General features: G+C 36.5%; 1 protein-coding gene and 1 pseudogene across 1 annotated transcript; both read left to right on the forward strand.

Moving 5' to 3' along the window:
• The first annotated feature begins 7,078 nt into the window (after positions 1-7,078).
• Positions 7,079-64,563, forward strand: LOC148947863 (uncharacterized). The gene is made up of 5 exons (XM_089096026.1): positions 7,079-7,277; positions 19,615-19,742; positions 40,928-41,009; positions 44,421-44,494; positions 61,162-64,563. Exons 1-5 carry the CDS (start codon positions 7,079-7,081, stop codon positions 64,561-64,563), a joined length of 3,885 nt encoding a protein of 1,294 aa, XP_088952152.1.
• LOC148947864 (uncharacterized) lies at positions 48,650-50,038 on the forward strand (annotated as a pseudogene).
• Positions 64,564-114,962: the final 50,399 nt, after the last annotated feature.

Raw genomic sequence — 114,962 nt, forward strand, 5'->3', positions numbered from 1 at the left:
ACGAGACGTATAGGAATTACCATGCTATTCTACGAGACGTATACACCTTTTCAAAGGGAGTGAGTACCCCCTCACATGGCCTTATACTTTGCACAGACATATAGGAATTACCATGCTATTTGCACAAACCTATACACCTTTTCAAAGAGAGTGAGTATCCCCTGCAATCAGACGGGTTTCTGAGGCAACACCTATTTTTTGGACAATTGCCTTAACTCGAAACTAGTTTCTTAGGAATGTGTCGTTGCTAATTAAAAAATCGGATGCTAAACTGAGGATTGTTTGATTGAGATATGCTGTTAAAACATTTTGCGTAAAAGCTAACTCTATTTGCAAAAAAGGATAAGGGATTCGCGAATTGGACTGTACGAACGATCTTTTTTGAATAATAGGGCAAAAAAGAGCTAGATAACATTTGCGAATTGGATCATATGAAGGTGGAGAAAAAAGGGTTAAACCGATTAGCAGTTAAGGTAACCTCGAAGAGCATGTTAACTCATAGCGTATTTATTATAAATTTGGAACAATATCAATCTATGGAAATGGTTAACGATGATTAAATGGTCTTATGACTTGACCTAGCTTTACTTCTTCGATGTGTTCTGTATAATACACAAGCGGCGTTTCAACAGTGTTGTCAATTTCAAATAGAGTTTAACGTTATAATATACTAAAAAAATGATACTAAGAGAGATGTAGATGGCAAGAAAAGAATTTTAATAATGAAACTCAGAACAATCCATAGAAATCCTTACAAATCAAGTAGTGAGGTGTATACGAGTACGAACTGCCAAGGATCATAAGCACCAATGACCCTAACAACCAGGGAACTCAACCCCCAAAGGTGCCCTATCCCCAAACTCGAAGGGGGCCCCGCCCCGCCCACTGTTTGCCCCCCCCCACTCATTTTTTGTAAATATCTTAGAATGACTTGTAACATACTTAAAAATAAAAGAAATCACATTTAATATTTTTAAAATTCAAAATTAGGATGATATATAAATGTTAGTCGCAACTTTTACTATTAGAAAAATATTGTTTGTAGTAGTACTTTTTTTATTGGACTAAAATTTTTTTTGACTTCGAAATTATTCAACTTTTTTTTACGTATCTTAAAATGACATGAAATATGCTTATGGCTCTAACAATTGTACTCTATGCTTGCTCAGAGAGACTATGCGGCTTTCCCAATGGTACTCTATGTATGTTTATCGACACTACCTAGTTTATTGGATGTATTAAATCGGTATTTTTTACATACTGGAACAATAAACACAACTCATATCTCTAAGAAGTGAAGATAAAGCATTTTAAGAAAGTATGTTCACATGATAGTGTTATTGTACCATTGAATGCTGACAAGGAGAAGTATTTAAACTATGAAATAAGTACAAGTGGTAGCACCATCGGAAATGTAAGCGTGCAATGTCATGACAGTAAGGAATTAAATTTCTTTTGAGTACCAAAATATTTAACTCTTATGATGGTGGATATATGAAATTCAGATCTCCGGAGATGATTGCACTCAAAGAGAATGCCAACATAAAAATAATACTTCATGAAGAAGGGCATCTTCTTGCTAGTGCTTGTGGTAACATGTTACCCAGTGTTAAACCATATCGTCAGCTTTCGGGTCTTAGAATTCAAATGAAAGCAAAGACGAAAATAAAGGCCTACTCTTGTACTAATATCATAAGCAATATCTTGTCTGCATGCCGGAACTATTACCTGTGTAAAAATAGTGTGATAATAGACAGTGAAGTTGCCAGAAAAATAAAACGGGTATTGGAAGAAAATATCACTAAGGAATATAAAGATGAATTGATGAAAAACAAAGTGCCAGTAAACGTTACTGCTATTGATCAAACAGTCAATGAACCAAATAATACCAAAGACGAAAAGCATATTGAGCCTGTCGATGACACACCTGTAAAAATTGTGTATGACTCAAAATGGAATAATGATTATTCTACTGATTAGGAACTAAGAGAAGACAACAGCTATAATATCAAGAGAGAACATGGTGAACCATTTTATGGAACAGATTCAAAATGTCCAAAGTTGTTCATTGATATTAATAATGTATAATAACATATTTTTTTATTAATATTCTACATGACATTATTTCATTAAAAATATGTTATGCAATACATTATTATATGTTCATTATTTTTAGAGTAAGCCAGCATATCAAACGTTTAGAATGTCTATTAAAACATCAGAGATATAAGAAAAGAAATTTGCATACATCATATTTCGGATGGATAGGTTAAAATAGAGAAAATCTAAGTATAAGAATGAATAAATTCTCTAGTATTAACAGATACTTGGGATAGCTTTGACGGAATCTAAGTATCAGAGTGAATAAATTCTTTATCAATGTCTTTTGACAAATACGTTTGATAACAATGACATAATTTAAGTATCAAATTGAACAAATTCCTTATTAAAATTCTTTATCGATATCATTTGTCAGATACGTCAGATAACATTGACAAAATCTATCTATTAGAATGAATAAATTCTTTATCCTCAGCCGTTATTGGATTTTTCATCATGAAAAAATTGTAAGTAAGTAACCAACTCTTTCTTGAATTCACCTCTTGCATTCACAATACAGAAATTATAGAAAAAATAATTGTAATTTCCAGACTTCATTTGCATGCAATAGATACCGAGAGTTCCATGACTCCTCCCCACAATGAATTCTATGGGTTTTATGACTTCTCTCCACAAGTAATTCAGATGGTTTTAGGACTCATCCCCCTAGCCATAACTCCATTCAACCTTGAGCGAAGGTATAAACGCTTGATGAAGTACTTCTCTACGTAACAACTACATTAATAGCTTCCAAGATGATAGGACTGTATGACACAGAATTTATCAGTTTAAAAAAAAATCATCTTGGGGTGTTATATTTGAATGTACATTTTTATTATTGTCTATGGAACTCGAAGAAATTGACTGTTATCATTGGATAGTGAACTATAATATGTTTGAGTATGATAAAAGCTTGTGGAGTACTACATTACGTTATATAAACAAACTGGGATTCTACGATAGAGTGATTACGCCATTTAATAATAGTGGTTAGGAACTGAGAAATGTTCAGGAGGAAGTCAGTGAAATTTGCAGCTTTTTTGGGGTTGAAGCACTCTATGTAAAGGGTAATGTACCTACAAATAAAGTTTTAATTCAAAAGTGTGACCCTAGGATTCCACTTTTTAATCTAGAAGAATTTAAGTGTCCTAAATTTGGAGAGGCTGTCACCGTCCTGAAGACGAGGTTAGGTTCTTCGTGCAGCGGATACCTAAGGACATACATGATCGCGATAAATGGTAAACTTTAGACAGGGTAAACTTTAAGTACTATTTTGTATGTAAATATGTATTTTTTCTCAAAAAATCTATTAATGTGTTTAAGCAATAAATATCTTTAAGCTTAACCTGTCTTTATTCTTTAGAATAGTTCTATTCATTTCATTAAATTATGAAGAAATTGTAAATAACTAACAATTTCTTTCTTGAACTCACCATTTGGATACACAATGCAGAAATTCCATTCAAGAAATTATGAAAAAATTGTAAGTAAGTAGCAAATTCTTTCTTGAATCCTGCAGGCATACAAAAACACATATAAATATATGGATTCAGGCATACAAACAGACAGAGACAGGCATTGAGATAGGCAAACACCCGCCCAGACACATAAGCAGAGGAAGTGAGGGAGACAAAAACACATATAAATGCAAGGATTCTGACATACAAACCGACAAAGACAGGCATTGAGATAGGTAAACATCCGCCCAGACGCATAAGCAGAGGAAGTGAGAGAGACAATAACACGTATAAATTTAAGGATTCAGGCATAAACACCGACAGAGACAGGTACTGAGATAAGCAAATACCCGCCCAGACACATAAGCAGAGGAAGTGAAAGAGACAAAAACATATAAATATATAGATTCTGACATACAAATCGACAAAGACAGTCACTGAGATAAGCAAACATCCGCCCTGACACATGGGCAAGGAGAATGAGAGAGGCAAAAACACATGGAAATATATTGATTCAGGCATACAAACCGACAGAGACAGGCATTGAGATAGGCAAACACCCACCCAGACACATAAGCAGAGGAAGTGAGTGAGACAAAAACACATATAAATATAGGGATTCTGATATACAAACCTACAAATACAGTCACTGAGATAGGCAAACATCCGCCCAGTCACCTACGCAGAGGAGGTGGGAGAGATAAAAATACATATAAATGTAAGGATTCTGACACACAAACCAACAAAGACAGGCATTGAGATAGGCAAACACCTTCCCAGACACATAAGCAGAGGAAGTGAGAGAGACAAAAACACATATAAATGTAAGGATTCTGACATACAAAGCAACAATCACAGGCATTGAGATAGGCAAACATCCGCCCAGACGTATAGGTAAGGAGAGCGAGAATGAGAAAAACATATATAAATATATAGATTCAGACATACAAAGGAACAATTACAGGCATTGAGATAGGCAAACACCCGCCCAGACACATAAGTAGAGGAAGTGAAAGAGACAAAAACACATATAAATATATAGATTCTGACATACAAATCGACAAAGACAGTCACTGAAATAAGCAAACATCCGCTCAGACACATAGGTAAGGAGAATGACAGAGACGAAAACACTTGCAAATATATCGATTTAGGCATACAAACATACAGAGGCAGGTTTTAAAATAGGCAAACACACACCCAGATCCATAAACGAAGGAAGTGGCATAGATAAAAACACATATTAATTAATAGATTCAGGCATACAAACCGACAAACACAGGCATTGAAATAAGCAAACATCCACCCAGACAAATCAGCAGAGGAAGTAAGAGAGACAAAAACACCTATAATTATATAGATTCTGACGTACAAATCGACAAAGACAGGCAGTGAGATAAGCAAACATCCGCCCAGACACATAGGCAAGGAGAGTGAGAGAGACAAAAACACAGCAAATATATTGATTCAGACATACAAACCGACAGAGACAGGCATTGCGATTAGCAAACACCCGCCCAGACACATAAGCAGAGGAAGTGAGGGAGACAAAGACACGTATAAATATATGGATTCTGACATACAAACCGACATTGAGATAGCTAAACATCTACCCAATCGCATAATCAGAGGAAGTGTGAGGGATAAAAACACTTATAAATTTAAGGATTCTGGCCCACAAACCAATGAGGACAGGCATTTAGATATGCAAACTCCCGCCCAGACGCATAAGCAGAGGAAGTGAGGGAGAAAAAAACAGAGATAGATATATGGATTCAGGCATACAAACCGACAGAGACAGGCACTGAGATAAGCAAACACCCGCCCAGAGGCATACGCAGAGGAAGTGAATGAGACAAAAACACATATAAATGTAAGGATTCTGACATACAAAGCAACAATCACAGGCATTGAGATAGGCAAACATACGCCCAGACACATAAGCAGAGGAAGTAAGAGAGACAAACACACAAATAAATAAATAGATTCTCACATACAAACCGACAAAGACAGACACTGAGATAAGCAAACATCCACCCAGACACATAGGCCCAGAGAGTGAGAGAGACAAAAAACACATACAAATATATAGATTCAGACATACAAAGCAACAATGACAGGCTTTGAGATAGGCAAACACCCGCCCAGACACAAAAGCGGAGGAAGTGAGAGAGACAAAAACACATATTAATATATGGATTCTGACATACAAATCGACAAAAACAGGCATTGAGATAGGCCAACATCCGCCCAGACACATAAGCAGAGAAAGTGAGAGAGACAAAAACACCTATGAATTTATTGATTATGACATAGAAATCGACAAAGACAGGTATTGAGATAAACAAACATCCGCCCAGACACATAGGCAGGGAGAGTGAGAGAGATAAAAACAAATGCAGAAATAAGGATTTAGGAATACAAACCAACAGAGACAGGCATTGCGATTAGCAAACACCCGCCCAGACACATAAGCAGAGGAAGTGAGGGAGACAAAAACACGTATAAATATATTAATTCTGACATACAAACCGGCATTGAGATACCCAAACATCCACCCAGTCACATAAGCAAAGGAGGTGGGAGGGATAAAAACCCCCGTAAATGGAAGGATTTGGTACCAAAAACCGACACGAACAGGCATCGGGAAAGGCAAACTCCCGCCGAGACGCAAGATACGGAAAAGTAATGGAGAAAAAAACAGAGATAAACATATGGATTCAGGCATACAAACCGACAGAGACAGGCACTGAGATAAGCAAACACCCGCCCAGACACATAAGCATAGGAAGTGAGAGAGACAAAAACACATATAAATGTAAGGATTCTGACAGACAAAGCAACAATCACAGGCATTGAGATGGGCAAACATCCACCCAGACACATAAGCAGAGGAAGTAAGAGAGACAAAACACAAATAAATAAATAGATTCTCACATACAAAACGACAAATACAGGCACCGAGATAAGCAAACACCCACCCAGACACATACGCCCAGATAGTGAGAGAGACAAAAAACACATGCAAATATATTGATTCAGACATACAAACCAACAATGACAGGCTTTGAGATAGGCAAACACCCGCCCAGACACATAAGCGGAGGAAGTGAGAGAGACAAAAACACATATATATAAATGGATTCTGACATACAAACCAACAATGACAGGAATTGAGATAGGCAAACTCTCGCTCAGACACACCGTCATAGTGAGAAAGATATCCAAAAAGTTGGGTTCATCTAGGTTCACTTAGAGTGGCGCGCCACTCTTAGCTGTTGGCTACGGAATATTGATAGAGAGGGAGCCGCTAATGAACATTTGCTCGTCATTGTAGATTCTAAGTAAAAGAAAGGAGCCGATATAGCAGAAGATAATCTACGAATTTTTGTGAATGACTCGTATCAATGACAAAAAATGGTATTTCAATGATACGATTTTACAAGTACCATTAGTGGGCGCTTGGATTGGACACAAGTTCACATTTCCAAGAAGTTAGGAAGAAATATTTAACACCTAAAATGCCTAGTCCACAAAGAAAACATTATCCTTCCTTTTGCAGAGATTTGCAAGTGACTTTTGCAGAGATTTGCAAAATCACTGGAAGTATCATTGAGTTTGCCGAGTTGTTTTCTCTAGCGAAAAAGAACAGACGAGATTTGCCTTTAGCTTACAGAGCATTCACTTTTGCAGAAACTTTTGCAGTTATATTGGCCGAAGGTGAGCGAATATTTAGCAAGATGAAAATCGTCAAGAACAGATTGAGGTCGACTATGGGACACGATCGAAATCACCATCTCATGCCCACGGTGTCAGAAAAAGACCTACTGAAAAAAAATTTACCTCAACCTACTTGTAGAAAAGTAGAAAGTTGAAAAGCCGCACAGCCTTAAAGTTTAGCTTATTTTTTTTGCCTTGGTTTTGCTTTTATAGCTGAGTTTTTCTCTACAATGTATGACAATTTTCTACAACTAATAAACATTATTTTAACACCTGAAAAACAAAGTAACAAATGTTGGTTGTCATCAGCACCTACCCAAATTCATCAGCACATTTTGGACGCCCCCCCAGAGGTAAAAGGCTAGTGACGCCCCTGGTAGCAGTAGGAGTAGAAGTAGAAAAATCATGTGGAGCAATTGCACATGCCTTTTTTGGGAATTGCTCTTAAGTAGGATGGACCACATATCTCACTCTATGCCTCAATCCATGGGAATTAATAGCCAGCAAAGAATTCACACAACGCTTTTGTATCTTATCACCAAAGATTAGAACCATAATTGTAAACTCGATTTCTATTTTATGTGATGTCAATCCAATTCCTAAAATAATCATTTATTCCGATTCATTTAATGCGTCAATAGGAGACGTAAAAACTAGTGCTGAAGTCAAAGCACGACATTTGAGTAAAATTTAGTGATTTGGGATATATCGGATTCGAAAGACTTGGGGGCACTAGGTGAAATACAACATTTTCTAAGGATTGGAATAGAAATGAAATCAGTTCGTCTTCGAAACTTGAACATAGGAATAACCTAAGGTTTAAGTACAATATAAGCTCCTTGACCTTAAAGAAAAAATTAAAAAGCCTTTTTTGCCTCCTCCTTCCAGCTTAGTGACCCTTTGGAACTCACCTAGCGTCTATTAAAAAACTTACATATACATATAAGAAGATTGGAATTAGAGGAAAATGCAATATTCCTCCCCTAGCGAATTCTCTGACGCTATACGAAAGAGGGATCCATTCCTCTTCTAGCCACCTTTGCATTTCTCAATCCGTGCTAATATTATATGGAGGTACTCCTGATGTTTTACAGAGGGTTCGGGAAGAAAGAGGGATTAAATTGCTAGATTAAAATTTCCAATCTCTTCTGTCCGAAGATCCAATTTTCTCTAGAAAGTTGTAGTTTATCAAAGTTCCAAAGAACACTAACTTCCTTTTCAGGATATAAACCTGAAACTTGTTTTAATTTATACAACCATTGAGATTTGATAAAAAGGTTATTCCTAGGAACAATAATTTGATGCAAAGAATTTTAATTACACAGGTACCCAAGTCTATCTGATTATTCAAGTCTAGTTATTTCTATTAGAAGCATTCGATAGACTAGAATTAACTAAATCCTTTTTTTTCGGTAAGCATTTGTGGATTGAACAAGCAAACCAATAGAATATTAGACAACAGACCTAGAAGAGCCTTAGAAGTATTCAAAATAATTAGAGTTAGAATATTTTCCTTTTATTCCCTTTAAAATAAATATCAGTTGTCACTGAATTCTGAGTACCGATCCTTACCCAAGCCTGAGATATAACACGCTACCAAAATTTAGCCCTCATATGTAGGGGCAATCTTACAATCTTACAGGGGCGATCTGAAGCCAATCGGAGGATTCCGAAAATACGGCCATCGCTGGGATCGCCAGTGGCTGGAAATGGTGGAGCCTGCCACCCTTGAGTGAAACCTATGGAAGGAGACATATCGTCATCTACTCGGCGCCACGATGAGTCTGGCTGCTGCTTGAACGTGCAGCATGTACAAATACAAGTTTGGGACCTATGCTGCTATATTTTGCAACCCTTTGTCCACGAAGCAAGTCATCTCATTTTAGGTGAAGAAAATGAAACTTAACAGATTTAAAGTGCTTTAATTTTTTATCATTGTGCTTATTCTTGGCAATATGAATCGTCTTGATTGCCCCCATATTTCGTTATTTCCTAGTAACAATAATTTATATCATTTATCTTTTTAATTACACAGTAAAATATTGTAACATTTTAAGTTCTAGCATGCTCTTGTGTGTAAAATGATGTAAAATACAAAAGATTCCAGTACGCTCATTTGAACGCTCAAACATTTAATTTAATCAGCCCTTTCAAGACTTTAGTCTTTTGTTCAACGCTTAAGTAAAAATGCGGTTAATAATAAATGAAAGACTGGTTTTTGACGGGTAATTTTTGCCCAACAAAGTTTAGTAAAATAAAACGTAGTCTTTTCTATACTTTAATTTACATTAATTATATTTATTTTAAATTGTTCAACACAGGAGAAAGCCATAGGCTTGTCGCAATACAAATACAAGAATTGACAGCTCAACAGCAACACTGCAAAACGCAAAAAAAAATTCTTCATTTAAAACAACTATACAACTATATAAAAGTTATAAAAGTTATAGAAAGTTATAAAAATGAAAACATTTAAAAAAATTCAGTAAAATACAAATTATATTCTGGCTTTTAGAAAACATAGGGGCTTAGAACCCTACTCATATTAATTTATACAAGTTTTGAGTTTGACTCTGTTATTTATTGTAATTTTTGTTCGTTTTGGGTTTCATTTATTTATTGATACTGGTTTTTGCTTGTTAGATTATTTGATTCTTTTTTGTTCATTTTTGGTTTAATAGAGTTCTTTACTTTTTTTTTATTTGGTGGTAAAAGTTTTTTAATTAATTTCTTTTCGTTTTGTAGGCTATTGACATAGTCTTTCTTAGAGAAAAAGACTGAGCCTTTTCTAAAGTTAAACAACCATCCCTTCCATAAAAACCTTAAATTCCCCTGTGCATAACTTACAACACTTGTCCCTAATCTCTGGGGTTTGTTTCAACCCCATAAGCCTTGTTGTATGATATTTAGACTATTTTGAATTGAATGGTTATCTCAAAATTTCTATTCGATACATTTCGGGACAATACGACGTTTGTGTTTGTTTTTGTGTGGGGGAGGGGGTAGCTGCCCTCTGATCACTTTGACTCTTAGAAGGAGCACAGAACCGTCTGATTACCAATCTAATGAGCCTCCTCCGAAGTTTACACGACAATGCTTATAAAAACCTTGCACGCCCCCAGGACATAACTTACAACCCTTGCCCTGAGGGCTTGGGGATTTGTTATCCTGAAAGACATAATTTCCAGGTCTTTCGAACACGTTGAACAAAATGGATATCTCAAAATTTTGATTGGAAGTGTTTGGAGAAATGATCGATGCGGGGGTTGCATTTGCCCTCTGATGACTTTCGACTTATAATGCCTTTTTTATTGCAAAATATACTGAGGGCTATGTCAAAATATCATGGGGGAAGGATTGTCATCTTCAGAGAGAAACTTCCACACCTTTCAACAACGTTAAACGAAGTGGCCATAACAAAATATTAATCGGAAATGTTTAGGAAAATTATAGGTATGGGGGGGGGGTGATTCCCCCTCCGATTGCTTTCAACTATTAAAAAGGACAATATCCCTCTCAATTTCCAATCGAATGGGCCCTTTTTGAATTTTTTACGACAAAGCTTTCTATAAAAACATATTCCCAGGTCACAACTATAATAATATATCCCCAAGTCATATCTTACACCCTTTAAACTGAGGGCTGTGGGGGGGGGGGTTGTCATGCTCAAAGACATAATTTTACACCCTTTAACTGCATTCAACAAAATTATTTGGAGAAATGATGAGCGTGGGGGGCATTCGCCTTCCGATCGTTTTTTACTGTTAATAAGGGCACTAGCCCTCTCAGTCCTCAATTGAATGAGCCCTTTTTGAAGTTTCTAAGACAACGCTTTCTATAAAAACCTTATAGGACCCCAGGGTATAACTTAAAACCTTAACCCTAAGGGCTGTGAGTGGGGGGGGGGGGTTGTCATGCTTAAAGACAATATTTCAGACCCTTTAACTACGTTCAACAAAATGGCTATATAAAAATGTTAATCGGAAGTGTTTGGAGAAAATGATGGGCGTGGGGGCATTAACCCTCCGATCGATTTTGACTGTTAATAAGGGCATTATCCATCTCAATTCTCAATTGAATGAGCCCTGTTTGAAGTTTCTACGACAAGGCTTTCTATAAAAACTTTATATGCCCCCAGGGCACAACATACAACCTTTGCCATGGGGCAAAGGTTTGACATCCTCAAAGACATAATTTTCGGATCTCTCAACTATGTTGAACAAAATGGATATCTCAAAATTTTGATTGAATGTGTTTGGGGAAATAGTCGGCGTGAGAGGGGGTTTAGTTGCCCTCCAATCACTTTCAACTATCAAAAGGGGCACTATCCCTTTCAATTTCCAACCGAATGAGCCCTTTTTGAAGTTTCTACGACAACGCGTTCTATGATAATCTTATATTCGCCTAGGGCATAACTTACAACTACTTCCAAGTATTAAAAAGGGCACTAGCCCTTTGCATTTTTAATCGAATGAGCCTTTTCTGAAGTTTCTACGACAAAACTTTCCATAAAAGCATTATATGCCCCCAAGGCATAACTTACATCACTTACCCTAAGTGCTGTCAGGGGGGGGTTATCCTCAAAGATTTAATTTTTAAAACTTTTGACGTTTCTAAGACAACGCTTTCTATAAAAACCTTTTAAGCCCCAGGGCATAACTTACAACCCTTGCCTTGAGGGCTGTGAGGGAATTGTCATCCTCAAAGACATAATTTCCAGACCTTTCAACTACGTTGAACAAAATGGATATCTCAAAATTCTGATTGAATATGTTTGGGAAAATTGTGGAGGTGAGAGGGGGGTTACTAGTCCTCCATTCACCTTCGACTATTAAAAAAGGGCACTAGCCGTTTCAATGTCTAATCGAATAGTTCCTTTTTGAATTTTCTACGACAACGCTTACTATAAAAAAAACTTATATGCCCCCAGGGCTTAACTCACAACCCTTGCCTTGAGGGCTTTGGGGGAAGTGTCATCCTTAAAACATAATTTCCGGACTTTTTAACTACGTCGAACAAAAGGGCTGTCTAAAAATTTTCATTGGATGTGTTTGGGGAAAAGATGGGCGTGAGAGGGGGGTTAGTTGCCTTCCGATCACTTTCGACTATTGAAAATGGTACTAGCCTTTTGAATTTTCATTCGAATGAGCCTTTTTTCAAGTTTCTACGACAGGGCTTTTCAAAAAAAATTTATATGCTCCGAGACAATAGTTTACAACATGGTCCTTAGGGATTCTGGGGAGAGTATCATTCTAAAAGATAGAATTTCTAGAAAATCCAACCACTGTAAATAAGATAACACTTTCAAAATTTGGGGCGTGGAAGGATAAATTGGATAAGTTGGGATAAATTGGGGGCGTGGAAGGGGTGTTAGTTGCCTTCCAATCACTTTCGACTATTAGAAAAGGGTCTAGCCATTTCAGTTTCAAATCAAATAATCCCTTTTTGAAGTTTCTACGACAATACTTTCTATAAAAACCTTATATGTCCCTAGGGCATAACTTACAACCCTTGCCCTGAGGAATGTTTGGGGGGGGGTGTCATCCTCAAAGACTTAATTTCCAGAACTTTCAACTACGTTGAAAAAAATGGTCATCTCAAAATTTCGATTGGATATGTTTGGGGAAATGGTGGACGTGAGATGGGGGTTAGTTGCCCTCCAATCACTTTCGACTATTTAAAAGGGCACAGCCTTTTGAATTTCCAATGGAATGAGCCATTTTGAAGTTCCTACGACAACAGCTTCTATAAAAACCTTATATGCCCCCAGGGCATAACTCATAACCCTTGCTCTGAGGGCTATGGTGGAATGTCCTCCTCAAAAACAAAATTTCTATCTCGAAATCAACTACACTGAACAAAATGGCTATCTCAAAATTTTGATTGAATGTGTTTGGAGAAATAGTGGGCGTGGAAGGGGTTTTAGTTGCCTTCCAATCTCTTTCGACTATTAAAAAGGGTACTAGCCGTTCCGATTTCCAATCGAATTAGACCTTTTCGAAGTTTCTACTTCAACTCCTTCGATACGAAGTGCCATGGTATGGAAAAAAAAAAAAAAAAAAATAATAATACATTGTGCCAACATCGTTCTTTACTTTGGCAGTGCTATTGCGCTGCCTATGATAGGATCAAGTACAAATTTTGGTAGTGGTCTTAGTTTTCTTGTACCCTTTTTTATGTAGTAACGCGTAATGAACTTATCACATGCTTCTTATATAACCTCTCGGATAAACTCAAAAGCAACATCCACATCTGCATTATTTTACTGAAGCTCCTCAACAATAGAAACGGAACGGATAAAGTCTCGAATTTCATCGTAACGACCCTTATTGTAATCATAATAAAATTTTGAACCAGAGTTCATCGCTGCACTTACATTCGTTGATTAAGACATAGCTAAATGGTCAATTCTACGTAGAGGTGGCACCATCTTAAAGTGTGCTATGTCATCTGGAGATTTAGTGATCACTAAGTCTAGTACATGGGGGATTGAATCACTTCTGAGTCTTGTGGGATCGACAACATGCTGGTGCGGAAAACTATCATGTAAGGTTTGCACAAGTTTAAACGCAAAACTCTGGCCCGTCCCTGAATTAGCTTGGGATGACCAGTCGGTATCAGGTGCATTGAAGTCACCAAGAAAAAGAATTTTTGGGGAAACAGACGAAAGGCACGACAGATAACTCAGGAGGCGATCGTTGTTTAACATTAATTAAAAAAAACTGTTTCCACAAAATAAGTTTTTCAAAGAAAAGTAAAGAACACCATTAAACAAAAAATGAGCAAAAATAAAATCAAATAATCTATCAAGCGTGAAACTACCACAAATCAGCATCGATAATTACAATAAATAACCAAGTCAAACTCAAAACGAGCAGAAATTAACATAAGTTGGGCTCAAAACCCCTGTGACTTCCCAAGGCCAGAACATAATTTGCTCTTTACTGAAAAAAATACAAATGAATATGCATTGTCAGTTTATTAAACATACACTGATATTTATTGATTAAAATGTTAATATTGTTGGATTTATATAAGTTATAAAAGTAAAAAAAATTATATTTTTTTCAGTAAAGTACAAATTATGTTCTAGCCTTGGGAAACCATAGGGGTTTTGAGCCCAACTTATGTTAATTTCTGCTCGTTTTGAGTTTGAATCGGTTATTTTTTTTTATTTCTGTTCGTTTTAGGTTTCATTTATTTATCGATGCTAATTTGTGGTAGTTTCAAGCTTGGTAGATTATTTGATTTTTTTTTTACCCATTTTTTGTTTAATGGAGTTCTTTACTTTTCTTTGAAAACAAAAAGTTTTTTATATTAATTTAGGCTCGTTTTATATTGACATAGTCTTTTGAGAGAGAAAAAAATAATACTTTAAAGCTTTTCGTTTTTTTAAGAATTTATAATTTGGTCTGCTATTTGTATACTTGAGAAAAATTTTCAGCAATTTTTAACAACATACACCCTCTTAAAAATCTGGACACAAATAGTAGTGTTTAATTTAGTTTTATACCTCCTTTAGTTGACCTAAAATGGAAAACTTGATACCATTCGCAAAAGAATCTGTTTGCTTTCTTTGATAGCTTGGATACACTTACGCTATTTTGATTGGGTCAATTTTAAGAACAGAAGCAGCCCCGAAAGATTGAGCATAATACCCTCAGTCGTTCTTGGGATACTGCAGAGATGACTTATTGAGAATTAGCATTAACACAGTGTATTTAGATTTAATCTTATGGCAACATTTAGTTTTTAAATATAAAGTCAAATGGGAGGGTGGGCGTGGGAGGCGGTTTAGTTTCCGCCCAATCATTTTCGACTATTAAAAAGTGCATCAGCCCTTTCTATTTTCAATCGAATGAACCCTTTTCGAAGTTCCTACGACAACTCTTTCGAAACAAAGCGCCCTGGTCTAAACAACAACAACAACAAAAAATAATACATTATACCCACATCAATCTTTACAATAAAAATGTCAAGCCTTCCAATTACTTTCGACTATTAAAAAGGGCACTAGGCCTTTCGATTTCCAATTGAATGAGCTCTTTTTGAGTTTTCTCGACAACACTTCCTATAACCAACTTAAATACTCTCCGGGCATTAATTACAACCCTTACCTTTTAGGGTAGTTGTCACCCTCTAAGACCTAATTTCCTAGACTTTCATCTACGTTAAAAAAAAATGGCTATCTCAAAATTTTGACTGGATGTGTCTGGGAAATGGTGGGCGTGAGAGGGGCGTTAGTCTTTCTCCAATCACTTTCAACTATTAAAAAAAAGCACTAGCCCTTTCAATTTCCAATCAAATGAGCCATTTTGAAGTTTCTACGACAACACTTTCAATAAAAACCTTATATACCCCCTGGGGATAAATTATAACCCTCGCCCTGAGGGCTGGGGGTGGGGTTCATCCTCAAATACCTAATTTCTAGAAATTTCTACTATGTTGAACAAAATGGCCATCTGAAAATTTTGATTTTATCTCTTTGGCGTGAGAGGGGGGTTAGTTGCCCTGCAATCACTTTCAACTATTAAAAAGGGCACTAGACCTCTCAATTTTCAATTGAATAAGCCCGTTTTGAAGTTTTTACGACAACTCTATCATTAAAAACCTTATATGCCCCCCGGGCATAACTTACAACCTATGTCCTGGGGACTCCGGGGGGTTTGTCATCCTTAAATACATAATTTCTAGAACTTTCAACTATGTGAAAAAAATTGGCTATCTCTAAACTTTGATTGAATGCGTTTGGGGATATGGTGGGCGTCAAAGGGGGGTTAATTACTCTCCACTCACTTTCAAATATTAAAAAGGGCAATTTCAATTTCCAATAAAATGAGCCCCTTTCAAAATTTCTACAACAACTTTCTAAATTAACCTTATATGCCCCCAGGGCATAACTTACAACCCTTGCACTGAGGGCTCTGATGGAGTCATCCTAAAAGACCTAAATTCCAGAACTTTCCACTACGTCGAACCAAATATATATCTCCAAATTTTTGATTGGATGTATTTGGGGAAATGGTGGGCGTGAGAGGGGGAAGGGGGTTGTAGCCCTTTAATCACTTTCGACTATTAAAAAGGCACTAGCCCTTTCAATTTTAAATTGAATGAGCCCTCTTGGATGTTTTTACAACATCGCTTTCTATAAAAACCTTACATGCTCCCAGGGCATAGCTTACAACTCTTGCCCTGAGGGTTGTAGGGGGGATGGGTTGTCATCGTTAAAGACCTAATTTCCAAAACTTTCAATTACGTTGAACAAAATGGCTATCTAAAACTTTTGATTGAATGTGTTTGGAGAAAAGGTGGGCTTGAAATGCGGGTTAGTTGCTCTCAAATCACTATCGACTATTAAAAAGGGCACTAGCCCTTTGAATTTACAATCGAATGAGCCCTTTTTTAAGTTTCTACGACAAAGATTTCAATAAGAAACTTATATGCAAACAGGACGTAACTTATAACCCTTGCCCTGAAGACAGTAGGGGGAGTGTCCTGCTCAAAGGTATAGTTTCCTGAACTTTAAACTGCGTGAGCCAAAAAAGCTATCTAAAATTTTCATTGGATATGTTTGGGGAAATGTTGGGAGTGGAAGGGGTGTTAGTTGCCTTCCAATCTCTTTTGACTATTAAAAAGAGCACGAGCCATTTCAATTTACAATCGAATGAGCCCTTTTTGAAGTTTCTATGACGACGCGTTCTATAAAAACCTTATATGCCCCCAGGGCATAACTTACAACCCTTGCCCTGAGGGCTGTGGGGGAGTGTCCTCTTCAAAAACATAATTTCTATCTGGAAATCCACAACACTGAACAAAATGGTTAGTTAAAAATTTTGATTGGATGTGTTTGGGGAAAAGGTGGGCGTAAAAGGGGGGCTAGTTGCCCTCAAATCACTTTCGACTATTATAAAGGCCACTGGACCTTAGAAGTTCCAATCGAATGAGCCCTTTTTCAAGTTTCTACGACAAAGATTTCCATAAAATCTTATATGAACTCAAGGGCATAACTTATAACCCTTGCGCTGAAGACTGTGGGGGGAGTGTCCTGCTCAAAAGTATAATTTCCTAGACTTTAACTGCGTGAAACAAAATGGCTATCTCAAAATTTTGATTGGATGTTTTTGGGGGTAGGAAGGGCGTGGGGGAGGGGGGGGGTAATTGCGTTCCAATCACTTTCAACTATTAAAGAGGGCATTATCCTTTTGAATTTCCAATCGAATGATCCTTTTTTGAAGTTTCTACGACAACGCTTTCTATAAAAACCTTATATTCCCCCGGGGCATAACTTAGAACCCTTGCCCTGAAGGATATTGGGGAGTGTCCTCCTCAAAAACATGATTTCTATATGGAAATCAACTACGCTGAACAAAATGGCTATATCAAAATTTTTATTGGATGTGTTTCGGGAAATGGTGGGCGTGGAAGGGGTGTTAGTTGCCCTACAATCACTTTTGACTGTTAGAGAGGGCACAAGCCACTCCAATTTCCAATTGAATGAGCCCTTTTCGAAGTTTCTACAACAACTTCTTTGAGACAAAGTGCCTTGCTCTAAAGGAAAAAATAATAAATGATACATTTTGCCAACATCGTTCTTATATGCCCTCAGGGCATAACTTAAAACCCTTGCCCTGACGGCTGTGGGGGAGTATCCTCCTCAAAAATATAATTTCTATCCGGAAATCAACTACGCTGAAAAAAATGGCAATCTCAAAATTTTGATTGGATGTGTTTGGAGGAATAATGGGCGTGGGGGGGAAGGGCTAGTTGCCCTCCAATCACTTTCATCTATTGAAAAGGGCACTAGCCCTTTGAATTTCCAGTCGAATGAGCCTTTTTTTAAGTTTCTACGACAACACCTTCTATAAAAACCTTATATGCCCCCAGGGCATAATTTAAAACCCTTGCCCTGAGGGTTTTGGGGAAGTTTCCTCCTCAAAAACACATTTTATATCTGTAAATCAACTACACTGAACAAAATGGCTGTCTCAAAATTTTGATTGGATGTGTTTGGCAGAATGATGGGCATGGGGGGGGGACTAGTCTCCCTCCAATCACTTATGACTATTAAAAAGGGCACTAGCCCTTTGAATTTCCAATTGAATGAGCCTTTTTTTAAGTTTCTACGACAACACCTTATATAAAAACCTTATATCCCCTAGGGCATAACTTAAATCCCTAGCCACGAGGGTTGTGGGGGAGTGTCCTCATCAAAAACATATTTTCTATCTTCAAATCAACTACGCTGAACAAAATTGCTATCTCAAAATTTTGATTGGATGTGTTTGGGGGATTGATGGGCGTGGGGGGAGGGCTAGTTTCCCTCCAATCACTTTCGACTATTAAAAAGGGCACTAGCCACTCCAATTTCCAATCGAATGAGCCCTTTTTGAAGTTTATACAACAACTCCTTCGATACAAAGTGCCCGGGTATGGAGGAAAAAAAAATATTACATTGTGGCAACATAGTTCTTTACTTAGGCAGCACTATTTCGCTGCCTAAGATACCAAATATATTTCTAGATGGGCTTCCCCGGCAACTTAACTTCCACACTAATTACTTCACTTTTTCACTAGTAAACGAAACATCAACTTCTTCATATTTCAATTCTGAGGACCACAAAACATAAATACAAACTCCTCCATTCGAATTTTTGTTGTGCACGATATTATAACCACTCAGTTGACAGAAATGTACATCGAGATCAAGACAGTACTTTGGAAGCACATCAGCCACAATAAATATATTAGGTTTCTATAAATTTACCTAAGAATGCAGTTCATCAATTTTTTTTTAAAGTACATCAGCATTCATATACAACACATAAAGATTATTCTTCCATTTCATGCCTGGAGGGGACCGCTTGTCCCTAACATTACTTTGAAAAATATTTCTATTTAACTGCCTATTTACACTGGTTATATTGCACGGTATATCATTTAATGTTCCAATAAAGCCGGATGCAATGGAACATATATAATAAAAACATTTGGGTAGTTAAATATAGTAGATGAATCCCGTCCAACGTGTCAAAACGAAATGAGAAACGCCCAAGAGGAATTCAGTATGTACCCTTGATTTTTGTAGGATTAATTGGTTATTAGAAAACATAGCCATTGGCTGCCTCTTCTTAGGCACCGTTTGGAATGATTAATATATAGATGTAAAATAGTAGAGGCCGTACTATCATCGTTTTTGCTGTTTATCTTGTTCTTCTATTCCAAAAATCACATTGTCCCTACCTTGGCCTTCTTCGTGATTAGCGGAGAAACTTGACCGTGAGCAGTTGGTAAAATCATCTATGCGAAGTTTAATTTCTTGGCAATAACTTCTTTTGAGCAAAATATTCAAATTTAAACGTTTTGCATGTTTTCATGATGGAAGATCCATATGAAGAACTGGCAAATTCATACGAGATTAGAAAGGTACAACGATGGAAACAATTCTCTGAAGCTTTTCACAAAAGAGTATGTTCATTTTGCTTTCCTATAAATTTGCATGGCTCTTTCACTACTCTGTAACATGCTATGTTTTGTTTATGCTAGGCTAGGGTAAGATACCAATTAGTTGGCCAGTAAATCTTTTTAACAAGTAGCCTATACAGTTAGGCCTATCCTGAATATTTTCAGCATACACAATGCTTACAGTTTCAAATATACTGGCAGAAAACAGTAGAGCCTAATCTTGGCCATGCATTTAAAGCTTTTGCCTAATCTTAGAACATGTTGTCTAATCTTTGATACAGAATATTTGAGTTTCAACAACATAGCCTATCTTAGGCTAATGACAGACACAGTCAAACTTGGATAGACTTAATCTTGGGCAAGTGAAAATGTGAAATAGAATAATTTTAGTTACATAAACTAGAGTATAGGCTAGTGCTCTTTTGTCTGAATTCAAACTTTGCTTTCTAGGTCTATATATACCAGATCACATTATTTAGTTAGGACTAAAGTAAATACACCATTCGAAGCCTTTTTTTATGCTGATTATGAATATAATAAGCATTTCTATCAGAAATGAATTTCAGCCCCCCCTATATATGCCAATTCAGGGTTAGGTTAGGTTAGGTATAGCCTATATAGGGGGGGGGGGCTAAAATTCATTTCTGATAGAAATGCTTATTATATTCGTAATCAGTATAAAAAAAGGCATCAAATGGTGTATTCACTTTATTTGAAACTCAATAATATGATTTGGTATATATTGACTGCTATCTAGTGCTAATCATCAGCCTATCACAACTGTCTAACCACAATAGCTGCATTTGTTTTCACTGTTTGTCATTCTTAGTACTAAGAAGATTTTCTTGGTTTTACTCTTAAATTGCGTTTTATTTTGCTGTTCTACAAACGTTGTTTTAACTGAAAAAACAGCTTATAAGAGCTTTCCTTAGCCAGATAAAATTTCAAAGCCACAGATAAAATTTCAATCAACCAGCACAACAAAAATGGAAAATATACTTGTGAATGTAGCAAAACAAGCAATGGAGTTACTAGAGGAAAGTGACTCTGACAATGAGCTCCTATTCGAAGCTGTGGCAGAAGATGTTTTTATATCAGGAAGCTCACAGATATGTTTTGCACTTGCTAATGCTGACTTAGAGATAGGAAAAGTAAGTCTGGACACATTTTATTCCCTTGTCCATGGATTTTTTTAAGAAGGCAGTTATTCAGTGTTTTTTTATTACACAAGGTCTATTGGACACAAGGAAAATGGAAATTTTTGGTAAAAGTCTAGTTCAGCAACTTTTTTCCTATTTCGGAAAGGGGTTAGGTTAGGAAAATAAAAATTTACAGGATGGGTCTATATGCTAAAGTATGCTCCGGTAAGGTGTTTTCAAGTATCTATCTCCACTCTTTTTCCCTCTATAGGGCAGTGACTTTTGCTGACCTTTAAAGATTTTTGTGTTATAAAAGTGGAACTGTGCAAAACAGGTCTTTTGCTTAAATGAAGTACAAGAAGCCTGTTTTCAGCTTCACAACTTTGCTCAATCCTAATTTATGAGGTTTTGAAGATCTGCAAATACATTCCTGAATTTTGAAAAGAAATTATTGATATGGCTTGAAATTTTAATCAAATAATAGGAGCTGCATCTTAAGAACTAAAACCAGAGAAAAAGAAAATGAAAAACTGAAAATTCCTATAAAATTTTCCTTTGTCAAAATTTCAATAGGTTAGGAAAGAGACTTGTCAAGTAAGCACATTTTTAACACTTAGAAATCAGAAGAGGGTCAACTTAACGAAAAACATACACGAAAAACAAATCACTACCATTTTTTAAATGAAAACCCCATCAACAAAATCTACAAAATTAAATAAATCAATAAACTTGTTTTCTGTCATGTTTTTTTTTTATTTTAAAACTTGGCACCCAAAAGTAAAACTAAAGTTGTTGAACGGAGTATGAGGCTCAGTTCATTGTTCAAAGAACAACAGTACTAAGAACAAAGAATGGCTTATAAGCAAAACATTTCATAGAACAGCAAAAACAAACGGCTTAATCATAAAACCAAGGATTTGATTTCCATAGAATGAGAATGATGAAAACGAACGCAGCTAATGTAATGTTTAAGATTAGGAGCCTGCTGTCTATGCATTGAAAAGATAATTTTTAATCAGAACATCTGGCCAAGAATAGCATAGGCCTTATTTCTTTTATTTTTCATAGGTATGTTAGGTTGTTGTTCTGATTGAATATCAAGTTACTTATTTTTTGAATATCTAGTTACTTATTTTTCTCTTTATATAGTAATCAATTAAAAAAAAAACTTTCCACAAAATAAGTTTTTCATTAAACAAAAAATGAGCAAAAATAAAATCAAATAATCTACCAAGCATGAAACTATCACAAATCAGCATTGATAAATAAATAAAAACCAAAACAAACAGAAATTACAATAAATAACTGAGTCAAACTCAAAACTAGCAGAAATTAACATAAGTTGGGCTCAAAACCCTTATGCCTTCCCAAGACCAGTACATAATTTGCACTTTACTGGAAAAATATAAATGTTATTACTTTTATGATTTTAATAAATCAAATGATATTAACATTTTGATTACTAAATATCAGTATATGTATAGGCTATTAAACTGACAACGCACATTCATTTTTATTTGTTCAGTAAAGTGCAACTTTTGTTCTGGCCTTGGGAAGGCAAATGACTATTACAAAGGGCACTAGCCCTCTCAATTTCCAATTGAGCCCCTTTTGAAGTTTTACAACAACTCTATCTATAAAAACCTTATATGCCCCTAGGGCAGAACTTACAACCTTTGCCCTTAAGGCTCGGGGGGTTTGTCATCCTTAAATACATAATTTCCAGAACTCTCAACTACACTGAACAAAATGGCTATCTCTAAACTTTCATTGAATGTTTTTGGGGAAATGGTGGGTGTAAGAGGGGATTAATTACTCTCCACTCACTTTTGACTATTAAGAAGGGCAATTTCAATTTCTAATCAAATGAGCCCTTTTTGAAATTTCTACAATAACTTTCTATATAAACTTTATATGACCCCAGGGCATAACTTACAACCCTTGAACTGTGGGCTCTGAGGGGGATATCATCCTAAAAGACCTAATTTCAAGAACTTTCAACTACATTGAACAAAAATGGATATCTTCCATTTCAAAAATGGAAATTTTGATTGGATGTGTTTGGGAAAATGGTGGGCATGAGAGGGATGTTACTCACTCTCCAATCACTTTCAATTATTAAAAAAGGCACTAGCCCTTTCAATTTTCAATTGGATGAGCCCTTTTGAAGTTTCTACAACAATGCTTTCAATAAAAACCTTATATGCCCCCAGGGCATAACTTACAATCATTGCCCTGAGGGCTGTGAGGGGGGAGGGGTGGTTATCCTTAAAGACCTAATTTCCAAAACTTTCAACTATTTTGAATAAAATGACTATCTAAAAATTTTGATTGGATGTGTTTGGGGAAAAGATTGGCATGAGAAAGGGGTTAGTTGCCCTCAAATCACTTTTGACTATTAAAAAGGGCACTAGCCCTTTGAATCTCCAAGTTTCTATGACAAAGATTTCAATAAAAACCTTATATGCCCCCAGGACATAACTTATAACCCTTGCCCTGAAGACTGTGGGGGGAGTGTCCTGCTCAAAGGTATAATTTCCTGAATTTTGAACTGCATGGAACAAAATGGCCCAAAATTTTTATTGGACATGTTTGGGAAAATGGTGGGCGTGGAAGGGGTGTTAGTTGCTTTCTAATCACTTTTGACTATTAAAAAGAGCACTAGCCATTTCAATTTCCAATCAAATGACCCCTTTTTGAAGTTTCTACAGCAATGTGTTCTATTTAAACCTTTTATGCCCCCTGGGCATAATTTACAACCCTTGCCCTGATGGCTGGGGGGGGGGGGGTTGTCATCCTCAAAGACCTGATTTCCAGAACTTAAAACTGTGTGGAATAAAATGGCTATCTCAAAATTTTGATTAGATGTGTTTGGGGAAAAGGTGGAAATGAGAGGGGAGTTAGTTGCCCTCCAATCACTTTTGACTATTAAAAAGGGCACTAGCACTTTGAATTTTCAATTGAATCAGCCTTTTTTGAAGTTTCTATGACAATGCCTTCTATAAAAAACCTTATATTTCCCCAGGGCATTACTTACAACCCTTGCCCTGATGGCTGTGGGGGACTTTCCTCCTCAAAAACATAATTTTTATCTGGAAATCAACTATGCTGAACAAAATGGCTATCTCAAAATTTTGATTGGATGTGTTTTGGGAAATGGTGGGCATGGAAGGGGTGTTAGTTGCCTTCCAATCACTTTCAACTATTAAAAAGGGACCAAGCAACTCAAATTTCCAATTGAATGAGCCCTTTTCAAAGTTTCTATGACAACTTCTTTGATACAAAGTGCCCTGCTCTAAAGGAAAAAATAATAAATAATATGTGTCCTTCTCAAATACATATTTTCTATCTGGAAATCAACTATGCTGAACAAAATGTCTCTCTCAAAATTTTGATTGGCTGTGTTTGGGGGAATGATGGGCTTGGGGGGGGGGCAAGTTGCCCTCAAATCACTTTCGACTATTAAAAAGAGCACTAGCCACTCCAATTTGCAATCTAATGAGCCCCTTTCAAAGTTTCTATGACAACTCCTTTGATACAAAGTGACCTGGTATGGAAAAAAAAGGTTAATACATTGTGCCAACATTGTTCTTTACTTAGGCTGCATGATGGCACTGCCTATGATTTTTACAGCAACCAAAATGGATATTTCAAAATTTTGATTGAATGTGTTTGGGAAAATGGTGGGCATGAGATGGGTGTTAGTTGCTATCCAATCACTTTCAACTATTAAAAAAGGCACTAGCCCTTTCAATTTCCAATTGAATGAGCCCTTTTGAAGTTTCTATGACAACACTTTCAATAAAAGCTTTATATACCCCTAGGGCATAACTGACGACCAGTGCCCTGAGGGCTGTGGGGGGAGGGCTTTTTAACCTTAAGAACTCAACTCACAAATTTTTTCACTATATTTAATAAAACGACTGTTCCAAAATTTTGATCGGATATCTTCGGAGAAAAGGTGACTATTAGAGGGGGCTTAGTTGCCCTCAAACCCCTTTTAAGTATTAAAAAAGGCACTACCCCTTTGAATTTCAAATCGAATGATCCCTTTTTCAAGTTTCTACTACAAAGATTTCAATAAAAACCTTATATGCCCCCAGGGCATAATTTATAACCCTCGCCCTGAAGACTGTGGGGGGAGTATCCTGTTCAAATGTATAATTTCATGAATTTTGAACGTTGTGGGACAAATTGACTATCTAAAAATTTTTATTGGATGGTTTTGGGAAAATGATGGGTGTGGTAGGGGTGTTAGTTGCCTTCCAATCACTTTTGACTATTAAAAAGGGCACTAGCCATTTCAATTTCCAATCAAATGAACCCTTTTGAAGTTTCTACAACAAAGTGCTCTATAAAAATCTTATATGCCCCCAGGGCATAACTTACAATCCTTGCCCTGAGGGTTTTTTTTTGGGGGGGGGTGTCATCCTCAAAGACCTAATTTCCAGAACTTAAAATTACATTGAATAAAATTGGCTATCTCAAAATTTTGATTGGATGTGTTTTGGGAAAAGGTGGGCATGAGAGGGGGTTAGTTGCCCTCCAATCACTTTCGACTATGAAAAAGGGCACTTGCCCTTTAAATTTCCAATCGAATGAGCCTTTTTTGAAGTTTCTACAACAACTCCTTTGATTAAAAGTGCCCTGGTATGGAAAAAAAATAATACATTAGGCCAACATTTTTCTTTACTTAGGCAGCGCAATTGATCTGCCTATGATACATTACAAAGCAGTATTCAAGTAAAACAACAGAATAGGCAAATGCTAATGGTACCTTGACCAAAAGTTTACTAAGCTATTAGAGGAAAAATTAGATAAAAAGAAACAAACAAACATGAAACTTAAGTAGATAAAAGAATGCTCATTGTCGGAATCAAAGAACATACTTTTTCTTTTTCTTTTAATAAATTTTGCCATTAAAGGCTGATTCTTTAAACATTAGGTATATTTTAGGCCTAGCCTAGTTGGTGGCTTATTTTACAATGTGACTAAGCATTATCTCTAATGCTTATATTCTGTGTTGATATGTTTGATCTTTAAATTCCACATGTGTAGGCCTGCATTCTTCAATGTACATTTCAGATCTCAACCATTTTTGGTCTGTAAAGTTTGTGTCAGTGATCATGGTTGCAGCAGTAGCTGCAACCTAGTAACGAGTAAACCACAGCCCATACTAACTAAAAGTTAAAAAATGTGTTTAGACAGAAACTACCTAGTGGAAAACAGTTGCCACCTGACACTGATTGTGGAATGGTAACTGTTATTTTGGTTTGTCTTAAAAGTAAAAGTTTATTGCAAAAAGAAATTTATGGTGATTTTGAAAAAAGTCTGAAGCCTTCACAAATGGCATCAGATCAAAATGAAAAGTCTACCATTGGAATCAGCACGGTCGGAAACCTATTAATGGGAAATTACGAGCCCCCTCCTTGAACAACAAGGAAAATGACTTTTTTGCATGGGTAACACTGATCTATCTCCTGTTTTTTTTTCTAGCAAGGCTAGGGGGTGACCAGAATATCATAGAGAGATGCATAAATAGATAATTTGAACATAGTAAAATTTGCCAGTGTCCTTTTTAAGTGACCAAAAAGATTGGAGGGCAACTAGCCCCCTCCCCCAAAGTCATTCAATCACAATTTTGAGATAGCCATTTTGTTCAACATGGTTCAAAATTTAAATATCTTTAGGTTTGGTGATGACATGACCCTCCTTAGTCCCTGAGGAAAGGGCTGCAAGCTGTGTTGGTATTGTATATATTTCTATCTTGCTTATTGGTATGAGCATATTGGTATTGCAGGTATCTAGACAGATTTTTGATAGCTCATATAAAAGATATTGCTCTTATCTACATCCAGTGGTGTAATACCACTACATCCTGGGGGGGGGGGATAATGTGGGAACCAAGTTTCCCAAATCAGGTGAAAATAATAGTGAAAACTGAAAAATGAGCCATATATTACCATAGAGGCAAAGATATACTAAAGAAAACTGACCTGTTCCTCTGGATACTTGAATTATGCAGGCTTATCTTAGTTTCAATAAGATTTTTGGCAGGAACTAAATTTCAGCTGGGGGGGGGGCAAACTTGGGTCTGGAGGGGGCAGATGCTCCCCCTGCCAAATAACAATTTACACTCCCTTCTATGTCCTTCCTATAAATTCCACCGTCACCAAGTCCCAAATGGCACTAAAAACGGCACTTTTGGTGCCATGTTTCAAGTGGAAAAGCTGGGGCTACCAGAACTTTCCAGAGTGATGTTTATCATTTCTACCATCAGCATGTGTGATGTAGCACTAAAAACAACACTTTTGATGTCACTTCTTAAGTAGAAAAGCTAGAAAGTATAAAAGAATATCATCATTGTGATAATTATGGTCCAAACCCTTAACCGGAGGTTTGCAACAACACTTCCTGTATGTTCCTCCTCCAAGCCCCCTTCGTAAGCTATGCAATTAAGATATAAGCACTAATATCAAATTAGATTATTAGGGGTTTGGTTCTGTTGGCAGAGCATGCAACTTCAAATTAGATTGGTTTGCATTCAACTCCTGCTTGTTTTTTTTTTCAGTCATGTTTTTCTCCTCTCTGCAATCATTTTCAGGTAGTTTCACTGTTTTTGTAAATATGATGCGCTCATTTTTTAACACATGTCCCAGGAAGATATTTGGTTAAGCATTTTGATTCAAAAGGGAATAGAGGTCTTCCCGTCCATGGTTTGCAACAATATTCTGAGTAGATCACTTAACCCATACCCCAACAAGTGGCATAATTTTGTCAAAATCCTGGGGGGGGAGGGGTCAACATTGGAGCCAATTTTCCCAAATCAACTAAAAATGACAGAGAAAACTGAAAAACGAGCCATATAGTAACAAAAAAGGTAAAGATGTACTAAAAAAAATGACCTGTATCAGTGGATGCTTGAATTATGCAGGCTTATCTTACTTTTGACAACATTTTTGGAGAAACTAAATTTCAGCTGGGAAGCGGGGGGGGGGTGTAAACTGAGGTCAGGAGGAAAACTGAGGTTTGTGACCTAGGGATCTGTAATATAATTTGTGATATAGGTATCTCTATAAACGCTATCTGGAATGGCCCACTTTCTTTCAGCTTTAATGGCCCAGCAAAGATTTCTTTGTGTTGTTCACAGTGAAAACGTTGTCAACATTTGGCCATTTCAAAGTTAATCTACCAGTTTAGTCCACTTTAAAAAAATTTTGTTTTTGACTATCCTTTGTCTAGATAGTCCAGAATTCTTGAAATATGCATGTGCTGCTTAAGGTTATTAGAAGTTTGTGACATCAAGGAATTTAACATGTTTCATTAGCATTTTGGGTGGGATAGGGTCTAAGAAAACGGAAGTGGGTTTCAAGAATTGTAAGAAGTTTATTTTCATTATATTTGACTTAGGGGAATTACTTTTATATGTAAATTCTTAGCTTTATCCAAAACATGGGTAAAATTTTGATGGGGTCATTTTTGATATTTCTGTGACATACTTCAAAGATCAGCAGGTCATCCACATATTAATACCTTTGGGGGAATCTTACCAAATCAATACTACATATAAGAGTAGTCATAACAGGGTTCCTTGAGGAATTCTATGCTAATTAGGAGGGGGGTTCAGAGAGAATATTTTGCATTTTATAGCTTGGGATCTATCTGAAAGAAAACATATAAAATTTACTAAGAGATGGTCTATTTCAAATTTATTAAGTGATAAATGAATTAGGTTGTTGTGATCAACCAATTCAAAGGCTTAAAAATATGAACATAGCACAAGGCCAAGCAGCAGTTCCTCAGATGATGGCAAAATCTAGCATCAAATCAGTAAAACTACGATTTAAAAAAAAAAACTTTTAAAAAATGTATTCTTCATGTGAAATATTATTACAAATAATAATCATCAAAATCTCTTGTTGTTGAGAAAGTACCTGTAAATTTGACAACTATGTTTTTGTCAAAGGACCCTTGAATTTTGACACCCATTGTTTCTCATCTGTTTTACATGTTCAGTGAATTTTCAATAGAGTTGCCTATATTTTGACAGGGCCTGTTGCTGTCTGTTCAAAATTTCAACAAGGTTACTGCAAGGTATTCTCAAAAGAAATGAATCTCATAATAGAAGCCAATATATACATTTGAATCTGACTGAAGGAACATTTTTAGTCTGTTTGGTATTCCACTACATCAGACAAGAATTTTCGACACTTAGAACATAGTTTCTTCAATATAATATTAGCTGCCATTTTAGCTTAATTTATCAAGAAAAATGTATAGCCAATGTGGCTGTATTTTAGAGACGATCATATTTATCTTGATGCATTGGTGCCGTGGCCAACTTTTTTTTGCAAAAAAAAATAACCAAGTGATGACACTTTGAACATTACATAGCTAAAAAATTGTTGCTAGCTCATTTTGTGTCAAAAACAGCAAACTGATTGAATTGAATATTCTTTTCTTATTTGGGTGTATTGGATATAGTGTCCACGTTTTGCATTGTCAAATTATAACAATGGCTTCAAGAGATGGTGTTCCAAGTCATAATTTAGCAGAGTTATCCAGTTTTGAAGGAAAATTTGACTGTTGTTCCAAAATTGCACTGTCAAATAATTTGTGCCTTTACCCTATTACTTCACAGTCTATCCAACATATATCAATAAAACCAATGCAAATAAATCAGCTGGTGATATTTTCCTATGTTTGTGGGATTACAGAAAACTAGTGCTTTACTGAAAACACAAAACAATATAGGAGTTTTGGTATGGTAAGAGTAAACCTTTTAAGGACACTTTTAACAATATAAAAGTAAAGTATTTTAGATGGTTAATTTATTTATTCGTTTTGTTTAATTTGGCATCGCTTCTGTGCAAGGAGCTCAGTTCAATGATTGACTGTCGTTTTGGATCTGAAAAGGATATTTCATGATTATTTTGTAGACAAATTCAAAGTGTCACTACAGACTAATTCTAATTGTATAATGAAAGTTACTGACATCACAGCTCCTGTAGGACTTTGAAAAGCATTATAGATTAGTTTGCTATTGTGAGGTTACGTATTTACTTTTGACTCCTAAATCAATATTCTTGTTTTTTATGCTTGGCTTTTGTGTTTTCAGTAAAGCTAGTTTTCTCTAATCCTAGAAATATAAAGAAATATCACCAGCTGATTTATTTACATTAGTTTTATTGATATATGTTAGATAGGCTGTGAAGTAATAATTTTTGTTCGTTTTAAGTTTCAACTTTGCTCTTTACTTCCCTCAGAAAAACTTTTTTTTAAAATTAATATCCAGTCTAAGGCAGAATTTGGCTTCAGATTTCTACGGGCAACCTTGCCCAGAGGCTATAACTTCAATCAGCCTTTTTGTAAAGTACATATTTACAAAAAAGCTGAGAATTCATAGGAAATTCATCATCAACAGCAAGTCTACAAGGGCTAAGGAGCATAGTTCATTCCTATCCTCTAAATAAGTTGGTCTCTTTGTCTACTATCTCAAACTCTGAATAGTATGCGCGTTATGAGCAATGGGTCTTGGCTCCTGATTCAACCCTAAATCAAAGGTATGAAGCTGAGTTGGCGAGTTTCTTCTTTAGCTAGTTATCCCCTGATTGCTTTTATTGATTACAAGAAAGCCACCTGTAAGGTCACCCAGCACCTAAAGCCTTAGCATGACCTATGGGACGTGAGTGCACTTTATCTGAAGTGTGATTCTTCTACTCTTATTACTTGCATAACTCTTCTCATGCAAATTATCAAAAGTCAGGCAGTTTTGAATAGAGATCTTATATGAATTCTCAAAAAAGAGTAAATCTGGTGTGCAATGCTCCACTTTTTTCCAATGATGATAACTGCTTCATACAGCAAGTTTTGTGCTGCTATTTGTAAATGCATTTGAATTACGGCTCTCTAAGTCCATCTAGACACTTCAGTTTCCAGCATTATCTTAATTAACCCTTCTCAGTAATAAGGATAAATCCTGTTGACACTGGTCAATGAAGATGGTGATTCTGCTCATCAGGTGTGTTCCAAACTGCATGCCATTATTTGCTGTACCAACCTCTTCCAGCTACTCACATAAAGGCTTCAGTACTAAAGGACAACAACATTCTGGCTGAAGGAGCTCCTTAGATTTAGGGGTGCAGCTTGGGTTTTGAATTTGGAGGGGGTATATAAAAAATGTGCCGACAAAATTGTCTAAAGTGCTGACAAATGCAGACTCCCTTGTTTTAGTGCTGGGATTGTAAATGATGTATAATCCCATCATGTCATTGTGTTGGGCTCTATCGGACATCGATATTGATATATCGCACTAAATATGGATATCAAATTCGAAACGTAAATATCAATATCGAAAACGATATTATTATTTTTTTTTATCTACCGGTGAACGTCCAGCAGAAATGATCTAGCATAGAAAATTGTTTCGCAAATGGCAGAGAAGAAGAATAATCTATTCAATATACTGACTCGTATAAGCTGATACACAGCATGCACAGCTGTATCCATAATATGACATAGCCCGTTCTGAAACTACGTTTAGTGAGGGTGGGCTGTCAACTGTTGCTGAGAACCTCCAAAAGGCTTGGATTGACAAAATACCTCCTAGCCTTATAGGCCTTTTTTGGTCACACTTGTCGAAATTGCCACGTACCTCAATCAGCGTTTCTAGAAACTGTATATTACCCCTGACGATGTTCTCCAAGTTTAGAGTAAAATAGCAAGAGACATAGATTGGGCCTCTCTGAAATCTGTATCAGTTGATGCAAGTGCCATGACAGTCCATGTGATTCAGCCTCTACAGAATCAAGCAAGTTTGTTTTGATCACAAAATGTAGTTTTAGTGATCAATGTCAGGCCAGCTTCGTCAGCAGCTGCATCTGTCACGGCTCTCAAGATTTCCAGTGGGAAGTCTTTAGTTCCAAGTAAAACTGATCCACTCAAGTCATGGAAGTCTTGTAATATGGATCTAAGAAACATCTATACAAGATTGTCATAAAATTAATATCCATGCCTGCCACCAAAATCCTTTCTGAGAGTGGATTTCAAGCCTGATTAGTTAATCAAATAGTTTGTGGTAACAAACTGTAAGTAAGGAGCAACTCGGCCAAATAGCAACAGAGGCTCTAAAAAATTGAATTTTTATAACAAAAGATACATCAAATAAATTGGCTTTTTATGCCGACTCAAGATATATTAGATCCATCAAGTCTCATGTACACATCTAAAGCTACAAGACTGGGAAAACTTGTATGATTTCTAGAAAGGGCGGGAATGCCCCTCTAAAAAGTCAATGCATCTTAATAAACGTCACACCATCAGATTCGGCATATCAGAGAACCATACCGTGAGGTTTTCTAGCTTCCGTCTGCAAAAATGTGAAATCTTGTAATTTTTGCCAGAAGAAAGATCACGGATGCTTGTTTATTTGTTTTTTTTTTTTCTTCTTTTTTTTGCCAGGGTGATCGTGTTGAACCAATGGTCATATAAGATCGTGAGAGGGCTCGTTCGAACGGAAATTACAGTTCTAGTTCCCCATTTCTTGACCGAAACGTTTTGGAGGGCAACTGGATTCCCCCCTCCTTCCCATGCTCCTTTTTCCCAAAGTCATCCGATCAAAATTTTGAGATAGCCATTTTGATCAGCATAGTTGAAAGTACCGTGCCTCTGGGGATGACACGACCCTGAAAGTCCCTGGAAAAAACTGTTTTAAGTTATGAAATTTGTCTAGTGTTTACATATAGTATTTGATATTGGGAAATAAACAGATATTTTGGGGGAGATTGAATTTGAGGTGGAGGGATTTTCCAAGAGAAGAATTCTCCGTGGTTAGGGAAGTTTCTGGGGCAGAACTTTCAAAGGGAGACTGTACACGGGGACAGGTAATTTACCAGAATTCTTATACATGATTCTTTTTATTTGATTTACTTTCTCTTTGACAAATTGTCTGGGGGATTTTCCGGGGCGGGGGGGGGAGGGGGTTTGCGGGAGAGATTCTCCATGGAGGAATTTCATGTGTTAGAAACTTTCCATTGAGTGGGAGGGGAGAATTTCCAGGAAAAAATTTCTGCAGAGGATGAATTTTTGGCATGATTTGAAAAATGATTAGAAATTAAAAGAAAAACAAGTCTTTTTTCAAACGAAAGTAGGCTTAAAAATAAAGTTCTTTTTGGGAAATTTTCAACAGGGATGGAATTTTTGGGGATGGGAGATTTTACGCGGAAGGACCTTCCAAGGAGAAATTTTCTTGGGAGGGATTGTCCATGGATCGAAAAGGCCGATTATCTGGCACTATTTTAAAAACAATTAGAAATTAAATAAATAAAATTTTTTCAACTAAAAGTAAGGATCAATATAGAAACTTAAAACAAACAGAAATTATCCCATATACGAGGGCAAATCCCCCTCCTCAATACTTCACTCTTTACGCTAATTTTAACTTTCAGAAGTTTTTTTGTATTTTATTAAAAATTTTGGGGGAGGGGGAAATTGTGCAAAATACTCTTTCATTACAGATTTTGTTATTGAATTTTGCCAAGACCTAAAGTGAATCTGAGCTAAAGAACTGATCAGAAATATCGAAATCAATATATCGATTATAGAATATTGAAAGTAAAAATATCGGTATATCGTTTAATCAAATTATCGCGCAACACGAGTCATTGTTGTTGATGTTCATTAGGAAAAGCGATGGGCCTATTGCAGTTTCTGTTGGTACCCCATTAACTACTATGCAGTGGCGGATTCAGGGGGAGGGGCGAGGCCCCCCCCCCTAACGTAGTCTAAAGTAGTGTAATTTACTTAATTAACGCAATATTGCGTTAATTAAACTTGATCCTAACGCAAGTCTATCAGATCAGCCTATTTTGCCCCCCCCTCCTAAAAAAAATCCTGGATCCGTCCCTGCTACTATGGCCTCATCAGACTAGATTGGCTGGCTGCTCATCTTAAATAACTGGACTTTCTGCTTGCAGCTGGGGAGTTTTGGGTCACTGTTAATTCAAAGTCACTGGTGACATTGGGGCTTAAAGTTGATGCAGTTGGGACTGTCTTCTCCCTTTCTACTTTCTAAACACTCCCTTGTTTTAGTGATGAGATTATAAATTGGTGTTTCATCCTGTCATGTCATTGTCATTGATCTACATTAGGAAAAGTAATGGGCCTAGTACAGTTTCATTTGGTACCCCACTAAGTACTATGGCCTCATCAAAGTAGATTATTTGGCTGCTCACCTTAAATAAGTGGACTTTTTGCTTGTAGTTGGTGAATTTTTGGTCACTATTGATCCAAAGTCAACACTGATGTTGGGAGTTAAAGTTTATACAGTTGGGACTTTCTGCTCCCTCTCTACTTTTTAGATGCTCTCTAGTTATAGTAATGGGATTGTAAATTGAATAGGTTGCTTTTAGGTTGTTAAGCCCAAGGTGCAAAGTACAGCGTTTGGTTTTGTTGCAATTGGAGCACCATTCTTCAATCCACTACTTTAGCCTATGTCATATAGCATATTTGGTGGATTTGTACCATCAAACAGTTTGGTATCATCAGCAAACAAATCGTCTTTTGAAAGCAGTACTTTCGTTACTGACACCCCTAGTCAAAATTGAGTTACGGACCCTACTAGAGTTATTTTTTACGAGTTTTCTAATGGTGTAGTTCGTTTGGTTGTACGATACTTCTCGTCAGAGTAAATCAAAAATTTAACTTTATCGTAAGTGCATGTTTTTCACTTTTGTGAAAGCGAAAATTGTCGCAACTGACCAGAGGATTAACCTCCGGTCAGTTACGACATCAAAAGAACAAAGTTTGTTCATCAAATGAACAAAGTGCTGGATTTTCAGCAGGCCTCTAAGACCTATTAATACGCTATTGGTGCACTTTCCAAAGTTAAGCAACTTCAGTTAAACAAGGCTACTCAAAAAAGGGTCAGTTACAAGCTGCTATTTTCTGACGAATCAGTCTCTGAAATAAACATTTCGTTGTAGGGTAAACTTAAGACAAGGAAAGACACTTCTTCCACAAAAGGGGTTGAGTCTATTGTTGTCCCAAAGCTGTTGGATTTCAAACCTGTTATTCATATTGAAAAAAAAGATGCGCAATCAGCCTAGAGGTTTATGTCTCCCCTAAATGTGGAGTACTTCAAGTGTGTTTTTACAAGTATGAATCAAGACAAAAACCACCCACCCACTGCAGTACAGAGAGCAATCCCAGAAGAAGAAGCTGCAACCCACCTCCCCCCATCAAAAAAATCTGAGAAAGGGGAAAGGCGGTCAGTAAAGACCCAATAAGTTACCTTGCTCTTTTTTTTTACCAAGTAGTCGAAATTTCTGAAGCTGTATTATAATCACTATGTATTAAATTCAGTTTAAACGACCAAAGTAGTACAAAAAGGTAGAAACGCCACGTTTGGGATCTAAAATAAGGCTTGCCTGCTCCTGGGAAAACCTTGATGATAAATTGCTGTAACAAAATGGAAATGGAACCCAAGCACTGTCTGCACTTTTGTCGTTACTACTTTAGCAGCAAAAAAAGCGGGCTACAATGTTGTGTCCGTTTTTTGTTCTACCTTTTCACCTAGTAAATCTTATCCAACAGGACCAAAATTCTACCAAGAGGTTTCCCTGACTAGCGACTTTAAATTGGCGTTTTATTCGTTCTTCTATCTACAATACGTTCACCTCCACAAAAGCTGATTTCTTTCAATTGTGTTTTTTTTTTCGGAATTTTAAAAAGTGCGGTTACGACATTCTTGCTTTCAGAAGGCGAAATGAGTATTATTATCCATATGATTGAAAATGTCATTTATGTACATTAGGAAAAGTTTTGGGCCTAGTACAATTTCTGTTGGTTCCCTACTAAATACTATGGCCTCATCAGAGTAGATTGACTAGCTGCTCATCTTAAATAAGTAGCCTTTCTGCTTGTAACTGGTGAGGTAGCTGATTAACCAGTCTATCTTAGCTGAATTGATGTCAACAACAGATAAATTAGGGTGAAATAAACTCTGAAATACTTAGTAAACAGCATTGATTAAGTTCAGCAGTGTCAAGCCTCTCATAGAAACTATCTGTCTTGGCTTTGCTCTAATTAGCCATGGCTTGGCTCTCAAGTCTTCCACCAAGTTGATCAAATTCAGTATTTTCTCTTTTCCCATCTGGGTTCTATTATATAAGTAATCTTAATGACAGCCAAACCATACCCTTAACCTATATGTAATCAGATATGGATATTAGTCAGATTAGCAGTTACCATGGGATTTTCAGTTCTGTATGCCCTTTGAATTTTAAACAATGCAGTGTATAAGCAAAATTACATCTCATCAGTTGATGTGTAAGCTTTTCTTAGTGGTGTCATTTCATTCTGAACTGAGGGGGAGAGGGAGTGCATCTGAACAACTTTTTCAGGCACCCTGAAGTGGCCAGCCTATAGAGCCGGCTAAGATAAATATTTTGGTAAATTTAGACATGTTTTGATTTATTTTTAAGCTAAAACATGAATAGCTGACTAAAGATCTCAGCAACTGAAACGTTGATTAATGCCCTATGCGCCAAGAATGACTCTTGGAGATCTTTATCTTTCTTTTTTTTAATATCAATATATTTATGATTTTGATTGGTTGGTGAGAGTTTGTGCGGATGAATGTTTTATGGGTATCACACGCTTGGCATGGTTCCTTCGTCTCGCGATGAATCATAGAAGTAGATTTCTCTAGGATTAGGTTAGGATTTGTGCAATTTCTTTGTAATGGTTCTTTGTTTACATTTTTTGCCATGGCCCTTGGGCTTTTATCGCAAATAATTTCTATTCTATACTACTCAATGTGACTTTCAACTCTCTTTCCGAAAATAATAATCACTGTTGTTTTAAGTTCCACGTTGAGCCCTAAAAGAGGCTTCATAGTGCAGGGTGACTCAGGGTTCCTCATATTTTTGAAGGCATAGAACTAGCTATAGAGCTATGATAAATCATCAAGTTTTAGCTTTCAATTGTCAGTTCAAATATTCAAATACTTACAAAATTCTATACACTTGTTTAAAAATTGGATATTGATTCATCTTATTGTTTTGACTAAATTTGTAAATTTAATATCCAGTCAATTTTGTCAAACAAGTGTAATTTGTTTCAGTTTCAGTAAGCCGTATTTGTTTTTTGTTCCATTTTTTTTTTTAATGTTTTCTTTTAATTTTTTTCAGTTTTATTGTGGTAAATTTATGGTATTTACTTTAAAAGAAAAAAAAAGCAATATACTATTTGATTCCCTGTTCAATGCTCTTTCCAAATGTAATTATCCATACTCTTTTAATTGAACCCTAGCCATACCTCCCCTCCCTCTGAAGGGGGACTGATATCATCCTAGGCTATATAAAAAAATTTTCTAATATTGTGAGGTTGCATTATTATTATCTTTTTCACTTAGCATTTGGTTCATAATGCCAAATAAAGCCTATTTAAAAAAAAATAAAATAAAGCCTATTCAAAATCACCAAGTGTGAATATAGCCTAGGGTTATATCTGGCTTGGATACAGTTAGAACAGTGGTGACTATTATATTTGAAAAGAGAATTGAATGAGTAATCAAATAGAAGGTCACTTTTTATCTGATTTCTGCCCTAAACAGTAAATTTACTTTTGTAGCTCAAAAGAAGTGTGTAATTTTGCGCATTTTAGAAAGGTATATTGAACTTAGAAATCATTATTTTATTTGTTTTTGAATTCCGTTGTTTGAAAGCAGTTTAGAGGCTAATTGGAACCAAGGCAGATCTAGGGTAAAATGTGACAAGGGTACCAATAATTGACATAATTGACAAGTTTCTTTTAAAAAAGAGAGAAAAAATGAGGGCACCAGTAAAATCTTGGGGGCCACGCCCCCCTTGAATTTGAATCATTTTGTTTCAGTTTTATCAAACACTGGTAATTTGTAATTGTGATAGCAATTTGTAATTTGCAAATTCCGTTTTTAACCCTCTAAAGTTTTTTTCTAAAGTTTTTTTTCTTCTTCACTTTCTCTCTTTTTTTCTAGTATAACTAGGAAAGAGAAATATACTGTTTGACTAAAAATTCAAAACTAAGTTAATGTTAGACAATCATCTACACAAACGCATGGATTTGTTATGATCAACTACCCTAAATAGTAACGAAGACCACACTTCCTTTCCATCATAAACAATAAGTAGAACAACAGGGAAATTTCCACTGTCTTGTATAAAAATTTCCCTGTTGATCTACTTCTTGTTTATCAACTACCCTAAGCATCTGAATTTAATATTTACAATATAAATATTTTTCGAAGACCACACTGCCTTTCTGTAATGTGTAAATAACAGTTCAATAGGAATAAATCCTTTTATTTGACTGAAACAAAAAAAAATCTCTGGATATTCTTGTCACATATTTAATATTGCCATTTAATATTGTTAATTTTGCCATTTTTCTATATTGCCTGTAATCCAAGAAGCAGAGTTCAAGGAGTTCAAGATAGCACAAAGAAAAGGAAAAACCAAGATGGAATCGTTGAAGCTAAATCAAGAGCTTCATCATATCAATTGTAAGAAATACATGTATTTGGAACAGGTAACTGTCGAATGTCAGCAGAGTATTGATGTTTGATTTGGAAGGTATGCTTTTATCTGGGCTACCAAAAATTATAAGGAGTCATGAGTCACCGAATGGTTTGGAAGCCCATCAAAGGTTGAAAATTAAAGTTGCAGCAATAGCAATTTTTATTTGGAAAGGACATTAGCAATTATTGGTTACTAGATTTTGGGCTCTCATGGTAACTCAAGAATCATGAATAAAGAATTCAAAATGTTTAGTGGAAGTTTAGACGGCTGTCATTTTGTTACTAATAGGATTTTGTGGCAATGTGATGATGTGTTTGGCAATGTTGTACATTATGTGAAAAACTGTGAGTTTTTATCTGAACAAATATTATAAAAACTTTTTGGTGTATTGAATGATTATATTTTAGTTCTTATGAACATAGGTGAAACCAGAAATCCTTTAGCAAGCCTTTGTTAAGTATTTGAACAACTGCCGCCCAGGGGACTGTTATGGCACAACACATGCGATTATGTCTCACTCCAAGAAACTATTTGTTCGGTTCCACATTTTTTCGTCTGCTGTAGAAATAGATTTCATCTTCACAACGTAATGATAAAATGGATACACTGAATATTGCCTCTCATGGATTGATTTGTTTGCAAAGTTTCTCTTTATTACATGTTTCAACCCGTTATGGTTTCCTATGGCTATAGATAAACTGTTAAACAGTCAGTTTAAAGATGTGAAAACTCACCCAAAGCAATTTCTGGAACAAGACTAAAAGCTCATGTACCGTTTCTTCTTGCAGCAAATAATGAGTAAAGCCTCATCTTGATTAACATCATTCACCCTTCCCTCAGTAGCGCCAGCTGCGACTGGACAGCCAATCATAGCCTTGAAAATTTTCGAAGGCTGTCCTATCATATTGGCTGTCCAATCATAGCCGACTATCCAAAAATAATCCACATACAAAAAATGCTGCTACCAGGGTGAATGATGGCAATCAAGACATGGCTTAAGACATTGGACCTAACTCAAACTCCCAGAAGATCCAACTTAAACCCTAACTAACAACACTTACGATTTTCAATTCAGATTTTATAAACCACTAAAGACAACAAGAATATAGCCATTCCTTCTAGGTGGTTGAATCAATGAGGGATACCCAGGGTCGTATATTTAGCTGATTCTTCGACTTCACTGAATTTCTCCATCTCTCCTTGCAGACCGACCGACGAGAATAAGTTTAATAGCTTCTTTCCTCTCAGTAGAAACTGGATGTGGTGCAGACTAGAAAGACACAACAATGAGCCTAAATCTTATTTTCTACCCGGTTTGTTGTGCAGCCAACATCCCCTTCCCATAAATGTCCTGATGACAAGAATTTAGGGAGTTCTCTTTTCCTGCCCTCTACATAGATTTAATCAGGATCAGACTCTCAAAAGGTTCACTTTAGATATTAGCTTTTCTCTTCCCACTAAGTTTGGTTGAAATCTGAGGATCCACTCTGGAACGTGACTTGATAGCCCGAACTAAAAAGTCTGATTTGGTTCCAAGACTCCGGAAAGGCATACCCAGGACATTAAGTGCTGTTCGTGACAAAGACTGGTAAAGATCTGACAATTGCTTTTGGTGTGGTATTTTCTAATGACTAGAATTTAGGGACCTTTTCTTCCATATAGAGGTTGGATTGGTACTAGACTCATGAAATGCACAGCTAGAATGCTATGTTCTGCCTCGTGGGAGGTTTATTAGGGATTTAACAGCATGTTGTGGTTAAACTATGTTGACAAGAGTTTAACAAACCCCTCTCCATTTTGAAATCCCCTCCCTCACTGACTTTGATTAAATCCATACTCTAAAATTGAGTAATGTGGAAATTCTGTCACTTTCCAACATGCTTTTCAGACTAGTAACCTATGTCGTGATTACAAGAATTTGGCCCCTCCCACCGTATTGTCTATAGAGGTTGAATTGGTTCTGGACCTCGAAAAGGCACAGATAGAACAGTATTTATTAAATAAATTTTACTGAGATGTGACAACCCGCTCTGGTAGGTCAAATAATTCTAGTGGCAAGAATTTAGGGTCTACTCACTTTTTTTTTTTTTTTTTAAATTCTTGTATTTGTTGAGATTATAGATTTTTTTTTTGTATATTTTGTAGATTAATGTTGACTAAGAAAAGTTTTTTTTTGCCAATAGTTCCAAGAAACAAATTCGAAAGTAAATACGAAAAAGACGCCCTAAAATAGAAGCACAACTTTTGATATTATTTAAATGGTCACAGCTAGAATGAAAATAAATATTATCTTTCCACAAAAAATTCAACCTGAATTATGTCCTGATATCTTCTATTACATTTATTTCTGTTCGAGATTTTTGCCAACAATTATTAGCAACAATTTTCTGCGGGTTTGTTCAAACAACTAGATTTAATTTTAACTGCCCTTGGAATTTCAGGAACTAGTTCCTACTCTTCCTGTAACCTCACGATTCCATTTTATTTTTAGTTCGTTGAAGGTGATAAAAGTTCTGATTGGCGCAAACCCCTTTCTGACAAGTTGGATGACATATACGAGTTTAATAGCAGTTGTAAGTTTTTTTTTTGTTTTTTTTTTGCTGAATCAAGTGTTATTTCCTTGGTTGATTTAGATTTATCCCATAAGTGCTGTGTGTCAATACTTACAGATGGAAACAATTGGGCGACAGTTTAATTTTATGTACTTTGAAACAGAATGTGTTTGTGTAAGAAGAATTCCTCTTCTCTCTCCAGATTATCTCTCCACCTCCACCAAAGAACAGCTTCCAGAAAAACAGGTTTGGGTTGGCAAAATTTTGCAAATATCAATGAGTTTTTTTGGAAGGTTCTGTCTACAATTTTAAATGGAAGAAGATTCAGTGCACAGATATTTTTAACCAATAAAGGAAAATTATTCACTGTCTTGTGTTTCAGTTGCTTGTCTATATAGCAGTAGTCCGTGGGCTTGACTTCAACTGATCATAATTTTTTCCAGCAAATTATGTTGCGATATTTCATTTTATTGTAGTAATTTTTATTCGTAATAAAAACAAGACAACTGTAGCTGTGCTTTTCTGAAGCCCATATAACATTGTCTTGTTTTACCTTTTTTCTATATTTTAGCGCCCAAAAGTTTAATTGGTCATCAGCTTTTAAATTTGATCAACTTGGTCAACTTAGAAATTGATCATATTGGTGGAAGTAATGAAAGACTTGTGAGCCATGGCTAATTAGAGTAAAGCCAAGACAGATAGTCTCTGTGGAAGGCCAAGATAGCACAACTTTTTTCAGAATTGTATAAAATTGATTCTTTTCACTTCCTGATGATCACGTCTATCATTCATACTAGGGCAGAACTAAGGTGGATGGGTATACAGTAAAGGTAATTCGAAGAGTCTATCAGTTTTTTGAGCCATTCGAAGGTGATTGGAGACTGAAAAATGATCAAAGATTTATGAACGACCATGCCCACAGATGGTATATTTCCTTAAACAAAAAGAAAAAAAAATCGTAGAAAGTAAAATAGAGAATCGATATCAAAACGGAGAAAATTTTTCAGCCAGTGCATTTTAAAATGCTTCCTGGGCAGCATTGATAGAACAGCGTATAGAATGGGATTGAGGCAGTCCCCTTGATAAAAAGTGTGGTCTCTTTTCGTCTCAAATTTTGACCTAACCCTTTACATGCTTTTGAAAACTAAAACGTTTTAAATTTATCTTACGTTAAAGTTTAAGATTCGTTTTTCTTTTCCACTTCAATTTGGCTGAAATACCCGAAGCTGCTTAATTATCCCCCTAAAGCTGTTTAAAGTACCCAAAGCTGCTTAATTAAGGACCGATGAAAGATAAAATCATATATAATTCATTCAAGTATTCTTGGAAATATCGTTTTAAGATCAATTTTGATGCTGAATGGGTAAAGATTAGGTTTAAAGTTTGATATGGGAATGTTTTGCTTGCTCAGTCACGTAAATAGACGTGGGTGGTTAGAAGAGATGACGAAAGAAAAAATAACTTTTCGGGCAAGGACCTCTGCAAAACTGTTTTCACTCCTAGGGATATTTAAAGACTAACTTTCCAAATGGGGTCAACAAATATGATTGAAGAAAAACGCAGAAAAAGAAAAAAAGATGAGGCAAGTTCAATCCGTAAATAACGACCTTTGAGGTTAGCTGCCAAAATGGCAGGATTAGCAATAAGAAACTCTTTTTAGTTATTTTTCTTTCATTTCAATGAATCGCCTTGTTTTACCTCATTTTATTTATCAATCCTGGTTGAACTTCGCTGGGGTAAGGATGCCAGGACTGTTTTGAAAAAAAAATTGTATTTTAATTTTATTGGTCGCATTTTGTGGTTAGTCTTTCTTCTTTTATATATTTTTCTTTTTGCTTATAACGACCCTCGGACATAGGGCCGAAATATTCATTCAAATTATCTTAACTGTCTTATGAAAAGAATTCCCAATTGTTCTTCTTGTTTTTGATTTTCGCAAGTTCAAACCTATATTGGACTAGGCCCATGGGGAGACGAGCTAAAAAAACAAGGCCTAGACAAAGATAAAATAAGAATTGCACGTTTTCTAGTGCCTTGTTTTCAGGCACTGGAAAACAAGAATTCTTTGCTTGCTTAAATTCTATTTTTCCTTCCTCAGCTTTCGTTTTTGTCTTCTGTGCCTAGCCATTGTTATCTTTGAACTCGTTGACGACGTGATTAAGTCTAATTGCAACATTGACGACAAATACCAGAATCTGTAGAGGTGAATGTGAAGCTACCGTGTCTTTCCAGGTTATAGCATGTCTGCAGTGTCTCAGGAAGGTCTAGGGGTATGCAAATGGAACTTTCAGGTAGGGGGGGAATTGGTCAGAGGACTTTAAATTTTTTACCGGGGGAGGGGGAAACAGTTTATGCTTCAGATCCACTTAAACGCTTCAGCACCAGAAGCCCCTGTGGGAATTAGTATATACTCAAGTCCAGGTTGTGAGGTAAATGAAAAGACCCTCTGTGGCACTAGCCTATAAAAAAAAAGTACCGTGCAACTGCAATATCTAGGTTTGAGGTGTAACTTTTAAGCTTTCAGGGAACGGTAAGGGGGGGAGTACAGATCAAGTTTTTACTTATTGGTAAGGGGGGCTAAAAGAATTGTCCTGCAAACTACATTAACGTTCTTACACTATAGGGTTTTAAGTAGCTAGGTAAATACAACGACGCTGTGTGTTGTCAAGTGATCAGAATAGAATATTTGCAATATCCTGAAATTGGCGTTTGAGATCAAGTTTACTTGGGAGACAGTGCAGGGGGGAAGCCTCTAAAAATTTTGTTCTCCATTTTGTTTAAAATTTTGGCCCAATGAATACCCATGAGACGACGATCTATTCCCGAAGAAGTAACATTGTAAACCAAAGGAACCTTGTATTCCCAGGTTATGAAAATAAACTGTATTTTCTCAGAAACGGTTTGAGCACCGAGTTAAAAATTTGAGTGGTTGATGGCGGGCCAAGTAAACCTCAACCTTTGACTTGGGAGAAGGGACATGTAAATCGCAAAAAAAAACTTAACTAGGTTATCGAAATGACTCATCTGCAACATCTTGGGAACTACTTCTTGGGATCGAGGTAAAACTCTCAGAATGGTGGAGGGGGAAGGGAGGTAAGGGGAATTCGTATTTTGTGTTTTTAGGAAGACGTGTGGGGGGGGGGCAACAAATATGTGATATGGCACTGCTAGCTCGTGTGATACTTGATCTATTCATGGTGAAACAGTGAGGTTAATCAAGAGACAGTATATTCACAAAGGCCATCAAAATAGCTTATCTGTAGTATCTGAAGAATAACGTGTCAGCCATTTGGACCGGTATTTGACTTGTTTTGTCACCTTACATATGTACAATAATTTTTGAAATAAATAGAACTTATTTGAAATTTAGAGAATGTTCTTCTTTTTCTTGGGGACAATAGCATCCCAATTAATTCGCTTTTATTTCAACAGATAACAAGCTTATGGCTGAGAATGACCTGGAAGGCGGTGATGATGTTGACGAAGGAGAGAACATGTCAGATAGTGTAAGAGCTGTTTTTTCCTAATATTTCATCAGAACGGCCATGATTCACTTCGGTCTTTCATAATTATGTTCCGTTAAGTATAAATGTGCTTTTTTCATTTAGAACATTTTATAAGAAGAAACATATACTAGAAAGGATCCTTTAAAACTGAATATGATTAATCATGAGTTTTAAGAATGTCTTCTTATCGAAGAAGCCCCTTCAATCAGTAATTTAACGTGTATTGCCTATTTTGTCAGTGATTAATTAAACAAAGAAGTTTTATTCACAGATGAAGAGCAGTTGTTTTTTTATTCCCCCTGAGGCCGCTATGAATTTTCGTGTGATATCTCTAATAATCACAAGCCAAGAAGTCGTTTGCCAAAACTTCACGAAAGCACCATCTAGCAATTTTAGATAAATAATAGCTGAATAATGTTCAGTTTTAAATAACTGAACAATGAATGAAGAAAAGCAATTACTGGGGTCATTTTATTCGAATATAATGGGATATAGTAGAATAACTACTAAAATGGGATATAATAAGGTATTGAGATTGATAATAGAACAACGAAATACGAGTATCTACGTCATTTACGACGAAGTCAAGACCGATAAGTTTCATCAGTGACTTAGATGCTTGTTTATGACTTGAATCCCTTTGTCGTTTTCTGAAATCACAATATTTGGGGTTTTATATTAGGAATGTTTAAGTAAAGAGTGAATTGTATTCTGGTAAACTTGAAAGAGCGGCAGCCTTTTTGTTGAGTTGTTTAAGCCGATTTTAATGTTTAATTTTCACTTGCATCTTAAAGAAGCTTTTTAATCAAGTTGTGTTCGATTTTTGTTTATTTCATAATAAACAGGTTTTCAGAAAAATAAGTATTTAATGGAAAAGTATTTAAGCAGGTTTTGAGGAAAATAAGTATTTAACGGAAAGGTATTTAAGCAGGTTTTCAGGAAAAATAAGTATTTAACGGAAAGGTATTTAAACAGGTTTTCAGGTAAATAAGTGTCTAACGGAAAAGTATTTAAAGAGGTTTTCGGGAAAATAAGTATTTCACGTTAGTTTAATAAAAATAGCAATAATTGAAAATTTAATTATTTTTAATAATTAAAAATAATAAACCGTATTTTTATTGTATACATTATTATCATAACTCCATTTTTTCTAGATAAATTTCCATTGACAAGAGTTGCCCTTTACTTTTTGCTCGTGTATTTGTTAATTCCAGTACATAGTTGATACTGGCAGGTACATATGCATGAACTGATGTCAGTGTAAGCTCCAAATTGGAAAGAGCTATAACCAAAATTTATAACTATTTAAGGGGGCCTTGAAGTTTTGGGACCCCTTACCTCCCTGAATATGCCTGAAAAGTGTGTTTTGCTTTTTATTTTAAATACAACTTGACTATGCCACCCCAAATTTCACCTTGAAGAGAAAGTCTATAAGGGAGGGAAACAAACGTCCTTACATCAACAATAGATTCCTCCAATTCCACCCCAGATTGTTTGTTCTCTTGATTTATAAAATGACATTTTTTGGAGTGTATCTTCATTGAAAAATGGCTATTTTGGTATTTTGATTGAAAAAATTGAAATAGACATCATCAATAGACAGTAATACAACATCAGTGTAGTATTAACAGAGTAACGACAGCTTCAATTGTAGCTTCAAAGTACCAAGGACATCAAACTAAGGTTTTTTTCCGTCCCTGGGCCTATTTTAGGTCTATCTATACCTTAAAACCGTGATTATCCAAGTTCTTTCTTCTGGTTGTTCTAAATTATTAAGTTTTTAGGTCATTATCATATTTCCGTCAGGTTTTTGGCGTTAAACCGTGAAAATAAACAAGAAAAACTTGTTCGTCCGTGTTGAAACGTGAAAATAAATTAGAAAAATATATTCCTGGACCTTTAAAGGAGAGCTGCACTTTCTTAGACTGACGCTACGTGTTTTTAACTTTTTTTTGCTGATTTCTTACTTCTGTTTTTTTGTTTTTTTTTGTGCCTGCTACTGTTATAAACTGTAAACGCGTATGAAGGTCTTTTTGATTAAAAATCTAGACTTTTCCCGACTTTCGAAAATCGATGTGGTTGTGTAAATATCTCCTTAACCGACTGAACTCTCAGCTGCCATTCTTGGAGACATCTGACAGTTTATAAGTGGCCACGGAATTCCTGTGCTGTTTAAAATCACTTTTCCATGAATAGACATCGCGGTGGCGGAGTGGACCTGGCATTTTTACGATAAATCACATTAGTCCAGTTTTTGGCAAGAAAAAAATTACTGTTATAATTTATTGCGCCCCCGGCATTGTGCGCCCCTAGGCTCAGGTCTAGTGGGCCTATTGGTAAATCTGAGCCCACTGGGAATTCCTAAAAACTTTGTATAAGGCAAAGATCAAGCAGAATACGGTAAATTATCGCTTCTTAGCTGGCCAGTTGCAGCTTTTTAAAATTCAAAATTTTCGGATGATTAATTAAAACAAAAATGAAGAAAAGTTTGTTCGTGAAAAACTCATTGCCCCTCTAAAGAAACCTAAAAACCAGGTATAAAGCAAATATCTACAGTAAATCACCCCCCTTTATCGGGTCAGCTGCAGCTTTCTAAAATTCAAATTTTTCGGATCATTAATTAAAAAAATGAAGAAGAGTTTGTTCCTGAAACACTCATTGCCCCTCTGGAGAAACCTAAAAACCAGGTATAAAACAAAGGTCTACAGTAAATCACCCCCTCCCCCCCTTTAGCTGGTCAGCTGCAGCTTTCTAAAATTCAAATTTTTCGGATGTTTAATTAAAACAGATATGACGAAAAGTCAGTTCCTGAAAAACTCATTGCCCCCCTGGAGAAACCTAAACACCAGGTATAAAGCAAAGATCTACTGTAAATCATCCCCATTTAGCTGGTCAGCTGCAGCTTTATAAAATTCAAATTTTTCGGATGATTAATTAAAACAGAAATGAAGAAAAGTCTGTTCCTGAAAAACTCATTGCCCCCCTGGAGAAACCTAAAAACCAGGCATAAAGCAAAGATCTACTGTAAATCATCCTGTAAATCTGTAAATCTACTGTAAATGCATTTTTAGTGTAACCATTTATATTGTCGACTCCAAAGTCCGAATTCGGCCCTTTGTGGGCTTGTGATAGCGATTTTTTTGAAATAAATATCTTATCTTATCCCCATTTAGCTGGTCAGCTGCAGCTTTCTAAAATTGAAAATTTTCGGATGATTAATTAAAACAGAAATGAAGAAAAGTCAGTTCCTGAAAAACCCATTGCCCCCCTGGAGAAACCTTTAAAAATTAGCTCCCCCTGATTCAAGCAACTTATGTCTTACTATTATTCAGTAAATAGAAGGGGTATCCACGGGAGGGGTTTTACGAGGAGCTTGGCTCTTTTGTGAGCTAGCTTAGGTGGTACAGGTTTTTTCAAGCATAGTCAAGCAAAGGGGGTATACTCTGACAATATTTGGCTGTCTTCTCTTTCCTTTTTGTGTGTGTAAAGAGTCTCACTATTTACCATTGCTCCTCAAGTCACTAACTTTATAGCGCATCCAGACTATCCGCTTTCTGGAAAAATGGGATGCAAATCCGGAAAAAGGAATAGCCCTCCAGATTTGATAGAGTTCGAGACATTTTCACTACATGTGGCAATCCGTTCCGCAGAGTGTACTTTGACTTAGAGAATATTTTGACGTCAGAAGTTGAGAACGATGAGAAGATTGTTTCTGATATTACTAGCGCAGCCTCAAAAGGAAAAGAGGTGGTTGAGGACTTTCTGTGCAACAGGAAAGAAGATGTGAAGAAGGTTGCACTCCAAATTTTCCCTTCAGAGAGTAAAACTTAGAAAGTGAAGGTTGTCCCTAGAACCGATATCCTGACCTCTGAATTAACAGCCTTGATGAGAATCATTACTGGTCAGTTGAGCTACAGCGAAGAAAAGGAGAAAGCAGTTGCAAAGATCCTCACAAAAGAGATTCTTCCTTTCTCTCCATCCATTTTTGAACATCTTCCGCAACAATCAACCAAGACATCCTCTGGATGGACAATGAGGACGGGGAACAAAGCTGTGCTGTTGAACTGGCTACGAAAAAAAGGAGGACTTGCAGCTCGGCCGGCGACTTTGAAATCCAAAGAAACAACATCAGCTACAGTACGCATCATTGATCTAATGTCCAAGATTAGGTCATATCGGCCTGCCAGGTTTGAAACAGTCAAATCCTTCGCGGAAAGATTGCTTCTATCGTTGCTGAATGGTCTTCCAGTGAGTATTCCTGAAGTCCACATTGTCACAGATCGGTACGACTGGCTGTTTGGGAAGGTCACGGACACCGGAGAGTCGATCTCCTTGAAATCAGCATGCAGACTCCAACGAGGGAAAGGGAAAAACCTCGAAATTTCCGCTCATAGCACAATTGAAGAATGGGATGCCGTACTTGCAAGCTCAGCGTCTAAAAGCCGGCTCCTAGAAATTTTTTATGAAAGCTAGGAGCAGATGGGTGCTGGGAGCTTCCGAACGAACTCAACCTTTTTCTCTCAGGTGGGTTCAAGGAGAGATTCAAAGTGTCTCTGGTCAAGCGTGGCGGCTAGTCCAACTTTAGCAGAACACTGTGATTACGAGGAATGCTTGTCCTCCAGCCACGAAGAGGCTGACCAACGCCTTATGACACATGCCAAGTACGCTAGCCGTTACGCTTGTAGCATCGTTGTGCATACCGATGACACAGACGTGCCAGTAACCTTTGTTTATGTTTTTAAAGAGTCTCAAGCTGAGGGACTGGACGAACTTTTTTTGAAGTTCCCGACTTACATTATCCCAGTATACGAGCTGGTGGGTGGAGTCCACTTGTCCAAAGAGGAGCAGATTATGTTACCGTTCGTGCACTGTCTGTCAGGGTGTGACACAACGAACTTTTTCTTCGGCGTCAGGAAAGCTTCTTTCTTAAACACCGCGGCGTCTCCAACTTTTGCCTCAAAAATGGTGTCTGTGACGGAGCGGATCAAGGATGCAGAAGGGAAGCTTTCAGTCGACACGTTTAGAGAAGTCTCCAACCTATCAAAATCCCTGGTCATTGAAATGTACGGTAAATAGGCCGGATTCAATTCACTGGCCGGTGTAAGGGCTTACATTTGGTGCCAGAAACAAGATGTGAGAAGACGGCCACCTTCTGACGACACCTTCGAGCCATGCATACGAAGAGCCATATTCACTACATGGATAATCTTGTCGTCAGTACAGGCTCGGCAGAGCATTCCAGATCCACTCCTCCATGGATGGAAGATGGCTGAAGGGGGAGTGGATGCGGTCATCTCAAGCTGTAAAGTAGCAGCAAGCCTGGAAGCTTACTGCAGATGCAAAAGTGGAAGATGTAGGAAAGACTATTGCTGTTCAAAAATGAAAGGATGCTGCAGCTTATGCTCCTGCCGTGGAACGAGGAGGGCATGCAGCGAGTCTGACCTTGCTCCGTCTGAGTTCTCGGAAGAAGAAAATGAGGAATATTTTTGGAAGTTTTATTTGATACCTTTTACTTTTAATTACAACAGGTCCCTAATCAGTTAATATTACCCAATTTTACGGGCCGGTCGAGTAATACAACTCCAGTGTGCCACCTGAATCCATCTGTGAAGCAGAATTCTTTCATTTAGTAAATAGCTCAGTCGTATCAGTGGCATATCAGGTCTCAAAAAGGTGATTACACACCCCTTAGTACACCAGAAAACATATTCGTCCATTCTTAAAAAACGCTTTTTTTAGTTAACATTTTTTTTAACCTGTTTTTATTTTTAAGTAAAAGTTAAAAATTTTAAACAGTTAGAAAGTTTGAAGTATTCCTGCCCTTTGAAGAAAAAAAAACTAAGTCCCTTTTCACGATACGCGTAGTGATTATTTCAGTGACACTACAAAAAAAATTCGCAGACCTTTTAAAAATAATAATAGTTTATATTTTTTTTTTTTTAGCTCAAATTGTACGGAACTGAATAAACTTTATTTTCTAATATGAAAATAAAGTGTGTTACCTTGAAGAAATTTCGAGTTTTTAGTCTTTTTTGAGATATTAGTCAAATTTTACAGTACTTATTTTGAGACTGCGGTAAATAGAGAAAAAAAATGTGTTTTTTTTTTCAATTTAAAAATCATATTCTTTTAGATCTAGATCTATCCTTTCGATTCATATAACATTACGCCGGATTCCTAAACCCAATAACTCGCAACAAATCCTGAATCGTCACACTTAGTTATAGGCTAAATTTGGCGTTTTTGGCCTATATCTCAGAAACGCCCCAACGGAGAACATGCGCCCTACAATATTCGTTTTCAGCGTGGTCGACTACTTTAGGATCCGCCCTCAGCATTTTTGTACCTTCCGGCATGGGTGGGTGCACGATACAGAATCTGGCGCTCTGACTATAATGTTTGTCAAAACACCTTTCTTCATTTTTCGTTTTGATTAGCAATCCTAAAAATTTGAATTTTAGAAAGCTGCAGCTGACCAGCTAAATGGGGATGATTTACAGTAGATCTTTGCTTTATACCTGGTGTTTAGGTTTCTCCAGGGGGACAATGAGGTTTTCAGGAACAGACTTTTCTTCATTTCTGTTTTAATTAATCATCCGAAAAATTTGAATTTTAGAAAGCTAACAGCAATAGTCTTTCCTACATCTTCCACTTTTGCATCTGCAGTAAGCTTCCAGGCTTGATGCTTCTTTACAGCTTGAGACGACCGCATCTACTCCCCCTTCAGCCATCTTCCATCCATGGAGGAGTGGATCTGGAATGCTTGGCCGAGCCTGTACTGACGACAAGATTTTCCATGTAGTGAATATGGCTCTTCGTATGCATGGCTCGAAGGTGGCAGTCCTCACATCTTGTTTCTGGCACCAAATATAAGCCCTTACACTGGCCAGTGAATTGAATACGGCCTGTTTACCTTACATTTCGATGACCAGGCATTTTAATAGGTTGGAGACTTATATAAAAGCGTCGACAGAAAGCTTCCCTCCTGCATCCTCGATCCGCTCCGTCACAGACACCATTTCTGAGGCACAAGTTGGAAACGCCGCGGTGTTTAAGAAAGAAGCTTTCCCGAAGCCGAAGAAAAAGTTCGTTGTGTCACACCCTGACAGACAGTGCACGAACGGTAACATAATCTGCCCCTCTTTGGACAAGTGGACTCTATCCGCCAGCTCGTGTACTGGGATAATTTAAGCCGGGAACTTCAAGAAAAGTTCGTCCAGTCCCTCAGCTTGAAGCTCTTTAAAAAAATGAACAAAGGTTATTGCCACGTCTGTGTCATCGGCATGCACAACGATACTACAAGCATAACGGCTAGAGTATTTGCCATATGTCATAAGGCGCTGGTAAGCCTCTTCGTGGATGGAGGACAAGCATTCCTCGTAGTCACAGTGTTCTGGTAAAGTTGGACTACAGTCATGCTTGACCAGAGACACATTGAATCTCTCCTTGAACCTACCTGAGAGAAAAAGGTTGAGTTCGTTCGGAAGCTCCCAGGACCCATCTGCTCCCAGGTTTCATAAAAAATTTCTAGGAGCCGGCTTTTAGACGCTGAGCTTGCAAGTACGGCATCCCATTCTTCAATTGTGCTATGAGCGGAAATTTCGAGGTTTTCCCCTGTCCCTCGTCGGTGTCTGCGTGCTGATTTCAAAGAGATCGACTCTCCGATGTTCGTGAGCTTCCAAAACAGCCCGTCGTACCGATCTGTGACAATGTGGACTTGAGGAATACCCACTGGAAGATCATTAAGCAACGATAGAAGCAAATTTTTCCGCGAAGGATTTGACTGTTTCAAACCTGGCAGGCCGATATGACCTTATCTTGGACATTAGGTCAATGATGATGCGCACTGCAGCTGATGTTGTTTCGTTGGATTTCAAAGTCGCCGGCCAGCTGCAAGTCCTCCTTTTTTTCTTAGCCAGTTCAACAGCACAGCTTTGTTCCCCGTCCTCATTGTCCAGCCAGAGGATGTCTTGGTTGATTGTTGCGGAAGATGTTCAAAAATGGATGGAGAGAAAGGAAGAATCTCTTTTGTGAGGATCTTTGCAACTGCTTTCTCCTTTTCTTCGCTGTAGCTCAACTGACCAGTAATGATTCTCTTCAAGGATGTTAATTCAGAGGTCAGGATATCGGTTCTAGGGACAACCTTCACTTTCTAAGTTTTACTCTCTGAAGGGAAAATTTGGAGTGCAACCTTTTTCATATCTTCTTTTCTGTTGCACAGAAAGTCCTCAACCACCTCTTTTCCTTTTGTGGCTACGCAAGTAATATCACAAACAATCTTCTCATCGTCCACAACTTCTGACGTCACAATATTCACTAGGTCAAAGTCCACTCTGCTGAACGGATTGCCACATGTAGTGAAAATATCTCGAACTCTATCAAATCTGGAGGGCTATTCCTTTTTCCGGATTTGCATCCCATTTTTCCAGAAAGCGGATAGTCTGGATGCGCTATAACGTTAGTGACTTGAGGAGCAATGGTAAATAGTGAGACTCTTTACACACACAAAAAGGAAAGAGAAGACAGCCAAATATTGTCAGAGTATACCCCCTTTGCTTGACTATGCTTGAAAAAACCTGTACCACCTAAGCTAGCTCACAAAAGAGCCAAGCTCCTCGTAAAACCCCTCCCGTGGACACCCCTTCTATTTACTGAATAATAGTAAGACATAAGTTGCTTGTATCAGGGGGAGCTAATCTGCACCTTTACCCTGCTTTTAAACCGCTTAAGTAAGCCTCTAACTATCCTTTGACCCCAAAACTGGTGAGACTTTTAGCCTATGCATTATAAACTTATTTACCAAGGATTCTTGAAAGACGAGGCGAAACAATAAAAAGTGAAATACTGGTAAAAACAAACCTTTAAGGATCAAATAATAGAGTTAATTAGCTTTTTAAGCTTTTTACCATCAATTTGCACCTGTATGGCAGATGGCAGTAAACATAACCATAACAAAGCCACGAGAACGATGCAGTGTCATCTACTTAGCAATGAACAAGTTAAGTTTTAAATTTTTTACCATACATGATCGAGTCGAAACTTTAACCTCATATTAAACTATGAAGCGCACTTTGGTGGTTTCAATTTCCGAAATAAATGGAATCAGCATGTTCGAAAATATTGTTTCCAAAAGTCAGAACTCATGTATCAAAATGTTTTTTACAAATCGTTATTTGACGACTTTTTCAACTTTGGCTCCCCGACTATAAATGACTTGACCAAAATGAGGCGTAGAGTACCGTGGGTGAAATTTCTGAATTGTCGTGATACCAAGATCACTTGCTATCCGGTACTGACACCTAAGAACCCGTAAACTACACCCTAGTCGATGTTTTGAGCCATAGTTCTAACAAATTGATCATGTCCATTAAAATAACTGTTTATCTGCCTAAATAACACTGATTAGCTGGTGTTTACCTTTACTTTGACAGTATTATATCATCACTTCAGGGTCAATGACTTTCTATCTGTCCAGGAATGATTAGTTCTACCTGTTGTCACTTGATGAAAAAAAAAGTTCCCGCTAGGTAGCAGGTTACTAAACAAAATTCGTATTATCGGGTACACTGGCTAAAAAAGTTGCAGACCCCTCAGTCAAAATAATTTAAAATTTTATTCTTAGCCCAATGTGTTCGGAATTAAACAGGCTTTCTTTTTTAATATAAAAAAATATTACTTTATCTTGAAAAAATTTCGAGTTTTTAGCTTTTCTGTTAGAAATTTGTTGACAAAAATCTAAATTTTTTTAAATTGCAGTAAAAAATGTACTATTTTTTTTAAAAACAAAATCATATTCGTGTAGCCCCAAGTCTATTCTTTTGATTGATGTAAAAGTACGCTGGATTTGACTAATCTAATCTGTAAAAAAAAAAAAATTGAATCGTCGAACCCCATTATAGGCCAAATTTGGTGTTTTTGGCCTATATCTCAGAAACGCTCCAAAGGCGAACATGCGCCCTACGATATTCTTTTTCAGCGTGGTCGACTACCCTGGTATTCACCCTTAACATTTTTGTACCTTCCGGCATGGGTACTAATCGAAATAACCGAGATACAGAATCTGGCGCTCTGACTATTACTATTATCTACAGAAAATATGGTCGTTTCTCTGTAATATCTTCTCTATGAGCGGAAAAACCATCAAAAACTAACAAGCCTGACTTAATAAAATTGCCCAAACAGTTTCTTTAGTTTTTCGTATACTTTTTGGCGTCTTTGGCAATGTGGTAATGCAGGTTCTTGAAGCAACCTCATTGAATCAGAGTTATTTATTAACAAAATAATAATCTTAGTCATAGCTGAAGCCAGACTAAACGCCATTAGTTTTTTACAAGTAAAATAAGCAAATACACTGGTTTAAATTCGTAAAAATTCATATTGACAGTAAGGGCACAGAAGGATTCTTATGACGGCTGTCCTGTTTTTGAGTGGCGCCAGTCAGTTGTTTTGACGGGTTTTTGCACTTGCGTTGTAAGGGTGTTGTGACCGATGTCTTTCGGAGGAAATATCGCAATCGTTAAAAATTTGCTATGGCTCAAGTTCTTTAATGATCAATATTTTTTTTTTCAAAAAACTATCAGATTGAACAACACTGTTATATAGATACCACAATAAAATGATGGCCCTTCAACTCTGCACATGGTAACAAAAAACAAAACGTCCATTAAATTCAAAATAACCAAATACAAAAATTAATAAAATAAAATTAGGAGGCTCTACCCAAGAATTCAATTAAAATTTGTATTTACCAATTAAATTATTCTTTAAACTAATTTTATTATTAACCAGGAATTTATTCAAATCTACAAAACTACGAAATCTATTCTAATCATAGCGCTGCCTAAGTAAAGAACGATGTTGGCACAATGAGTTATTTTTTTTCATACCCAGGCACTTCGTATCGAAGGAGTTGTCGTAGAAACTTCGAAAAGGGCTCATTCGATTAGAAAATGGAGTGGCTATTGCCCTTTTTAATAGTCGAAAGTGATTGGAGGGCAACTAGCCCCCCCCCCCCACGCTGATCATTCCCCCAAACACATCCAATCAAAATTTGAGATAGCTATTTTGTTCAGCGTAGTTGATTTCCAGATAGAAAATATGTTTTTGAGGAGGACACACCCCAAAAACCCTCGGGGCAACGGTTTTAAGTTATGCCCTGAGGGAATGTAAGAACGATGTTAGCACAATGTGTTATTTATTATTTTTTCCTTTAGAGCAGGGCACTTCAAATGGAAGGGGTCGTCGTAGAAGCTTCAAAAGGAGCTCATTCGATTTGAAATCGATAATTCTAGTGCCCATTTTAATAGTCGAAAATGAGTGGAGGCCAACTAGCCCCCCCCCACGCCCATCCTTACCCCACAAACAACCCATCAAAAGATATGTTTTCATAGAAAATATGTTTTGGAGGAGAAAACTCCCCCATAATCCTCAAGGTAGGGGTTTTAGGTTATTCCCTGGGGACATATAAGGTTTTATAGAAGGCTTTTTCCTAGAAACTTCAAAATAGGCTCATTCGATTGGAAATTCAAAGGGCTAGTACCCTTTTTAATAATCGAAAGTGATTGTAGGGCAACTAGATCCCCCCCCCACGCCCATCATTCGCCCAAACACCTCCAATCAAAATTTGGAGATAGCCCATTTGTTCAGCGTAGTTGATTTCCCGATGAAAATATTTTTTTGAGGAGGACACTACCCTCAGGGCAAGGGTTTTAAGTTATGCCCTGGGGGTATATAAGGTTTTTATAGAAGGCGTTGTCGCAGAAACTTCAAAACAGGCTCATTCGATTGGAAATTCAACGGGCTAGTGCCCTTTTAATAGTCGAAAATGATTGGAGGCCAACTAGCCCCCCCCCACGCCCATCATTCCCCCAAACACATCCAATCAAAATTTCGAGAAAGTCATTTTGTTCAGCGTAGTTGATTTCCATGTAGAAAATATGTTTTTGAGGAGGACACTCCCCCAGAGCCCTCAGGGCATGGGTTTTAAGTTATGCCCTGGGGGCATCTAAGGTTCTTATAGAAGGCGTTGTCGTAGAAACTTCAAAACAAGCTCATTCAATTGGAAATTCAAAGGGCTAGTGTCCTTTTAATAGTCGAACGTGATTGGAGGGCAACTAGCCCCCCCCCCCCCCACGCCCATCATTCCCCCAAACACATCCAATAAAAATTTTGAGATAACCATTTTGTTCAGTGTAGTTGATTTCCAGATATAAAATATATATTTTTGAGGAGGACACTCCCCCACAACCCTCAGGGCAAGGGTTTTAATTTATGCCCTTGGGGCATATAAGGTTTTTATAGAAGGCGTTGTAGAAACTTCAAAAGGGGCTGATTCGATTGGAAATTCAAAGGGTAGTGCCCTTTTTAGTAGTCGAAAGTGATTGAAGGGCGACTAACGCCCCTCTCACGCCCACCATTTTTCCCAAACACATCCAATAAAGATTTTGATATAGCCATTTTATTCCATGCAGTTGAAAGTTCAGGAAATTATACCTTTGAGCAGGACACTCCCCCCACAGTCTTCAGGGCAAGGGTTATGAGTTATGCCCTGGGGGCATATACGGTTTTTATTGAAGTCTTTGTCGTAGAAACTTGAGAAAGGGCTCATTCGATTGGAAATTCAAAGGGCTAGTGCCCTTTTTAATAGTCGAAATTGATTTGAAGGCAACTAACCCCCCCCCTCTCATGCCCATATTTTCCCCAAACATATCCAATCAATATTTTAGATAGCCATTTTGTTCAACGTAATTGAAAGTTTTGTAAATTTGGTCTTTAAGAATGACAAGCCTTCCCCCCCCCCACAGCACTCAGGGCAAGGGTTGTAAGTTATGCCCTGGGGGCATATAAGGTTTTTATTGAAAGCGTAGAAACTTCAAAAGGGCTCATTCAATTGGAAATTGAAAGGGCTAGTGCCTATGTTAATAGTTGAAAGTGATTAGAGAGCGACTAACGCCCCTCGCACGCCCACAATTTTCCCAAACGCATCCAATCAAAATTTTGAGATATACATTTTGTTCAACGTAGTTGAAAGTTCTTGAAATAAGGTCTTTTAGGATGATAACCCCCTCAGAAATCCCAGTGCAAGGGTTGTAAGTTATGGCCTGGGGGCATATAAAGTTTATATAGAAAGTTGTTATAGAAATTTAAAAAGGGGCTCATTTGATTGGAAATTGAAATTGCCCTTTTTAATAGTCGAAAGTGAGTAGAGTAATTAACTCCTTTCTTACGCCCACCATTTCCCCAAAAAATTCAATCAAAGTTTAGAGATAGCCATTTGTTCAACGTAGTAGAAAGTTCTGGAAATTATGTATTTAAGGATGACAAACCCCCCAGATCCCCAAGGGCAAAGATTGTAAGTTCTGCCCTGGGGTCATATAAGGTTTTTATAGATAGATTTTTCGTAAAACTTCAAAAGGGGCTCATTCAATTCGAAATTGAGAGGGCTAGTGCCCTTTGTAATAGTCGAAAGTGATTGAAGGGTAACTAACTCACCTCTCACGCCCAACATTCCTCCATACACATCCAATCAAAATTTTCAGATAGCCATTTTGTTCAACGTAGTAGAAAGTTCTGGAAATTAGGTCTTTGAGAATGACACTCCTCCCCCAGCACTCAGGGCAAAGGTTGTAAGTTATGCCCTGGGGGCATATAAGATTTTTATAGAAAGCTTTGTCGTAGAAACTTCAAAAGGGCTTATTTCATTTAAAATTGAAATGGCTAGTGCCCTTTTTAATTGTCGAAATTGATTGAAAGGCAACTAATACTCCTGCCGCACCCCCCACTTCCCGAAACATATCCAATAAAAATTTTTTGATAACCATTTTTTCCACGCAGTTTAAAGTTCAGGAAATCATGCCTTTGAGCAGGACACTCCCCCCATAGTCTTTAGGGCAAGGGTTACAAGTTATGCCCTGGGGGCATATAAGTTTTTATTGAAATCTTATAAAATAGAATATTGAAAAGAATAGTCTTCATTCTTTGGGCTGACTAAACGAATCTGGAGAAGAACCCTCGAAGAATACAAGATGCAAAACCCTGTCGAAAATTTAGTCCGAAAGGAGGTGTTTCCGAAGCTATTGAAGCTCCTCTGGGATTAGCTGGCAAAGGATGACAATGCCAACCTTCAAAATGGGTTCACAGCATGCTTTGACAGAAAGCGTTGCATCGAAAAGATTCCTGATAGGCGATCAAATGACGAAATCCGTGAAGCAGTTGGTGATTCTCTCATAACTTCCTTTGAAAATAGGCTATTTGTCACTGTTGTTACTGGGTCACGTAAGGAAATAAAGCTTAACAAGGCTCCCGGAAAATCACTAGCTGAATCGAGCGACAGAGAAGATGAAGATCTTGAGGATTCAAGGACAAGTGAAGTGAAATCTGGCAAAGCTAAAATGAAGCCGAAACTAGGAAAGGGAGCTGAAAAAAAGTTACGAGAAGTCTTGAATCTTGATTGCTGTGTCATCTGACGACACATCAGGAAACTTGCCAGAAAAACTGTGCGACGATTCCAGTGAACTTAGTTAGGATGAAGGCCAGAACAGTGAACATGAGGGTGGTGACAATTCTACTTGTAAGAAGGATTCAGGTCTCCCAATTAAACTGTCTGACTTCTATGCTGTGTTCTATGAGAAAGATTTCTACATTGGGCAGACTTTCCAGATAAGGGGATGGTGAAGTTCAAATTTATGGAACGTGTGAGCAATGCTGACTTCAGTTACAACTGGCCCAAGAAAGGTGATGTCAGTGTTGTTGAAGAAAGATATGTTTTCGCTGGACGACTCGTTCGAAAAGGACATGACCCCTTCCAAATTGCAGGGCACCGTGAAGTTACAAAGTCATACAAAAAAACTTTGCAAAGAACACAAATTCTAGCCCCTGGTTTTCCGGGATTTTTCTGCAAGTTTTGTTTTTTGACATGATCTTAGTCTAATTTTCTGTATTTCTTTTTAATTTTGTTCAATATAAGGGACCTTTTTTACATTGAATCTTAGAGGGAAAAGTCTGTAAATAAGTGGTTGTTCAAACTTACCGAAAGCATGGCCAACTTTGAACAAATTAGGAAACTACATGAACAGTACATAAAATTAAATAACGTCGTTCAAAGTTGGACGAAGTGTGGGTAACTTTGAACACCATTTTCCAAAAAAATTCATGGCCATGTGGGAAGAGATAAAAAAAATACGTAACGTACACCCTCTTCAGCGGTCAGAATTGCATATGGAAATGTGTTTCTAAGTTATGTTACCATTTACAAAATTTATTGTGAAACAAAAGAAGAAAAAAAGGTACTTTTAGTTCAAAGTAACCCCGTTTAATGCCCTTTTTAATAGTCGAAAGTGATTGGAGGATAACTAGTCCCCCTTCAACGCCCACCCTCTCATTTACCCAATATGTGTAAAAACTAAATGGTGTCTGAAGATTAAAAAAAAATGCACTGTGTTAATGCTAATTACCAATAAGGTATTTTAGTCATTCCAAGAACGTTTGAGGTTATTATTTTCAAATTTTTGGGTCTACTTCTGCTCTTGAAATTTAACCAATCCAAAATAGCGTAAGTGTATCCAAGCTATCAAATAAAGTAAACAGATTTTTTTTGGGAATAGTATCAAGTTTTCTATTTCAGGTCAACTAGAGGAGGTATGAAACTAAATTAAACACTACTATTTGTGTCCAGATTTTTAAAAGGGTGTATGTTGTTAAAAATTGTTGAAAATTTTTATCCAGCGCACAAATAGCAGGTCAAACTATAAAGTCTTAAAAAAAGGAAAGATTTAAAGTATTATTTTCTTTTTCCCTGAAAAGACTAGTCAATATAAAACGAACAGAAATTAATTAAAAAAACTTTCCGCAAAATAAGTTTTCAAAGAAAAGTAAGAACTCCCTTAAACCAAAAATGAGCAAAAATGAAATAATCTACCAAGTGTGAAACTACCACAAATCGGTAGCGAAAAACAAATGAAATCCAAAACGAATATAAATTACATTAAATAACCGAGTCAAACTCAAAACGGGCAGAAATTAACATGAGTAGGGCTTAAAACCCCTATGCCTTCCCAAGGCCAGAACATAATTTGCACTTTGCTGAAAAAAATACAAATGAATGTGAACTCTCAGCTCAATATTTATATACTGATATTTAGTAATCAAAATGTTAATATTATTTTATTTATTAAAGTTATGAAAGTAAAAACATTTATATTTTGATCAATCCAATGATCAATCAAATGTTCAATAATTAACATAAAAACTGCAATACTTGGAAAAATGTTTTACTTTAGGTTTTATTATTTTTATAAATTTTATTAGTTTCGTATTAATTTAATTTCATTTTAGGCTTATATTTAGGTTTTTTATTTTAGACTATTTTAGGTTTTTAAATTTACTAACTGTTGGATTCTGTAGCAGGTTTTCTGTTGACCATGAGCAAGGTAATAACAGACATTGCAAACATCCGTTGTTAAAGCTTTAGTACTACAGCATATTGCATTTGAGAGTGAGAGTTATTTTAGGATACAATTTATTCAGAAGAGCCTGAAAAAAAGCGAGACACTATAATCGATAATATTTTGTTAATCTACGTTCCAGCTTTAAAAATGGTAAAGACTAATCTTACTCTTCTTAGGCTAAACTCCTTTCAATTATATCCATTTAATTTTGACTTATTCTAGGACATCGCATCGTGTGTTTCATCAGAGAAGGATTCCGAACTTATGCTGAGGACTAATACACAACAATCTCCTCCTGGGCCCATCAACCCAATGAAAAGACGAGCAGTGTTTTTGCAAAAATATGGACCTCACTCCTCCACCAACAGTCCGCCTTCTGATGACATCGAAGAGGAGAATTTTTCTCTATCAAAATCTGTGGGTGGAAAGGGTGTCAAAAGTAAGAAAGTACGTATTCGGGCTTCTAATGGAAGTATAGCCACTTCCAATATAAAACAGGCCGTGACTCCACTATCGCAAGAATCTGTTAAAAGTGATTGTTTGAAAAAAAGCTCTGAAAACGTCACCGCTTCAAAGAACCATAAGCAATCGAAAGATTTTGTTCTAATTCCGATGCCTCCCCCTCCTCTTACGCCTAAAAGTGCTGCAAGAAACCTCAGACAAAGAAAAACTCCGCTAAGTGTTAAATCGTCATCTGCTTCTCCTTCTTCGAAATCAAAAGCAGTTGTGCCAATTGTGCAGAAGAAAAGTGTTCAACTGGTTGACTATAGTGACACAGAAACGTCTGTATTATCTTTAACCAGTCGTGATACATCTTCGTCAAACTCCCGAAGTTCTCTTTCAGGAAGAAGAAGAAGAAAAAGTTGTATTCCTTCTTCACTTAAGAAAAAACCAATAAAAATCAATTCTGGTGATTGCAACTCAAGTAATAGCAGCGTAAACAGTATTTTTAATAACAAAGCGAAGGATAAAGGAAGTAAAAAGATAACAGCCTCATTGACAGAGACAGAGAAAACCGATTTTAATAAAAATATAAAAGCAAAGAATTTCATTGGATTATTAACTGATGATAATGAAAACGGTAAGAAAAGTGTGTTACATAGTATAGAGCTTGTTGATGAAGAAACAGAAAGTCGGCGTTCAAGGTGTTCAGCCGAGAATGTTTTGCTGGTAAAGGAGAACGAAAATGAGACTGCTATTCAGAGCAGAACCAACTTAACAGAAAGTAATATTGATAAGATCGAGAATAGTGCTACTCTTCGCAGCTTTTCTAAAACTGCTGGACACAGTAAGCAAGGAAACAATGAAGTATTTAACCTTAAAGAGTCATTTACTGTCATAGACAATAGGGCAAATTATATTCCGAAAATTCTGGCTTCAACAAAAAGAATGAATGGAAAAGTATCTTGCAACAACATCATTGGTGAAAATGATGCAACTTGCAACATTGAAGATAAAAGTGGTAAAGATCAAAATCGAAGTGAAGACTATGTGCGTTCGGACGAGTCTATTGTCGGCAGCTCTAAATCAAAAGTTTCACGAACAAGGCTTAGTAAACGTAATGCGAATAATTTGGATTTAACAAATATCATACCTGATATCCCCTCTCAAGATAATAGCAATTTATCATCAGAGAGACGAGTTACTCGTTCTATCCGTAAAAATTTTGATAACATACAAAAGGATAGTGACATTCATGAGGAAGATATCTCTGAAATGGTTACTAATATTTCCCCTGATGAGCAAACCACAGTTATAGAAAAGAGGAGGCTAATCGTAGGTATCACTGAGGCGTCAGTAAGTGCTCAGAGTAATGGTAAACGTAAAGAATTTCCAGTATGTTCAACTGAAGATAGAAGTTGTAACAGCATGATTTCTAAACAGAAAATAAAAGATAAATCAAGCGACTCCTTTCAAGCCAAAGAAAATGGTGATCAAGCAGTAAAAACACCTTCTGGAGTATGGAAAGTTGATAGAAATAGAGGTTCAGTACTAGAAAACCGTGACGCAGAGGATAATGACATGGAAAAAAGACATGTGAGGAAAGAGTGTAGCTCTAGTGAAGTTACTGTTTCTGTCAATAGTGAGACGGGAGCTGTTTCGCTATCTCAAAAGTATAAGAGAGTCACTTCTGTGCTGAAACTGAAGAATGACTTGACTTCTCCAAAGTATCGACCCCGTGTTTCCGAACTCAATGACATATCACAACTCTCGCTGTTAGATGAAACAATACTTTCTGACAGTTCTGGGAAACGCATTACTAGGTCACGTCTTCGTGCAGCCTGCACACCCGTTGCGGCTTTGAAGCCTTCTTCCCTTTCTTTGTCAACTTCTGCATCAGTGTTTCCAAATGAAACGTCTAACCAGTCCGTAGACTCAATTAGTGTTGTGTCAGATGCTCCAACTCAAATTTTCACTAGTGTTAACTCTCGTAAAGCAAATAATAAGGGAGGTCTTACGAATATGTCAGAATGTGCTAAAAACGGGGTTGTAAGAACCGCAAGTAGCACACCAAACGGAGTAGTTCCCCCACAACCACAAGAACTTAGCGATTTATTTTCACCAATTCAGTCTAGTAGTAAGAACGTCGGTGCTGCTATCCAAAGTAATTGTGTGAAAGTGAATGATGAAGCAAATTCGAATCAATTGTTTACTCCCCAAAATTTTGAGAATTGCGTGCGACAAGCAGTAACATTGATATTGTCCACGTTTATCCCAAATTTAGCTGTGTCTCAGGGACAACCAAACACAGAGCAGAGACCAGCTTCCAGTGCGGAAAGTTTAAACGCTCAGCAACAACACATAGTTCCATCAAATTTAGCTTGGTCAAATCTTCTACTCCAAACTCCGTTTTTTACTCCAGGTAGTATATCAAATTTAGTAAGTGGGAATGGCTTAGGCCATCAGCCAATTCCGAGTTTGCCCACCATGCTATTGCCTTCAGTTTTCACTCAGGGTGAAACAAATAAAAAAGAAGAACTTATTTCTTCATCTGCTAAGCAGAATAAAAAGTTAGAAGAGAGCCCAGAAAAAAGTGGAACACCTGTTTACACTGAATCTTTTGCAAAAAAGAAGAAGCTTAGCCATAGCCCATTGCCTGTCATTACTAAAAAGCGTAACAGCACTAAAGTCAAAGCTGGTTCAAGTCTAAAACATAATAAAGAAACTCTGCAAAAACTTGCGGAAGAAAAAGAGCCTCGATCACATGCAATACAACGTTTACGACCTGCCGCTGTGAAGAAGCAGAAACCCGAAATTGAAATGTCACCAGTGCTTAATCGAAAACAAGTAAAGCTTATTGATCCGGAAAACTCCATGGCTGACCTATTGAAAAGACATTCTAACTCTCTTCTAAAGAAAAAAAGAATTGTTGGTGTATCTTCTACCTCTTTTTCAGGTTCTAAGAAAAAGAATTTAAATGGAACCTCCCCCCAACTATATGAAGATAACATCAAAGAGCATGGGCGGATACATACCCGCAATCAGGATCTATCTAGTGATGTTGAAGTGTCAAAGCTGAGGAGAAACAGTGACAAAGAAAAAAGTTGGAGTGCATTCAGAAACCAACCTATAGATCAAAGCATTTTAGATACTATAAATAGATTTAAACAGCCTCTGGATTAAGTAAAATACGATGGTGTCTCTCACCATAAAAGTTTAGCTAAAATTGCTACTGAAGAAAAGCCTTTTTCGCCAACTGTTACTGTTAAGAAAAGTATGCAACGTCAAAAAGTCTCCCGTGCAAATCGACAAGTTGACTTAGAAAGTCCTATTTTGTCCTATAATGCATCTAACAATAATAGTACGACTCTAAGATCTGAAGGGTCAGCAATGGTAAAGAAGAAATCAGGTGAAAACCCTCAGTTTCAAACACCGATTTTTAAGACAAAGTCACTTTCACTAAAAGTGTCAAGCGGAAGTCCACAAGATTGCTTAAAAAGTCCCATTATAAGCTCTAACACATTTGATGACGACAGTGGAGCTCCCAGATCTACAGAGTTAACCTTAGTAAGGAATAAATCAGCTGGAACACTTGAGTTTGAAATTCCCATTGTTGAGAAAAGATCGCTGCCCTCTGAAGTTTCAAATAAAAGTCAGCAAGAAAGTCCTATATTAATCTCTAATGTATCCAGCTATAATACGTCTTTAAGATCAAGAAGGTCAGCCTTAATAAAGATTAAATCAGCCTTAAAACGTGAAAAGTCGATTGGTAAGAAAAGGCCGCTTGCTCCAAAAACCGTAAATGAAACTGGACAAGTTGAGTTGGAAAGCTCTCTGTTCAGTTCCAAGTATGATTGTACGCCTCAACCATCTGGAGGAAGATCTCTAGCAAAGGAGACAACTGCAGAAAAGTTCCGGTTCCGTACTCCGGCTGCTAAAAAAAAGACTCTTGCATCAAAGTCCACAAAGAAAAGTACGGATGATGACTTAGAGAGTCCTATCCTGAACACCAATGCATCCGAAGAAGAAAATATGTTTCCAAAGTCTAGAAGACTTGCAACTCCCAAAAAATGTGTCAGCTGTTCTGACAGTAGTTCTGAGACTCCACGTCAAGCTTTTAAGGACTCTAGCCATCTCAGAAAAGCAACGAAGAGGAAGCTGTGGGAGCCAATCAAGTCTACTAGTGAAAGTGGGGGAAAGAAAATTCGTCGAAAAAGGTCTAGACTTGTCGCTCCTAAGTTGATCAAGTCTAATAAAATCAACAAGAACATATCAAGACATCATCTTAGGAAGCAAAAAGAAATTTTGAAATCAAAGAAAAATGTTGAAAGTCCAAAGCTTAGCTCTCAGAGTCAGTTTACTGGCGAGTCAAAACAGAATGCATCAGGTAGAAGAAAAACAAATGTGAGTGAAGACAGAAACAAAAAACTTCACTTAAGAGATACTAGAACGACCAAGGACGACCTCAGATTTAAAACATTTTCGTCTCGAGTTCGCAATTTATCCGCTAAGACGGAAAGACAGCCTCTCCGTAATCTGTCTGGTTTGCCTTCATCAATCGCTAACGTTTTGCGTGAAAGTGATAGCGATGATGATGAGGAAGGTGCAGATTTTTTGCTTCACTTGTGAATATTTGTTTGTCAGTCTATTGGTTACTCATAAAGTGTTCTGTTACTAAACGTGAAATCAGTAGGGGAAAAACGGAGAAATAGACTTTAAATGAGAAAAAATGTATTGTTAAAAAAAAACTTTTAGGTGGTTTTGCTGCTTATGTGACTATAATTTCCAAATAAGAAATTTTTAAGCATTCGAAGAATAACTTTACAAGTTAGCACAACACGAATAGTATAACAACAAGAATAACTTTAGAATTTACTGGGTTGTCATTAAGCATTTTTCTAAGTAAGAAAAGCAAGTAAGGCCCTAAAAGAAGCACCTATTTTGAGAACGAATTTAAGATCCTTGAACAAGAAATGAACCATTCAGATAAGCAGAGGTGCACGCAGCTCTGCCTTTTGTCATTTGAGGTCAGGGCCAGGATTCTCCATATGGGCTTGGGGAGGTCGTGAGATTTATTAAAAGCTGGATAAGGTGCATTTTTATGGTATGATTTTTGTTTTTTCAGAACAAGCGGTTCTTTGGATTGATGGTGTTGTATGTTCATCTGGATCATGGCAGATGCTTGAAACTTATTTCAAATTCAGCAGTTTTAAGCATAATCAACTTTTTCAGTCTTGCCTAGAATTTCTATTTTTTAAAATAAAGATTTTGTAATGGCGAGGAGAGTCATGAGAGTTCATGCAAGCTTGTTTACCTTTTTTATGGTCCCGTTAAAACTACGATAACATTCATCTGCTCATGACGTATAATTTTGTTTTCTATCCAGATAAAAAAAATTTAATTACGGTCTCTGGTGCAAAGCTTTAGGGTTGACTAAAGAGAGTCTATGGTTGCTACTTTCATATTTTATTCTAGCCTTTTAGGAGTGCGCAACAGCAATCGATTAGTTAGATTTTGCACAGAAAACGTAGTGCTTTTTTTAAGCAAAAAAAAAAAAAAAAAAATTAAAAGCGCGCATGCGCAAAGAAGTTTTTCCACGATACCATATTTTCTTTAGGTTTGTAATAATCTGATAATAATTATAAAAAACATATTGGAATAAAAGATCGAAAAGCTAATTAATATTGCATACAAAATTAATCCAAACATAAATTCGCTAATATTGAATTCTGTAAATTATATGTAATTATGTATTATCTGAAGTTATAATTGCTTTTATTAAGATGTTTCATTATTTGTTTTCCACATTTTCCCTCAAATAGTATTTTGGTTGCGCCCCTGACTATGATATGACTATGGTTGCACCCCTGGCTACGGCCGTATTTAGCTGTAATTTTGTTTCTTCTGTAATAGTTGTTTTTATGCATTATTCAAGAATGATTCTTTTTAATTTTTGGGGTTCTTGATTGGGTGTAACTGTACCCCATGGGGTGCGTGTTTGTATGGGTATCGATCTCTAAACGGTGTATTAATGCTAATTGACACAATGAATGGGGATGACCGTAGCGCCAGCTGAGTAAAGGTTGTGGATACATTCACGGGGTGACTGCTAATATCCCTGAGAGAACTTTTGGGTTACAAAAAAGTCTACTAATATCGAAAAGTAAAAATCAAATTCTATACTTTACAATTCTATTTTTTTTGTTTTTTTCGACAAGTTCATGAAAACAACGAAATGATAAATACCTAAAAGTAAGAAACGTTTAAAATTAAAACAACGAAATGGTAAGTACTTAAAAGTAAAAACTTTTAAAAGTAAAAGTAGCGTTTAGAAGCTAAAACTAAAAAGTAAAAGTACCTAAAAGTAAAAAACATTTCACGAGGGGACGTCCCTTCCCCTCATGAAACGTTTTGTTTTTGCTCCTCTCCCAAACTGAATTCCCTAAAGCGTCCATTAGAAAAGATATTAGAACAAATTGACATAGTAATGAGGGAGAGGGACTCATCCATTGGTTAGAAGTCCTAGATAAGGATGCCTACAGATATTTAACCTGGAGTGGGAGGGGGAGAAAAAACATTTATGAACATGTTTTTTCCAGAAAACATTCAAAATTTTCCAACATTAAAATTTTTTGGGCCCTTGTCTGTTCTTCCCTTTGGACATGTCTAACAACATGTCTCGTTTGATTATTACCAAAACTTTTGCTATAATCAGTACCGGAAATGATCTTTCGCCAATACAGAAATTGAAGTAGTTTGTGAATGTATTCTGTAATTGTTGTATACTTTTGTAACTTTGGTTTTATAGCTTTTGTAACTGTGAACATGTGAAATAAATGAATATCTAAATATTCTCTAAACTATGATAGGTAAATTTTCTTAATCGTGTCTGATGTCAGGTTAATTTTTGGAATCAGAAAGGATTTTCAGATTTTCTCTGTAGTATTTACTTATTTCCCTCAAAATAGAGGAGTATTTAAAATACTAAAATGAAATACATCAGCAAAAGAAACAAAACAACTGATTTTAAACAAACGGAAGAAAACACCGAAACAAAACAACTGATTTTAAATGAGCTTAATAATATGAATAAATACGTAAAAAAACGAAACAAACGGTCAACAGACCAAACAAAACCACTGATTTTAACTGAGCTTAATAATATGCTGAATAAATATGTAGAAAAAAACATACAATCAAACATTATTTAAATTCTGGGAGAAAAAAGGGAAGACATTATCCATAAAGAGAAAGTTTTGGACTTATTTGCTAAAATTGCATATTCATTTGCCTTATTCAGGCCAAGTAGCTTTGAAAATCTTGTGAACAATTAATATGCGCTTTTATGGAGATAAAAAACTTTATTATCCCACTTTAATGTATTTATCTGGTGTACCATAATAGGATAGGACCTTTGCTAAAGCTTTTCCATTTCCATCACTATACCATTTCATGAAATGTAATTAAACAAATAAAAAATGTTTTTCTAGTAAAAGTAAAGAGCAAGTTTAAAACTCAAAACAAATCGAAATTACTCTGTATATAAAGATGACTGCCCCCTCTTCAACACCTCGTTCATTAAACAAAAAGTTTGTTAGTGGTTTGAAAATCCTTTTTCTTCCAATTTTAAATTTACTCAAGGAATTTGGAAAAAAGCCAAACTTTAGAGTCAAGAGTAAGGAGCTAAGAAGGAGACAGCCCCCTTCATATAAAGAATAATCTGTTAAAATAGGTTTCAAATCTGTTCCTTGCTTTCAATTGAAAAAAAAACTTCTTTTTTTTTACTTAATTCCTAATTGTTTTCCAAGTCATAACCAAGATATAGTGTGGTGTACTGGTCCCTTAAACCCCTGGTTAATTGCTGTTAAATTGTATATACCAATAACTATGTTTAAATTTAACCCAATGTTTAAATTTGCAATTTAAATTTTGGACAAAATTTGACTATGCACAATCACAAACAAATTTGTGATGAATAGTATTTTTGGTACAAGTTCTTTGATAATATTTCTACTACAGAAGTAGAAATACTTGTTGATAATATTGTATAGAAATTTCGGTTGGATGAAAAGGAGTATTATTGTTCGTATGACATTTGGAAATTCTGTGAGACATTTGATCTTCTACATAGCTGAAGCCACCACAACCTCTAAAATAGGATTTTTCGATTTATAAATACTTTAAATACATATGTTTAAATACATTGAAGTACTTCATATAAACAGAAAAAGAGATATATTACCATTTAAAATTGCTGAAAACAAAGCTCCTAGCAGCATTTGCCACCCCCAAAGAAATTTGCTGGTGGGACTCGTGATGGTGCGCCTTGCCTTTTCCACCTCTGTGCTGGTAGATATTGGAATGTAATATTTTAGCTGCAGAAACATTTTAATTAATTCCTACTCCCCCCCCCTACCTCTTTCAATATTTATCTGAAGGCTCATGAAGAGTAAGTAGCTTGGCCATCAAAATGTGCCCTTTTAGGCATCTACCCCACCAACATCTAAACAATGACTCGCCCTCCTCCCTTATTATAGCTGATACGCAATTACACATAGCCAAACGTAATTTCACTAGAAATAATGTGAATCCTTGGTTTAATCCAGTGCTGCCACCGTGTGGCATTACTTCTTCTACAACTGGGAAGCCTAAAATATATTTTTATTGATACAATTAAATCAATTAGCTTCTCAGAATTTTAAATTGATTGCAAATTAGTGCTCTCACGGGAAAAGTCGTATTTTGGTGCCCTAAAATGGCAGAAAACAATATTTTTGCGTGGCCCAATCCGTATGGTAACTTTAAAAGAAACTTTAAATTTACGTTTGAATAATATCTCTCCCAATTATCCTAGGACCTTTGGTTTGATACAATCATCCCTGGGAAGAAACAAAACAAATAAACATGCATCGACGATCTTTCTTCTGAAAAAAAAAAAATTGAAATTCTACATTTTGTAGATTGGAGCTTGAAACCTCTACGGTAGGGTTCTCTGATATGATCTATCTAATAAAGAGATTTTCACTAAGACCGCTTGCTTTTTTGGGGATGTTTACCCTTTTTCTGAAAATCAGGCAAATTTTCCCAGATTCCTAATTTTGGGTGGGGTAACACTACACTAAATGAATTTTATTTATTTAAAATCAGCATATAAAAAACAATGTTGTTTGTGTAGTAATTGTCATAAAAATTTTGTTTTTAGCAATTAACAAGAAAAATGCGTTGTATCATGCTTTTTTTTTAGTCAAATTCTATCAATGTCAAAATTAAAGTGTGACTTAACGCAGTTTTAAAAGTTTCTGGCCATAATTGCATTCAATATCTCCCATACAATATCATCCGAACCCGTTGTTTGGTCCTGAAGTAGCTTTTGTTTATTTTAGCTTTGTTTAGTCTTTTGTTTAATTAATTTTTGTTTAATTGGTTTGTTTTTTTAATAGTTAATTGTTTTTAAATTATTAATTTTTTTTAATTTTTAACTAATTTTTGTTTTAATTTGTTAATTTTTGTTTAATTTGTTTAATTGTTTAGTCTTATTTAGACTGATGACAAGAAATTGATCAAAATCCGGCTCAACGCTAGCATCCATATTAAATTTTAGCTTATTTCTGTTCCTTACCACTAATTTTGGACAAGTTACTTTTAATAAAAATGTCCTGAATTTTTTCTTCTTTTTTTGCTTAAACTAAATGGTGTATTTGCCAACCCGTTAAAATACTTAAATCTCTGATTATATATCTTAAGTAAAGTCAGTGTTAGGTCATGTCCTTTAAAAAGCATTTAAGTTAAGATAACAAGTATCCGAGAAAAATTGTATTTCAATACGCTAGTCCGTCGATTAAGGCTTTTCAAGGACAATAAAAAGGAAGTCAAAGTAAATCTTATATGTTAAATGTAGTCTGGAGAGATAGTGACATTAGTTAATCGTCCAATTCCAGTCATATTATGTAGACTGGACTAAAAAGACCCAAATGAGAGAAAAAATCTGGAAAGATGAATTTGTTTGTGGCAATTCGTGACACACAAAAAAAATTCGAATTCGTTTTGCTGATCAGTAGAAACTCAAAAAATATGTAAAGTGTGCTAATGAAGCTTTAATGATTTTGTGATATCGTCTTTTTTACTACAAAAATTACAACTACTTTTATAAATGAACAAGACATGTATTTATTTAAAGGCACTAACAGTTACTACACACCACACGTGAAAAGATTCTTTAAAATGTTTGCACAAAACTACAGCTTATAGAACTTTTTGAGTGAGCCTGTAAATTACTTCGAAAGTTTTAGATACTGTAAAAATTTTAGTTTTGAAATGAAAAGCTTAAAGAGGCATACAAAAACTCATAAATTTTAGCCCATAATAAAGCTATGTCACTTGAAAGCCGAACATAATTCATAGAAATGAATCAAATATTCTTTTTCAAAGTAAAGTAAAAACAATTACATGAATAAAGCTGAAACAACGTCATCAAATACTATAGCTTAATATGGAATGAAAACAATATGAATAAATTAATGAAACATAAAACCGATTAATATCCACACATATCGAAATCTGCCTTTCTCATCTCTATACCTAAGCCAGTTTGCGATCCAATGAGTGTGGGCTCATATAGGCTTATTAGCCTTCTTTTATGTAAATTGAAAGTTTATTAAAGCCTCTCAAATCATTCACTTTGTCAGCACCTGAGTCGAGTGAGCACTGCTGCCACCCAGGCCTGGAAGAATTTACTAAATCTGAGGAAAAAATTACTAAATCGCATCTGTTTTCACTAAATGGTTAAAAAAAATACTAATGTAAATTAATAAATAAATCTTGAAACGAGTGAACCATAAATTGAATATGCAAATCAAGCCTGAAACGAACAAAAATCACTACAAACAAGAGTTTGGGTATCACCTCCTTCTCTCATTGTAGAAATCTAAAACCTTCTGCGTCATTCGCGCTTTACTGAAAACCAATTTTATGACAAATATTGTCTTTTGTACTTAATATTGAAAATAAACATTAAAGTTATAGTAACATTTTGAACTGAAGAGCTTTCAGCAATTAATGTCATTATACATCAAATATTCAGTTTAATCTATTAGCTCTTTTTAAAGTTGTTAAAGATGAATATAGTTTCACTACAAACAAGTCTTTGGATACTGCCTTCTTTCCTAACGTTAAATAAAAACCAAAAGCCTACTGCGTCATCGGCGCTCTAGTAAGATATAAGTTGCTTGTATCAGGGGGAGCTAATCTGCACCTTTACCCTACTTTTAAATCGCTTAAGTAAGCCTCTAACTATCCTTTGACCCCAAAACTGGTGAGACTTTTAGCCTATGCATTATAAACTTATTTACCAAGGATTCTTGAAAGACGAGGCGAAACAATAAAAAGTGAAATCCTGGTAAAGACAAACCTTTGAGGATCAAATAATACAGTTAATTAGCTTTTTAAGCTTTTTAACCATCAATTTGCACCAGTATGGCAGATGGCAGTAAACATAACCATAACAAAGCCACGGGAATGATGCAGTGTCATCTACTTAGCAAAGAACAAGTTAAGTTTTAAATTTTTTACCATACATGATCGAGTCGAAACTTTAACCTCATATTAAACTATGAAGCGCACTTTGGTGGTTTCAATTCCCGAAATAAATGGAATCAGTATGTTCGAAAATATCGTTTCCAAAAGTCAGAACTCATGTACCAAAATGTTTTTTACAAATCGTTATTTGACGACTTTTTCAACTTTGGCTCCCCGACTATAAATGACTTGACCAAAATGAGGCGTAGATTAACGTGGGCGAAATTTCTGAATCGTCGTGATACCAAGATCACTTGCTATCCGGTACTGACACCTAAGAACCCGTAAACTACACCCTAGTCGATGTTTTGAGCCATAGTTCTAACAAACTGATCATGTCCCATAAAATAACTGTTTATCTGCCTAAATAACACTAATTAGCTGGACTTTACTTTGACAGTATTACATCATCACTTCAGGGTCAATGACTTTCTATATGGCCAACAATGATTAGTTCTACCTGCTGTCACTTGATGAAAAAAAAAGTTCCCGCTAGGTAGCAGGTTACTAAACAAAATTCCTATTATCGGGTACACTCGCTAAAAAGGTTGCAGACCCCTCAGTCAAAATAATTTAAACTTTTATTCTTAGCTCAATATGTTCGAAATTAAACTGGCTTTCTTTTTTAATATAAAAAAATATTACTTTATCTTGAAAAAATTTCGAGTTTTTAGCTTTTCTGTTAGAAATTTGTTGACAAAAATCTAAATTTTTTTAAATTGCAGTAAAAAGTATACTATTCTTTTTTAAACAAAATCATATTCGTGTAACCCCAAGTCTCTTCTTTTGATTGATGTAAAAGTACGCTGGATTTGACTAATTTAATCTGTAAAAAAAAATTGAATCGTCGAACCCCATTAGAGGCCAAATTTGGTGTTTTTGGCCTATATCTCAGAAACGCCCCAAAGGCGACCATGCGCCCTACGATATTCGTTTTCAGCATGGTCGACTACCCTGGTATTCACCCTTAACATTTTTGTACCTTCCGGCATTGGTACTAATCGAAATAAGCGAGATACAGAATCTGGCGCTCTGACTATAACTATTATCTACAGAAAATATGGTCGTTTCTCTGTAATATCTTCTCTGTGAGCGGGAAAACCATCAAAAACTAACAAGCCTGACGTAATAAAATTGCCCAAACAGTTTCTTTAGTTTTTCGTATACTTTTTGGCGTCTTTTGCAATGTGGCAATGCAGGTTCTTGAAGCAACCTCATTGAATCAGAGTTATTTATTAACAAAATAATAATCTTAGTCATGGCTGAAGCCAGACTAAACGCCATTAGTTTTTTACAAGTAAAATAAGCAAATACACTGGTTTAAATTGGTAAAAATTTATATTGACAGTAAGGGCACAGAAGAATTCTTATGACGGCTGTCCTGTTTTTGAGTGGCGCCAGTCAGTTGTTTTGACGCGTTTTTGCACTTGCGTTGTAAGGGTGTTGTGAACGATGTCTTTCGAAGGAAATATCGCAATCGTTAAAAATTTGCTATGGTTCAAGTTCTTTAATGATCAATATTTTTTTTTCAAAAAACTATCAGATTGAACAACACTGTTATCTAGATACCACAATAAAATGATGGCCCTTCAACTCTGCACATGGTAACAAAAAACAAAACGTCCATTAAATTCAAAATAACCAAATACAAAAATTAATAAAATAAAATTAGGAAGCTCTACCCAAGAATTCAATTAAAATTTGTATTTACCAATTAAATGATTCTTTAAACTAATTTTATTATTAACCAGGAATTTATTCAAATCTACAAAACTACGAAATTTATTCTAATCATAGCGCTGCCTAAGTAAAGAACGATGTGGGCACAATGAGTTTTTTTTTCCATACCCGGGCACTTTGTATCGAAGGAGTTGTCGTAGAAACTTCGGAAAGGGCTCATCCAATTGGAAATTGGGGTGGCTAGTGCCCTTTTTAATAGTCGAAAGTGATTGGAAGGCAACTAGCCCCCCCCCCCCCACGCCGATCATCCCCCAAACATATCCAATCACAATTTTGAGATAGATGATTTTTGTTCAGCGTAGTTGATTTCCAGATAGAAAATAGGTTTTTGAGGAGGACACTCCCCCACAACCCTCGGGGTAAGGGTTTTAAGTTATGCCCTGAGGGCATATAAGAACAATGTTAGCACAATGTACTATTTATTATTTTTTCCTTTAGAGCAGGGCACTTCATATGGAAGGGGTCGTCGTAGAAACTTCAAAAGGGGCTCATTCGATTGGAAATTGAGAATTCTAGTGCCATTTTTAATAGTCGAAAGTGATTGGAGGGCAACTAGCCCCCCCCCCCACGCCCCTCATTCCTCCAAACACATCCAAGCAACATTTTTACATGGATATTTTTTTCAGTGTAGTTGATTCCCATTAGAAAATATTTTTTTGATGAGGACACTCCCCCACAACCGTCTGAGCAAGGGTTATAAGTTATGCCCTGGGGGTGTTTAAGGTTTTTATAGAAGGTGTTGTCCTAGAAACTTCAAAACAGGCTCATTTGATTTGAAATTCAAAGGGATAGTGCCCATTCAAATAGTCAAAAGTATCCGGACGGAAACAGCCCCCCCACGCCCATCGTATCCTCAAACATATCCCCTCTCAAGGTTGAGATCGTTCTTTTGTTCAGCGGACATGATTTTCTGTTAGAAAAGATGTTTTTGAGGAGGACACAATCCTCAGGGCAAGGGTTTTAAGTTATGCCCTGGGGGTATATAAGGTTTTATAGAAGGCGTTGTCGCAGAAACTTCAAAAATGGCTCATTCGATTGGAAATTCAAAGGGCTAGTGCCCTTGTAATAGTCGAAAGTGATTGGAGGCCATCTAGCCCCCCCCCACGCCCATCATTCCCCCAAAGACATCCAATCAAAATTTTGAGAAAGCCATTTTGTTAAGCGTAGTTGATTTCCAGATAGAAAATATGTTTTTGAGGAGGATACTCCCCCAGAGCCCTCAGGGCAAGGGTTTTAAGTTATGCCCTCGGGGCATATAAGGTTTTTATAGAAGGCGTTGTCGCAGAAAGTTCAAAACAGGCTCATTCGATTGGAAATTCAAAGGGCTAGTGTCCTTTTAATATTCGAAAGTGATTGGAGGGCAACTACCCTCCCCCCCCCCACACCCATCATTTCCCCAAACACAGCCAATAAAAATATTGAGATAGCCATTTTGTTCAGCGTAGTTGATTTCCAGATAGAAAATATATTTTTGAAGGGTATACTCCCCCACAACCCCCAGGGCAAGGGTTTTACGTTATGCCTTGGGGGCATATAAGGTTTTTATAGAAGGCGTTGTCGTAGAAACTTTAAAAGGGGCTCATTCGATTGGAAATTCAAAGGGTAGTGCCCTTTTTAGAAGTCGAAAGTGATTGAAGGGAGACTAACGCCCCTCTCACACCCACCATTTTCCCAAACACATCCAATAAAGATTTTGAGATAGCCATTTTGTTCCATGCAGTTCAAAGTTCAGGAAATTATACCTTTGAGCAGGACACTTCCCCCACAGTCTTCAGGGCAAGGGTTATAAGTTATGCCCTGGAGGCATATGCTGTTTTTATTGAAATCTGTCGTAGAAACTTGAAAAAGGGCTCATTCGATTGGAAATTCAAAGGGCTAGTGCCCTTTTTAATAGTCGAAAGTGATTTGAAGGCAAATAACCCCCCTTTCAGGCCCATCTTTTCTCCAAACACATCCAATGAATATTTTAGATAGCCATTTTATTCAACGTAGTTGAAAGTTTTGGAAATTAGGTCTTTAAGGATGACAACCCTTCCCCCCCACAGCCCTCAGGGCAAGGGTTGTAAGTTATGCCCTGGGGGCGTATAAGGTTTTTATTGAAAGCGTAGAAACTTGAAAAGGGCTCATTCAATTGGAAATTGAAAGGGTAGTGCCTTTTTTAATAGTTGAAAGTGATTAGAGAGCGACTAACGCCCCTCTCACGCCCACAATTTTCCCAAAGACATCCAATCAAAATTTTGAGATATTCATTTTGTTCAACGTAGTTGAAAGTTCTTGAAATAAGGTCTTTTAGGATGATAACCCCCTCAGAAATCCCAGTGCAAGGGTTGTAAGTTATGGCCTGGGGGCATATAAAGTTTATATAGACAGGTGTTATAGAAATTTCAAAAGGGGTTCATTTAATTGGAAATTGAAATTGCCCTTTCTAATAGTAAAAAGTGAGTAGAGTAATTAACCCCCCTCCTACGTCCACAATTTTTCCAAAAATATTCAATCAAAGTTTAGATATAGTCATTTTGCTCAACGTAGTTGAAAACTCCGTAAATTATGTATTTAAGGATGACAAACCCCCCAGATCCCCAGAGACAAAGGTTGTAAGTTCTGGCCTGGGGGCTTATAAGGTTTTTATAGATAGAGTTATCGTAAAACTTCAAAAGGGACTCATTCAATTCGAAATTGAGATGGCTAGTGCCCTTTGTAATAGTCGAAAGGGATGGGAGGGTAACTAACCCCCCACTCACGCCCACCATTCCTCCAAACACATCTAATCAAAATTTTCAGATAGCCATTTTATTCAAGGTAGTAGAAAGTTCTTGAAATTAGGTCTTTGAGAATGACACCCCCCCCCAGCACTCACGGTAAAGGTTGTAAGTGATGCCCTGGGAGCATATAAGTTTTTATTGAAAGTTTTGTCGTATAAACTTCAAAATGGCTCATTTGATTGGAAATTGAAAGGGCTAGGGCCATTTTTAATAGTTGACAGTGATTGGAGAGCGACTAACACCCCTTCCACGCCCACCATTTCCCCAAACATATCCAATCAAAATTTGTAGATAGCCATTTTTGCTCCACGCAGTTTAAAGTTCAGGAAATTATGCCTTTGATAAGATAAGATAAGATATTTATTTCAAAAAGATCACTATCACAAGCCCACAAAGGACCGAATTCGGACTTCGGAGTCGACAAATATAAATGGTTGCACTAAAACTGGTAAAATGCACAAAACAACAACGAAATAGAAAAATCATAATGAACAATCATTTAACAGTCAATAATTAAAACTGTAAAAAGTCAATTAAAAAGTTAAAAAGATAAAAACTGGTCAAACTAAACTTACACAAATACGAATCGGAAAAAGAATGAGAACGGACATAAAAAAAAGGAAGGGGGGGGGGAATAAGCGAATATACACAAAAAAGAGATGTGACAGAGGTTTCAGGAGGAATAGGAGCAAGAAAAAGGGGAGGGGATTTAAGGAAGCTTACTGAGACTATTGCGGATTTAGAAGGGTTAACTGTCATGTCAAGGGAAGACGCCTCACAGGCAATATCTTGGAGTATGCCCATTGAGTTGCTAAAGATGTTTTTATGACATATCTCTAAAACTGTCAAGTCATTGACAAATTTCCATCTATTGTCATAAAGGGTTGAAAGGCTGTTAATCATAAGAGAAAAAAGGAGAGGGCCTAGAATAGTCCCCTGAGGAATGCCATTAAATATGGGGAGATGATCTGAGAAACAATTTAGATATTTAACCGCTTGAGATCTATTAGAAAGAAAAGAGGCAAGAGGCAAGTTTCAATGTGGAATTCATTTATAAGTTTATCTATGAGTAAATTGTGGTTAATCAAATCAAAAGCTTTTTGAATATCAATAGAAATCAGATTAAGCCAAGTGTTAGGTTTTTCAAGTAATTTACCTATGGTATCAACAAGATGGATCAGGTAATGAGAGGTTGACGTGGATTTGAGATTACCAAACTGTCTAAGATCAATGAGGGGGAGGACTTTCATCTTAAGCCAGTCTGCGAGAAAACTTTCATACAATTTTTAAAAAATTGAGGTGAGGGTAATAGGACGAATGCCATCAAAACCAGGCTTCCCATTTTTCTTTTTGATTGGGGTAATAAAGCCTTGTTTCCAATATTGAGGGAACTGTCCAGATTCGGTAATTTCATTAAACAGGGTGAATAGGGGTTTTGAGAGGTAATCACTGAAAGCTTTAGTCAGAGGAACAGGAATATCTAAAGGGCAAATGCTTGATCGTTTTAGTTTTTCAATTTTTTTTACAACATCAAGTGGAGAAATATGTGGGAGAGAAAAAGGATAAGGAAAATCTGGAAATGCGTAAGATAGTGGTGGGAATCACTGGACAATAGAAGCCAGAAACTTACTGAGGTTATTAGCTGTGGTCTTTGGAGGTTCATTTATATAAAAATTTAGATGTTTCTTGACTCTTGCCGGTAAGTTTTTTTATTTCAGAGTACCAGTTCTTTGGTTTATCATGGCACAAGTATTTAATTTTATTTTTATGTTAGGCTCGGGCAGCTTTTCTAATTTGACTTTTTAATTTGACTTTGAGCAGGACACTCCCCCCACAGTCTTTAGGGCAAGGGTTGTAAGTTATGCCCTAGGGGCATATAAGTTCTTATTGAAATCTTACAAAATAGAATATTGAAAAGAATAGTCTTCATTCTTTGGGCTGACTAAACGAATCTGGATAAAAACCCTCGAAGAATACAAGATGCAAAACCCTGTCGAAAATTCAGTCCGAAAGGAGGTGTTTCCAAAGTTATTGAAGCTCCTCTGGGATTAGCTGGCAAAGGATGACAATGTCAACCTTCAAAATGGGTTCACAGCATGCTTTGACAGAAAGCGTTGCATCGAAAAGATTCCTGATAGGCGATCAAATGACGAAATCCGTGAGGCAGTTGGTGATTCTGTCATAACTTCCTTTGAAAAAAGACGGTTTGTCACTGTTGGTACTGTGTCGCGTAAGCGAACAAAGCTTAACAAGGCTCCCGGAAAATCACTAGCTGAATCGAGCGACAGAGAAGATGAAGATCTTGAGGATTCAAGGACAAGTGAAGTGAAATCTGGCAAAGCTAAAATGAAGCCGAATAAAGGAAAGGGAGCTGTAAAAAGGTTACGAGAAGTCCTGAATCTTGACTGCTCATCTGATGACGCATCAGACAACTTGCCGGAAAAACTGTGTGACGATTCCAGTGAACTTAGTTGGGATGAAGGCCAGAACAGTAAATATGAGGGTGGTGACAATTCTACTTGTAAGAAGGACTCAGGTCTGCCAATTAAACTGTCTGACTTCTATGCTGTGTTCTATGAGAAAGATTTCTACATTGGACGAACAGAAGACTTTCCAGATGAGGGGATGGTGAAGTTCAAATTTATGGAACGTGTGAGCAATGCTGACTTCAGTTACAACTGGCCCAAGAAAGGTGATGTCAGTGTTGTTGAAGAAAGATATGTTTTGGCTGGACGACTCGTTCGAAAAGGACATGGCTCCTTCCAAATTGCAGGGCACCGTGAAGTTACAAAGTCATACAAAAAACTTTGCAAAGAACACAAATTCTAGCCCCTGGTTTTCCGGGATTTTTATGTAAGTTCTGTTTTTTGACATGATCTTAGTCTAATTTTCTGTATTTCTTTTTAATTTTGTTCAATATAAGTGACCTTTTTTACATTAAATCTTAGAGGAAAAAGTCTGTAAATAAGTGGTTGTTCAAACTTACCGAAAGCATGGCCAACTTTGAACAAATTAGGAAACTACATGAACAGTATATAAAATAAAATAACGTCGTTCAAAGTTGGACGAAGTGTGGGTAACTTTGAACACCATTTTCCAAAAAAATTCATGGCCATGTGGGAAGAGATAGAAAAAATACGTAACGTACACCCTCTTCAGCGGTCAGATTTGCATATGGAAATAGGTTTCTAAGTTATTTTACCATTTACAAAATTTATTGTGAAACAAAAGGAGAAAAAAAGGTACTTCTAGTTCAAAGTAACCCCGCTTAATGCCCTTTTTAATAGTCGAAAGTGATTGGAGGGCAACTAGTCCCCCTTCCACGCCCACCCTCCCGTTTGCCCATTATGTTTAAAAACTAAAAGTTTTCTTTAGATTAAAACAAAATGCACTGTGTTAATACTAATTCCCAATAAGGCATCTCGGCCATCCGAAAAACGACTGAGGGTATCATGTTCAAACTTTCGGGGCTACTTCTGCTCTTAAAATTTAACCAATTCAAAATAGTGTAAGTGTCTCCAAGCTATCAAAGAAAGTAAAAAGATTTTTTTGCGAGTGGTAACAAATTTTTCATTTAAGGTCTGCTAGAGGAGGTATAGAACTAAATTAAACACTAGTATTTGTGTCCAGATTTTTATAAGGGTTTATGTTGTTAAAAATTGCTGAAAATTTTTATCCAGCGTACAAATAGCAGGTCAAACTATAAAGTCTTAAAAAAGGAAAGATTTAAAGTATTATTTTCTTTTTCCCTGAAAAGACTAGTCAATACAAAACGAACAGAAATTAATTAAAAAAACTTTCCACAAAATAAGTTTTTCAAAGAAAAGTAAGAACTCCATTAAACCAAAAATGAGCAAAAATGAAATAATCTACCAAGCGTGAAACTACCACAAATCAGCATCGATAAATAAATGAAACCCAAAACGAACAGAAATTATAATAAATAACCGAGTCAAGCTCAAAACAAACAGAAATTAACATGATTAGGGCTCAAAACTCCTATGCCATCCCAAGGCCATAACATAATTTGCACTTTGCTGAAAAAAATACAAATGAATGTGAACGGTCAGCTCAATATTTATATACTGATATTTAGTAATCAAAATGATAATATTATTTTATTTATTAAAGTTATGAAAGTAAAAACATTTATATTTTGACATTAACATAATGTTTTTGACAAAAACATTTATATTTATAATCCAATGATCAATCAAATGTTCAATAATTAACATAAAAACTGCAATACTTGGAAAAATATTTTACTTTAGGTTTTATTATTTTTATAAATTTTATTAGTTTCGTATTAATTTAATTTCATTTTAGGCTTATATTTAGGTTTTATTTTAGACTATTTTAGGTTTTTAAATTTACTAACTGTTGGATTCTGTAGCAGGTTTTCTGTTGACCATGAGCAAGGTAATAACAGACATTGCAAACATCCGTTGTTAAAGCTTTAGTACTACAGCATATTGCATTTGAGAGTGAGAGTTATTTTAGGATACAATTTATTCAGAAGAGCCTGAAAAAAAAGCGAGACACTATAATCGATAATATTTTGTTAATCTACGTTCCAGCTTTAAAAATGGTAAAGACTAATCTTACTCTTCTTAGGCTAAACTCCTTTCAATTATATACATTTTATTTTGACTCATTCTAGGACATTGCATCGTGTGTTTTATCAGAGAAGGATTCCGAACTTATGCTGAGGACTAATACACAACAATCTCCTCCTGGGCCCATCAACCCAATGAAAAGACGAGCAGTGTTTTTGCAAAAATATGGACCTCACTCCTCCAACAACAGTCCACCTTCTGATGACATCGAAGAGGAGAATTTTTCTCTATCAAAATCTGTGGGTGGAAAGGGTGTCAAAAGTAAGAAAGTACGTATTCGGGCTTCTAATGGAAGTATAACCACTTCCAATGGAAAACAGGCCGTGACTCCACTATCGCAAGAATCTGTTAAAAGTGATTGTTTGAAAAAAAGCTCTGAAAACGTGACCGCTTCAAAGAACCATAAGCAATCGAAAGATTTTGTTCTAATTCCGATGCCTCCCCCTCCTCTTACGCCTAAAAGTGCTGCAAGAAACCTCAGACAAAGAAAAACTCCGCTAAGTGTTAAATCGTCATCTGCTTCTCCTTCTTCGAAATCAAAAGCAGTTGTGCCAGTTTTGCAGAAGAAAAGTGTTCAACTGGTTGACTATAGTGACACAGAAACGTCTGTCTTATCTTTAACCAGTCGTGATACATCTTCGTCAAACTCCCGAAGTTCTCTTTCAGGAAGAAGAAGAAGAAAAAGTTGTATTCCTTCTTCACTTAAGAAAAAACCAATAAAAATCAATTCTGGTGATTGCAACTCAAGTAATAGCAGCGTAAACAGTATTTTTAATAACAAAACGAAGAATAAAGGAAGTAAAAATATAACAGCCTCATTGACAGAGACAGAGAAAACCGATTTTAATAAAAATATAAAAGCAAAGAATTTCATTGGATTATTAACTGATGATAATGAAAACGGTAAGAAAAGTGTGTTACATAGTATAGAGCTTGTTGATGAAGAAACAGAAAGTCGGCGTTCAAGGTGTTCAGCCGAGAATGTTTTGCTGGTAAAGGAGAACGAAAATGAGACTGCTATTCAGAGCATAACCAACTTAACAGAAATATTGATAAGATCGAGAATAGTGCTACTCTTCGCAGCTTTTCTAAAACTGCTGGACACAGTAAGCAAGGAAACAATGAAGTATTTAACCTTAAAGAGTCATTTACTGTCATAGACAATAGGGCAAATTATATTCCGAAAATTCTGGCTTCAACAAAAAGAATAAATGGAAAAGTATCTTGCAACAACATCATTGGTGAAAATGATGCAACTTGCAACATTGAAGATAAAAGTGGTAAAGATCAAAATCGAAGTGAAGACTATGTGCGTTCGGACGAGTCTATTGTCGGCAGCTCTAAATCAAAAGTTTCACGAACAAGGCTTAGTAAACGTAGTGCGAATAATTTGGATTTAACAAATATCATACCTGATATCCCCTCTCAAGATAATAGCAATTTATCATCAGAGAAACGAGTTACTCGTTCTATCCGTAAAAATTTTGATAACATACAAAAGGATAGTGACATTCATAAGGAAGATATCTCTGAAACGGTTACTAATATCTCCCCTGATGAGCAAACCACAGTTATAGAAAAGAGGAGGCTAATCGTAGGTATCACTGAGGCGTCAGTAAGTGCTCAGAGTAATGGTAAACGTAAAGAATTTCCAGTATGTTCAACTGAAGATAGAAGTTGTAACAGCATGATTTCTAAACAGAAAATAAAAGATAAATCAAGCGACTCCTTTCAAGCCAAAGAAAATGGTGATCAAGCAGTAAAAACACCTTCTGGAGTATGGAAAGTTGATAGAAATAGAGGTTCAGTACTAGAAAACCGTGACGCAGAGGATAATGACATGGAAAAAAGACATGTGAGGAAAGAGTGTAGCTCTAGTGAAGTTACTGTTTCTGTCAATAGTGAGACGGGAGCTGTTTCGCTATCTCAAAAGTATAAGAGAGTCACTTCTGTGCTGAAACTGAAGAATGACTTGACTTCTCCAAAGTATCGACCCCGTGTTTCCGAACTCAATGACATATCACAACTCTCGCTGTTAGATGAAACAATACTTTCTGACAGTTCTGGGAAACGCATTACTAGGTCACGTCTTCGTGCAGCCTGCACACCCGTTGCGGCTTTGAAGCCTTCTTCCCTTTCTTTGTCAACTTCTGCATCAGTGTTTCCAAATGAAACGTCTAACCAGTCCGTAGACTCAATTAGTGTTGTGTCAGATGCTCCAACTCAAATTTTCACTAGTGTTAACTCTCGTAAAGCAAATAATAAGGGAGGTCTTACGAATATGTCAGAATGTGCTAAAAACGGGGTTGTAAGAACCGCAAGTAGCACACCAAACGGAGTAGTTCCCCCACAACCACAAGAACTTAGCGATTTATTTTCACCAATTCAGTCTAGTAGTAAGAACGTCGGTGCTGCTATCCAAAGTAATTGTGTGAAAGTGAATGATGAAGCAAATTCGAATCAATTGTTTACTCCCCAAAATTTTGAGAATTGCGTGCGACAAGCAGTAACATTGATATTGTCCACGTTTATCCCAAATTTAGCTGTGTCTCAGGGACAACCAAACACAGAGCAGAGACCAGCTTCCAGTGCGGAAAGTTTAAACGCTCAGCAACAACACATAGTTTCATCAAATTTAGCTTGGTCAAATCTTCTACTCCAAACTCCGTTTTTTACTCCAGGTAGTATATCAAATTTAGTAAGTGGGAGTGGCTTAGGCCATCAGCCAATTCCGAGTTTGCCCACCACGCTATTGCCTTCAGTTTTCACTCAGGGTGAAACAAATAAAAAAGAAGAACTTATTTCTTCATCTGCTAAGCAGAATAAAAAGTTAGAAGAGAGCCCAGAAAAAAGTGGAACACCTGTTTACACTGAATCTTTTGCAAAAAAGAAGAAGCTTAGCCATAGCCCATTGCCTGTCATTACTAAAAAGCGTAACAGCACTAAAGTCAAAGCTGGTTCAAGTCTAAAACATAATAAAGAAACTCTGCAAAAACTTGCGGAAGAAAAAGAGCCTCGATCACATGCAATACAACGTTTACGACCTGCCGCTGTGAAGAAGCAGAAACCCGAAATTGAAATGTCACCAGTGCTTAATCGAAAACAAGTAAAGCTTATTGATCCGGAAAACTCCATGGCTGACCTATTGAAAAGACGTTCTAACTCTCTTCTAAAGAAAAAAAGAATTGTTAGTGTATCTCCTACCTCTGTTTCAGGTTCTAAGAAAAAGAATTTAAATGGAACCTCCCCCCAACTATATGAAGATAACATCAAAGAGCATGGGCGGATACATACCCGCAATCAGGATCTATCTAGTGATGTTGAAGTGTCAAAGCTGAGGAGAAACAGTGACAAAGAAAAAAGTTTGAGTGCAGTCAGAAACAAACCTATGGATCAAAGCATTTTAGATACTATAAATCGATTTAAACAGCCTCTGGATGAAGTAAAACACGAAGGTGTCTCTCACCATCAAAGTTTAGCTAAAATTGCTACTGAAGAAAAGCCTTTTTCGCCAACTGTTACTGTTAAGAAAAGTATGCAACGTCAAAAAGTCTCCCGTGCAAATCGACAAGTTGACTTAGAAAGTCCTATTTTGTCCTATAATGCATCTAACGATAATAGTACGACTCTGAGACCTAAAGGGTCAGCAATGGTAAGTAAGAAATCAGGGGAAAACTCTCAGTTTCAAACACCGATTTTCAAGACAAAGTCACTTTCACTAAAAGTGTCGAGTGGAAGTCCACAAGATTGCTTAAAAAGTCCCATTATAAGCTCTAACACATTTGATGACGACAGTGGAGCTCCCAGATCTACAGAGTTAACCTTAGTAAGGAATAAATCAGCTGGAACACTTGAGTTTGAAATTCCCATTGTTGAGAAAAGATCGCTGCCCTCTGAAGTTTCAAATAAAAGTCAGCAAGAAAGTCCTATATTAAGCTCTAATGAATCCATCGATAATACGTCTTTAAGATCAAGAAGGTCAGCCTTAATAAAGATTAAATCAGCCTTAAAACGTGAAAAGACGATTGGTAAGAAAAGGCCGCTTGCTCCAAAAACCGTAAATGAAACTGGACAAGTTGAGTTGGAAAGCTCTCTGTTCAGTTCCAAGTATGATTGTACGCCTCAACCATCTGGAGGAAGATCTCTAGCAAAGGATACAACTGCATGGAAATTCCGTTTCTGTACTCCGGCTGCTAAAAAAAAGACTCTTGCATCAAAGTCCACAAAGAAAAGTACGGATGATGACTTAGAGAGTCCTATCCTGAACACCAATGCATCCGAAGAAGAAAATATGTTTCCAAAGTCTAGAAGACTTACAACTCCCAGAAAATGTGTCAGCTGTTCTGACTGTAGTTCTGAGACTCCACGTCAAGCTTTTAAGGACTCTAGCCATCTCAGAAAAGCAACGAAGAGGAAGCTGTGGGAGCCAATCAAGTCTACTAGTGAAAGTGGGGGAAAGAAAATTCGTCGAAAAAGGTCTAGACTTGTCGCTCCTAAGTTGATCAAGTCTAATAAAATCAACAAGAACATATCAGGACATCATCTTAGAAAGCAAAAAGAAATTTTGAAATCAAAGAAAAATCTTGAAAATCCAAAGCCTAGCTCTCAGAGTCAGTTTACTGGCGAGTCAAAACAGAATGCTTCAGTTAAAAGAAAAACGAATGTGAGTGAAGACAGAAACAAAAAACTTCACTTAAGAGATACTAGAACGACCAAGGACGACCTCAGATTTAAAACATTTTCGTCTCGAGTTCGCAATTTATCCGCTAAGACGGAAAGACAGCCTCTCCGTAATCTGTCTGGTTTGCCTTCATCAATCGCTAACGTTTTGCGTGAAAGTGATAGCGATGATGATGAGGAAGGTGCAGATTTTTTGCTTCACTTGTGAATATTTGTTTGTCAGTCTATTGGTTACTCATAAAGTGTTCTGTTACTAAACGTGAAATCAGTAGGGGAAAAACGGAGAAATAGACTTTAAATGAGAAAAAATGTATTGTTAAAAAAAAACTTTTAGGTGGTTTTGCTGCTTATGTGACTATAATTTCCAAATAAGAAATTTTTAAGCATTCGAAGAATAACTTTACAAGTTAGCACAACACGAATAGTATAACAACAAGAATAACTTTAGAATTTACTGGGTTGTCATTAAGCATTTTTCTAAGTAAGAAAAGCAAGTAAGGCCCTAAAAGAAGCACCTATTTTGAGAACGAATTTAAGATCCTTGAACAAGAAATGAACCATTCAGATAAGCAGAGGTGCACGCAGCTCTGCCTTTTGTCATTTGAGGTCAGGGCCAGGATTCTCCATATGGGCTTGGGGAGGTCGTGAGATTTATTAAAAGCTGGATAAGGTGCATTTTTATGGTATGATTTTTGTTTTTTCAGAACAAGCGGTTCTTTGGATTGATGGTGTTGTATGTTCATCTGGATCATGGCAGATGCTTGAAACTTATTTCAAATTCAGCAGTTTTAAGCATAATCAACTTTTTCAGTCTTGCCTAGAATTTCTATTTTTTAAAATAAAGATTTTGTAATGGCGAGGAGAGTCATGAGAGTTCATGCAAGCTTGTTTACCTTTTTTTTGGTCCCTTTAAAACTACGATAACATTCATCTGCTCATGACGTATAATTTTGTTTTCTATCCAGATAAAAAAAATTTAATTACGGTCTCTGGTGCAAAGCTTTAGGGTTGACTAAAGAGAGTCTATGGTTGCTACTTTCATATTTTATTCTAGCCTTTTAGGAGTGCGCAACAGCAATCGATTAGTTATATTTTGCACAGAAAACGTAGTGCTTTTTTTAAGCAAAAAAAAAAAAATTTAAAAGCGCGCATGCTCAAAGAAGTTTTTCCACGATACCATATTTTCTTTAGGTTTGTAATAATCTGATAATAATTATAAAAAACATATTGGAATAAAAGATCGAAAAGCTAATTAATATTGCATACAAAATTAATCCAAACATAAATTCGCTAATATTGAATTCTGTAAATTATATGTAATTATGTATTATCTGAAGTTATAATTGCTTTTATTAAGATGTTTCATTATTTGTTTTCCACATTTTCCCTCAAATAGTATTTTGGTTGCGCCCCTGACTATGATATGACTATGGTTGCACCCCTGGCTACGGCCGTATTTAGCTGTAATTTTGTTTCTTCTGTAATAGTTGTTTTTATGCATTATTCAAGAATGATTCTTTTTAATTTTTGGGGTTCTTGATTGGGTGTAACTGTACCCCATGGGGTGCGTGTTTGTATGGGTATCGATCTCTAAACGGTGTATTAATGCTAATTGACACAATGAATGGGGATGACCGTAGCGCCAGCTGAGTAAAGGTTGTGGATACATTCACGGGGTGACTGCTAATATCCCTGAGAGAACTTTTGGGTTACAAAAAAGTCTACTAATACCGAAAAGTAAAAATCAAATTCTATACTTTACAATTCTATTTTTTTTGTTTTTTTCGACAAGTTCATGAAAACAACGAAATGATAAATACCTAAAAGTAAGAAACGTTTAAAATTAAAACAACGAAATGGTAAGTACTTAAAAGTAAAAACTTTTAAAAGTAAAAGTAGCGTTTAGAAGCTAAAACTAAAAAGTAAAAGTACCTAAAAGTAAAAAACATTTCACGAGGGGAAGTCCCTTCCCCTCATGAAACGTTTTGTTTTTGCTCCTCTCCCAAACTGAATTCCCTAAAGCGTCCATTAGAAAAGATATTAGAACAAATTGACATAGTAATGAGGGAGAGGGACTCATCCATTGGTTAGAAGTCCTAGATAAGGATGCCTACAGATATTTAACCTGGAGTGGGACGGGGGAGAAAAAACATTTATGAACATGTTTTTTCCAGAAAACATTCAAAATTTTCCAACCTTAAAATTTTTTGGGCCCTTTTCTGTTCTTCCCTTTGGACATGTCTAACAACATGTCTCGTTTGATTATTACCAAAACTTTTGCTATAATCAGTACCGGAAATGATCTTTCGCCAATACAGAAATTGAAGTAGTTTGTGAATGTATTCTGTAATTGTTGTATACTTTTGTAACTTTGGTTTTATAGCTTTTGTAACTGTGAACATGTGAAATAAATGAATATCTAAATATTCTCTAAACTATGATAGGTAAATTTTTTTAATCTTGTCTGATGTCAGGTTAATTTTTGGAATCAGAAAGGATTTTCAGATTTTCTCTGTAGTATTTACTTATTTCCCTCAAAATAGAGGAGTATTTAAAATACTAAAATGAAATACATCAGCAAAAGAAACAAAACAACTGATTTTAAACAAACGGAAGAAAACACCGAAACAAAACAACTGATTTTAAATGAGCTTAATAATATGAATAAATACGTAAAAAAACGAAACAAACGGTCAACAGACCAAACAAAACCACTGATTTTAACTGAGCTTAATAATATGCTGAATAAATATGTAGAAAAAAACATACAATCAAACATTATTTAAATTCTGGGAGAAAAAAGGGAAGACATTATCCATAAAGAGAAAGTTTTGGACTTATTTGCTAAAATTGCATATTCATTTGCCTTATTCAGGCCAAGTAGCTTTGAAAATCTTGTGAACAATTAATATGCGCTTTTATGGAGATAAAAAACTTTATTATCCCACTTTAATGTATTTATCTGGTGTACCATAATAGGATAGGACCTTTGCTAAAGCTTTTCCATTTCCATCACTATACCATTTCATGAAATGTAATTAAACAAATAAAAAAGGTTTTTCAACTAAAAGTAAGGAGCAAGTTTGAAAATTAAAACTAATTGATATTACTCTGTATATAAGGATGACTGCCCCCTCTTCAACACCTCGCTCATTAAACAAAAGTTTTTTAGTGCTTTGACAACCCTTTTTCTTTCAGTTGTAAATTTTCTCAAAGAGTTTGGACAAAAAGCGAAACTTCAGAGTCAAGAGTAAGGAGCTAAGAAGGAGACAGCCCCCTTCATATAAAGAATAATCTGTTAAAATAGGTTTCAAATCTGTCCCTTGCTTTCAGTTGAAAAAAAAACTTCTTTTTTTTTACTTAATTCCTAATTGTTTTCCAAGTCATAACCAAGATATAGTGTGGTGTACTGGTCCCTTAAACCCCTGGTTAATTGCTGTTAAATTGTATATACCAATAACTATGTTTAAATTTAACCCTATGTTTAAATTTGCAATTTAAATTTTGGACAAAATTTGACTATGCACAATCACAAACAAATTTGTGATGAATAGTATTTTTGGTACAAGTTCTTTGATAATATTTCTACTACAGAAGTAGAAATACTTGTTGATAATATTGTATAGACATTTTTGTTTGATAAAAATGAGTATTATTGTTCGTATGGATGGAAATTCTGTGAGACATTTGATCTTCTACATAGCTGAAGCCACCACAACCTCTAAAATAGGATTTTTCGATTTATAAATACTTTAAATACATATGTTTAAATACATTGAAGTACTTCATATAAACAGAAAAAGAGATATATTACCATTTAAAATTGCTGAAAACAAAGCTCCTAGCAGCATTTGCCACCCCCAAAGAAATTTGCTGGTGGGACTCGTGATGGTGCGCCTTGCCTTTTCCACCTCTGTGCTGGTAGATATTGGAATGTAATATTTTAGCTGCAGAAACATTTTAATTAATTCCTACTCTCCCCCCTACCTCTTTCAATATTTATCTGAAGGCTCATGAAGAGTAAGTAGCTTGGCCATCAAAATGTGCCCTTTTAGGCATCTACCCCACCAACATCTAAACAATGACTCGCCCTCCTCCCTTATTATAGCTGATACGCAATTACACATAGCTAAACGTAATTTCACTAGAAATAATGTGAATCCTTGGTTTAATCCAGTGCTGCCACCGTGTGGCATTACTTCTTCTACAACTGGGAAGCCTAAAATATATTTTTATTGATACAATTAAATCAGTTAGCTTCTCAGAATTTTAAATTGATTGCAAATTCGTGCTCTCAGTGGAAAAGTCGTATTTTGGTGCCCTAAAATGGCAGAAAACAATATTTTTGCGTGGCCCAATCCGTATGGTAACTTTAAAAGAAACTTTAAATTTACGTTTGAATAATATCTCTCCCAATTATCCTAGGACCTTTGGTTTGATACAATCACCCCTGGGAAGAAACAAAACAAATAAACATGCATCGACGATCTTTCTTCTGAAAAAAAAAAAATTGAAATTCTACATTTTGTAGATTGGAGCTTGAAACCTCTACGGTAGGGTTCTCTGATATGATCTATCTAATAAAGAGATTTTCACTAAGATCGCTTGCTTTTTTGGGGATGTTTACCCTTTTTCTGAAAATCAGGCAAATTTTCCCAGATTCCTAATTTTGGGTGGGGTAACACTACACTAAATGAATTTTATTTATTTAAAATCAGCATATAAAAAACAATGTTATTTGTGTAGCAATTGTCATAAAAATTTCGTTTTTAGCAATTAACAAGAAAAATACGTTCTATCGTGTTTTTAGTCAAATTCTTTCAATGTCAAAAATAAAGTGTGACTTAACGCAGTTTTAAAAGTTTCTGGCCATAATTGCATTCAATATCTCCCATACAATATCATCCGAACCCGTTGTTTGGTCCTGAAGTAGCTTTTGTTTATTTTAGCTTTGTTTAGTCTTTTGTTTAATTAATTTTTGTTTAATTGGTTTGTTTTTTTAATAGTTAATTGTTTTTAAATTATTAATTGTTTTTAATTGTTAATTAATTTTGTTTTAATTTGTTAATTTTTGTTTTGTTTAATTGTTTAGTCTTATTTAGACTGATGACAAGAAATTGATCAAAATCCGGCTCAACGCTAGCATCCATATTAAATTTTAGCTTATTTCTGTTCCTTACCACTAATTTTGGACAAGTTACTTTTAATACAAATTTCCTGATTTTTTTCTTCTTTTTCTTCGTAAACCAAATGGTGTATTTGCCGACCCGTTAAAATACTTAAATCTCTGATTATATATCTTAAGTAAAGTCAGTGTTAGGTCATGTCCTTTAAAAAGCATTTAAGTTAAGATAACAAGTATCCGAGAAAAATTGTATTTCAATACGCTAGTCCGTCGATTAAGGCTTTTCAAGGACAATAAAAAGGAAGTCACAGTAAATTTTATATGTTAAATGTAGTCTGGAGAGATAGTGACATTAGTTAATCGTCCAATTCCAGTCATATTATGTAGACTGGACTAAAAAGACCCAAATGAGAGAAAAAATCTGGAAAGATGAATTTGTTTGTGGCAATTCGTGACACACAAAAAAAATTCGAATTCGTTTTGCTGATCAGTAGAAACTCAAAAAATATGTAAAGTGTGCTAATGAAGCTTTAATGATTTTGTGATATCGTCTTTTTTACTACAAAAATTACAACTACTTTTATAAATGAACAAGACATGTATTTATTTAAAGGCACTAACAGTTACTACACACCACACGTGAAAAGATTCTTTAAAATGTGTGCACAAAACTACAGCTTATAGAACTTTTTGAGTGAGCCTGTAAATTACTTCGAAAGTTTTAGATACTGTAAAAATTTTAGTTTTGAAATGAAAAGCTTAAAGAGGCATACAAAAACTCATAAATTTTAGCCCATAATAAAGCTATGTCACTTGAAAGCCGAACATAATTCATAGAAATGAATCAAATATTCTTTTTCAAAGTAAAGTAAAAACAATTACATGAATAAAGCTGAAACAACGTCATCAAATACTATAGCTTAATATGGAATGAAAACAATATGAATAAATTAATGAAACATAAAACCGATTAATATCCACACATATCGAAATCTGCCTTTCTCATCTCTATACCTAAGCCAGTTAGCGATCCAATGAGTGTGGGCTCATATAGGCTTATTAGCCTTCTTTTATGTAAATTGAAAGTTTATTAAAGCCTCTCAAATCATTCACTTTGTCAGCACCTGAGTCGAGTGAGCACTGCTGCCACCCAGGCCTGGAAGAATTTAATAAATCTGAGAAAAAAATTACTAAATCGCATCTGTTTTCACTAAATGGTTAAAAAAAATACTAATGTAAATTAATAAATAAATCTTAAAACGTGTGAACCATAAATTGAATATGCAAGTCAAGCTTGAAACTAACAAAAATCACTACAAACAAGAGTTTGGGTATCACCTCCTTCTCTCACTGTAGAAATCTAAAACCTTCTGCGTCATTCGCGCTTTACTGAAAACCAATTTTATGACAAATATTGTCTTTTTTACTTAATATTGAAAATAAACATTAAAGTTATAGTAACATTTTGAACTGAAGAGCTTTCAGCAATTAATGTCATTATACATCAAATATTCAGTTTAATCTATTAGCTCTTTTTAAAGTTGTTAAAGATGAATATAGTTTCACTACAAACAAGTGTTTGGATACTGCCTTCTTTCCTAACGTTAAATAAAAACCAAAAGCCTACTGCGTCATCGGCGCTCAACTGAAAACGAATTATATTACAAATATTTTCTTTTCCAGTTCTTACAGCATTGAAAATAAAAATACAATTACAGTGAAATAAATTCTTGAACTGGTGTATCCTTCAACAATTAATATCAGTATATATAGAATATTCAATTTGATGTTGTTTATACTTTCCAAGACTGTTAAAGACGCATATAGTTTTCAGTAAAGTGCCAATGACGCAGTAGGTTTTAGATTTTTACAGTGAGAGAAGGAGGTCATACCCGAAGTCTTGTTTGTAGTGATTTTTGTTCATTTCAAGCTTGATTTGCATATTCAATTTAAGTTTCACTCGTTTTAAGATTTATTTATTAATTTACATTTGTATCTATTGCATGTTTGTTTGCATTGATTGTTTATTTAATTTCTGTTCGTCTTAAGTTTCATTTATACTTCAATAGCAAAATATTTTTTTCGTTTTAAGCTTGATTTTCATATTCACTCTAAGCATTACTCGTTTTAAGATCTATTTATTCATTTATATTATTACTTGTTGTATGTTTCTTCCTATGATTGTTTATTTAATTTCTGTTCATTTATTCTTTAATAGTAATTTCTGGTCGTTTTGAGTTTTAATTTTAAAAGGTATTTGTATCTGCTGATCTTAAGTTTAAAATGACCATTACATTTCTTTGAAAAAATTATTTTTCGGAAAGTCTTTTTTTTCATAAACTTTTGTTCGTTTTTGAATGCAAAAAATTTCAAGTTTTTAAAAATTGCTTATTTCAAAATCAAACTTTAAAAAAAACATCAAATGTCCACCAAAGTATCAAAACTGATATTAAAGTGACACAATGGGTTTGTGTACGACTGGAAGTTTTTATTATATCATGTTTGATCTATTTTTAGTAAAACGTGTATCTCAACATTTTTATCGGTTAAGATAGGGGAAAAAGGGCGTGTGGGGAACAGATCAAGCTTTAATCTGTGCTGACTTTTTATAAGTAAACTAAAACTTTCTATTTTCAGGCATAAAAGCCCTCTCCGAAGTTTATATGAGTATCCCTTCTATAAGAACCATACATGCCGTATACCCAGAGTATAACATACAACGCCTGTCTCTGGGCTTTGGGGGGTTGTGTTGACCCTGGAGCTTTAATATCTGATGGAACCATTTTTAAGAAAATGGTCACCTCAAATTTTTATCGGATGGGTTTATCCATCCGTCTGAAACGAAATAAGGTTTGGCGTGAATGTTTTTCATTGACTACTTTTTCAATATTTTCTGAACATATTGGCATAGGTCAATGATCTACATTTGTATTGATTCATTGATTTTCAATAAATAATTTTTTCAAATGGTTAATTAGTTATGAAACAAATTATATTACATATATTATGTTTGTACAACATGTGTCGACCCCGGAATTTTTGTTATCTGACCCTTTATTTTTTTTAACAAAATGGCCACCTCAAAATTTTATCTGAAGTATTTGGGGGGAAAAGGGCGTGAGGGAGGGGCTAGTTACCCTTCGATTACTTCTGACTTAAAAACTGAACTAGAACTTCCAATTTCCAATCAAATGAGCCCTCCCTGAAGTTTATACGAGAATTCCTTCCAAAACAGCTATATATGCCCCCCGGGTATAACTTATAATTAATTATTATATATAATTATTATAAATAATGATTAATTAGTTATAAAACGAATAATATTACAAACATTATGTTTGTACAACATGTGTCGACCCCGGAGTTTTCGTTATCTGACCTTTGAACTTTTTTTTTTACAAAATGGCTACCTTAAAATTTTTATCTGATGTATTTTGTGGAATAAGGGTTTGGGAGGGTTAGTTGCCCTTTGATCACTTTTGACTCTTAGAAGCTGGAATTGAACTTCCAATTTCCAATCAAATGAGCCCTCTCTGAAGTTTATACGAGAATCCCTTCCTGCCCACAGGCCCTGGAGGTTTTGGTCGACACCAGAATTTTGTTATTTAACCTTTCAACTATTTTTAACAAAACAGTATTTTTTACCCTTGCATATAAAGCACCTCTGGGGGGAAAATAATAAAAATGGGCCCTGGAAGACTGTTTCGACCCCAGAGTTACCGTTATATGGTCTTTGAACTATTTAAAAAAAAATATCTCAAAGTTCTTATCGGATAGGTTTGAGGAGAAAAAAGGGCGTGGAGGGGAGGGGGCTAGATGCCCTTCAATTGACTCTTTTGACTCTTAAAAAGTGAAGTAAAACTTTCAATTTCAAATCAAATGAGCCTTCTTTGAAGTTAATACGAGCATCCCTTCCATAAGACCCATATATGCCTCCAGGGCATAACTTAAAACGCCTGCCCCCAGGCCCTGGTGGGTTGTGTCGACACCGGAATTTTTGTTATATGATCGTTAACTATTTTTAACAAGATAGCTATCTTAAAATTGTTATTGGATGCATTTAGGAAAAACGCCTTTGGCGGGGGGGGGGGGAAGCTGGCTAACCTCCAAGACCTTTTGACGCTTAAAAAGTGATGTATAGCTTTCAATTTTCAATCAACTAAGACACCTCTGACGTTTGTGCGAACATCCCGTCCATAAGAACCACATATGCCCCCTGGGGTTAACTTATAACCCTTGCCCCTGAATACAGTGGGGGGACTGTCTTGTTCAAAAATATAATTTCTAGAACTTTCAAATACGTTGAAAAAAATGGCTATATGAAAATTTGGATTGGATGTGTTTGGGGAAATGGTGGGCGTGGAAGGGGTGTCAGTTGCCTTAGAATCACTTTCGACTTTTAAGGGAACTAGCAATTAAGAAGGGAACTAGCAATTTAAATTTCCAATCGAATGAGCCCTTTCTGAAGTTTCTACGACAACGTTGTCTATAAAAAACCTTATATGCCCCCAGGGCATAACTTACAACCCTTGCCCTGAGGGCTGTAGAGGAGTTGTCGTCCTCAAAGACCTAATTTCCAGAACTTAAAACTACGTTTAATAAAACGGCTATCTCAAATTTTTGATTGGATGTGTTTGGGGAAAAGGTGGGCGTGATAGGGGAAGTTAGTTGCCCTCCAATCACTTTCGACTTTTAAAAAGGGCACTGACCCTTTGAATTTCCAATCGAGTGAGCCTTTTTTGAAGTTTTTACGACAACGCCTTCTATAAAAACCTTATATGCCCCCAGGGCATTACTTAAAACCCTTGCCCTGAGGGTTATGGGGGAGTGTCCTCCTCAAAAATATATTTTCTATCTGGAACAAAATGGCTTGGGGATTTGTTTGGGGAAATGATGGGCGTGGAGGGGGGGGGTTAGTTGCCCTCCGATCACTTTCGACTGTTAAAAAGGGCACTAGCCCTTTGAAATTTTCAATCGATTGGGCCTTTTGCGAAGTTTCTACGACAACACCTTCTATAATAACCTTATATGCCCCCAGGGCATAACTTAAAACCCGTGCCCTGAGGGTTTTGGGGGAGTATCCTCCTCAAAACATATTTTCTATCTGGAAATCAACTACGCTGAACAAAATGGCTATCTGAAAATCTTGATTCGATGTGTTTGGGGGACTGATGGGCGTGGGGGGGCTATTTGCCCTCCAATCACTTTCGTCTATTAAAAAGGGCTATAGCCCTTTGAATTTCCAATCGAATGAGTCCTTTTTGAAGTCTCTACGACAACGCTTTCTGTAAAAACCTTATATGCCCCCAGGGCATAACTTACAACCCTTGCCTTGAGGGATGTGGGGGAGTGTCCTACTCAAAAATATATTTTCTATCTGGAAATCAACTACGCTGAACAAAATGGCTATCTCAAAATCTTGATTGGATGTGTTTGGGTGAATGATGGGTGTTGGGGGGGGCTAGTTGCCCTACAATCACTTTTGACCCTTAAAAAGGGCACTAGAACTCTCGATTTCCATTCGAATGAGCCCCCTTTGAAGTTTCTACGACGAGCCCTTCCATATGAAGTGCCTCTGGGGGAAAAAATAAATAAATAATAATAATAATAATAAAACATTGGAGCCGTGTGTCAGTTGGCTTAGAATCACTTTTGACTATTAAAAAGGGAACTAGCTATTTAAATTTCCAATCGAATGAGCCCTTTCTGAAGTTTCTACGACAATGTTGTCTATACAAAACCTTATTTGCCCCCAGGGCATAACTTACAACCCTTGCCCTGAGGGCTGTGTTGGAGTTGTCATCCTCAAAGACCTAATTTCCAGAACTTAAAACTACGTTAATAAAATGGCTATCTCAACATTTTGATTGGATGTGTTTGGGGAAAAGGTGGCTGTGAGAGGGGGATTAGTTGCCCTCCAATCACTTTCAACTATTAAAAAGGGCACTAGCCCTTTGAATTTCCAATCGAAGTAGCCTTTTTTGAATTTTCTACGACAACGCCTTCTATAAAAACCTTATATGCCCCCAGGGCATAACTTAAAACCATTGCCCTGAGGGTTTTGGGGGAGTGTCCTCCTCAAAAACGTATTTTTTATCTGGAAATCAACTACGCTGAACAAAATGGCTATCTCAAATTTTGATTGAATCTGTTTGGGGGAATGATGGGCATGGACTGGCTAGTTGCCCTCCAATCACTTTCAATTATTAAAAGGGTACTAGCCCTTTGAATTTCCAATCGAATGAGCCTTTTTTGAAGTTTCTACGACAACGCTTTCTATAAAAACCATATATGCCCCCAGGGCATAACTTAAACCCCATGCCCTGAGGGTTGTGGGGGAGTGTCCTTCTCAAAAATATATTTTCTATCTGGAAATTAACCACGCTGAACAAAATAGCTATCTAAAAATTTTGATTGTATGTGTTTGGGGGAATGATGGGCGCGCGGGGGGGGGGCTAGTTGCCCTCCAATCACTTTTGACTATTAAAAAGGGCACTAGACGTTTGAATTTCCAATCTAATGAGTCCTTTTTGAAGTTTCTACGACAATGCCTTATAAAAAAACCTTATATGCCCCAATGGCATAACTTAAAACCCTTGCCCTGAGGGTTGTGGGGGTGTGTCCTCCTCAAAAACATATTTTCTATCTGTAAATTGACTACGCTGAACAAATGGCTATCTCAAAATTTTGATTGGATGTGTTTGGAAGAATGATGGGCGTGGGGGGGGGCTAGTTGCCCTCCAATCACCTTTGAATATTAAAAAGGGCGCTAGAACTCTCGATTTCCAATCGAATGAGCCACCTTTGAACTTTCTTTGACGACCCCTTCCATATGAAGTGCCTTTGGGGAAAAAAATAATAAATAATAATAATAATAAAACATTGGAGTCGTATGTCCTTTACTATAGGCAACGCTATAGCTTTGCCTCTGACTTGGGCACTGGAACAAGGGCGCCATTATCACTCGAGCGTAACGTTAGGGGGGGATGTCGATATCGCTTTCGTCACACCAATTCGTTTTAGTGTGAATCTGCCAGGTACTTATGAATGTATGTTTTCAAAGTAAACCCGTTTCATCAATAAGAAAAAAGAACGGGTTGGACGCACATGTCGCTTTCCGTTTGGACGATAAAACTATACAAGTGCTGTATCATGTATAACTCACGAAAATCTTGTTAATTTTTGTCAACTTTTCAATTTTTTTGGCATCTGCTTTCAATAAAAAAAAAATTAACTTAGTGGCATCCCTGCTTTAAAAAAAATCGAGGTATTATCATTTAAATATGATAGCTCGCTACCCACCCCCCTCTGGATACCACCTTGATAGGATGCCGTCTCTGCTTTAAATAAAAAAAATCACTTTTTGGCATCCCTGCTTTCAATAAAAAAAATTTGAGATATTATGATTTAAATGTAATACCTCCCTACCCCCCCCCTCTGGATACCATCTTGATAGGATACCGTCTCAATTTACATTAGAAAAATAATTTAATTAATAATTAACTAGGTCACTAGATGGTTCAAACAAAAACGCAAAATAATGTTAAACAGCTTAGTGTTCCTTAAAAAAAAAAAAAAAATTAGGGTATGAGTAAAGGGGTACAAAGACAACAACAAAAATGTCGAAATTATTCAGATATAGGCCTACCTCAAATTATTGGAAAACTCGGTCATAGATTCGCCGTGGCATTCAATAAGATCCAAAGAATCTAATTAAAAGGTTGTATTTTCTATCAGGCGTTCAACAATTGAGTATTAAACATTAAGAAAATCTTGTCTATAAACAGCAAAAGAAAAAAAAGTTCTTCAAACTTACAATTCAGCTGTAGAAACAATAATATTAAATTTCTTAAATAAAAAGGTTCATCAATCATCTAAAACCTCGATAAAACACAAGCGGGAAGTCAGTTATTTAATTATACCCGGTGCCACGAATTTAGGAATAAAATTAAAAATCAATGTGAATAAACATGTCAAACTTAAAAATTAAAGATAAAACTATGGATCAATAATGAAATGCATAAAAAAATGGTATTAGAATTCGTAATCAAGGTTATCTTGAAAAGATAAGCTTATTACTTAGGAAGTATTTATGTGCATATGGTCTAAATGCCTCCCCAAACACTGACTAAAAAGAAGACACAGTTTTCATTCACCTATTTGTTACTTTTCCAGCTTCCTACAAATTTTTTTCAGGCAAAGTTGCCATTTCAGGAAAAAACATACCAGGTGGACGGAAAGCTGTCTTCTCTCGGCCAACTTCGCTTAAAAGAGCCATAATAAAGACATGAATTATCTTAAAATACTGCGTAATATGGATCAGCCAAAAATAGTGGTAAAGCTTCCAGGGATTTACACTTTTGTACTTTTGTCGCATTTCTTCTATCATTGTCGCCCTGTTGTATATACGACTCGGAAAACCGTATTTTTCATTGAAAGTCTTTTTTTCCAAGCAAAGGTCTCACAAAGCACGAAAGCTTTCTATGTTCACTTGAAAAGCGATTTGAACATGTAAAAAAAATAATAATAACAATAATAATTTGCCAGCAGTCACCTCCTTGTCTTATACTATTCAAAGTATGGCTAGATAGCGCCTCTTCTTAGGTAACGCTATATGAATGGAGCAGGTTCCAATAATTTATAGACCTAAATGTTCATTTAATTGTAATTTACCTCAGTAATTCAAGCTGAATATTGTTTTTCAAGACTCTTTATAATTCCCTAAGGAATTGAATTATTTGCCGATTATAATTTAAATTTTGTCATACCAATGAAACCAGAAAATATTTTTGAGCGGAGCCGAGAAGCATTTCTCCGGCAGTCCGAAAGTGATAAAGACCGAAAATGCTTAGACCCCTCCACAGTTCCCCACTTTCTTTCAAGCAAGTCAATATCCGCAAAAACCAGAAAGCAGGAAAAGGAAAAACAAGTCAAGCTACTAAGAATGAGAATTTTCAGATAGTTGTTCAACCTACACCACCAAAGAAAAGATTAAGATGCTCACCAAACCCACAGCCGAATGTTAATGAAACCATAAAAAAAACGGATCGTATCTCAGTGTTGCTCAGAAAAACTAATGGAGAGCTGTTTAAACAAGAATATATCCTAAATTAAGGAAATCAATGTTTTTGGCTACAAAGATTAATTTTCATATGTTTCTTCTTAGATCAGATATGGCTGAAATTTATTTCAATGAAAACACTGCAAATATTTTTATACAAAAGTCTAACACGGTCTCTTTTGAAAGTACTCCAGTCGAATGCAAAATCATAATTAAAAAGGCCCTCCCCAAATATGTGCTGTATGGACTTGACCTGGATCTTTCAAATGAAGAAATTTAGTTTGAGCTATTGATTCATCAGGACGGATTGTATAACCAGCAACTGTAACTAGACTGTGGCACAAGAAGGATGGTGATCTTGTGGTCACTAAATCTGTTCTGATAAACAACCAAAGTGAGTTAAAAGGGCTGTGTATTTATATTAGCAAAAATTCTGGTGCAAACAATACAAACCAAAAGCGTTTCAGTGCACTCCCTGCACCGTGCTCCCTGCACCGAAACAAATACGTTTCAGTTTGTCTCATCCATGACCATACGAAAAATAACTGCAAGCAAATGTTTTTACTTTTATAACTTTAATTTCAGCCCTTTCAATTTCCAATTGAATGAGCCCTTTTTAAGTTTCTACAGCATCGCTTTCTATAAAAACCTTATATACCCCCTAGGGCGTAACATACGACCCTTGCCCTGAGGGCTGAGGAAGTAGAGTGGTTTTCATCCTTAAATACATAATTTCCTAGACTTTCAACTACGTTGAATAAAATGGCGATCTCAAAATTTTGATTGGATGTGTTTTGGGAAAAGGTGGGCGAGAGAGGAGGGTTAGTTGCCCTCAAATCACTTTCGAGACCATTAAAAAGGGCACTAGCCCTTTGAATTTCCAATGGAATGAGCCCTTCTTCAAGTTTCTACAATAAAGATTTTAATAAAACTTATATGCCCCCAGGGCATAGGTTATAACTCTTGCCCAGAAGACTGTGGGGGGAGTGTTCTAATCAAAGGTATAATTTCCCAAACTTTAAACTGCGTGGAACAAAATGGCTATATCAAAATCTTGATTGGATGTTTTTTGGGAGATGGTGGGCGTGGAAGGGGTGTTAGTTGCCTTCCAATCACTTTCGACTATTAAAATGGGCACTAGCCATTTCAATCGAAGGAGCCATTTTTGAGGCTTCTACAACAATGCGATCTATAAAACCTTATATCCCCCAAGGGGATAACTTACAACCCTTGCCCTGGGGGTTGTGGGGGGTTGTCATCTTCAAAGCCCCAATTTCCAGAACGTTCAACTACCTTGAACAAAATGGCTATCTTGAAATTTTGATTGATTGTGTTTGTGGAAAATGTGGGCGTGAGAGGGGGGTTATTTGCACTCCAATCACTTTCGACTATTAAAAAGGGTACTAGACCTTTGAATTTCCAAACGAACGAGCCCTTTTTCAAGTTTCTACTACAAAGTTTTCAATAAAAATGTATAGGCCCCCAGCGCACAGCTTATAACCCTTGCCCTGAAGACTGTGGGGGGAGTTCCCTGCTCAAAGATATAATTTCATGAACTTTAAACTGCGCAGAACAAAAAGGTTATCGCAAAATTTTGATTGGATGAGTTTGGGGAAATGGTGCGCGTGGAAGGGGTGTTACTTGCCTTCCAATCACTTTTGACTATTAAAAAGGGCACTAGCCATTTCAATTTTCTAATTGAATGAGTCCATTTTGAAGTTTCTACGACAACGTGATGTATAAAAACCTAATTTGCCCTCAGGACATAACTTACAACCCTTGCCCTTATGGCTGTAGGGGAGTGTCCTCCTCAAAAACATAATTTTAATCTGGAAAATCAATTACACTGAACAAAATGGCTATCTAAAAATTTTGATTGGATGTCTTTCGGGAAATGGTGGGCGTGGAAGGGTTGTTAGTTGTCTTCCAAGCACTTTCGACTATTACAAAGGGCACAAGCCACTCCAATTTCCAATTGAATAAGCCCTTTTCGAAGTATCTACGACAACTTCTTCTATACGAAGTTGCCTGCTCTAAAGAAAAAAAAATTAATAATACATTGTGCCAACATAGTTCTTATATGCCCTCAGGGCATAACTTAAAACCCTTGCCCCGACGGTTGTGGGGGAGTGTCCTCCTCAAAACATATTTTCTATCAGGAAATCAACTACGCTGAACAAAATGGCTATCTCAAAATTTTGATTGGATGTGTTTGGGGGATTGAAGTGCGTTGGGGGGGGGGGGCTAGTTGCTCTCCAACCGTTTTCGACCAATAAAAAGGGCACTAGCCCATTGAATTTCCAATCGAATGAGCCTTTTTTGAAGTTTCTACGACAACGCCTTCTAAAAGAAACTTATATGCCCCCAGGGCATAACTTTCAACCCTTGCCCTGAAGGCTGTAGGGCAGTGCCCACCTCCAAAATATAATTTCTATCTGGAAATCAACTACGCTTAACAAAATGGCTATCTTAAAATTTTTGGATTGGATATGTTTCGGAAAATTGGGGGCTTGAAAGGGATGTTAGTTGCCTTCCAATCACTTTCGACTATTAAAAAGGGCACAAGCCTTTCCAAATTCCAATCGAATGAGCCCTTTTTGAAGTTTCTGTGACAACTTTTTTGATACGAAGTGCCCTTCTCTAAAGAAAAAAAGTAATACATTGTGCCAACATCGTTCTTATATGCCCTCAGGGCATAACTTAAAACCTTTTTTCCCGAGGGTTTTGGGCGAGTGTCCTCCTCAAAAATATATTTTCTATTTGGAAATCAACTACGCTGAACAAAATTGCCATCTCAAAATTTTGATTGGATGTGTTTGGGGGAATGATGGGCTTGCGGGGGGTGGGGGGGGGCTAGTTGCCCTCTAATCACTTTCGACTATTAAAAAGGGCACTAGCCACTCCAATTTCCGATCGAATGAGCCCTTTTCGAAGTTTCTACAGCATCGCTGTAGAAATCAGGGCAAGGATTGTAAGCTATGCCCTTAGGGCATATAAGGTTTTTATAGAAATCTTTGTCGTAGAAACTTCAAAAAGGGCACATTCAATGGGAAATTTGAAGGGTTAGTGCCCTTTTTAATTGTCGAAAGTGATCGGAGGGCATTTTACCCCCCTCTCAAGCACAACTTTTCACCAAACACATCCAATCAATATTTTGAGATAGCCATTTTGTTCAACGTAGTTGGAAATTCTGGAAATTAGGTATTTTAGGATGATAACCCCCCCCCCCCCCAGAGCCCTCAGGGCAAGGGTTGTAAGTAATGCCCTGGGGCACATAAGGTTTATATAGAAAGTATTGTCTTAGAAACTTCAAAAGGGCTCATTCGATTGGAATGAGTGCCCTTTTTAATAGTCAAAAGTGATTGGAAGGCAACTAACACCCGTTTCACGCCCACCATTTCCCCAAACACATGCAATCAAAATTTTGAGATTGCCATTTTGTTCACCGTAGTTAAAAGTCGTAGTCAGGAAATTATACCTTTCAGCAGTACACTCCCCCCACAGTCTTCAGGGCAAGGGGTATAAGTTATGCCCCGGGGCATATATGGTTCGTATGGAAAGGATGCTCGTATAAGCTTCAGAGAGGGCTCATTAGATTAGAATTGAAAGTTCTAGTTCACTTTTTAAGCCTCAAAAGATAATGGAGGGTAACAAGCCCCTCCCCTCCCCCCCTCACGCCCTTTTTCCCAAATGCATCTGATAAAAATTTTAAGATAGCTATCTTGTTAAAAATAGTTCAAAGATCATATAAAAAAAAATCCAGTTTCGACAAAACCCTCCAGGGCCCGGGGCAGGCGTTGTAAGTTATGCCCTGGGGGCATATATGGTTCTTATGGAAGGGATGCTCGTATAAATTTCAAAGAGGGCTCATTTGATTGGAAACTGAAAGTTCTAGTTGACTTTTTGAGATTCAAAAGAGATTGGAGGGCACCTAGCCCCCCACGCCGTTTTTCCTCAAACCCATCGATAAGATCTTTGAGATAGCCATTTCTAAAAAAATGTTCAAAGACTATATAACGAAAACTCCGAGGTCGACACAGCCCCCCAGGACCCAAGGGCAGGCGTTGTAAGTTATGCCCTGGGGGAATATATAATTCTTAATATATAATATATAAACTTCAGAGAGGCTCATTTGATTGGGAATTGAACGTTCTACTTCAGTTTTTGAGAGTGAAAAGATATTGGAGGGCAACAGGCCCCCCACACCCCTTTTTTCCGAATGCATCCGATGGAAATTTTGAGATAGCCATTAAGCTAAAAATAGTTCAAAGATTATATAACGAAAACTCCGGGGTCGAGACAACCCCCCCCCCCAGGGCCCAAGGACAGGCGTTGTAAGTTATGCCCTGAGGGAATATATTGTTTTTATGGAAAGGATCCTCGTAAAAACTTCAGAGAGGGCTCCTTTGATTGGAAATTGAAAATTCTAGTTCAGTTTTTGAGATTCAAAAGAGATTGGAGGGCAACTACCCCCCCCCCGCAGGGGGTAGTAGCCAAACTACCCCCTACGCCACTTTTTTTCCGAATGCATCCGATATAAATTTTGAGATAGCCATTAAGTTAAAAATTGTTCAAAAGTCAGACAACAAAAACTCAGGTATCGACACAACCCCCAGGGGCAGGTGTTGTAATCTATGCCCTGGGGCATATATGGTTCTTATGAAAGGGATGCTCGTATAAACTTCAAAGAGGGCCCATTTGGCTGGAAATTGAAAGTTCTAGTTCACTTTTTAACAGTCAAAAAAGATTGGAGGGCACCTAGCCCCCTCCCTCCACGCTCTTTTTTCCTCAAACCTCTTTATAAGAACTTTTTGATAGACATTTTTAAAAAAATTGTTTAAGACCATATAGGGAGACTGGGGCACCTCCGTGCACTTTTTAATCAAAGTTACCTGCTTCGGCTTGTGCGCGCTATCGGGACTTCTTATTTGGCACCAGCATAGCTTAGCCACTTGGACAGAGCCTGGACAGAGTTAAAGCGAAAATATGCAAGCGCTGCTAAGTAGTTGACGTTTTCCCTGGGTCCACAAAATGTCCGAAACTGCCCCTATATAGGGGCAGCTTTGCAGAGGTGTGGGGGTAGCTCCGGACATGCTTTCAGATACTGTATTCTTCAGATATAGGATACAAAAGTAAATAGAAAAGAAAAAAGGTTCATAGTTATCAAACTTAAATCACTCAGCGGATATGATCCAACCAAAGACCTGCAAAAACATAAGTAGCTTGGACCCGAGCAGTTCCACCGTGTCGAGTCACCTCCAGCTTCTTCACGACATCTTCAAACGACACCGATGCCTTGTCTTCAATATCAGGAAAGTGAAATCGATCAGAGTCTTTCTTTCTCCGTAGAAAAGAAACCTGAAACTCCCTGTTCATAATATCAGTCTCCAAGATCTTTGCTGCATAAAGAACAAAATCTTTCTTAAGCTGAAACCTCACTAGCACAAATTCGTCAACCTTGATCTCTTCTGGAATGAATGAAACTTCACTTTCAGTTTCAGGTATTTCACAGTCTGACCCTGCATGGAGGCTTTCATCTGAAGAGTCATGGAAAGAGATTTCCGAAGGGGAGGAAGGTTCTCTTATCGTTGACAACTCTTGCTCCTTGCTCTTTGCCAGTTTTACTCTTTTCCTACCAGTCTTCTTTGCTGACTTTGCTTGTGCTCTTTTCTCCAGATCTTCTTTCTCTGGCGTATCCGTTAAAATTCTCGTTTTGCCAACTCGAGCCCTATTCACAGTTAGCTTTCTTGGTTTAGCCTTCGGGAATGGAAAAATGTCTTCTGGATTGACATCATGTTTGGGCCCTGGTGGTTGCTCTAAGGCCGAGGAATTCAGGACAGGGTCAGCAACTGCTTCCAAAGTATTCCTAGACTCTACCCTATCAGTTACTTCTCCAGCGGTGTTTGGTCTGTCTGAGACCTTAGCGGCGATGAAGTCTGCATCAGTGAACGCTGATCTTGAGAATGGCCATATTCCTGGTTTTGAAAAGCCCGATGTGATGTTGTTCGGAGTAAACGCTAGGGGATAAGCTTGACCAACTAGGTTTGCGGTGTGAGTTATTTGAAATCTTTCGTGTGGATGGTTTGTTTGCCACTCGCCGAACTTAGCCCTCAGATACGCCTTGAACGGGCCATAGACAGATATATCTAAGGGCTGCATTTTGTGGCTGCAGTGTGGCGGAAATGTGAGAAGCACTACTCCATTCTCTTTTGCATATAGAACTGCCTCCAAATAAATATGGCTTTCATGGTTATCGAGGATGAGCAACACCGGATTCTCCTTGTCGCATCGAGTGTGCTTGACGAAGTGCTTCATAACTTCTAAGAAGTTCGGTCCAGTCATCCAACCAGACTGGAAAGCTAACCCAAGGCTACCAGGTGGTGCTCCATGGAGCATGTGTTCTCTGAAGTGCACGCGTGGGAACACAAACGCTGGGGGGACGGTGTTCCCGATGGCATTAACGATGCAACACACTGTAACTAACTCCCCCCGCTCAGCAGCAACGGCCTTGCCCACTTGCTTTATACCAGATTTCGCTATGACTTTAGGGCTATCCATGACAGTTGTTACTCCGGTTTCGTCTAGGTTGTACACTCGTTCAGGTGTGAAGCGGTGCCGATTGTATAAAGCTTCAAGATTATTCATGAACGAGTTTACATTGAAGGGATTGAATCCTGAAGCCCTGGCCAGGCTGGTGTTCTCAGGTTTCCGAAGACTCAGCTCTGGATGACGCTTCATAAATCCATATGACCAGTCATATGTGGCGGTACACTTTTCATCCCAGTTCTTGGGATAAGAGACCCTCAGCTTCACTGCATATTGATATGCCAGCTTCTGAGTTTGTGCTAAAGTCAAACCATAGTGAAGTTCGCAGGAACGAAGAAGGTAAGTCTTAAGTTTTTCCTCTTGATCGTCAGTGAAAACCTGACGGGTGGAATACTTTCCTCGTTTCAAATTGGCTGATCTGGCTATTCCTTCATCCACACTAGTCTCGTTGGCTGATTTTGACTTCTTCAAGCGATCAAATAATGTTGAAGCAGCTATTCCATGGGTCTTGGCCGCTTTTCTGACCGAATCTCCATCTTGTATGGCTTTTAGCCCTTGTTTGATAGCTTCTTCGTTTGGCTCGGACTTAGAAGGGATATAATTTCGCACCATTTCTGGAAAGAAAAATGCTGCCTTCAGTAAAACTCAGTTATTAAGCACTTACTAGGTGCTATAATAATAATAATTTATTTTTAACCCTCGTCATAAAAAGTAATTAAACTTGTGGAGTAACAAAAGTAAAAAAAAAAAAAATACAAAAGAGAAAATGAAATAAATTACACTACAATGAAATTAACCGAACAGACGGACCAAAGGATGATGAGGCGAAAAACGACAAAAAGCTGAATCCGACAGCCTTCCATGCAGCACGGCCAACTTTGCTGTTATATCAGGGACTTCAAACTTACGAGTTATCTTACCATTACTATGCCAGGGGGGGAGATAAAGTAAAAATTTACAATATCTGAAGTAAAAAGACCGGATCTGCTTAACATCTTTTTTCTTAAGAAGGGGATAAAGACCAGAAAGATAAAGGACAGAATGATCACAGAATGTAGAATATAGCCTACCCAATGCACGTCTATTATACTTCCCTCGATTGGCAACAATCTTAGAATATCCCATTTGAATTTTCTTTTGAACATCACGAACAGTGCACTGCCGTAAGCTAGAAATTGAATTAGTAGATTCAATCATTCTTAGATGTTGGAAATTCCATACCCTTATAACGAATGGATTTAAGGTACTTTTTATATTCATTCTTTGTTTTCTGCTTTATATCCGCAACAGACCCCGACGCAGGTCTACCACAATCAACCCAAATTCGCAACCAAAGTTTTGCCTTATTTTTATAATTCTTTAATTCAGGATCGGCAGCCCATATAGATTTTCGCGTTTTAATACGAATACGCTCTTCGGGAACCGCAATTTTTTCAGCTTCTTTCATACATCTAATTATATCATCAATCCTTCCTTTCCTTTTAAAAATGAAAGAAAAAAACACCAATGGCTGCTCAAATCATCGGGGCACCTCCGGACAGTGTCCAAACCTGCCCCAAAAAAATTGTCCGGAGGTGCCCCTAAGGAGCCTTTCAGAAGAAAAGAGTCATAACCAAAGAACACCTAGAGTTACGTCAATCTTATGTAGAGGAAGCATATTTGGGTTCGTTTTGCTTGTTCCTAGAACATTACATTCAATGTATCTATAAAACTTACCTCTCTATTTCACTTTTATCATCACGCGAAACAATTGGCAGCTGTATCTTTAAAGTCTTATTACCGACTGACTCACTGCTATGCTATTTGATGGAAGTGCCATCTTGCCTCCAAGATGAACAGTAAAATGGCACATCTTTGTGATTTTTTTCCAATTTTTCCGCTAGATAGCAAAGCCAACAGGTTCGATGTCTGGAGGTGCCCCGTGTGCGGAGGTACCCCAGTCTCCCCTAACGAAAACTTCGGAGTCGAAACAGCCCCCCAGGGCCCTTCAAGACCAACGCCCTCTATACAAGGCGAGAATGAGCCTCCTTCAGCCCTCAACATGCAAGCTGCAGATCTTATTGTAAGTTTTAAATTTTATTTCCGCTAATGATTCTTTCTCCCAAGTCAATTTGAAGGACAGAGATTGTACCGTTAGACTTCGAAATAATTCCAGATTTTAATTTGCGTAATAATGGCTTCGATAAGAGATGCGAGACTTAACGGTCCCCATATTATCATATGCTCTGGAAAATCCTTAAAATAAAAGACTTGTATTAACGAGTGTAATTCTAGGATCAAAGTAGGTTGGCTCAAAAACACTGAAAATAAGCTACTTTCAGGAGACGACTTGAAGGAATTACACTACCCCTTTCAAACCAATCAAGGGCCCCGGGTTTTTCCAAAGCAGATAAAGAGTATTAATATGAAATTTTTGGAGGTTGTTTGAACAAAATCTAAATCTACTATGTCTCGTTTAGCTTGTAAATATGCTATATCACTAATGCATATGGGGTGGCTATTAAATTGGAACTTTCAGGATATATAGAGTATAGAGTGGGGAACAGTGAATTCACCAAATAGTACTATGTGCACAAAGATACTGATATTGCTACTACTAAGCGTCTTTTTTTAAGCAAATATATTAAATGATATGAAAATAACAATCCAATTTCAAAAATAGGGGGATTTAGACACTTTGAAAATAAACTATCTTCTTTACAGTCTACAACAGTTCCATATGCACCACCATCTCACCCATCTGAAGAAACAAGTCAAGAAATGATCCAAATTGAACCACCTATGGACTTTCGTTACAATCAGGTAACTGAAATACCACCTATCTCGAACGATATGATAAATTCATAAGTTATGGCGATGGTAGTGTTAACTTAGACGATATACCTTCTGACATTGACTTCTGACATTGACAATTGACATTGAATAATTATTTCAATGTAGTCGCTAGTACAATTGGACAAGGCAATGCAGTTAGTTCAGAGGGCAATTTACCATGGTTAAGCCCGAACACAATGCAAATTTTAGATAATTTTATGAGAGTTAATATGAGAACCCTCCCCCCACTGATTTAATGAATATAGTCCCTATTCGATCAAATTTAATTGAAAATGAAATGGCTTCGATGGATTTTAGTACACGAACCAGCCCTATTTTTTAACAAGGTGGGGGAGGGGTGGTGATGATTTAGGGTACGCTATCACCTTAAACGCTGAGAATATCTATTAAAAAGTTGGAGATGTAAGAAAAGGAATTTCAGAAATATATATACTACTACTAGCAGGCTCATAGAGGATATATTAGAAAATGAGATAGGTTAAAAGAACTTTTACCAAAGTCTGGGAAAGATGACCTGAATTATTTTTCCTCAGAAATCTCCACAGATAAGCAAAAACCCGTCCAAACACAGAGACAGAGAGAGTTTTCACTTTTCAGAAACAGGGACATCCACCTTTAAAATACATCTGATTCTATAAATAATACTTGATTTTTAATAAAGTCGTAACAAACTCTTTCTTGAATTCACCTCTTGGATACTCAATACAGACATTTCATTCAAGAAATTATGAAAAAAAATGACATGTAAAATGCTTGCGGCTGTACCAATCGTACTCTACGCTTGCTCATTGACACGACGTGACTGAAACCATGCCAGAAGTTGTGTATGGCCCGGAAACGCAATAAGTGTCATGTCAAGAGAGAAGATGTTGAATCATTTCAAGGAACGAATTCAAAACATTCAATCTTTTAGGTTGATATTAACAAACATGTAATATTTTACAAGTTATGTTACGTAACAATTTCCACTCTTCATTTGCAAGAAACAGATACCGAGAGTTCTATGACTCCTCCCCACAATGAATTCTACGTGTTCTATGACTCCTCCTCACAATGAATTCAGATGGTTTTAGGTTCTTCGCGCAGTGGTTACCTAGGGACATACCTGATCGCGATAAGTGCATAAGAAACGGTAAAAACTATTCTATATCATGGAATCCTCGTTTGTGGATGTTTAACCGTGAACTTTAAGTATTATTTTTATGTAAATATGTGTTTTTCAAAAAAAAATCTATTTTAATATGTTTAAGCAATAAATATCTTTAAGCTTAACCTGTCTTTATTCTTTAGAATATTTCTATTCATTCAAAAAATTATGAAAAAATTGAAAGTAAGAAACAAACTTATTCTTGAATTCCCCTCTTGGACACACAATACGGAAATTTTGTTTAAGAAATTATGAGAAAATTGTAAGTAAGCAACAAACTCTTTCTTGATTCCTCCTCTTGGATCCACAAGACGGAAATTTCATTAAAAAAATTATGCAAAATTGTAAGTAAGTGACAAAGTTTTTCTTGAATTCACCTCTTGGATACACAATGTGATTTTCATTAAGATTCTATGACTTTTGATGTCCAAAAATGCCATCTCTCGACTTTTTAGAACTACACCAAATTCCACATTTTGACAGATGGCAGCTTGTAACCTCTACAGTAGGATTTCTGATAAAACAACAACTGATGATGTGATTTTCGTTCAGATTCTATGACTTTTGATACCTAAAAATGTCCCCTCTCGAATTTCTATAATTATACCAAATTCCACATTTTTGTAAATAGGAACTTGAAATCTCTACAGCAAGGTTCTCTGATGCATTGATAGTGATGCTTTGATTTTCGTTCAGACTCTATTACTTTTGATGCCCAAAAAAATCCCCTCTCTCGACTTTCTAGAATTATACTAAATTCCACATTTTTGCAAATAGGATCTTGAAATCTCTACAGTAAGGTTCTCTGATACACTGAAACTGACGGCGTGATCTTCATTAAGATTCTATGACTTTTGATGCACCCAAAAATGCCCTCTCTACAATTTCAAGAATTATACTAAATTCCACATTTTTGCAGATAGAAGCCTGAAACCTCTACAGTGTAGGTTCTCCGATACACCTACAGTTTGTTTCTTACTTAAGTAAGTAATAAACTCTTTATTGAATTCACCTCTTGGATACACAATGTGATTTCCATTAAGATTCTATGACTTTTGATGTCCAAAAATGTCCTCTCTAGACTTTTTAGAACTAAACCAAATTCCAGATTTTTGCAGATGGGAGCTTGAAACCTCTACAGTAAGGTTCTCTGATACACTGTAACTGATGATGTGATTTTCATTCAGATTCTATGACTTTTGATGCCCGAAAATGCCCCTCTCTCGAATTTCTAGAATTATACCAAATTCCACATTTTTGCAGATAGGAGCTTGAAACCTCTACAGTGTAGGTTTCTAATACACTGAAACTGATGATGTGATTTTTATTAAAATTCTATTACTTTTGATGCCCAAAAATGCCCCCTCTCTCGACTTTTTAGAATTATATTAAATTCCACATTTTTGCAGATATGAGCTACAAATCTCTACAGTAAATTTCTCTGATACATTGAAACTGATGATGTGATTTTCATTAAGATTCTATGGCATTCGATGCCCAAAAATGCCCCCTCTCTCAACTTTCTAGAATTATAGTAAATTCAACATTTTTGTAGATAGGATCTTCAAATCTATACAGTTAGGTTCTTTGATATACTGAAACTGATATTGTGATTTTAATTAAGATTCCATGACTTTCGATGCACCCAAAAATGCCCCCTCTCTCGACTTTCTAGAATTATAGCAAATTCAACATTTTTGTAGATAGGAGCTTGAAATCTCTACAGTAAGGTTCTCTGATACATTGAAACTGATAGTTTGATTTTCATTAGAATTCTATTACTTTTGATGCCCAAAAATATCCCCTCTCTCGACTTTCTAGAATTATACCAAATTCCACATTTTTGCAGATAGGATCTTGAAATCTCTACAGTAAGGTTCTCTGATACATTGAAACTGATAGTGTGATTTTCATTAGGATTCTATGACTTTTGATGCCAAAAATGCCCACTCTCTCGACTTTCTAGAATTATATTAAATTCCACATTTTTGCAGATAGGATCTTGAAATCTCTACAGTAAGGTTCTCTGATACATTGAAACTGATAGTGTGATTTTCATTAGAATTCTTTGACTTTTGATGCCCAAAAATGCCCTCCCTCGACTTTCTAGAATTATTGGTTCAATATAATCATCCCTGGAGGGAAAAACAGCGATGAACCCCTTCCTAACAATTTCCATGTAAGATACATTCTCCTGAAATGTACGTTCATAAAATCTAAGTTTTATTAATTTTGACTTTATGCGTCGGTGCGTTGAATTTAGGTTAGAATGGTTATAGATGGCAGCACACCAGCTCAGACACACACTCAGAGTGAGAGGGAAATGCAAAAAGTTATTTTAATTTAGGTTCTCTTAGAGGGGTGCACCACTCTAAGTAAACCTAAATTAACCTATTTTTTTGCACGTCTCTATTTCAACCTAAATTAACCTAAATTTTTGCATGTCATATTTCATGTAATTTTTTTTCATAATTACTTGAATGAAATGTCTATAATGAGTATCCAAGAGGCGAATTCAAGAAAGAGTTTGTTACGGCTTTATTAAAAATTAAATATTATTAATAGAATCAGATGTGTTTGAAAGATGGATGTCCCTGTTTCTAAAAACTGAAAACTCTCTCTGGCTGTGTGTCTGGACGGATGTTTGCTTGTCTTTGGAGATTTTTGAGGGGAAAAAAATCAGGTCATCTCTCTCACACTTGGTAAAAGTTCTTTTAAACTATCTCATTTTATAATATATCCTCTATGAGTCTGCTAGTAGTAGTATCTATATTTCTGAAAGTTATTCTAAGCGTTTGAGGTGGTAGCGTACCCTAAAAGTAATGGAAATGCAACAAAGTAATGTATAATATATTTTTAATGAAGTAATGACATTTAGAAAGTAATATGAAAATACATTTCATACATTTCTATGCATTATTAACATCATTGAACAACTTTGGACATTTTGAATCTGTTCCATAAAATAATTCATCGTGTTCTCTCTCGATACTATAGTTACTTTCTTCTCTTAGTTCGTAACCAGTAGAATAATCATTATTCCATTTTGAGTCATGTACTATTTTTACTGGGGTGTCATCTACAGGTTCAATATGCGTTTCATCTTTGGTAATATTAGGTTGATTGACTACGCGATCAATAGTAGTAATAAGGTTCAGTTGCCCTTTATTTTCCATCAATTCATCTTTATATTCATTAGTGATAATATCTACCAATGACATTTTATTTTGCTTTCGATTTCAATTTCTATTACCACATTATTTTTACATAGCTGCCAGTTTTGACATATAGATAAGATATGGTTTATTATGTTGGTGCAGCAGTATGCCTTTCTTTTTCTTGTTGATTTCATTTGAATGCTGATACCAGAACAGTGGTGATAGCGTCTATCAACAGGTAACGTGTTACCCGCAGTATGAGCAAGAAGTTGCCCCTCTTCATCAACTTACAGTTTCAAGATCGCCTTCTCTTTAAACATCAACATCTCTGGGAATGA

This window comes from Artemia sp. Qi Xiang Cuo, chromosome 10, assembly GCF_049724085.1.
Source record: "Artemia sp. Qi Xiang Cuo chromosome 10, ASM4972408v1, whole genome shotgun sequence".
Classification (NCBI taxonomy): domain Eukaryota; kingdom Metazoa; phylum Arthropoda; class Branchiopoda; order Anostraca; family Artemiidae; genus Artemia; species Artemia sp. Qi Xiang Cuo.

Excerpts from the sequence above, each read along its gene's own strand:
- LOC148947863 (XM_089096026.1), top strand. The coding sequence starts at position 7,079 with ATGCCTAGTCCACAAAGAAAACATTATCCTTCCTTTTGCAGAGATTTG. Across the intron at positions 19,743-40,927 it reads CTGAAGCTTTTCACAAAAGA|TTCGTTGAAGGTGATAAAAG; the intron begins GTATGTTCATTT and ends TTTTATTTTTAG. Across the intron at positions 44,495-61,161 it reads GAGAGAACATGTCAGATAGT|GACATCGCATCGTGTGTTTC; the intron begins GTAAGAGCTGTT and ends GACTTATTCTAG.